We start from the raw sequence: 144,179 nt of genomic DNA on the forward strand, positions 1-144,179 counted from the left end.
AAAGCCTTGCCAATAGTGTTTCATTTGAGCAGGTGTTGTACTGCAACAAACATAAGAAATACCATATTTTATAGCTTTAAGATTTCTTATCTTCTTTCCTTAACAGCACTATTAAAATTATAATGTTGGCTTCTAAAATAACACAGTAAAGCAGAACTTGCACAGTTCTGTTTTCTTTTGGAACTCTGGTTTTGATTGTTTTCCTTGAAGCCAAATTGCCAGCTGTTTGGTTCAGCCTAAACCCCATCAATTTCCCTGTATGAGTGTCATGGCTGTGCAGGGTTCTCTCTCTGCTTATTGCTCTTGCAAGTTGCTGATCAAACTGCTGACTCAGAGCTCAAGACTGTGGCTTTAGGAGGCATCTTCCTGAAGTAGTAGTTGCAAGCTCACATTTTTGAAAACACACAGGGACATGGACATGGTTCAGGAAGTCATCTCGGTCCTTTATGGGCCAGCAGAGACATTGTAGTTTGCATTTTAGTGGAAGACTCTGCTATTTTGTTCAATTGTAGTGTACAGTAGTCTGGTTCCCCGCTTCAAGCTCTGATAGACTTCACTTTGTTGTGAAGTCAAAGGGGTTTTGTCCTCTTGTTAAGCTTTACTTTTGAGAAAAATTATAAGGAAAGAAATGTGAAAACAGATGTGGAAATCACATGTAAGGCCTGTTTAATGAAGATGTTTGTTTTGTTTATCAAGAAACATCTTGACAGCCATCTGTTATGGCATGTTCTGAGTAAGTGAACATTGTATGAACACTCCTGCTGTTCCCTTCTGCCCACTCTGTCTCAACCCAAGGAGTATTTTTGTGCCTGCTTGTCAGCATTCAAACTGTTTTTGTAGATTATATGTTAGAGAATAATCAGGAACACATGAAACATGAAAAGCCTAATAGAATCCTAAACTAGAAACATAGAAAGGTTAGGATTGGAAGGGTTCTTTAAATGCTATTTAGTCCAATGATCCTGCAATTAGCAGGGACATCCTCAGCCAGGTCAGATGGCTCAGAGCTTCATTCAGCCTGGCCTTGAATGTTTTCAGAATGGGGCACCTGGCACCTCTCTGTGTGTTCCAATGTTCCATCCTCATTGTAAAAATCTTCCTTTATACTTAGTCTGAATCCTCCTCTTTTAGTTTAAAACCATTACAATTTGTCCTGTTGCAAGAGACCCTGCTAAAAATTGTTTCCTCATGTTTCTTATAAGCTTCCTGAAATCTGTCAAGGAGGTCTCTCCAGAGCCTTCTCTTCTGCAGGCTGAACAGCCCCAGTACTCTCAGCCTGTTCTCACAGGAGAGGTGCTCCAGCCCTCTGATCATATTTGTGCCCTTCGCTGGACTTGCTCTAACAGGTCCATGTATTTCCTGTGCTGAGGACCCCAGAACTGGAAGCTGCAGGATGAGGTCTCATGAGAGCAGAGAAAAAGAGAAGAATCACCTCCCTTATGCTGCTGTCCAGCTTCCAGGCAGAGAAGTTGGGAATCTGTTACAGTCTGCTCAGGAATGCAGAGTAAGGGCACAGGAGCTACAGTGTGTGGGTAGAATAGAAAGGATAAGTGTTTGTGTTTCCTGACATGTGCAGCTGGTTGGGCAAAATCTGTCACTGCATGGAAGCCCTGATTTGAGGTATCAATGCTGACCTGTAAAAAATTATTTTACAGTTCACTGCACTCGTTTCCCTGCTTTGATTGTGCACTGAAGCCCCTGCAAACACACTGACCTAATGTAATCCTAGTGCAGCTACAGGCTCAGGTCCATCATGATACTTCACTAGACTTGCAGTATGGTTGTGTCTTATTTAAATTCCAGTTCCCAGGTAAAGTTCACACAGTACTGCCAAATTGCCTGCCGGAGAGGAAATGAGAAAGGAGACAACCTGAGAGTGTGATATTGTGGAGTGTTTCACAGTACTGGGTGAGGACAGGAGAGCAGGTGTTGAGTGTGATCTCTATGTTGATCTGATATGCATGTGACTTCATTTGCCTTTCTTGAACCACCCCGATTACATTCCTACTATGAGCAATCAGAATGAAACTGGAACTTTCTTGGCTTCTTAGTGGGGGGATGGCCAGGATCTCTTCAGGCAGCAATGGCTTCATGTGCTGTGTCACTGTGTCAGAGCTCTTTCTGCTTTGAGGATGCATTCCACACTCAGTCTTGTGCCTTTGTCATGTGATGCAGGGTTTTTCAGCCACTTACAAGATTGAAATATACAGGGTTTTTTATGTTATGTGCTTTTTTCACTGTTGATTTTATTTAGTTTTGAGTTTTTTTAACCTTTTTGCATTAAAAAAAAAAAAAAAAAAAAAAAAGCTTAAAAAATTTGCCAGAGGCTGGGCCTGCCTGGACAGTGAAGGTGTGATTCTGAACTCAGTGAAGTGGGCTGTCTTTAAGGACATGGTACCACCAGTCAGCAGTGCCTTGATCTCTACAAGGCAGAAGGTCCTGGTGCCAGCAAGTTGGAATTACTACGACAGCATTTTCAGAAAATTTTAATACCCATACCCACACCAGCTCCAGCACTGCACAAAGGAGCTTTTTCATCTGAACAATCTGGTAGCAAAACATCCAAACATCTTTTAGAAGTGTCCCCTCATCTTTGGGGCAGATTGTGAAACCACAATGGAAGCCCCAGGCTAAAATGTTGTTCAGCGTAAGGCTGGTGTTCATCTGAAGACCACAGCTGCACTGAGTGCAGATGCAGCTGGGTCAGGGCAGGATTTCTGGCACTTCTTCTAGAAGGATACCAGGGCTGGAACTGTGCCCTCCTGCTGCAGGGCTTGTGAGGAAGAAGATTCCTTCTTTGCTCACTGGTATCAGCTCTGATCATTCTTGTGTTCTGTGTGTGGGAAGAAACAGAACCCAGCATTTGTGCTTGGTTAAAATTCAGATGGTTTTGTTCTTCCTGTTCCTCCCTCCTAAAAATATTGTAATTTGCACTGATTTTTCTTTATTCACCAGGTATGCCAGCCACAGTAATTTCTGATACCTCTGTATGTACCTTGATTTCTGTCATGTTGTCCTGAAATTGATCTGGGATGCTTCTCATAGGACTTGACCTGCCAAGAATCCCTGGCTAAGTTTTATATGCTCTGTGCCACTTGTCAGCAGACAGGTATGAAGATGTGAGTGTGGACCAGGGAGTTTCAGAAGGTCTTTTGCTGTTGTTGATAATGTTGACAATGTAGATAACAAACTCAGAATTTGCAACAGAATTTTTAAGCCTATATAATCATACCTTTCTGGTCCCATCTACAGAATTACTGAATATTTTCTAGCTTATTTGAAAGAATATATATAAGTGTGTGTATATAGATATACCATACACACATAAAAGGAAGTATAAAATCAATAAAAATTTGTCTGCAACAGAATTTATGTAATTTGTGACAGTGTCCTTAAGCATAGCCTCCATATATTTAGACTTCTTGATATTAATACTGAAATAGAGAAAAAACAGAGATAAAATAATGTGATTTCAAGAAAATGATTGATATATTGCACTATTTATGCCAAATTTCACCTTGGCATGGTCCTGATATTATATGATGTTAAATTTCAAAGAAGACAGGAGACAAGTGTTTCTCTCTCACCCTTTGCAAGAAAGTGAAGGGAAAGTGGTAAAATGAATGCATCTTTATTGCTACCTGATGAGGGAATTCTTTTCCAAAATAGACTTTTTCACATTTATTGATTTACTATATATAAAATATGTTTGGAAATTTGCCTATATGCAAAATCTTTTTCAGCTAGATTTATTTTTCCTATCAAGAGACTTTTCTTTTTTGTTTATTTGATAGTTTGAAGTATGAGGATGTTTCCTCAGTGAATTCAGTAAAGCTGGGTTTTCTCTTTAGTTTCTTAAACTTGAAGAAATAAATGGCTAAGTCCTGGAAATTAAGCACCTTGAAAACATACATATCTCTGACTAGATCTGAGACTCTTAAGCAAATGCATGGAAACAAAGCAAATCCCCAGTACATTAATAAATACCTGAACACTAAACTTATTAATTAAATGATGCAATACCACACTTAAGTTCTATCTCAATAGGCAATACACTATCTATCTGTGTTTGAGATGGTCTCTTTGACACCCAGATCTAACCTCTGTAGCAGTTAATAAACTTTGAGGAAAAAATCTTTGTGTTTTGGAAGTTCAGGAAATTCCTGGTTTAGTTTTTCTGCAAAGTTCTGTGTTTAATACTTTCCACTTGGAGCAATCAGAAATTTGTTTCTGGAAAGATCCTGCCTGCATCTGTTCCCACTGTGCTCCATCTACTCCCCAGACTCAAATGTAGTGTCTTAAGGCACAGCTGTTGGCTGATGGGACTCAGAGATTTTCTGTGGATAGATGTGCAATCTACTACAAGTAATTGCTCCTGAAATAGTAGCAGCAATAGTAATAGCAGTAGTTAGTGTTTGATTCAGATCTTGGCTGGGGTTTGCACACAGCATCCCAGGTGCTGAACCTGCCCCAGTGCCTGGGTGTGTGCTTCTGGCAGCTGCACCCAAGTGTTGCCATGGAATAAGCTGGCATGTCCAAAGTGTGAAAGAGTTGTTAGCACAAGCAAGAGTGCAGGCAAAACAGCTCATGTCAACAGCTGAGCTGATGAGACTTGATTTTCTTGAGATTTATGACCTGCATGGGAGGATAATACCCTGCCTGGGCTGGAGCAGCTGATATCTAATAGCAAGCTAGGATTCCTTTTGCAGTCTTTTTCTCTCCAGAATGCTAAACCGCCCTCTCGCCTCAATCCAGCTGGGTTTGGTGTAATTCTAAGGAATTAACATCATTTGGATTCCAACCTTTTTGTCAAATTGTGAACTAAACAATAAGTCCAGCACTTACTAGTAGAGAGACAGGTAGACAAGTATATGTAGAATATGATCATAGGAAGGTGAGGTATTTCAGAACATTATCTGTGCTTTGAATGAACCAGAACTCCTCAATGTAGGAAAATTTACAGTGGGGTCTGTCTTGGATGCCATTATGAAAGAACATGATCTTGAAATTCATAAGCTCAAACTGCAGAAAGAAAAGAGCTCCATTTATTACTGGCTGTAGCTGTCATTTCCACAAGGTAATTTTTACTCCTGGTTGTATGTTGCATTATTACGAAGAGCATGATTACATGGAAGGCGATTTGAGATTAAACTTGCTTTTCTGAATGGCTTGCAATAGGTGTAATGTAAGACACTTTTCTGCCATGTAAATGGATGTTTACTTCTGGTTTATGTTTTTGCACTGCACTGAATTGTGGCAGTCACTTTAAGGATATTACATTTATGGGAGTAGCTTAGAAGTACATTTCAATTGTACATTTTTACATCATGTCTCTTAGGACTTGGGAAAATATGTATCCATGTAGATAAAAACCTTTATGCCATTCACAGCAAGTGAAAATCTGATTTTGCTTATAAAATCTTTTTCAAGGCAGAAAATACTGTAAAGTGAACACATTTTTTGAAGGCAGATCTCAAAGGCATCTGCCATGCAACTCTGAAATGACCACATCTTTTGATTTGAGAGTATTGTTTGCTTTCCACGACATCCAAACAAATGGTAATAATGAAAGATTGAAGTGATGAGATTGCTGGGGTTTTTTTTTGTTTTGTTTTGTTTTATTTTGTTTTGTTTGTTTTTTTTTTTTTTTTTTTGTTTTTTTTTTTTTTTTCCCCTCTGTGGTGATTTCTTAGTTACTTTGTGTTGTTTAAAGAATGTTTCTGCAATAGTAGCACTAACTGGGTGTGTCACCCTGTTAGGACTTGTTTTAGTGCTGACCCTGCTTCTTTCAACATCTTTTATCTGTAGGTTTTGGGAAGGAACAGATATATATGGGAGAAAAAGGCTTTCAAAACACCCACCCTTTTTTTTAGCTCTTCAGCTGTGTCTAGGCTCAGTGAGGAGTGTGTTATCCTGCTCAGGGCTCGCTAGATGGCAGGACAAGATAATTTTCAGGAGCAGAGACTTTCGAGGGACTGAGACAAAAAACTGGAGTTATGGCGAAATTGAACAATTGGAAATAAAAGGGAAAGAGAAACTGAACAAGAGGCAAAAATTTTGTTTCTCCATGATTAAAAAAAATAAAATTGAAAAATAAGAATTTTAGATTCTTAAATTGACATTTCAACAAGTACAATATGATAATGGCTAAATTGCACATGCAAGTATGGAAAAGTGGAGTCTTTATTTCTGAGAGACAATGGAACACATTATAAAGCAAATAGCTTGACAGTAATTTCTCCTTGTCTGTTTTTAGTGCAGACCCATGTATTTGAATAAGAACTTTCTTCATTGTCTCTAGGAGCTCCTCTTTCAGATATGTCACATAACCTTATGGCTCTGTTGCAAGAAAATGGATCACGAGGAGAGCTGGAAATGGCCCTTGAGGGTCACATTTTTATCTGAACAACACTGGTGTTAATCCAAAGTAAGAGTGAGCAGAATCTACCCCGTTATGGAATACAGTACATTCCCTTGTCAATAGAGGATCAATTCCTGGAGTGAATTTTCAAGCTATTTGTCTGGCATAGCAGAGATGTCACTGAACAACTCATTTTCTGGCACTTCCTCTGGAGTAGTAATAACCAGACAGAGAGTGTGTCTGTGACTTTACTCCAGAAGAAAGAACCAGCCAAATGTGCTTTCTACAAACCATGTTTTTACCTCTCAGTGTGTGAACACACCACATATGTATTCCACTTTTGTATATGTATTCCACTTTTCACCTTGTATCAGAACCACTGAGAGATCTCAACTGTCTAAACAGCAAATTGCTTACCTGTATCAGTATTGCAAAATATACCAGAGCACACAGACTTAGATGAGATGATGGTATTAGACTGAATGTCTTTGGCCTTTGAAACTGAAATATTTACTGCTTCAAAAGATTTCCACAGAAATGGCAGAATTGTAAAATGGTTTGGGTGGGAAGGGACCTTATAGATAATTTTGTTTCAACCCCGTTTTCATGTGCAGCATCATCTTCCACTATCCCAGGTTGCTCAAAGCCCCATTCAACCTGGCCTTGGACACTTCCAGGGATGGGACAGCCACAGCTTCTCTGGGCAGCCTGTGCCAGGGCCTCACCACCCTCACAGGGGGGGATTTCTTCCTTATATCTAATCTAAACTCTGTCAGTGTGGGTCCATTCTCTCTTGTCCTGTCACTCCATGCCCTTGTCAGAAGTCCTCTCTTATAGAACCCTTGGGGCACTGGAAGCAGCTCCAAAGCCTCCCTGGAGGCTTCTCTTCTCCAGGCTGAACAATGCCATCTCTCTCTCAGCCTTTCTCCATTGCAGAGGTGCCCCAGCTCTCCAGCTCATCTTTGTGGCCTCCTCTGGATCTGCTCCAACAGGTCAGTAGTGCTTCATATGTTGGGATGCAGCTCTGCTGGTGGGGTCTCACAAGGGAGAAGCACAGGGGAAGAATCCCCTCCCTTGTCCTGCTGGCCACACTTGTGATACAGCCCAGGACATGGTTGGGTTTCTGAGATAATTTTGGAAATTCTTGGTCAAATTAAGACCAAGTGTTTATAGTACACTGGAGGCATAGTCACTAACGTTCTGAATGTAATGGAATAAAAATTGTGAAAATTTGGCAGTAAATTGTCTTGTAACTACCAAATAGTAAAGGTTTTAAAAGTTTGTTTATTTGGAAATGTCTGATCTGATAAATTTATTATTTTATAGTTATTTAATAATAATAATGTCACCCAGAAACCCAGTTAATAGCTGTTAATAGCTTTTATTTTTGCTGCTACACATCTATGTGGATTTCAATGTGCTTGGAAGCATAGCTCTGAACTGAGAACCTTTTGTGATTTTAGACAGACCCTCAGTGCTCAAATTGTCCAGTACTCTGAAATGTGAACTCATGCATACAGTGAGAACCGCAAATTGAAGCTAAATTAACAAATGAACATAAAAATAGATTTTAAAATGTTTTTGTCATTTTTGTTCTTGAAGTTCTGTCTGCTGCAATATCTTAGGGTCATTGAGTGACAGGACTAATCTAGCTCCAACTCTGCCCTATCTGGGACCACTCTTAAGATCTGTGGGAATATAGTTACCTTTGAAACTTCCACACCTTTTCTTTTGGGGTTAAACTAACTAGCAAACTCAAAGAATGTTTGAGGTAAGAGAGAGCACAATCACACCAGTTCTATTCTGTATATTTTCTATGAAGAAATTAGGCTAAAAACTCTAGCAAATTGATTTAAACCAGTTAAAGAAAGCAGCCAAAAAAAACAGTTCACAGTCCTTAAAGTCAGAGAATTAAAAATCATAGTCCTTTTCACTTGCTCTATTTATCCAGCTTATTTCCTAACAGAACTTCTTTTACCCTAGAGACTAACAAATGTTATCTCTGCTGGGATTCATTTGGCAACATGATCAAGCAGGAACATGGAATATTTGGTCCCAGCTCCCCCTGCTATGAAGTCCCTTAGCTCATTTGTTCCATTTGTAAAGTGGTGATAATGGTTGTGATGTTGTTTGCAAATATTTTATTTATGACAAGTCCTTAATAAACACCAAATACGATTGTAGTGTTTGTGGGATGGAACTCCATCCAGCCTTATCTGTATTTTTTGAGAAGTTAAGAAACATGTGTGAATGTAGGCACTGAGAAAATCTGCACCTCCTTCTAAAGTTTCTGTGCATGATTTTGTGATTTGATAGGGGTGTGATAGTGAAAAAAAGCCTAAATGAGAGAGCAAATCTGGTAACTGCAGATAGCTGGCCACCTGAGGTTTTACAGGCTCTGATTCTCTTGTTCTGGAATCTACTGCTTTACTTTGTCTTTCTTAAAGTTCCAAGAGGCCACAATCCATCATGGATGTCCAAGGATGTCTCCTCTAGTTGAAGTAATAAAAAAGAAAGGATCCAAGCTGCTGAAGTGGCTTTCTTCATGTGGTGTATGTTGCAGCTGTTCACAGCTGGGTGATAGATTTTCCCCACCAGGAAAACTTCTCAGTCTGAGGCTCCCTGGGCCACACTGGGCCCCAAGCGGGGGACCAAGGGGGACACTAACTCTTTCCATCTTTGCACGCATCCAGTAGTTTCTGATGAAGTTTCTGTTCACTCTCCAGGAGGTCGCACGGCTGGAAAGGAAGAGTTTGTCTCACAGCTCTATTTAGACCTAAGCCTGGTTAGTAGAAACAGCATTCCTCACAGTTGCAGGATAATGTAACATCATAAATAGAGCTATCAAGAATGTCAGGCAGCCTTTGTGGTTGTCAGAGCAGTGATGTTAAAAGAAAAGGGTTTTTTTTCCTGTCTTTTTTTTTTTTCCCCCCTAAATAGCTTTCCTCAAACTGTCAGGAGAGCACCTGGTGAAATGAAGCTTTGCTTTTGCTGTGTAGCTTTTGTTCTTAGAGATGGTTTAAGTAATAAATATGATGAAATAATTACATAGAAAAATAACAACTTCATTTCCATCAGAACACTAAGGGGTGGTTGTGATTCTTCAAAATGCCTTGAGAAAATAATTACAGCTGGGATACAGCTGAAATACTCCACACAATATCCAAGTATCTGTGGATAGCAGAGGATGTGTAGTACCTGAAAAAGCAGGGGGAGTGAAGGTTAGATGCTCATGCTAATTATTCTGGTGATGGTTGATTGGGAATGAATCACCTCATGTCTCATTAGCATTCAGCAGCACAACTGCTGGATGAAAAGGAAACAAACACTTGGGATTGCAAGGAGAGGTATAAGAGGCTGGTTTCTCTGTTGATGGTGGTTTTACAAGGAATTCACTGGAGCTTGGAATGATTTATGTGTGCTGAGGACCTGGCCTCGAGGAACCAGCTGGAACAAAATTTAGATCTTAAAGGGGCTTTGAGGTCTCCCTGGAATCAAAAGCAAGCAGTAAGTTTCTGGCTGCCAGGGGTTGTCCCACATTTTTGTCTGATTTAACAAAAATAGATCCTTTGGTTGCTTTCTACAAATGTGAGGGAAGAGGACTTACAGCGTTTGCTTTACTGGCCTTACTGTTAAATCCTCAATCCCAGCCCCTCAGCTGCTTGTCCTCAATTCTCCCCCCAGGAGGTGGTTGGTGGTTGTGGCTAAAGAAACAGCAAGGGTAGAAACAAGGTGCTTGCTCTTATTGCTAATTACTGCTGTTTATTCCCTTATTATCTCTAACTGCTGGCTTTGCATGTAATAAGAATGGTTCTCACCCACCCTAGCTCACCCTTTAATGCCACCTTCTTTCTGTTGGCAACAGAGGAGTACAAAGACAGTAGGAATTTCAAGAGCTATGTTGGAGCTGCTGTGATACCTCTGGAATAAAGGTAAAGAAAACAGTAGAATAAGTCTGTTTCTTTCCTGCTGGTGAGCAGGTTCCCGACATTGATTTCTCTTTCCCTACCTGTTGTATGTTTATAAAGGCCAGGAAAGAAAGGGTCTTCCTTGGTGGCTTTTGAATACCAATGAATGAACCTCTCACTGTGACCTGCTACTCTAGGACACAGTCTGGTATGACTCAAACCAGAAGCAAAACAAATTTCAACTGTTTCTTTTTTAATACTGTTGAATGGTATTTTTCTATTTTCCAGACTTGGCAGTGAAGCCATCTGGAAGTGTGTTTTGGGTTACTTGGAGTGGTTTTCTAGCTTGGTAACAGCTATTGTCAATAGGCTGAAGGCTAGGACAGAGCATTTATGGATAGTGTATGTTTCTATTGACATAAGATACAGAAAGGGTCTAAGTCTGGTTTATAGCATAAAGGATACAGAAGCCTCAACCACTGCCACAGAAGAGGTCTGTCCCTGTAAAATTTTGGTGATCAAGGTTTTGTTAGCAAAATATGGAATGCTTACTTACTAGAGTAAGAAAATGACTTTTTAGGAGTGTTTTGATGCTGAGAAAAGTATAATATATGTGTGTGCTTCTGTAGGAGAGTTTGTGTGTACTAAGAGAAGAGAGACAGCTCTGCTCTCATGTCAGCTGTGAAAGGTCAGGAGTAGCTGACACCCTCAGGGCTCAAATACACTTTGTAGACCAGCCTCGAGCATTTACAAAGGGCAGTAGCCCACAAAAAGGGATGAGTTACAAGATAAGTGGATGCAGTTTGTTACCTTGTGTATTGAACAGCTAAGGGGAGCCCAAATGCTTTATATTGGACTTTCTTATTTTCTCTACAGGTAAAACTAGATTTTTGTTTGCTGTCCTGATTCCCCAAAGTCAATCCTTTCTTTAAAATTATGAATAGTCCAGCTAAACATCACAGATTTGTAGGGTTAGCAGCACTGTTGGAGGTTAGCACAGATGTGTTAGGAGCTCATTAGCAGACCTATAAGTGATGTGATATGATGCCTTGGACTAACACTATAATTGCTGGAATTTGTAGTAACATCCTAAATAGAAATTATTTTTATAGGTATAAACTGAGGCCTCAACCATTTTTGGTTTCTGCTGTGAAGTTTTACAAATAGTATCTTGCTGTAATTTATGATAATGTACTAGAGTGAAAGAAATAAAATAAGAAGGCTTTTGTCCCATCCTTTTAATATGCTTCTTGCCAAGGTCAGTAAACCTGGTGGGTTTATTATTATGGCAGGGACATGTAGGAGTAAAAATATTCTGTCATATTCATGCTTTGTTACTAATTAAATAATTCAAAAGAGCCCTTTCTTGAAGAGCAGGAAATCATTTTGTGAGGATATATGTTCTCAATACAGGAGAGCTATTAGGGTATCTTTCCTCGTTCCTCTTTCTCCTTCTCTGCCTTTGTCATTCCCCCTTCATTTCATCTGAAAGCAATTTCCTCTTAATTAAAAATACTTATTTTCCAATTGAATCTATGATGTCAGTATAGCCTTGGTCTCTATTTGTTTGGGTTAGTTAACTTTTTAAAGGGAATGGAAATTTGAAGGTGACAGATATTTTAATTGTGCATTTTAAGGGATTTCAGGAGATTGAGCTGTTTGAGGTCTCTTGCTCAAAACTCCTCCCTCTTGCTTCCTGTCTGGCATAGTAAAGACTGGTTTCAGAGCAATATTACCTTTTTAACTACTGTATAAGTTTTTGGGACTGCTTACAAATAACATGGATTTGATTGGGGTGCTAGTCCATGGTCTTTCAGTCACTGTCACTGCAGCTCTAGAGCATATGTGGTGTTTGGTGGTGGCTACAGAACAGTGTTTTCCTTACTGGAAGGTGCATCCTGCTTTTTGATGCATAAGTATGTGCTTTCTTCAGAGACTTATTTGTGAATATGTGCTTGCATGAGGATCACTTCTTTCCTTAGATGATTTTTTTTTTAGTCCCATTTTATTTCTTGCCTGTGAGAATGGTCATGCACAAATGTCATGCAGATCCAGAGAACAAATGATCTAACCAGTTGCATGTCATGTACAAAAAAGCAGTATATGTGGTAACACAGGAACCCATGCATGAGAAGTCAGAAAACTAAAACACTGTTTTAACATTAATTGGGTTAGTCTGCCTTTAAAAAGGGACACTGCTTGCACAGAAGTGGCTAACAATGACAGATAAATTGATCATTGCAAATGCTTGCCCTGCTCTAACCTTATTTTCTTGATCATGTAGCTCCCATTAATGAATTTTTATGAAAACTTAGTGCACATTTATAAATGAACATACTGTTTGAACCAAGGGGCTGTATCTTTCATCAGGAAGTCATCCCTCAGTTTCAGAGTCAGCTCTGAGCAGCTCTCTTTATAAGATTAAATTATTCTCATTTCTTTATTTATCAATCTGCACATTCTGTGCTGGTAGAACTCTGTTACCCCACACAGGGGTAAAAAGGAGGAAACTGAAATTGACTGCTAAAGGTGTTACTTTATTGATGGGAAGCAGCAACTTGGATTCCAAACCCTGACTATCTTAATATTTTTTTCTGTATGCAATATCTACTGCTCTTTTAAGCCACTTGGGGAAGTGAAGAGTGGTGGATATGGAATTTACACTGGATCCAAGCTGTTTTGAAATAATAGGATGTGCTGGTATGAGGAATAGGGTATCAGGGTGAAAACAGGGAGATGGGAAGGTATTTGTCTTTTGGACTTGCACTGGAGGTGTGTGTTGTGATCTGTGAGGTTTAGTACCCAAGTAACAGACTCTGTTGCCTTTTACAGCAGTCAGCTCTGTGATGTGCAGGGTTGTGGTCTCACTGTTGAAGCCTGGAATTAGCAAATAGTGCCTGGTCAATACTGAGGCTCTGATTTAGTCAGTAGCCTCCAAGTCAGTAAAGTAAATATACACTCATTCTTTCCCTATTATGGTTAAACTATTGCCAGAGGGGCTATCAGCTCCTGTTATCTAGGTGTGATTGCATTACAATAAGCTGTGAAGCACATAATCTAAATTTCTGTTTACTTGTTGATGTTCTTTTTTTTTATAAAACAATTTAGTGTTGTAATTAAAACTGTGAGGAGAGAAATAAAAATATTGTAATTCTGCAGATATGTGGAAAGCTAGAAACATTTCACAGTGTAAGTCACTTTGAACTGACTCAATTTTGTTGCTTGTGGATTTTGCTGAGCTTGTCAGATAGAGAGAAATGACGTTTGAAACCTTAATGCTGAAGCAGCTGGGAATTGCTAGGCAATGAAGTAGTTCCCTACATACAGTGTCATAGCATTGCAATGGCTTTTTCTATCACAAATATCTTTAAAGTATTCACCAAACTAATTTTGGAGTTCCAAACACAACCTCAAATCTGGCAAGACATCTTTTTTTCGCTCTGATAAAAAAAAAAAAAATCTGTTTTATATTAGTAATGTAGATGAGTACTTACTGTCTTTTGGGGAAGATGATATCCTTTCCTTTTTTTATTTCTTTTGTGGGACAGGGGAGTGCTAATAAAACTTGGTTTACACACTTGATAAATATGGTCTGAGAATAAAAACCAGGCACTGAATGCAGCAAATTTTATGCTGCACTTGAAGAAATATATAATGACTCCTGAGAAGGGTGTGAAATGAAGCATGGTTGGGTGGTCAGCTAAAAGAATTTAGTCAGTACTCTTTAATCTCCATTTCACAGTGAAGTGACTTTTTCTCTGACCTTGGGTCATTTGCTTGGTTCATAACAGTAGATATTTGGAGACTCTAGTCCTTCAAGTTCATGCATATTGACTGACCCCTGCAGTGTCACAGGGCCACACAGTGTTAGTCCTCATGGCATAAATGTGCAGAAAGGTGTGTATTTGTAGGATTTCTTACTGTGGCACTGCTGTGAGTCAGTGCTGCCCATGCTGACATTGCACTGTCAGCAGTATGCACTCAAATAAGGAGGCAGTGAGTGAGAAGGGGAAGAAACCATTAATACTCAGTTATAATGGGCTTAGTGTCTTAAAGTTTACACAGTTTTGATTTTTTATATACATGTTTCCTAGTTTCTGGGTTGAACTAAAAACACTGGGTTCAATTAGGATGGAAAAAGTAAATGGAATTTCTTTTGTAAGCTTTGGGAAGCTTCACATAGACTGCTTCACAGAGAAGGTGTTCTAAAGCTGTGTGTCCAGGATTTTTTGAGAGAGTTCAGGTTCTCTTCATATTCAGTGATCAGAGCTGAAGCCCCATATGCAAGCTGGGATGGGACAGATGAATAAATATCAAGCTATTGAATCTTTAAATCTTCTTGTTTCATCATTGACTTAGACCTTGTCTGTGTGGGAGGAAAAGCAGCAACTACATTAAACTTTCATCTCTGACTTGAGCTCCACATTTTACAGCAGTGGATCCCAAGCTAAAAGTTAACACCAGTCATTTCAGAGATGGAGGTGCTAGAAACGGATCAGAGGCAGGTGCTAAGAGGACAAGCTCTGGTGTAGCATGACTGCAGGCTCCACTCTGAAAAGGTAATGAAATCTGGGGTGGAGAGCACCACACTGCTTCATTCCTAGCATGTGCTGTGGAGGGAAAATGAAGAAGGTCTGGGAAGAGAGACTGCTAAGAATTGCTGTTTTAAAGGAGGCACTGCATTTTCATTTTCTTGCTAGGACATTTGGAAATTATGTCATTACCTGCCAGGTATTGCCAGTCATTTGCAGAAGCACCAAACTTTCAGTTCTGACTCAAACGTTTTCATAACTTCAGCTCCTCCAGCGTCATAAGAAATGTGTTAAATGTATGGAAGGGTCAGTGTTTGAAAACACATACAGAGAGCACCATAATTATCTGAAGGTAAACTGCCAGATATTGTGATGGAGTGTTTTAGCAGGCTGAATTCCTGAACTGACACACTTATGTTGCTGATCCCATTTATGTGAGCAAAAAATCTAAATGACTGTCTCCTGTCCAAATTTACACAACCGGAATTTTGTTATTTTAGAAATGTGCTGTAAGGTCCCCTAGGGCGGAACATGATTAAGCTTTGTCCTTGAGTAAAACACAAAGCACTATTATCTCCTCTTTGAAAGGTTTCACTAATCTCAGGACTTCAGCATTGAACTAAATTTAGAAAGCTTGGATGCCAATGGAGGCGTTTCACGTTTTCTTTAGACAGTGACAAACAGTATATTCTCAATCACTCCTTCAGGTCAGAGTTCAGCTTTCATCTTGCCTCTGGTCAGAGACTGGATGACATCCTGAACAACTGACTCCTTGTAGTTTATGATGGCAGTGAGTAGTTTATTATATGATATACAGCCTTTAATTTTCTGGAGGGACATGGAGTTGATGTTTGATAAGCCATTCAGGATAAAAGAATAACTACTACAGATAAATGAAGAAGAGGCAACACAGGCACAAATAGATGTGTTTATTCTGAGTGCTCTAACTGCTTTTTGAGTCTGGTCTAAATGTACATGGTGAAAAGAATGAGAGAATAGGAACATCACTGCCATAGTATAGGTTTTATCAGAGGGGAAACTCGGCTCATCTGGACTTGTAGATTAAAGCACTGTGCTGAAATTGAGTGCTTAGAATCTCATTAATTAACTTTCCTAGTATGAGCAATCATGTATGTATACAAGTCAATAAAGAGAATCAGCTTTTGCATTGTCTTTTATAAGCATGAGCTAAACCTAGCAGCTTTATAAAGTGAAAGCTAAGGCAAAGATGTTACATTTCCACCACCCTCTGCTTCCAGGAGTATTGGTGTCAAAATCAGTGCCAAGCAACTTGTTTTCAGTCTCCTCTATAGTGTCCTTGACTTCCTTGTTATTCAGTCTGCCCTCTTTAGAACAAGAGGCTATGCTGACTGCTCAGGAGACAAGCTAAACATCCACAGGCCAGCAGAGAGCTTGCAGTAATTGTAAAAACAGCCACAGCAGTCCCTGAAATGCTTTTGCTGAACTTGACACAAACTGGGCTTCAGCTGTAGGAAACCTGTGACCTCCATCAGTTGATTTATAAAATCAGAGGGCAGATGTTTAAACAGATACTGAAAAAAAAAAGGTATGAGAGGATTTCAGACTATGGTGTTCTGGGATGATCTGCATGTTTGTAGGGGAATCCTAAAAGTGTTAAAAATCAAGTATTGTGTGTAAAATTAAAATATCACTGGAAGTTGATAAGTGGAAGTGAGGATAGGAAGCAAGGTCTGCCTCCTGTTGCTTAACAGAAGAATTAGATTTCCACTAGTGAAGATATTGGTTCTTAATTGTAAATCCTCCACAAGTGGTTCAAGGATATTTTACCTGTTCCTAAGAATTGCCCAATGGCTCTGACCTCCCACTGGGAAATCTGGTTACAAACCAGAGAGAGGTGGAATGAGATATGACTGGTAAATCTTTTGGATTTATAGCTTGTTTGCATTACCTGTACTTTGGGCAGACAGGGTCATAGAGAAGAGAAAGAATGTTGCCAGGTAGAGTAAGTATTGCTGAAGAACATCTTGAAGACAAAAGGGAGATTTTTAGCAATGATTTTTTGTGTCAGATTAGCAAGATTTAAAGTGATGTTATTACAGAAAATGACCCTGAATTGAGTTTCTTTGAAATGAGGCTCTAGTCTTGCCTTGTGTTGAATGAAAATTATTATACAGAAGAGCTGTTAAGAAGAAAGGAGCATTTACAGCTGAAGTTTAGTGGTCATAAGGCTTCTGTCCTGTTGGCCTCCCTGTTAGAGAAGTGGATTTTGTAGTATCACTGAAATGGGGTGAAATCCTGCTTTCTTCAACCAATCCTCGTAAGATACTCAGACTGAATTACACCCTTTTATCCAATATAGAACCAAAAATATAGAATACATGGATCAAAATAAGTAAGTGGTGATGTGTAGGTACACAGTTTATGGTGACTGGGAGTGGGGATGGGCTGAGCCTCATCCCCAATGGGCACAGCTGTGAGCAGCAGGTGAGCAGCATTGACAGCAATGAGCCCTGGAGTGCCCAGGGGCACTGACCAACCACCAAAGGGAACAGAGAGCTCACAGGTGCCATGCATCAACATGAGGGGATAAAAGGATGGGCTAAAGAACAAGGGGAGCAGATGTTTGCAGCCTTCTGAAGGGGAGTGGTGTTACTCTGTATGGGCAGGCACCTGAAGCCTTCTGGTGAGGTAAGGTGGTACTGTGTGTGTGTTGAAGCTTTCTGAAATAGTGTCATGGCCATCTCAACTGCTATGTGTGCTGTGACAATGATGAGTACATTCTTAAATTGTACACTCCATTGTTTATTGTCTCCCTTAGATCTGAAGGTGTATGTGGCTGAACACAGATCATAACTCAGATTTTTGTATGCAGTAAATGGGCAATGATTTTCCTTGTACCACACCAAACTTTGGCAGTTTTTGTTATGGCTGGTAGGAAAAAGGGGCTCTATAAACCTCAGGCCTGCCCAAGTTCATGCAGATGCTGAAGAGCAGAGTACTGTGCAGAGAGAGAGCAGGTCCAGAAGTTCAAACTAGCACAGGAGTAAGCAATGCTGAGATTCTGGGAATTGTTCTATTCCTGGACATTGAAAAGAGGTTGCTGGAACTAAAGGCTACCAGAGTCTCACCGCTTCTGGACCAACCAATGCTGAATAATAGGTGTACAAAATCTCAGGATGGATACAAGGTTGCTCTGTCAAGAAGCCCTTTAACTGCATCACCCTGTGCCTGCTAGTAAGGTAATTAGAAGCTGCTGAGTGGTGGCTTTAGTAGTGGGAGTTGTGTAATGTCCAGACTCGGGGATGGGTGAAAGCACTTCACCTTTGTCTTTAAACCTACCTTCCCTCACTTCTCTTCTGTGCAGTAAATTGGCCTGTATCTTCTCTTACCTTATATATCTGGAAAGTATATCGGCTGGTGTATGTCTTGAGTTTCTCTGGGCAGTCCTGTTTACCTTTCCTCTCTGTTTAAGAAAGCAGCATTCCTTCTCACCCCTGCCCCAATTTTTTGCAATCTGAGAATCTGTTTAAGATTGGAGCCAAGATCTTCAGATTCTGAATTGTTGCTATGAACAAAGCTCAGAGCCAAAGGATACTCTGGAAAGGCTGTTTTTCACATGCTTATAATTTTGGGAAAATGAGAAAGCAGCAAAACTCCAATGGAAATCATGGACAAAACTAAATTTAAAGACAGTCCCCTCTCAGAATACGAAAAATAAAACAGTGTGATATGCAGGTCAAGATCATGGCATACTTTTAACCACTTAGCAAACACTTTTAGCAGTGTTTGAGCCCAGCACTTCCAGTGTCAGTTGCACTCTTTCCCCCAGTGAATTAGAAATATTTCACAAAGGCCGGGAAGTGTTATTACTGTTTTCTACCTGAGTAAGCTGATGCTGAGAGTTTTCAAACTTGGCTGTCCAATGGGAAATCTCTTGTGGGAGCTGCAGATCTGTAAATTTCACATTGCTCCAGATGATGTTCATGCAAAACCTGCTGGCCTGCTTGAGCAGGAGAGCAGGTCTTTTACTTGTGTGTTTTATAAATATGTAGTGGCATATTCTGATAGAAGTTTTATCATTCCTGTTCAACCACTTTCTCAAATGAGCTTCATTCCTTTCCTAGAAATAGAAAAGTATTGTCATTATTGAACTACAAAAGGCTCTATTGCCATCAGACCTAAAAAGTCAGTAAAGTGGAAGATGCTTGCATTAATGAAAATCACCTGCTAGCAATTAAAACAATACTTTCTAAGCAGAATAGCTGAATGTGCCATTGATTTAATGACCCTTGGCAGTGACTGTTTAGCTGGATTTACAGGAAGCCTCACATGACATTTCATTAGTATCACAGTGAATTAACTTTATAGCAGTGTAGTGCTTAATCCAATTTAGACTTAGTATTATTAATGATGCTACCAGGGAAATAGTTTTTAAGGCAATTAAACAGCAATATGTAATGTTGCCAAGCATCACTACTGATATCTGATGGCATCACAAAAAGCCACACTTTAAAAGGGAATTGAAAATGGGGAGATAGCACTTCCTGGTGATTTAATCCTTTGCACTTGGAAGACTACCAAGTCACATAAAAAACAGATTCTAGAAGATAACTTTGGAGGGAGTGTAAGTAGATACATTCATCCTCCTGCTGGCTAGCAGCTTGAGCCACGTGCAGTGCATGTGCTACCTCCAACAAAGGGTGCTTGGGTTACAAAGGGGGTGGGATGGTGGGGGATATGTGCTCTCAACTCCAAAGCCAAATCTAATAGCAGATTATGATCAAGCAGAGTTTTCCACATGGAACAGGAAGTATTAGAATACCTAGGCTCAAACTCAAGCTGGAGTAGACTACTGATATCTCGCAGTATTTGTGTAATGACTTCATACCAGTAGATGTCTAAAGTAAATAGTGGCCTCAGATTTCAGGAGAACATTCTTGAATAAAAGACTGGCTCCTTTACTTTTTTCTGTTAGCATTGCCCAGTAGCAGGTGCAGGGCTCAACCCAAAACTCACTGACAGTGACTGGAAACATTGCTGTTGATGTGAATTCTTTGGGACCGGGAACGGGAACAGGTATTTAGATTTTGGGTTTGTTGTTTGGGCTACCTTTTCCTTTTAAAGAATTCTAGCATCAATTTACATGAAATAAAACAAAGCAACAAACAGGGCTCATTTTGATCAAAATCCCCACTCACATAAATTGTAATTTTGCCTAATATAAGTCAGCACCCATAATTATTCATAACAGCAAGGAACAATGAATTGGACCAAGTGAAGTGACAAGTGCATTTTAAGAGATCGTAAAATTCCCATTTGCAGGCATCATTGTGTTAATACCCCATGACCAATAACCCATATCATCATATACAAGAATATTATTAAGCTAAAATTTATGAGGTGGGCTGCATTGCATGGTGGGCTAGTGAGATCCTGCATTTACATGTTTTTCTGGTTTTGTTCTAATTTTGTTCACTGTTGCAAGCTTTTTTTATTTAAGTTCCAGGAAAAACACTAAGATCTGATGGCTAAATGTGTAGGACACCTTTATGTTACCATTCTAAGCAACAAGTTGTGGGCTCTGTAGAGCTAGTTTTCTTTTGTCATCTTGATGGATTTAAGTTTGATACAAATTCTGTTCCCTCTTAATGTTTGGCATACAGAGTATACAGCTGTGTTTAAATGATACATTAGTTCTGAAGATGATTCTTCCACTAATCTTACTGTTTGTTTCTCTTGGTATTTATAGCAATGGAAAAGTACCTTTAATTTTATTTTATGGCATCAAGATGTAGTAGGGAAAGGAAATAATTTGTCTGCACCCTTTACGCTCTAGTGTTTAACTGCTTACACCCATGTGCCAAGGACATGTACTGTACTGTGTGATATAATTTAATTTTATTTCCATACTGTGATTTTCCATATCGCAAGTGCCTCCTGCCTGTTTGATTTTGTGTAGGCACCCAATTTGTATGTATGGTTTTGTTTTGGTTTTTCTTCTTTAACTAAGGAACAGAAGTCGCTTTTCTATAACTTCAGTATGCCTGAATAGATCAGTTTCTGTGATGTGACTTAAATTGAGTAGCTGATACTTACATAACTGAAGTGAGAAGTTCAAAGCAAAGTGTGAGTTATTCCCATAATGTGATGTTAAACTGTGGCCTTTCTTACTGAAAGATTAAGTGACTATGAAAAAACTTATTTGGTTTAAAAAGGAGAGTCACATAATTCATGAAGACAAAACCAAATGCAAAGGAAATGCCTCAGACTGGAGAGTCCTTACTGCACAATTTTCTGTGAGCATTAGAGGATATTTCAATGCATGTTTTCCCTTTTCAGTGGGCATCTACTGTGTTTTGGACTGATTTGATCTATCAGCCTCTATAGTCTTACATTTTTTTATTATGTAGCTGGACTGAAGAGGGACTGTGTGAAATGTATTTAAGCCAAAATGAACCGAACTTACTGCTGGTGATTAATGAAACTGATAGCTCTGCTTCCTTGGTCAAAGGCCCTCTAATAAAACCTGGTACAGGCTTTGCTTACCCTGGTTCCAGAGGTCATTGTGCAAGTAACTGTGAAGAGAAGTTACTTGAAAGTTGTGGTTGGTGTAATTGATGACATATGTTCTGGACCCTAAAGTAATGAAGCCCTGAGGACATTGAGTAAAGTACTTGGGGGTGAAGTTTCTGCTTGTGAAGTAATATTAATATGAGTGGAGTTAGGTATAAAGCCCCAAGGAGGGGATGTGGGAAGAGACTGCTGCAACTGTGGACCCCACAGAAGGACTCTTTGACATACAGCATGTGTTAATGTGGGACCTGTTGTGAGGAGATAATTTTGGAGAGAGAATGGGACAAATAAGGACTGTAACAATCCCCTGTAACCAATGTTAAACTACCCCCTCTTGGGCATTAGGGCTGGGGAAAACCTTCTGCATAAAGGTGCTGGGTTTTCCATGCTAATGCCCCTTTTGTCAGATGAGCAGAAGGCTACATAGCAAAGGTTAACCTTAAGGATCATCATAATTCTGTAATGACTTCTGTTGAATGTTTTAATTTCCTTTGCACCTCTGAAAGCACAGCTTTTATTCGCATAGAAGTTGTCATAAAACGAATTGAATCCTTCAGTTATGTTAGATAAGTATTTCATTGATAATGGTCAATTAATGTATCAGTGCAGCACAACAACTGTATCTGAGTTTATATTGCAGAAACACCACTTCCCTTAGTAAAACGCTTTTGTTCTTGGAAGTCAAAACTTTTTTGTTGAAGCACTGACTGACATGCTGAACCCAAACTGTGTATCACACCCCACATTCCTGTGCTGACATCACTGGAGGGATATGGGAAGTATCTGAAGACCTGGACTCTGCACCTTATCCTCTCATAGGGTTAGTTCTCAGGTATGCTAATTCCCCTGTACTTTTCCTGGAGGGGTCTGTGGTCTGCAGCTGATTTAAGAGTGGGAAATTGTTGCAGCCTGTTGTCAATTTGGTCAAGGAATTTATGAATCTAGATTACCTAAACAGTTGCAAAGTCCTAGAAATTGCAGATGGAAAGGGACTATGAAGGCTCATTTGAACACAAGTGCCAAAGCAGGATTGTTTTCTGCAGTTAATTCTCTGGAGTTTTGTCCAGACAGATTTTGAAAAGCTGTTATATGATATTCGCAGTCGGTGCTAGGGAATATTGCATTCTGTGACATTTCAGTGTATGCTGCTTCAAACTTGTGAAAAAGCATGTATTCACATCACACATGTATGTATCATATGAATGTGACATTTTTTATGGCTTTTCAGAAAAAATAACTGCTTTCCAATACTGAAGAACTTATCCCACAGCCACTACTGGTGCTTGGAATTTAAATGATATTTTCAAATGGGGGCTTTGGAATGGATGAACACTAAAATTATATTTTTCATAGAGTATTTCAAAGACTGTATTTCAGAATTTGAACTTGTGAGCATCTCACCTTTTTTCTTCACAATATATAGTAGACTTAAGAACTAGAAACTCACAGAAAATATGCGTGGATGGAGGAGAGAGATCTGGTTATCTTCCTTTGCAGCCTTTGCCTGGCAGGTAGAAGTGCCTTTGGTACAGGAGAAGTGGATGTTTTATGAAAGCTACTACTTTGGAGTAGAAATAAAAATTCAGGGGAAATTTCTTGCACCAGTAATTCTGTTTGAATTCTGTCTGGGCACTCTACAAGTTTTTATGCCTAAATTGTAACTTGGATTTAACATTTTATCTCATTGATGGTTCTGAACTTGATAGTATCTAATTCACTGGTTTTGTTTTTTGGTACAAAGACCAGGAACTTTCTTCACAGAAAGAATATTATTCCTCTGTCATAAAAGAGGACCTGCAACTTCTTTTTTTTTGCCTGATATGTATGTATTATTTTTATTTTTTTGTCTGTTTGGTTATTCACAGTGACGTCTGATTTTCAACTTTGTGACTGAGTTTCAGACTTCAAGCCTGTTAATGTAGAACTAAGCAAGTAAAGTATTTTAAGCAGGTAAAATATTTTGCAAAGGGGCAGAAAACCCTTTCTAATTCTTTGTTTCTAGAACTAAGTGTCATTGCTCAAATGTTGATCTTTTATGCCAGAGCATGATGAACTTCTGCTTCCCAGCAGATGTCTAATCTCTCTAGATGTTGAATTAACACAGAAAAGATTGAAGATGCAGGTTGTGGATTGGAATGGGAAAACAAATATGAAATTGATTAAATTCCATTGTCTTCAACTAGATTTCAGTCAGATAATGGCTAATTGAATACACATAGCTGAAGCCAATTTTTAAATCTGGTACTATTGAACAGCTCACAGCCCAGAAAAATAAGCATCTATTTCTGTACTGATCCATGGAATACCTGAATTATTGACTTCTGTGGTTTCAAATAGACTTGCAATATTTTTTGCATAATTTTATTGAATTAGTAGGTGTTTCAGTGGAAGAGTTGTCCTTCTAAGAAAACCTTAACTTGTGAACATCTTAGAGCATGGACTTGGTAGAAAAAGTGTCATATATTAAATAGGTGGGACAATATGTATAAATCTTTGTTCTAGAGAATTGCATAAAAATCCAAGACAGTGATACCTGATGGGCTATTTCAGATGTTTCTTGCAGTGACAGCACAATTTCCTCTACTACTTTTGACTCTTGCTATTGACTGCTGTTCAAAAACAACCCCAAATACCTGTGTGGGGAACCTGTTGCTTTAAGATTTGCAAGATTGTTTGCATTCCATGCTTGAGAGGAATGAATTCCCTCAAATATTTTAAACAATTATTTAGAAGAATTAATAACTCTAGGGAACATTAAGTTAATTAGATAAGGAAAGCAATTTTTTTTGAGGACTTTTTGGCAAGAAATGTTGCAAAATAATTACTGTACTCTTTTGGTTGACTCAGCCCCATTTCTGATTTATACTGACTTCAAAGGTACTAAAGTAGTGATTAGGTTCTTGCCTGTTGCTCCTAGGAGTAGGTTAGTACCTACTTCTGGAAAATTCAAGAAGGACATGCAAACTTGAATCCCTGAAGCAAGTGAATGCTTGAGAGCAGTAAGCCTGAAGGGGGAGGAGCATTTTTTTCTATGAAGGTATCCAAATATATTTTTCTTGAGTATGGAATGAATGATCTAAGTACATATTGTAAGCTTTATCATGTAAAAGAAATTTGTTGTCTCTTCATTACTTCCTTGCCAGTCTGTTTGCTCAATAGCATGTTCAGGTGAATAAATCTTTGAGGCAAAATTCTCTCCAGTCTTGCCATATTATAGGATCATTCTACCTAAGACTCAAGTCTCTGCACAGAGTTAGATGTAAAACACAAATTGTATTTTGTGCACCTGCTCTAATCTCCTTGGATTCAGTAAACTCTATCTTGGAGAGGAAAAGTTTTGAAAAGTTTTAACATCTTCTTGCATCTTGTACCTAGTCAAGAAGCAGGAACGAAACTGAACTTGACAGTTCAGACATCACCCTGAACTCTAAGTGCACCAAGCTCTATGAAAATGCCATTGAATAAGGTAATTGTTTGTAAAAATAAGGGGCTATGTATTCCCCTTTTCAGTGGGGGAAATCACTTGCTACAAAAATACTATAATTTGGAAGTGACAATAGATGGTCACTGTTATTGAGGATGAGACAAATTAAATTGGAAGCTCAGTGCTTACCCTGGTTTTGGGGTGACTGAATTAAAGGCTGACTTCTCTTAAGTGTTTTTGGATGATGGCACAGTAGATACCAGAAATCAGCAAGAGTGGTTCTAGGCTTGCTTTTTTTCCCCTGCTACCTAAATGAGTGAGATGTGACACAACTATCCTGATGTTTTTGACACTTGGATAGAGCAATTATTTTCCACTGTGAGTCACCTTTGTGGTAGATTGTAACAGCATCAACTTTGTCCCTAGTTAGCTATGCTGAACCAGCCATATTCACAACTTTAATCCATTTCAGTATCAAGCTGTTCTATTTTCTGGGTTTGATCAACAAAACACGCTTTTACTTCCCTGGAAGTGGAGGCTGGTTCCATGGGTTTATGTGTGTGGAGCCTCCCTCCCAAAGTCTTTGGTGTGGCTGCTTGTGTTCTGTGGCCTTGGAGCCTCTGACCCAGGTGCTCCCTTTCAAAAACCTTTGCTGCTGTGAGAGACAATTGACCATGGGTGGGAAGGAATCTTCTCTATTTTTCATGTGGTCTGGACAAAAGGCTGTTTTCAAGTTGTCCTGGCTGCTGGAAGGACTCAATGATTTGTTTAGTGCTGTTTAAAGGCACATCTTCTATTTCATCAGAAGTTCATGAGAGTTTCCTGCAACCCTCTATCAGTTGGTAATTAATTAATACAGCTTAAGGAGAGACACAAAGCAGAAACATTTGCAGTTTCAATACTGCTGGGAAGTCACCATGATTTACAGCGAGAAGTACAGATAATTGTTGTTTGAGTCAAGCTTGCACATACCTCACAGAAGCTTCCAAGAGACTGGAAAAGAAGTGCTGGCCTTGCTGAAATAAATAGTAGTGTTCCCACTGAGTTCAGTGAAGCCAGTGTTTTACCCAAAGAAAACACAAACCAAGCAAGAATATTGCCTGAGACTGAAAGAGAGGTGGGAAAATCCAAGCTCAAACACTTCTGATTCAGATTGCCAAACCCTAATCCTTAATTTATGAAAATAAAGCTACAGTAAAAAATGCTGTTTTTACTTATTCAATGAAGTTTTCTCTTCTGAGAATTTGCTAGTCTCACAATATTTACTCTTAAACACAGTTCTCCCAGACTTACAAAGACAAATGTCTGGCCAAAAAAAGAAGAGCAATGGCAGTGGAGATCTGTTGCTTCTCTTTCGACCGCCACTTTGCTCTCGGGGATTTCTCGCCGCTGTCCCCCGTCCCTCCCCGGCCCCCCGGGACCCTCCGGCTAGCTGTCCCCTCCGGGGCCGGGGTTTTCCGCGGTCCCGCTGCCCTGGGCTTACCAGGCAGCGGCTGGGTTAGCACGGTCCGAGCTGCGGCGCTGCCTCAGTCGCCGCAAGGGTTCGAGATAAAGAGACCAAGAGAGACCAATGGTATGCTTGTCCAGAGAGATTGTATTGCCTGAAGCATTGCAGTGACCAAAGGCCCCGGGCTATTGCCCAGATACAGTTTTATACAGCAAAATTAAGAGATAAGGTCTTAAACAATAGAGACAGTGTTCAACTAAGGCACATCAGAACCACCCCAGGGGCCAGGTCCAATGGGAACTGCTCAGGGGTGGGGAGAAGGGGGTCTACAGAGGAATGCTGAAGCGGGACTTTCCCGAAACAGTGGAGCATACATAAATGTATCTTTTCCCTCAGTTTCTCATTCCCAAAGCCTTTCTAAAACAATGGGGCATACATGAATGTATCCTTTTCCTCAGTTTACCATTCCCAAGGCCTTTCTAAAACCTTCCTCCACGCTACCATGCCAGCATGACTGCAACAATTCCCCGCTTTTCAATTACTAAGATGAACGATGCCTTGGGAGAAGGTAAACTGTGGCTCTTAAACTGCAGTGTCTTTCTGCTTGTCGTCTTCCCACCAATCGCTTTCCGTGGCGGCAGCAGCGATGAAAACCGGCGCAGAAGCCTTCGGCTTCGAGGTGATGACCTTGGAGACGATCCGCTTCAGAATCCCAAATGCTAACAGAACTAAAAACAATGCAACTAGAAAGTAAAAGATGTCTTTTAAAAGAGACACTGCCCACCCAGAAAGGTCCCAGTCTTTGAACAGATTTTTAAACCAATCCTCATTTTCTTGCTTCACATTCCCAATGAGGCTTCTCATTTCCTGAATGGACGAGTGGACACTCTGTCCTTTAGATGACAGATCAAAACAACACAACCCATCAAATTCTTTACATCCATGACCATGTGCCAACAGCAGGAAATCAATAGCTGCCCTATTTTGGAGGGTAGCCTTTCTGGTTATTTCCTCGTCTTCTAGGAGGTCACTCAGGGCTGCTGATGTTAAATTTGCCTGCTTGGTCACCCAGCATTCTAGATTGCCTAATTCACTCAATGCTTTGGCTGCTGCAACCCATGGTAAAAACACAGAGACAGCAACTCTTTTGGATTTTGCCCAATGATAAATTTCTGCATCACAATGTTCATCAAATTGGCTTGCACTCCGCTTAGTAATTTTTTTCCCACTTTTTGCTTGCCCAACTGGAATTTGGGTCATGTTGGGGGAAGCAAGGGTCAGATGCCCAAAAGTACATGGACCTCCAATAAGACGAGATGGGATTCCTGGGTACGCTCTGTCCCCACAGATAAGAAACATTCCCTTGTCCAGCTTGCGTGGACGGAAATCAGTGGTGGATGCAAATTTCAGCTTGTAGACAGCTGTGCACCATTGACCTGCTCTGAATTCTACCTTGTACTGTTTGACATGCTCATATAATTTTACTTCTTTGGTTGGGGAAAAATCAAATTGAATGCAAAACTCAGCTTTTGCAGAGCCTAGGAGTTCTAATTCCTGGGGCTCCCCCTCAGCAGTGGGCAAATGTGAAACCCACCCTTGCCACAAAATGAGGGGATTTCGCACTTGTGCTTCAACTTGTCCTGCACCTTTAGGTATTTTATTTTTGTTCACCTGCTTTTGCAAACGGACCAGATCAATTGGAAACTCATCCTCCTTACTTGGAACCCCTATTAAACATGTGGACATCGGATTTTCTGCTGAGGCAGTGGACAAACACATATGATCCTGTTGCAAGGCTTGGGCTAGCGTGACCCACACATTTTTCTTGGGCTGTGGAACAATCCATGCATCCACCGTGGAAGGGTAGATGACCATTCCCTGGAACCAAACGATGAGCAGGAATGTGGAAATTGACATTCTGCTAGTCTGAAAGAGAGATAAAATCATACAACAAAGTGAACTAACTCTGAAAAAGATACAATTTGCTCTGCCAGTATAAAGGAAAATGATTCTCCCCCCTCCCGCCTTCCCCCCTTGTCGAGGAGGCCCTTCAGATCCTGGAGTTTTGGGGGTTGCTGCTCCTGAAGCAACCACCCTTTCCCGTGGTTTTATCACTGAGTCCTCTGTCATCAGCATAGCTTTCCTGGTGCACTCCTCGATGAGCTGATCGAGTGTGGGGGGAGGCGATGATGGAAGAGCTAGGATGATTCGCTGACAGACTTCATTTGCATTTGTGGTGACCAGTTCTAATGTAAGTTGGTCTTGGAGCTCTGGATTTTGCACCCTTTTTTCCACAGAGGCTCGCACTCGATCCACAAAATCCATGAATGGTTCTGAAACAGACTGCTTTAAAGCGGTATATGAGACAATAGGGTCTTTAGAAGGCATGTTAAAAAATGCACGTTCTGCTGCATCCCTGGACAGGTCTAACACTGCTTTGGGAATGCCTGCTGCTTGCTTTTCAGCTTGGCTCCAATCACCCTCACCCACTAGATGTTCTAAAATGATTTCCTCATCCTCTATATCTGTGGAAAGGCTTGGACTTTGCAGAATCTCTGGGAGGAGATCTGCTGCAAGTCTTTTCCACGTTCTTTCCCACAATCTAAACTCAGACTGAGGGAGCAAGCAACTGAAAAGACGTTTCAAATCAGCGGGGACAAATGTCTTGGAGCATAGCGTAGCTTTCAAAATGCTCTTAAAAAATTCACTTCTTTCCCCAAACTCACGCTTCGTTTTGCAAAGTTCCCTAATACTATCATACGAAAGGGGCTCCCATTTGGCGTTCTGTCCCCTGGCATTATAAATCACAGGGGCTAAGAACACAGGCTCGGTCTCTCTGAGCACTTCCCGGCTGACAGCCTGGGCGCTGCCGTTGCCAGGGAAACCGGGAGAGGGAGAGGGAGGGGGAGGAGGGCCAGCTTGTGAGGGAGTGGCCGCAGCCGGCGGGGCTGCGTGGAGCGGGGCAGGAACAGGGACAGGGGGTGGCGATGCAACTGCGAGAGGAGGAGCTGAGGGCTGGACCGGGGGCTGGAATGTGGGCTGGATCGCCGCAAGGGAGGAGGGGTTGGGGTCAGGGACAGGCGGAGGGGGGAATGCGAGGGCTGGGGGCATGTTCTGGGCTGGCACAGGGAGCAGGGAATGCGGGGATAGAGAAGGGAAAACCGCGTGGCCACCTCCATCTTGTGGGGGCTGCACGGGGGAGATGGGGGGTGCAAAGCATGGATTTTCAGCTGCGGGAGCGAAAGCAGGAGGAGGAGAAGGGTTAGAAACTAAATCTACATCTGCACAGTTAGTTTTCTCACCGCAGGGGGTGCGGGGGGACACAGGAGACGCAACAGGGCGCTTTTCTGCTCCCTGGGCGCCCTGAGTGTCCGCACTCTCTTTCACAACATCGTAAATGACCAAAAACATTCTCATAAAACCTTCTTTCACTGAGGGATCTCCTGCCTTTGTCCTTTCACTCAGCACTGCACCAACACGCTTCCAAAATCGTCTTTCTCTCACTACTTGCTCTGTTATCTCCGGAATACTTACTGATAACCATCTGACAAACTCTTTTACAAGGCTCTTAGGAAATTTGACACCTGCACTCAGCAGGGGCTCCTGAACTTGTTTATAAATCTCTTTCTGCTGTGTAGTCAGCCTAACACCCATGGCTGGCTTCACAGCAAATCTCAACCAATTACTGCAGCAAACCCAAAGTTCTAAAGCTACGACGGAGACTCCCGTCACGCCTGCGCGCTGGCGTGTCCCCCCGTGGGCACACAGGAGCCGGTGTCTCCTGGCCGGGCCCCTGCCCCCCAGTACCGAGACTCACCCACCGCCGTCCTTTAGACACCACTGCAGCAACGGTTCCCGAACCCCGGGCGGTCTCCCGGGTGTGGAGAGGTGCCGTCCGACCCGTGACGACCTCGCCGGACAGAAATCGGCGTCTGTCTCCACGGCAACAGTCCCGCTGGGCTGTGTGGAGAGGCAAATGCCTCACACCACCAGCGTGATCCCAGAGCTTCTCCCCGCGGAGCCGACAGCCTGCGTAGCGATTTATTCACACCGCTCTCCGCTCTGCAGCTCGCGGTGACACTGCAAAGTGTCTGGAAAAGCTCCTAGCCAGTGCACTGTCCACGACGGCTGCGGCAGGCTTGCTCAGACCAGTGCAAAGCCCCACGTTGGGCGCCACTTGTTGCTTCTCTTTCGACCGCCACTTTGCTCTCGGGGGTTTCTCGCCGCTGTCCCCCGTCCCTCCCCGGCCCCCCGGGACCCTCCGGCTAGCTGTCCCCTCCGGGGCCGGGGTTTTCCGCGGTCCCGCTGCCCTGGGCTTACCAGGCAGCGGCTGGGTTAGCACGGTCCGAGCTGCGGCGCTGCCTCAGTCGCCGCAAGGGTTCGAGATAAAGAGACCAAGAGAGACCAATGGTATGCTTGTCCAGAGAGATTGTATTGCCTGAAGCATTGCAGTGACCAAAGGCCCTGGGCTATTGCCCAGATACAGTTTTATACAGCAAAATTAAGAGATAAGGTCTTAAACAATAGAGACAGTGTTCAACTAAGGCACATCAGAACCACCCCAGGGGCCAGGTCCAATGGGAACTGCTCAGGGGTGGGGAGAAGGGGGTCTACAGAGGAATGCTGAAGCGGGACTTTCCCGAAACAGTGGAGCATACATAAATGTATCTTTTCCCTCAGTTTCTCATTCCCAAAGCCTTTCTAAAACAATGGGGCATACATGAATGTATCCTTTTCCTCAGTTTACCATTCCCAAGGCCTTTCTAAAACCTTCCTCCACGCTACCATGCCAGCATGACTGCAACAGAGATCTAGTCTTGCCAAAGACTGGATATGCAGACATGAAATCTGAGAATCATTCAAGAAACTTCTGCTGAAATCCATGAGAGAGGAAATTTTCAGATTTCCTGGAGAAATGTTAATTAACTACTTCCTAGGACCTTGGCATGTTCGCAAAAAATTCAGTATTGAAACTCCCACTGCCTTGGACAATAAGACTTCTAAATTCTTTGAGGTTACTATTATTTAAGAGAGAACTGAAAATTTCTTACCTTGCAAGACCTGAGTTCAGGGCCTCATGCTCCTCTGATTTCCTTTAAATAGTTGGTAGCATAAATAACATCTGAAACAGCCCTGAGTTGCATCCCTTTGAGTGCTTTTGGTGTTAGGGAAGTTATCAAATACAATAGGAAACAAAAAGCTTCAACAGTTCAGCTCTGTCAGGGGAGCAAAAGGATTTTTCAGATTATGTATATCAGTCTTTGCTCCCACCCTTGCTCCCCAGCTCTCTTTTGCTTTGAGCAATGCACATTTTCTGTTAAAGACATGGGAACTTGGCAGTCTGGCATTAAGTTCCCCTTATTGCATAGCAGACAACTCAGAAGTGTGCATGGTAGGATAAAGGCAAACAAAAATGAGAGAAGCCCACTGGAAGGGTTTTAATTCTTGAAGTAGGATTGAATCTGTTTAATTTTTGAAGCTTAGATTTGTGAGAGAAAGAAGTGCAGACTGTATGTTCTCAGGAGTTTTTTTGCAGAAGTACTTTTGGGAACAAGCTGAGGATGTGGGTGGGAAAGGTGCAAGACTGGCAGGGGTTGGTGTCACCACAGTGAGTGTGGCAGCCCTTTTGGTCACCTTTTGTTCTCGTGGGAATGTGTGGCCTCCCTCCATCCCAGCTCTGTTCCCTGCCCTAGTGCTGCAGCTGGTGCAGACCCTCAGTCACTCCTGGCTGAGAGGGCTGAACTGGACCAGTTCTGGCTTCTGAGGATTTCTGTTGCTATTGCAACAGTATGATTATGGCTGGTTTGCTGTAAGGATGCAAGTGAGCTCTTCCTTCTTAAACCTGTTCATGCCAACACAAAGGCAAACAGGATGTGGGGGAAGAAAAAGAGGGGGAGTGGGCTAGAAAAGAAAGGAAGAGAGAGGAGTGGGGGAAAAAAAAGAGGCATAGACAGGACTCTGTAACCTGCAGGTTCCTAGAAAATGCATCTTTATTTTTTGAGAAAACTCTTTTTGGTTCACAGTATATCTTTCTACATGACATGGACAAGCACAGGGAATATGTACAACACATACATTGATTCCTTCACACAAAAAGTTTAAATTAGAAAAGTATTGGAAAGGGAACAACTTATTACCTGTCACCTCCATCTGCAAGTAAAATACCTAATATATACAAGCTAAATCCTTCTTTTAGCAGGAAACTTGTCAGAACAGCTTGTGCATCCCCCTGGTATAGCCACAAAGACTGAGGAGACCATATCCAATCACTGACTTCTGCTCCACTGGCACAGCCTCCACTTTCAGTGCAGATGGGAATAAGAAATGGAAAACATTTTGTCTCTAACACAGGCATTTTTTTATTATGCAGCTGCTGACAAACTTAAGCTCTAGTGTATTCCTTTTGTAGGACAGATCTACAGTGGACTCTGGTAGAAAAAAATGTGTTTATTGTGTTTTGCAAAGGTTTAGAAGTCCTGTAGGAACGTCAAGCACCTGGATGATGTAATCTGTTGCTATCACTGGCTGAAGGTATTTAATTATGAAGAAATGGCTGATTTTGCAAAAAAAGCTTCTGGCCAAGAAGTGAAATCACAAAGCCAGCTGTATCATGTGTTTCATTTGGATTGCTCTACTGCTAAGCCCTAATTCTGTAAGTTTTTAGACTGATATGCAATAGTCTTGGAGGGAAATAAGATACCTCTTGTCTTCATTTCAAAAAACACTAGTGCCTCATCCTGGTAATTTCTCTGGCTGATGTCCAACATGAATTCTGCTGTCTTCATTGCTTCATTGAGAGGAAAACATTGCCAGTGTTCAAACATGCAAACATGTACTGCCTAGCCAATGTGACCAAAAGGACTGCGGAGAGTGTACTAAGCCTAAAATGGGTTATAGATGGATGGCCAGCAGTTTTAATTAATAGGAGACTTTCAGCAAAGCTCTGTTTTACCATCACAGTTAAAGTTCTGTGTTTGTGAATTCTTGCACTTTTAACCTTACAAAGAAACTCAAATTCATTTTATGACTCTATTCTTCCATTGTGCTCTGCCAAAGTGGTGAGGAAAAAGCTGCCTGTCTGTTCTGCCTGAGGTGAGAGAGCATCTTGATACCTTTTCTTCCACTTGGTGTAGACAATGACATGTGGTCTAAGTTCTTTCTTCCTGGATCCTGATACCTTTCATGAATTAAACTCCTAGGTAGAGCTACAATTCTGTATTAAAGTCTAAAAATTGCATGTAATAGTTGCATGTTAGCAGTTTTTCTCAAATTACTGCCTATAAGAGATAATTAATAGTGATTAGTGATAACATTTTGTGTGTCATCTCTCTGTTATTAATATCAAAGCACATCTTCAAAAGATAAGCAAATATCATAGAGATGAGGCTTGGCAAAAGCTGCAGTAGAGATAGGTAGAGGTATTTACGCCTTTGCCAATTGCAATGAGTTACTGTTCAATATCCCAGTATCAGTACCCCTGGTGAGGCTCCTTGAGTGCTTTTAAGTGACAGGGTGCTTGGCACAGCCAGTCAGTTTTCTTTCTTCAGGAGTCTTGGAATAAGAGGTAGAAGATGGGTGTTGTTTGCTCCTTACACATTGTGCTCTCAGAATGCTGGACAAGGCAAAGGAAGTCTCCAGAGCCCCTGTCCCTTCAGAGATTATAATTCAACTGTTCTGACTTGGTCTCCAGGAGCACCTACTCTCTTGAGTGCGTAGTGAAGCAGGATGCCTAACCTGGATTCTTAAATCACACACCTGGAAGCACCTAGGGAAATCATCACTGTGCCATATGATGCTAGGATAGGGATAAAATTCAACCTACATCCTGCCTTCCAACTTTGAACAACAAAAAATGGTGAGTCCTAACTTCAAAAAAATCTTTTTATTGATAAAAGAAAAACAACATTCAATCCCTCAGTGTTGTCAGCTCTTCTGCCTTTTACTGCCTTATTAAAAGACAGTGATAGATATCTGTGAGCAACGTCACTGTCTGTGGTAAGTATTATTTGGTGAAAGTTTCCAGAGTTAGAGATCTCTCGGAGGGTAAAATACCCAGTTAATGGAATTACACTAGTTTCTACCAGACAAAGATGCAACTCTGCTATGTGTTCTCTTTTTTTTTTTTTTTTTTTAAATAATCCAAGTAATCTCTTCCACATGTGGGTTCTTCCATGATTTCCTCCCCATCTAGTGATATAGGGAAGGCAGGACAGTCTGAACAGAGTTTCTGTCAGGCTGCAAATCCTGGTTGCTGCTCCTAAAGTGTTTGGGGCAAAGCAAAGGCTTTGGAGACCAGGCTAAGCAGGTCAGCCTTGTATATTGAGTCCAAACAAGGGATTTCAGCCCTGCCAGTTGAAAGCTACAAGGTTGTTTTTTTTTTTAAGAGAGGAGCAGTGAAGTCTGAACAGAGATTTCAGTCAGTAATCATTCAGTAAAGAAAGCTGCCTTGAGTCTCCTTTTCTGTGATTTGGGAGCTCCAAAGATTCAGCAAATGTGGTTTTTGGTTCCTTGGCCATCCCTTTTGTTGTTATAGCTAAGAATGGAATAGACTGGATGGGTAGATTTGTGACTATCTGAGATTTTTGTATACTTGCTGCAAATCCTGTAATTATTTTTGGGGTTAATTTTCCATGCTGCATAACTGGTCACTGGCCACAAAAACACGCGGTGGACTCTACAGACAAGAGATGTTTAATAATAAGGTGGAAAACATCTGTAGTTTTCACAAAGTTACTTTTTTTTAAAAAAAACAGATGTTTTGGAACATCTGCAGCCATATCATGTCAGCTGATTGAGCCTCTGCAGAGAACAGCTTTTGCTTGACTGGCAGCAAAAAACATTAATAACATCTGGAATGGGGTACAATGAATGTTTCCACTGTGATAGAGTTTGGTGACTTTTGCTAGTCATAGTCTGGTGCTTGTTGAATCTAAATATAGTGCCTGGAGAGCTTTCATGTTGGTGTCACTGCCATTTGATAAATTGTGGTAGTTTGGTCAACCTCAGCTTTCCATTAGAAGAATCCTTATAATTTTGAGGAAAAACATGGATGCTTTGTTTGTAAATAATATTTGGGGTGTTTTCCTAATGGTTCTGGGCACATGCAGAGCCATACCTACTGTCACAAATCCTCTGAACAATTCAGTAGCTGGAGAGGATTCAGGTATGCAGACATCAACTCCACACAAGAGGAATGATCTTATGAGTCTTGGGCTCTCTTAACACAGTACAGTTACCATAATCCAAGTGGAGGAATTAAACAAATGAAAGGTCAAGAAATGGGGAAATGTCTGACTTCATTGGTTTGTGGAGCAGTTTACATGGGTTAAAGCAGTTGCTTTTGTCTGGGTGCAATATCAGACCACCAGTATGTGATCCTAAGTTGCAATAAGTAGGTGGGGGAATTATATTTTCCTTGATGTGAACTACTCACCTTTTACTTGTGTGATTATATCCGCCTGCTTTAGAATGTCTTGTGCAAATGGACTGAAATAACTGATGAAAGGAAGGGATTTTGCTTAATTCTAAGAAGTGAAAATAAATCTCTTGAGCAAAGTTCTAAAGTGAAAATAAATCTCTTGAACAAAAAAAAAATTAATAATGCTAGTTTGCTTATATTTATTTCTTCAGGAGACTGAATTTATTCACTGAGTGTTTTTGTTATTGTTCTCTGGACTAAGTGGGTCTGGCTTTGGAACTTTTTCTGTGTTCTTCAAATATACCTGGCTTCTGGCAGCTTAAGGGGAATGAGTATGTAATTAGAAATGTGTCTTCTCTGGGTTTTGCTGCCATCATGGATTTAGCCTCTCCTTTGTTTCTCATAGATGCTATGAGGCTTGGTTTTCAAAAGCTGAGCTGTTGCAGGCCTACATCATATCTTTTGCATTTGGACAGAGTTTCCTTGGTAGTTAATTCATTATACCAGGTTGGAAGCCTTGCCCTCAACAAACATTTAATGCCCATGGCAATGTCTCTTGGCTGCATGCAGTCCTGGCCCATCTGCTGGAGTTGCAAGGTGCCTGTCCCTTGGGGTACAGCTTTGAAGGGATGGTGGGTTTAATTTGGTATGGTCTGACACAGCAAAAATGCTATCAGCTCTTCAAGAGGTACTTTCTGTGAGCTGTGCTATCTCATCATGCCTGCTGATAACTCATTCAGAGTCTCTTGTAGCAGGTCTGGGAAAAGGAAAGACAGAATTCAAAGCCACCTATCCATTCTGGTGGTGATATAGTTTATTTTTGTAGTTGCCATTTAAATAAAATTCTCACAGGATATGAAAACATAAGGCACTCAATGTAACAAGAATGTCCATATGTGATAATGACCTCAGGGGATGGTACTGCCCTGGAGAAATGCAACCATTTTCTCCATCAGAAAATATTTTATCTACCTGTCTGCTCTAGCCATTACTTAGTAACTGCATTTGTTTCTTTTGAGCTGTCAAGGAATACATTATTATGGTTGTATTTTGGAATCATATAGGATATGTCTGATTTAACTAAGAATCATCGCTGAAGGCTGAAGTATGATAGTTAACTGCAAGTATTTAATCAATTAAAAATTCTAATCAGCACTTTGCTGATGAAGAAGGCACTATCTCAATAGATATGTAATTTCTTGAGATTTCATTATAGAAATGAGATTTCAAGATGTTGAGCAAAGCGTAAGTGATGTCCCACACAGTCGATGTCATTATTTGGGAGATGTCAAAAACAGATTCAGAAGTGGGTTGGAGCTCCTGATGCAAGTATCAGCACAGGTTTTGATTCAGGCTAGCTCTTGTACAGCTTTAAGAGTCACTGGTGAGCTTTAGGTACATGAAATGCATGGGCTTTTGGATTTAGGTACATTAAATGTGTAGGTTTTCATGAAATGTGTAGGGTTTAGCTCTTATGCATTGGATTTCCCCCTGTAATAAAGCTACAATACCACTTCCTTCCTTTGTGGCAATGTGGCACCCTGTCCCATGCTCATGACCCCTAAGTATCCCAAAGTCCACTGGCCTAAGTGGTGGGGTGACACAGTTCCCTGTCCCTGAAGGACCACAGAACTGCTGTGAACCCGCTGTTCAATTCCCATCAGCTTTGTGCTGTGACATGGATTGATAAAAGTGGCAGGAATACATGGGGTCTGGTGGCTCACAGGTGATCTTCTCTGCAAATTGTGTCTGCTGCTCTGGCACAGGAGAAGGGCTGCCTGTGTGTGTTTCTGTGGAGTTGCTCCTGGAGAGAGGAGGAAGGGCTGTGAGCTGCTGGGAATGGTGAGCAAAGGAGCCTGCTGGGCTCAGACTGGGGTCCAGCAGTGGGAGTGGAGCAGGCAGGGCCAAGGCAAGGGAAGGGGACAAATGCAGAGACTCAGGGTGAATGAGGTGATGAAGCCTGTGCAGCTTGGGAATCACTGGCCTGCTTTGAGAGGCAAGATTTATTTACACACCAAGGAGCACCTTCTTGGTGCTCCTTAATTAGTCTTTGAAAATTGATAGCATTTTAATATAATTTTGATTCTGAAGGTCAGTCTAATATTGTATTGCATGATGCTAAATTGCTCTTCTCACAGTTAGGGGATGTAATTAAAAGCACAGGCATGCTGATTTTGATTAAGAGTTTATTTTCTTAATAACTAAGAAAAATTGAGTTTCATGGAAATAATTTTGGGGTTTAGTTATGCTGTTTCTTAACCTCTTCTTTTCCATTGAACTATTTCTGAGTGCGCAGAACAAAGGGGCATCAGCAGAGCATATGCACACATTGTTTCCTCTAGGGATCTTTGTAACAGTTTTTCACAGGAAACCTATTATGAAACAAGATAGAGTGAGATATATAGCTGGTACCAATCATCTGGGGATTCTACAAGACCTCTGGTATCTCTGGCATAGTTAGTTATGTCACCATACTACTGCAGTAATTTCATACAATTAAAACTTATGCTTCAACACAATAACTGGCAGAGGAACAGAAACCTTGATTATTCTTGTAAGGATTTAATCCTTCAACACTCATGTCTCATTTCATTCATTATTTTGTTTTTGTTTTGCAAAGAGCAGAGGTAAATCACATGGTCCAAGCCTAAGCAGAGGTGTCTTCTCCCAAGCCTCCACTTCTCAAACACATCTGTGCCATGGTGCCAGCCCTTAGAGTGAGTGCAGAAACATCTCACTTTCAGTGTGAAAATAAAATAAAGGAGAAATCTTTCTTTTAGCCAAGAGTGCCATAAGGGAAATGTAGCTTGAAATGTGATCATGATGGCTTAAGTACACATAGGGAAATAACAGGAAATCCACACTATTTTAATTTTGTAAAATTCATGGTTCTTAAGCCGTGTTTGGAATTCCTAGGGATCTGGCTCATGATTTGTGAATGCGTCAAAGTGGCAGTACTGTGCTGTTTTAAGTAACCCAGATCTCACTTATTCACATCATGTAGTTGCATGTCACAGGGGGCTGTTTTCCTCTTCTGTTTTCTCCTCTTTCTTTGTGTTCTGTTCTAGACCTTGATTAACCTCATGTTTCCCAGGAACATTCTACATCTTAGAGTGGAAACTTACTAGTAAGGCACATTTTGAATGTAAAAAAATGAGGCTGAACTTTCTCTCCATATATATTTATATGAGCACTGTAGTAAAAATTATTGCAATGAAATGACATAAAATATCCTATAAGCCATGAGTGGCTTTATAGTGAACTTTCTAGTTAGAATAAACTTTGCAGTTAAAGGAGGTATTTGAGCTATTTCACATCAACACCTTTGTCGAAGTGGAAAAGATTTCATTTGATTCAGGAGCTGTTGCATGATAGAAAGCTCAGTGTTTTCCCTCTCACTTGGAGCATATTCCTGACACTTGAGAGATTCCTGACTGTTAACTGGCAGTGAGAGCAGTGTGGATGTGGTCAGGATTCTCCTCTGCCCATGCAAGGGTGGTCCTGCTTCTGATAGCAGGGAGAGTGGATGGGTGAGTGCCACAGCATCTCTGAGTGTTGGGTTCAGTGCATAGGGCATCTCAAACTTGCCAAGCTGTAGGAAATGAGTTGGGTCAGGCACATCTCTGAACTGTAATTTGAAGGTTAAAAAGAGACTTTAAAATGCTTTTGTGGGTGCAGAAATAGTGTAGTCTCTTTTGCTGCTGAAGTAGGTTTGAAGGGGAGCCAAAAAAAAAGATTATGGCAGTAGATTATATATGAATTTGGTTCAAAAGAGAGACCACTTGATCTTGTGGACTGACAGGTATTTTCAATTTTCTTGCAGCATGATTTCATTACTCATAGTTACCTAGATTTATTTTGTCCTGCTGGAGGCACTTATTGGGCACAGAGGTAGATTTAATTTTAACAGAGGTTTGGACCTGGCTGTAGTTATAGTACTATTAGTCTGGGGTGAAGAGGGGAAGTCAAACTTGGATTGTTGCTTTGCCTGTTGGCTGAGAGCTTATCAAGAGGGAAGTAAACCTGCAGCAATAAAAGCTGTTCTTGACATTGCCTTATGCAGAAGAGACAAAGGTGTTAATTAAATGGAGGTTGCGCATTAAAACTTCGTAGCCAGAGGAGAGAAGAAAGGACACAGGAGGATGATGCCTGTCTGTCCCATTGGGTGTGCTCCTGGCTTCTGATATTTGGCTTTATTATGGACTCCAAAGAGTATCAAAGAGTATAAAGATAACTTTTCTGCTTCTAATGGGTAGGATATGTGGTGTCTGTTTCAATTATTTGTACAGTTTAGCTGTGAGGTCATGAACACATCCCTGGTTAACCTTTATGCTCCAATTTAGGTTTCTTTCCAGTAACTTAGGTTAAACAACATGGTAGGATCAAATAAAGCTGTGGGCTGAAATTGACTGGATTTTCCATGCATTCTTGAGCTGAAGAGAAGAAAGTGTTGTTAGAAATATTTTAATTTGCATACAAACTCTTCTCCCCCCACCCCTTGTTAAATGAAGTTTTTTAGGCGAATGAATGTAAACCTAGATTGGTAAAAAGAGAAATAAGGACTGTGTCTATGCATAAATATCTAAGAGTTTTGTGCTTCTGCAATAATAGATACTTTAGAAGTATGTAGGGAAAAAAAAAATTAGAAGAAAAATGAGCCACAGTATCACCACCTGCTTAGTGCCATGTTTTGGTTATCAGCAGAATAACACTAAAGGGTTTTGGTCCACTGCCTGAATCAGGCCGTGATAAGCCAGAGGAGCAGCTGATGGTGGATGTGTGAGATGCATGGGAAGTGGTCAGGGGGTTGATGCTGCCAAAATGCCAGTCCACTCATGAAAATCATTCACTCATTCTCTTCTGCTATAGTTAAGCAGAAGAGAGAGAAAAAAAATATTTTATTGGAATTAATGACTTGAGGTAAGGATTGGAAAGAAACACTTTAAAGGCAAAACAGGCTCAAAATGTAAAAGGTATAAAGAAAACTTTATTAACAGAATTAAAAGAAGAATAATGAGAGCTAAAACCTTTAGAACACCTTCCTTCCTCTCCCCCTAGCCCTTCTTTCCTTCCCATTGACAATGTAGGGAGACAAAACATGGGGTTTTAGTCAGTTTGCCATTCTAAAAGTATTTTTCCAGTTTACTTAGGGAAAGGAATCTCTTTTGCTATGCCATGGGGGTCTTTTCCATGGGAGGTGGTTTTCTGTGCACTTTACCAATGTGGTTCCAATTTTCACAAGTAGCAGTCTGCCCAGAACCTGCTGCAATGTTAAAGTCCCTCCCATGGGCGGAGCAGTTTTCCCACAACTGCTTTTTCATGGGCCATTAGTTCTTGGGGTTTTGTTTTTAAGGATGAGCTGTTCTAGTATAAAAGCAAGGGTCCTCTTCCTCTAACCCTGAAAGTAAGGGTTCTCCTTCTCTCTGTTGAAGCCTCTCACCAGATCACAGCTTTTCAGTATCCACGTGCTCCAGCATGAGTACCTTCTTCTCATGGGCTGTGGATGAATGCTACATCCCCCATATACTTAATAAATTACAGGGGAACTCTTGTATTATAGTCCTCACCATGGCTTGCAGAAGAACCTCAGCTCCAACACTCGGAGCATCTCCTCCTCCCTCTCTCGCCTTTGCACCGACCTTAAGTCACCATGCTTCTCTCCTCATGTGTCTTCACCCTTTCCTTTTTCTGATTCGAGAGAGAATTGGTGTTTGCATGTTTGTTTCTTCTCCCCCCTTCACCCTCCTCCATGGGCAGCAAGAAAGAGAGCTTCCGTGGCTTTTTTTCATTCTTAAATATGTTATCATAGAGGCTGATATGTTATCATATCATCTTTTCTAGGTGGGCCAGCCAATATGTCAATCCTTAGAGCCTTTAGGGATTGGCTCTGCTGAACATAGTAGAGGTCTTGAGGTGCCTCTCTCGGAAGTAGCCTTTGTGGCTTTTTGTCCACCCCCACTAAAAATCAGATTGTGTTAACCCACTGGTCTGAAAGAGAAGTGACTGCAATTCCTGTCTTAGTGATGGCCTAGAAGGGGAGAACAAAAGAACACTGTAATCATACAATTTGAAGAATGTATTTGTGTGTGTGTACCCAGAAATGCAGTCCCTGATCTTGCTGTCATAGAGAGGTTCTGTATCTTTACAAGGCTGCATTTCTCTGCTTTTTTGCATTTCCAACTTCTTCATGCTATGTAATCCATTGTATATAAATCTATTAGTGCTACTTTTTGTTGTATCTGACAAACTTGTATGAATTCTACAGGAATATTGATGAAAAGATGGTAAATTAGGAAACATTGCAGTCCAAGGAGGCTCCCACTGAACTGTGCACTGCTTCAGTTGTTTTTCTAAGCACTCTTTAAAGATCACCCATGGTGGAGACTACATAAACTTCTGAAGCAATGTGCTGTTCTGTCCTTGCCTTATGTTCTGTCTTTGCCTTATGTCTAATCCCTTTCCTTACTGTTTCATACACAAACCACATGGGAAGCAGCACATTCCCGTCTGTTCACCAGCCCTTTGCACACTTGGAGGTTATCGTCACACAGCCCCTTCACCCTCTCCTCTAGAATAAACAACTCTGGCATTTCAATCATCCTTTGCAAGTTCCATTTTCTAGAAACTAAAAGATAATGCATTATCTTGATGGGCCACATGAGAGGAGGAGGCTGCCAAATGAAATTCTGTGAGAAATTATTCATACTTCAGGATGTGCTAATGAAATATTTCATAACTTCATTAATATGAACACCAGCATGGTATTTTTTAGATTCAGGGAAGTTTGCATTTCTTCAGCGTGGTGCGAATTAAGTTGTTAAGTTTGTTCTTCGGAGAATAAGTGTTGTAGCATAAATTAAAATAAATAGGCTGGAAGTGTATGTACTGGATGTAGCCATCAGTGCCAGCAAACATGTGGCAGTGGCTCAGTGTTAAGTTCACCAGGACACTGCGGGCTACAGGCTCAAAAATATCAAGGCGCTATTTATATCAGGAGAGTCATCTCCATCCAAAACCTGTCTCTTTCATTGCAACCCTGTTAATTCCATTGGTGATGCTAGTTTTGAAGTGTCAGCTGCCCCTTTAGAAGACAAATGAAACCACAAGTAATGCTCTGTTAGAGGCAACTAGTCATATCTAATATTTTTTGCATTGACACAGCTTGACTGAGACATATTGGTGTGTAGACAAGCTTTTTTCCAGTGTTACCAGTTATGTTAACAATGCAACCTAAGATCTTCCTCTTTTTTGTTTTGTTTTGGTTTTTTTGTTCTCACCTCAGGACATCACAGTAAGATTGAGATTTCCAGCATAGCATGCAAATGAATAACATCATTGTTTCAACTGCTTCTTTATCTCCTTAATGCTTCCTTTTCCTCATCTTCCTTTCCCTCTTTCTTTCCCGGTTTCTTTTCTTAAACACTTGTAACTTCTGCTGCACAGCCCTCTGGGAATACTTTAAATATGAGAGAGATTTCATGGAGACTCTTCATCATGAGGCCTGCCAGAGATATATCAAGACCTCTTTTTCACCGCTTGAAACTGACAAAAGGACCAACAGGAATAAAATTTGATCTCTTTAGAGAAATGGAAGTGGATGATCTGTTGCTCTATGAAGCTTTTTCCCCTTCTTTTTCTTTTCCCAATCCCATACTCTGTATGTGGCTGGTAGGTAGAGCAGGAGCTTGGTATATTCTCAGCCAAGAAGCAGCTGTCTCTGTAATTCATTTCATAACTCCTTTGATGCTTCCAGAGAAGTGGAGGGTCAAGGAGAGGCATGGGGACAATCTCTTCTGATAAAAGAAAGAGGAAGTGCTTACTGTTGTGCTCTTCTTGTGGTCTGTTAGCAGATGCTTATCAGATACAGTAGGATCCCGTTTCACTCAGTACAGACTTTTTATTAACATGTTATGTCCCTGTGGCTGTGAGTCTGACAGGAACCTGCAAAGCTGGCTTCAGAGGCAGAAATACTCTAATGTCTGAGATGTCCCTTATGCCTCTTAATCATATGGTCTGCATCTATTCTGCTAAACAAAAATGCCCTTACTTCTCTTGCTGACAGGGTTGAACAGTCTGTTTTCCTTTTGGAAAGGGCTTTGCTAGTTTTTGAAGACTGTTGATCAAATAACAGCTGTTGAATTTGTTGGACACAGAGCTCTGATGCTGTGTTTAGTGCAGGTTTCTTCCAGAGGGTGACTATGTCTGTGGCCAATCCAGCTGTCCCACACAGGGGAGCCTGGAGCTATGTTTAAAACTTGTTGCTGACTGCTGCTTCTTGCAGAAAGTGATGGCTTTGACTTGTCTCTCATGTGTGTCTCACAAAGAGACGCTAGACCAAGATAAATGATCCAAACTATTTCAATTTTGTTCCTAGTGGGATATATTTTTCTACATTAATTCCAATTAAATATCCACAGGTAGCAGACAAAAGAATTAGAAACACACACAGAGATTGATATAGAGCTATGCAGCTGTTCCTGTAATAATTGATTTAGAATAATTGAATCATTTTCCTGTAGAAATCTCTTCTTCCGCAGAACACTATTATATTCTGCAATACCTTTTGTTCCTTTAGTTAATAGAGCTGTGTAACAAATGCATATCTGCACTGGAAAATGCAGACCATTTGAACTCTAAAATATTAATTTTAAATGTACCTATGGCTATTTTTAATAGTAATTTAAAATGATCCTAAAAAGCACATGTTGAGATAATGAGATCCATAAATACTGGTTGGCATTATTGATTCACATGTATTGCTTCCGTAGATTACTTCCATTTCCCACATTTCTTTTCATGTCTATCCTAATCGGGGAGCTGGATTTTGAAGGTATTTATTTATACTGAGCCTTGTGTAAATACAATGAAAATAAACTTCTCCAGTGGGAGCAGAAAAAAGCCAGAGCTTACCATTGTGGAACAATTCAATCCTTAGTTTTTGTTAAAGATTAAGAGAAAGTGTTTAATTTATTCTATAAGTAAGGATAAGTAACTTCCCCATTTCCAGAAAAATTCAGGGATCTTTCATTATTTTTTGCAGTCTCTGCAGAAGACTCTTCAAAGACAGAAAGGAAAGGCAAAAATGTACTGTAGGAATGAAAAATCTTTTTTAGTATACACAAAGTAAACTGGTGCAGGCTTATCCAAGGTACAACAGTTTATCTCAGCTGAGTGAAATCCTCCAGCAGCTGCAGGTAGTCAGGACATTTTGGATTACTTTTATTGTCTTTCAGTGTGATATTCTGTTTCTTCTCTTCCCTCTCTGTGTCATTTATCCAAGCAAAACTCCAACCTTATGAAAAGAAATAGAAGGAAACCAGATCTCATCTACCTTGTGTTCATGTAGTGATTCCATTATACCCACTCATATTTCTGCAGGGATACTTATTTTCCTACCAGGACTGTTTGTTTGTTTTTGTTATATATAAACCTTTTCCAAAGTGATTTTGTAATAATCAAAATAAGACATGCTGAAAGATTGTTAATACCTGGCAGCTGCCACAGGCACTAAAACAAGCTTTACAACTGCCCCTTGTCAGAGCAAAGTGCATCCTTATTAGAAGAAGTTGATATGTTATTACCACACTGTTAAAAGCTAGCCATATATTATTGGATAAATACCTGTAAAGAATAAACAGGTCATACCGGGGTTTGGAAGTCTTCACTGGGTTTAAGTGCTGTCATGTGAAGTGTCATAAGACTTGCTTGTCACTCCCCTCTCTGCAGAAAGAGCACCACAGGCAGAACAGGAATTGTAGAAAATTACTTTATTTCCCACACTTCCCGTCACTGCTTTATAAGAGCAAACTTGTTTGTCAGATTCTTGCCTGGTTAGTTGATTAGGTTAAATTCTGCAGGGAGCCTTATGTTCAAAAAAAATTTTCATGTCACATAGGCTTTACAGTATCTCAACAGAATTTTGTTACAATTGTCCAGAAATGTATGGCTACATAAACATTCCTTTTTTTGGAAATTATGTTATGTTTTGTGCTTCCTAAAATTGATATTAAAAAATCATATTTCTATTTCTATGCCATGGTACAATGCAAAAGTGAGACTAAATTCTAAGACAATGTATGTATGTGTTTTTTGTTTGTTTGGTTTTTTTTTTTTTAATTTATTTCTCATACTTGTAAACACAGAATAATATGACCTATAATCAGCACCCAGTCAGAAGGTGGGACTGATGGGATGGGCAGTGGGGTATTGAGTTACACCCATGCCTGTTAGTGTTTGAAGTTCTTAAAGTAAGGTGCCTACGTTTCATATGGAATGAATATCCCTTTTGTTCCTTACCTGCTTTGAGATTGACAGGTTGAATTACTTACAATCCATGTTTTCCATTCATAAAACTTTTTCCTCAATAGGGTGAAAGGAAAACATAGAGACAAATCTCATGTGGAAGAGACGACACGTCAGCATTTTGGTTTATTGGCCATTGATGATACAGTAAATCACTAAAAGCAGGTTTAGAGCCTAGGAAGCAGCACTATTGATCTTCTTGAGTCCTGTTGCCAGAAATTGTATTAAAGAGCTTAACACAATGATGTGTAGCCTCGTGGCAGCAACACAGCCAAGAACAACCTTTCCCAGTGATCAGCAAGCTGGGAGTCCCAGTGATACAGTGAATTCATTGGGGGAGGTGTGGTGTCTCTTCACTGTCCTCCTAGAGACCAAACTGACTATCAAGAGAGGTAGTTCACATTTAGGATTTCAGTGTTTTCAAAGTAATTATCCAAATGTAAAGCAATTAATGTGTTTTCTTCTTTCCTTCACTCCTTCCTGCATTTTGAATGATATGAAACAAAGTTATATTTTTCTGCTTATCATCCATTTAAAAAAAACTAAACTGTGGAAGGCGAATGTAAATGTGTGATAAGATTTCAGCTAACTCATGTTTGGGATTGTCAGCATCAGAAAGGAGCAGTTTATTGCAATTTATTATTACTATTTATTCAGCAAAGTATGCTATACACAGTTGTAGATGCAAAATTAGTCTATACCAGTGAATTGTTGAAGGTTTATACTTAAACCTCTAGTAAAAGGGACTAAATAACACTTATGAAAGACATTTAGGTCTTTTGAGTTAAAAATAAATACTTCACATGCTGTGTTTAAATGCAGATTTTCAGTTATTTAGTCCTGTATGGAATTTTAAATGCTTAGATATGAAAGAATGCTTGCACTTCAAATGCTTTTACTGTTGAAGCAGACCTATGAAAAAATAGTGCATGAATGCCCACAGGATTGGAAGAGCAGGAATAATGGTTCAGGCCTTGGCTTAACAATTGAATGAAAAGCCTACTTAGCTTCCTAAGAATCACACTCCATTTGTTTCTAAATGGACCTGGAATTTTGGTAATTTGGGGACAGATTTTCAAAATACGTAGTCACCTAAAAAAAAGCCGTCAAACAGGCTTTTTAGAAGTTCAGTGTTTCACAGTCCTGGCTGTAGATATCTCACTGAAGTTAGGTACCCCTTCAAGACATCAATTGCTGTCATTAGACATTAGGGTCTACCCATAATGTGTCTGAAATCTGATTCTTAGTTACTAAAAAAAAAATACAATTCTTCTTTTAGAGATTCTATAAATGCAAGCCACAGGATTTATTTCTGAGCAACCCTTTTTACAATCTAAGCCACATAAAATAAAGTAAGAATTTTGCATTTTAATAAAATGTATCTATTTAAAAAAATGTAGCTATTTTCTGGTTGTATAGTACTTAACTGAAAGGGAATTGTTGCTGTTTCTCATGGCCTTACCCACGGAGGAATGTGTTTTGGTAGCAATTAAAGATGGACAACTCCCTGAGGCACTGAGCTCTTAGGTGTTTAGCATTAGGCACCCTTTCTGTTAACTTTGCAAATTGCTTCGTTTTCCAGAAGTGGATGGAACTGCTCTTAAATGGGGTGGGGATACTCTGCTATTTTAGATCCTTTGTTCCTATTTAGAACTTAAACAGGTACTAAAAGCAAAAAAGGTTAATTAAAATCTACTAGCCCCTCAATTAGACCAATGAAAAAAAAGTTGTAATGTTTTCTTTTACTGTGGTTTTGGCTTTGTGCTAGTGTTTCCTCTCTAATAAGAATGTGCCCTTGTTTTCACACGAGTGTCAGTTTTTTGTGCATTCATACAGCACTTCAAAAGTCATTCTGATTTAGAAGGCAGCTGTCTCAGAAATTGGGACTTCTCTTTCCCATGTGCTCACACATCCCTTTCTACAGGGGTCAATTTAGCTACAGCATGATTGGAAAATAGTTGAATCCAAAAATATGGCTTTATTCCCAATAACTGCTGTGATTGTGAGTCACAAATCAGTGCCTAAAGCTAGAATTACTGCTATGTAGATTTCAGCACTTCATCTCTTTAGTTTTTATTTAATTTGGTGTTGTTTAGAAGAAAACACCTTTATTTTTATTCAGAGAACAAAACCCTTCACATCCACAGTCAATATCTGCCTCTAATCATTGGAGAAATGGGAACTCTGATGGAAGTTTATGCCATTAAAAATATTTGCTCCTGGACTTTTTCAGCAGTGATCTGTTTGCAAATGGCTGAGTGCACTGTTTTAACCAGATATCCAGCATGTTTTTAATGAGATTATTACTCAGACAATAGAGTATAAAACAACCATGAGAATACTGCTTTCATAAAAACATCCCCCAGACCCCAAACTGAAAGTGACCCATTAAACCCGAACTCCACAACAACAAAGCAAATCCTTTCAGTAGGAGACATTTCATGAAGTACTGTGGCTGGTATTTGAGATTTCCTACAGAAAGCAGCAGAAACTTCATGAATGTGCTCATTTCCACTGCTACATCTGTTCTCCTCCCCATCTCCTGGAGCACAGTACCACCTTTGGAATGCACTTTTGCAGGTTGCAGGACTGAGGAGTTATTTCTGCTACAATGATAGTATTGTTTCTCCTCAGCTTTAGCATGGGAAGAGAGCTCAGCTATGGGATACAGACATAGCTGTCCTCATGCTGAGTTCTGTATCTTCTGTCATACAAACCAGAAACACACAGTAATCATATCTCTGGATTTTCTTATTGCTGTAGCCTCTAGTTCTGTTTTATTTGCTATTTCAGGTGAACTCAAAGCTCTAGCCCTGGATTTACAGCAGAATGTTGTGCTGCTGATTGCTCACAGAAATCATCAAAAACAGCTCTGAGAAGCTTCTCCTGTGAAAGAAGTGATGTGTTTGCAATTCGAAAGTTAAGCAAGCTGCTAAGAACTACAGGGTAACATTTAAAATGAAAACACAATTTTTTTTTCCTGAAAAATGATTATACATTAGGCAGAGTCTCACTGAGGGAGCTTAGGAAAGGGTGTGTTTCTTTTGTAAGAAAAAAATTCCAGGTCTAAGAACTTCTACCACATCAAGTCCAGAGTTCTCTTCTAAATCTGTTTATAACTTGTGGAACACAGTGTGTTTTTTTCTGCTCTGCTGAAGGGGTGGAAAAGCAGTAGGAGGAGTTCAAAGACTTGAAGTTTAATGGAAACAAAAGTGTTCTGAAGAGATGGGACACATACATGAGCAATGGGTAGGAGAGCTGTAGTTCTGCCTTCAGGCACGAGAGGAATGGTGAAGGATGGGTGTGAAGGACAAAGTAACACCTATGAGATGTACCACCTATCTCTGTACTGGAAGTGGGACCGTGAAACAGCCAGTTTCACTGTTGTGAGGTGTTGTGCCAAAGTCCAAAGGGCATATGGGCTAACTATATCTTTGCCTAGGGAATATCATCTTAGGGCTTCTGTTAGAGAAGGTGAGAAGCAGCAGAAGCTTAGGTATTATTCCTTCAGCCACAATTTTGTGTGTGCCTGTGCACTCTTATGGAAGGCCTTCCTGATAAAGGGATGTCTTTTAAACATTTTGTGTAGAATTATAGAGGAAAGTTCTCTTAGTGTGCTGTGCCCTATTCACAGGGCAGTGTGGCAGGAAGGTGAGCCTGCAGCCAATTCTCCAGCCCAAGTTCTTCTGGTGACTCTGAAGTCTTAACAGCACTTGAAAGAATCACCCAGTAAGAAAGTCCTCATTACAGAATGTGGAAGTTGATGTGGAGACTCCTCACTTTCGTATCACCTTGACCTGGATCACCATGTGTGTCCAGAATTGTATTCCTTTTGAAATGATTTTGAAAGGTTTGGGGTGTTTTTTTAAGAAACCTGGAGATGCAACAGCCATGGGTAGTCAGTGTCTTTATAGAGATAAGGGGTTCACATAATGGTACAAAGAATTAAAAGTAGTTGCCTGCAACTATTATAAGGGCATTTATTTGGCATTTTCCCCTAAAATTCCCTGTGAGAATCCATTTTACAAATGCAGTTTCTGATCTAACATTTCTGCTTTCATAAGGGATTGACTGTCATTGTTGTGGTAGCTAGAGGGTTGTTCAGACCACAAAAATAAGGCAGTTATCCTATGAGCTGATAAGATTAACCCTTGAAAAAATGGCATCAGTACAAAAATGTAGGTAGATATCTTTTGTTGCCTGATTCTCAACCCAGTGCTTGCTTGCTTCTTTTCTTATTCCCCCTCCTCATTCCAAGACAGAAGCGCACATGTGAGTCTTGGCTGAGGCATAGCTCTGAAGACTTTACTTTAAAATAAGTAAAAAATAAAGTCCTTAATTCACCACTGCAGTCCTTGTGCATAAGCAAGATGTTTCCTGTTAATGTGGTATAAATAAACACTGATCCCCGAGGACATCACACCCTGTGTGTTCTTCCCTTTCAAAGCATTAATGTTTTACCAATCCCAAGGGAATACATAAGCTCCTGGACCATTTTGAGTGTGGTGTCATTTTAACATGGTTTTGCCTTTTTTTTTTTTGGATGTAAAAACTACAGAAATGTGTTTGTGTTCTGTGTAAAGAACTAAGATTTAATCAAGGTTCTTACAGCAGAAGCAATCTTATGGAAATATTTCCATTTCAGCTTAGTTCCCTTTGACTTGAGTTTTGTAGGGAGAGATTGACTCATACTTCACTACTCATTGGTAAGGGACTGTCCTCGGATGTGGGACAGCCAGAGTAACTCTGTGTGCAGAGACCTTGCCAAGAATTGGGCAGAGCAGAATCACAGCCTTCCATGTTCACGAGGCCACACACATTCTTGTTTTGACAAAGTTTCATTGCATAATGGAAACCTTAAGATTTGCCTCAGAGCAGAACAGTCATTTTATTGTCTCTGGGCAGTATCTCCATCCCCATTCTGCTAAATTTTATGTGGCCTTGCTTTGTATGGGCAGCAATAGCTGCTGTTTTGCTAAATGCTCCAATTTTTTTCTCTTTAATAATTATTAATCTGTGAGGAGACGGTAAGAGAGGGGGCATTTAGATGAAAATTCTCCAGGAACGCAGTCTCTTCCCTTAGCTGGAAAATACTTGTGAAAATGAATGAACGACTTTGGAATCTCATTTGGAATTAAGATTATTTTCCTGCAGAGGTGATTAAATTAAATTTTTCATGTGCATCACTCTATATGCTTTTGTGGTTTAAGAAGACATAGAATTAGTGCCTATGCTTTTTGATATATTCTAAGGAATCATAACTTAGAGAATAAAGAGGTTTTCTAGACACGAGATTTCTGAGGATCATTTATGAATGATTCAGTCACTTTTTTACTGCATGAAACAGAGGTGAGCTGGGAGGATATCAACATCTTTACTTTCCTGTGAATTATTGTTCAGGGAGAAAAATGAATGAGTTAATTGCCACAATAGAGTCATGTTTAGTTTTGGGATTAAATTACCCGGAATTTAGCACTGAACAATAGATTTGCCATCTAAACAATCCAGGTATGTTAAATTCTTTGGTTATTTCACTAAGTATTGTTGAACACAGCTGTTAGTTTTCTTCATTTCAGCTTTTTGATTGTTTTCAGTCCTTCCTTACATCTTATTTCCTGAAGTTAGGAATCATCAGTTTCGTTGCTACTTTATTTCCTTTCAGACTGTCTCTGTATTTCCATACTGGAATTGTGTTCACTTAATCCTCTTTGATCTTATAGAAATAAACTGTTTGGATTCTCATCTTAGTACTTTCAAATCTGTATAGCACTTCTGACTTTGAAAAATTAATATTTTTTTCTAGATTTCTCTAAAGCAAAGGTGATTTGAACTAGGATCCTGAACCAACTTGTGTTAAACCACAGCCACAGCAGAACGATGAAGGAAAAGAACATGACTGGTGCCACATATTTAAAACAGATCTTTTTTTTGCAGAAATGTTCACACATTATCAAAATTTCTAAAGAAAATCTGTCAAATAATCTTTGTTTTGGAAGCTTTGAACACATTTGTGTACCAGGGCCCCCCATCTTGATTTAGGTCCCCAGACTCAGTGGCTGTTTTGGCAGCTCTCTGGGAGAGGCAGAAGGTTTTGTAAATGGGTTCTTGTGTGAGATGGTGCTAATAATTGGCCCAAGGGGGTCAATCTTCCCATTAAAAAGTACTCACTGCTTAACTCATACAAGTGATTGCTGGCTGCCTCTTTGGAGCCACTGGGAAGAGTTCCCAGCACTCCAGTGGGGTGTTGGTGTTTTGGGGGATTGTGTTCTGCTGCAATAGGACTTCAGTGGAAAGAGAGCTGCGTGACTTCCAGCAATGAAGGCAAACCCTCTGTTTTCTGACCAACAGCTTCTCTTTGTTAAAAATAGCTCCTTCTTGTGCCAAGCCTTCTTAATGTTACCTGGAAGCGTCAGAACTTTAGGTCTTTATAAATCAGGCACTATACTGTGCCTTTCATTTATTGTGTAAAGTGTCTTATTTTAAATCCTCTTATGCCTAGCTTTCCTTAACAAACAAAACAAAACCCAGGTGGCATAGATTTGGCAGTAGACAGCAAGAATTTAAAATTCCTGAACAGGAACAAATATATCTTAAGGGACTGTATTTACTTTCATATAATTGTAATAATAACAAACATTTTGCTTTTATATTGCCTTTTTCATCAGTAGGTCTCAAAGCACTTTCTGGAAAGAAGTTTGGCATTACTGTACTGTCTTGACTGTGGGAAAACATATGGATACCATATGATCTGGCACCAAGATCACTTAATAGCTGGGTGGCAATTAGAGCCCAGCTCCCTCTTCAAGACTGAAATCCTATTTCTTCTCTTCTTTCTCTTGGTAGCTTTGGATTGCCAATGTATTTATTTAGGAGAGGGCAACTTGACTTCACAGATTAGTGGCCAAATGCTTGGGGAAGGATGTTATTTTTGGACCGAAGTTCAATTGTATTTGACTATGTCAAAACATTTACAGGCCCAGGAGTTCATCTGACCCTTTAAGCACAAACACAGAGAGGCTGGTGTGAGAATTAACTGCACTGCAATCCTCATTTCTCCGAGTTGCTCATTCCTGCTTTCTCTGAGACTGTGAGAGGGAGGCTGAGCATCAGAGACAGGCTGAAGGGAACTGTGCTGCTGGAAATGTGAGCTGACATAATAAGTATTTGAGTGTTGGAGGTGAGAGTGAGAAAGCTGACAGGAGTGGATCCATCATAATTGTGCTTTCATAAAAGATGGAAACAAGCAGTACTTTTAATCCATTATTTACTTACTATATCTAAGTAATCTAGTTATTTAGGCAGTTTTCAAAGTCAGTAAAAGGCTCAACTAATTCCATATTATATTTTAACTCATGCTGAACTCTCCATTTTCCAGATAAAATATGAGCTATTTTGATGCTTTTATAGGTAAGATACCTTCTTGTCTGTGAGAACTCTTATAATTTATCTGCTTAAGTACTGGAGGAAATAAAGAAATTAAATATGGTACTCATTACAGTGGTCTTTCCCCCTGTTCATTCCATGCTTTTTCTATAGATTCTGGAAGCTGTAAGAGGAAAGCAAAGATTCAGAAGTCAATAGAGCAGCCTTGTGTCCCATCTAACATTCTTCCTCTCAGTTAAAAAGCTGTTTGGACAGATCACAAATGATTGTGGTCTATTTCTACTAATAAAACACAGTTATCAGTATAGTGACTTGGGCAAAAATAATTAACTCTTTTCTTCTTGGAAATTCTTGGTGCATATAAAAGTCATTTGTAGGCTAAACTTTCAAGTATGTCAAATAGACTCAATGTACTTTTGAGCAAGAACAGTCTTGTAGTCCTTGATGCTGCTGAGATTAGTCTCAGAACTGCCCTAAATTACCCCAGCTAGTAGCTTAATTGTTTCCATATAGAACAATTCCTAGTATCAAAGGAATTCCCAATTAGGGTAAATTTATTATATGATAGAATAACAGATTTAATGATAGGATTGTTCTGCTGCATATCTCTATAAAGACAAACATTTATTCTACCAATGAGCTTAGATTTGTCTTTCCCACATCTCTGACTATTTGGGTTCTTAGTTCCACATTTGGCCTATTAGAGTTGTGGTGGTCTGGCAGGTTCTTGCTGCAGGATTTGAGCCACAGTCACACACATCTGCATGTCAGGAATGTCAGAACCCAGAGTCTGGTTGTGGACCTGTTGCTGTGTAATGCTTGTTAGTTTTAAGTGCAGAAGATACATCCATGCTAAACTTTGAAAACTGCTAAAAATTGTTTTGTCATGACTTGCATAACTGTAACTACCTGAAAAAGATTTTCAGGACTGTACAGTAAGAAAATATTTTGACCAGTTGATTTGATCTCCACCTTTTTTTCTTCCTACCCTGCCTACCAAATTTCCTTGATTAATCTCTGAATGATGTGCTGAGAAGAGTAAGGAAATTTAGAAAATAAAACTCTTAGTGGAAGAACCAAATAGTCAGAAGTCTCATCAGATCTTAGAAACAGCTTCAATTTTAATTTATAAGCACTATTGGCCAGCAAAGAGGAGATAATCAGAGTTTAGCTTAACTTCTGATGACAGCAGATTCTTAGCAACTGAAAACCTGCAATATATTTTGCTCATTCTGGTAGAGTAGGCTAATTATAATACCATATGGGAGACATTGGAATACTGTGTTACACACATACTTGATGGGGAGTGATGCCTTTTAAATAGAATTAAGAAAAAAAAATCACTGAAATTTTAAAAGACTTTCTTCTTCATCAGTCATAGATCAATCTCAGCATGATAAAATCTGAAAAGAAAGTTCCTAAAGTAAAAAATGAAAATGGACTCATAGACAGTACTAAAGACCTCCCAGTTATAAGACAAAGTTGAGAAATTTTGCTGAATTTTGTTAAATTTCTAACAAATTTTCCTTGGGAAAGGAAAGGAAAGAGTCAAGACTACTGAATATACAGTAGTGGGAGGGTTGTTCATATGTATTAGTGAAGGACTCAGATTTAACTAACTGACTAGACGCTCTTATGGGATGGGGTGTTAATAATTGCCTTTTTTTCCTTATTAGGCTAACCTCTGCCTAATTCCCAACATACTTTCAGAAATAAGTGAATTTGATTTTATTGGAATTTTAGTAGAAATTACCGTTACATGTCCCACTAATTTTATCTGAAAGTTGTGAAGTGCTTTAGGGTAGCTACAATATTTTTATATGTAGTTAAATTAATGTTCATGCTGTGTTCTCATGAAGAAAAGGTGGGTCTGACCAATAAAGGGGGTTGTAAAGCTGTGTTGGCTGTCATTATTAATCTTATTTTTAATATGTATCTATTAAAAGCTTTTCCATTATTTTGCTGAGGGATCATTTTAGGCTGTTCATTCGCCATTTGTTTGCCTTCCAAAACTTTTTTGGTTGCTTTCTTCCTCTCCTTCTGTTTTATTCCTTGTTCTCTGGAATTACTCATGTTTCAAAAATTGCCAGACTTAGCAGTAATACTTTTGACTTCAAGTGGCTGTTTTATTTTTTTTCTGGGGGGAAATTGCTTGATTTGGTAGAGTTAAGAACACCGAGTTACTTTTTGCCAGTTTGGATCTGTACTTTTGAGGGCTTTCCACGAAAATGAAGGACATCACCAATTCAGAAGCCAAGAATGCTTTTGCAAGTCATCCTGGTGCATGGTTCTGTAAGTGGCTGGTTTCCCAACCTGCAGACCAGAGCCAACCCCATTGGCAATAATATTGTTCCAGGGTAAAACAGCAAGAGTGAACTCAAAACATACTAATGCAATTGACTGTCACATGACAATGAGTGGTTTGAAGCATTTTGAGTCAATTTCTAATCACTGTGTGTCTATTTTTAATAGAGTTTAAAGCTATAAAGATTGGGATTTCAGTTACCATCAGCTGGCTAAAGTACTTGGACTGACAAAATCATCCTTCATGACATATAAACTGAAGGATAATCAATGTATTTTTCTGTTACTTATAACTCATCTAAACCTCTTTATAAGTATGGGATGCCATATCTTACCATCTTGAGTGATGGCTCTATAGGTGGAGCAGATTTTAGGAGCCTTTGGAAGTTTTTTCATTACAAAGAGGTTTCTCAAGGCCCTTCAAAGACCCTATCATTCACATAATCCTTGTTGTCTTTAAATTATGATAACATTCCTTCTCATCACATCACACAGACCATAATGAAAGGCAAAGATTAACCACCTGGGCCATTTACTGCTAAGTGCTAATAACTGCAAATCCAGCAGAAAGGCACTGCTGCTTTAGCAGGGCACAGCAGTGACTGCACTTCCCAGACAAACCCATCAGCACCTTAATCCTCAGGAGTGTGAGCATGAGAAAACTTGTTCCTTCCAGAGCTGGACAATAATTGTGGTTGCCATATTTTCTCATTGCAGTAGATGTGTTTTCATTAACATTCTAGATGGATTTTTTCCCATTCTGCCCTCTCTTGTTTGATTGACACCAGCTTTGTAGCTTCTCAGAGGATGGGCTGTATCTCAGCATTCAATTTAGCTCTTCAGATAGTCCCTTCTTTCCTTTTTTATTTTTTATTAAATACAAGTTTTGAAAGCTGATGTTTCTTTTTACAGTGTTTTCTAGAGGCTTAAAGCTTTAAGGCTAACAACATTATTACATCAGTCAAGTGCCAGCAGGAAAGTCTCTTAAAAAGGAAGAGAATAAAGTAATCTATAATCCCCCTTAACTAATGTTTGTCAGACCAAAGAAAAGGAAAATTTAACAAATAGAAATTTTATGAACTGGCAAGAGGGGGGCATGGTGGGAGGAAGGGGCATATTTAACAATGATCAGGAATTCAGAAGAGCTTAGAAAAGAGTTTATTTCCAGATGTTGTAATGTGAGGAGACCACATGGTAAGTTCATTTGCCAAAATTAATCTCGCACTGATTTCTGTATTATGGAAGGATCTTGTTTTTGTATTTGTTTTCATAAACGTCTTGGTTTAAATATTTCACATACATCATTTACAAATGGATTGAAGCAAGAATAATGAAAGGGCAGTTATGAAAAGTAAATTTGAATGGTTTATTATGTATAACATATTTCCTTCTGTCCTGTCCTTTAGAGAGGTAGGCAGATGCTACTGAAGGCTTTGGTCTTTGTCCAGGGATATGTGGACAAAACCAAAAGGTGGGGCTGAGCTGGGCAAAGGGGACCATTAATGTGGTGGGAATGAGGGAGCAGTGGTTGTGGAGCACTGGAAGGAAATAAGAGGAGGGAGAAAGGGAGAGAAGGACAAGGCCTTGCAGAAGCCCAGGGATGATGAGGTGAAATAGCTTGTGCCATTAAGGCTCTTTAATTCCTCAGCTGATTGCTCCTGGAATGGGAAATGGAAAGAATCATAGTTACCATTTGCTTCAGAGCCTTTGTTTAATAACCAGGGCTGCAGGCTAAAGGTGCGGGGGGGCTGCTGCAGAACATAATGATCATGGAATTATGGGCAGCCCTGCCAAGCATCCCTGGTTGGCACAGCCTCTATATGCTGTCCGAATTCTCCCTAGGATGTCCTTGGCAGTGCAGTCCTGGGCCATTTCCTGCTTCCCAGAAGCCTTCCAATACACAGGTGTCAGGCCTTGCCTCAAGTGGAGAAAAAGAAAATTTCACAAATTTCACTTGCCATGAAAATTTTAAGTTGCATGTTACATTATCAAACACTAAGACTAGGCAAAATTAAACAATACAGGGTATAGCATTATATCCTTTTTGTAGAAATTAAGATGCCACATCTTGTAATTTCTTTCCAAATCCTGTAATTTTTGTATATTTTACATTATAATAATAATCCAGAATATTTTTAATAAGTTAAATTCTTTGTATGATAGGATCTCTTTTTATTTAAGTATTTATTTTAATAATTTAATTAAGAGTCACAGAGTGAGATTTTTTTCACCTGGCAGCAGAGCCACCTTCATTTAAAATGCAGTTAACTTGGCTTCAAAATTAGGTGATAAAAGACTGCAAATTTTCATCCTTTTTGTTTTGTGTAAGCTGTAGGTAAAAACTGATTTCCATGTTCTTTTTGTTTAAACAGCTCTAATGAATTATGTTTGTCTCAAATAAGCAGCACAGTAGCCAGCAGTAGATTCTATGCTCTTATCTATGGATATAGAAAGGCTCAGATCATGTTGTGTTATCTGAAAAATAGTGTGTAATTATGGAAATAAAGAAAATGTTAGAAGGGATTAGCCAGTGTCACATGTGTGCTTTCAGCTTTTGTTTTCTGGGAAATTGTTTAGGTTTCTCCAAGCATAAATTCTTCACTTGCAAAGTTATGAGGCTTCTTCAAAAGGATGAACCAACTTTTTATTTTTCTTTGCCATGAAAAAAGGAGAAAATTTCCTGTGATGGGCTTTCCAACATATTCAATACTGCATGCCTTACAAATTTTCTAAGAGAATTTAAACCTCCGAAACCCTAAACTAGCCTGAAGATAAACCACACAGCAGCTTTGTGTGCAGTTTCCTACTTCCAGGGCATTACTTTCCAAGGAGGAACTTTCACATGCCATATTTGTATGGCCTTTGCTAGACTTGGCCTTGAAATTGTATTGAGCATAAGATATATTTGATTACTGTATTTTATGCTGCTTATTCACTGCCTACAATAAATGTAATTGATGTTGGGCAGCTAATAATTGAAAATCTGGGCACTTAGGAATCTGTATACTCCCTCAGGACTCACAGAATTTTAAAGCCAATGTCCCTTCTGTGACGAGCCTGTTTTATATCAGGGGAGATCTGGGGAACTTTAGGGAAGTTATGGGTAAGGACAGCATTATCCTAAATATGAGAGGTATGGGGATCAAGAGTACTTTAATCAATATTTTACAAACAATTAGACGAAGATTCTGAATTGAATTTTGAGTTCCTGAGAGCCCTGGTTCTCAGAGATGAAGAGACATTGTGGGAAATAATCTTGTAAAGGGTCAAAACTTTAAAACCCAGTCCTGAAACCAGTTTTTGAATCCCAAAAGACTGTTGAGTTGTAGAAGAACTCAATGGGAGGCCTTATGTTTTTGAGAAGTCTCAGATATTGAGGCTTAAAAATCATGTAGAAACCTTCTTGTATCATGTTCTGTGCTTTCTGATAATTAATGCGGCCCAGCACAGCTGTCATTGAATTGTATGTATTTTGTAAAAGAGCAAAAGAATTTGACTTGTTCAGTTGGAAAATCCTACATAGGCTCATCCTAATTACAGCTGCTGTGTCTATATTTACAGTGTTCTTTAGAATTAAAACTTTATAATGCTACCAAGAAGTTGAGCATCTTTTTCTCTTTGTACTCTTGTGGCATCTGAGAGTACAAAGCAGGCAAAGGCACAGTAACTGATTACAGAAGGTTTCTCTTGGTGTTTTCTCATTGCTTTGTTGAAACAAATCTGTGTCTCACTATCAAGGTGGGATGCTATGTTGGGAAAGAAGAGCCAGAAGAACCCAGAACTTGGTAATTAAGATGTGACACAAGCTAAGCTCGAGTTTCAAGGCTCAAATCTGACATGACTTAAGCTTCCATCTTCCACATGAGCCTGAGAGCCAAAGCCTCAGGCTGTTGAGGGGCACATGGGTGTGACTTTCCGGCCTTTGCAATGAACTCAGTTCTGTCTTGATAGAGAAAAAGAAGAGCTAAATTATCACTATTCTACCTGCCTCTCCAGCAATGGAATTGTTTTCTAGCTAGCCAATTCCCCAATTACTCTCCTGCTGTGAGATTCAGTAACCTGTCAGAGGTCTGTTGTTTTGCAGGAGCTGAGCCAGGCTCTGTGTGCCACTGCAGGGTATTAAGCCCACAGCAATTCCTCATTTGTCTTTTGCTGTAGGATGTGGTGTGCCTGATTACCTGAGGTGTACGATATTGCCCATATTTTCTGAATTAGTAAAACTTACAAATAATGTAAAAAATACATCATTGTTTATTTAAAAGATATTCCCTCCCGTCATGTAATTATATCAGCATGGAATTCAAACATTCTTACAGAACCATGTTTGCTGGGGGTGGTAGGTTTGCCAGAGGTGTAGGATGAGAACCTGTTGTGTTTTAGTTCATCCATAAAATTAATTGCAGGCCTCTGTTGTTCTGATAACACCCTTTTCAAAAGGGTGCCAAAAATCCTTGGCTAACTCCTTCACCAAGCCTGGACAGAAGAGCTGAAAGAGGAGAAGGACCCATGTGTAGGGCTGGAGAGTACTGTCCTTTATAGGGAGGATCAGACTGACAGAATCAATGTTTTCCGTAAATCAAGTTTGACCACGTTTACCTTAAACAGTATAGTTGTGTGTTCCTTTAACAGTCACCACTTCTGTAATATCTTCTGTTTTTTTTTTTTAACTTTTTTTGTGTGGGTGGGTTTTTTTTTTTAGTTTTGGTTTGTTTGTTTCCAAGCCTATAAAGACTAGCCTGGTGCTAGACATTTTAGCTGTTCATCTGGTCACACGAATTAGAAAATGAAGGTTTTTTTCACAGTTAAAATATTACTTTGCTTTGAAACAATGCTCTTGGATGAGTGTTCATAATGCTTCTTCAAAATTTTTATAAAACAGACATAAGAATGATTTTTGAGATCTCTATAAAAATTTATTCTCAACTTATCAGTAGTAGCTATTATGGTTCTTAGAACTTGTATCAATTTACTCATTTTTAGTTTAGTAGTCTCAAAGTATTTAGTAGTTAACTTACTCTTAATAGCAAATGAAAATATGCTCTCTTTTCCCCAGCTGAATTGGCAGAGAATCTGGATTATCTGTACAAAGAATATAATTTTAAATATTGCATTATGACCTTAATTTTGAATTGTAAGGCCCTCCATCCTGAGAGGATGAACAGCACCCTGGTGCAAAGGGAAACTGGAGTAAAGCATCAGGACTTTAGCAGTAAGAAAACTTCATCCCTCAATCTCTGCCAATGAGCTGGTGTGATTTGAAGTTTCTACTGTGATTTTATTTTCGTGCCTATGAAGCCAGGGTGGCCCAGAAGCCTGGTAATCAGCAGAACCTGGTTGGGAGGTAAATCCCTTTCACAGACTGGCATCTCTGCACTGTCACAGCTTCTTGGGGAGATTACGCGAGAATGATGTCTTGGATGGTTAGTCAACCTTGACAGCTCCATGGTAGAGGCAGTTACAGAATCTAATGCAGAACCTGAGCATTTATGTTTAATTCTAAGCACGGACACAAACCAGAGATACTTTATCTGAAACTTGATTTTAGCTCGTCATGGTTTTATGCACATGTCAGTATTTTCTGCTCTGTAATGGTAATCAATAGTTAAGGGAAAAGGTAAATTTTTATAAAAAAATTATTTATCAAAATATTTGTTGTACAAAGTTTTCTTTCCTAGGCTTGCACAAGCAAATTATATTTATTGACTTTAATTTGATATGATTGCATTCTGTATTCCAGGCAGAACAATTTTTTGCTACTCTCTGCCTCTGTATTTGCTTTTCAAATTCAATTTTCTATACCAAAGAGAGTGAGAAGGCCATTTAACACAATGGTACTTACTTAGAATACTGATTATATAGTGTTCTCCGTCCCTTTCCCATTTTGAGACACTTTATTCCCTGATGAACTATAGCAGTAGTAAAAATCATAAACTGTGAGAGTAATAGACAGCTGATAGGCTTCATATATGGAAAAATAACTTCTTTCAAGTTTTTTCATCGTGATAGACACACAAATTAGGATTGAAATTAGAAATTCCTCAGGGATATTTTCTGTGCTAGAAAAATGCCTCCTTACATGACTTGGTTTAGTTATTTTAGCTCTATAAGTAAAGTATATTGCTTGTTGCAAATAGCATATTAATTGATGTTAATAAGAAGTAGCTGTATTGCAAATAGTTTCTGCTATGTTACTAAGTTATCATCTACCCTCTAGCTACAAAATTTATTGCTGTGCTGGGCCAGCATTCTAAACTGAAATGTTGTTACTTTGGTTACAGACACTGAAAATGGGGGTGAAAAATCGTGCAGGTTTTTTCAGTCCCTGCTTCTCTAAGCAAATTCTTCTCTAACTCTATTTGCTGCTACTAGGAAATGCTGTTAAAATGTAGGGTAGTTGCAGGAAGTATAATTTCCCATTTATGCTGACATGGGGCTCTACAGTGGACAATGTCATAAGAAAGTAATATGAGTTCAACAGTATATAATAGCTGGCTCCAATACAGGCTAAAACTCCTGCCAATAGGCTAGTGACCTTTTCCTGCAGGGAAAAAACAAATTCTTTCAGTTCTCTCCCAACAAATATTGTGGAAGTTTGGAAATTTGATACCTTCTGACTCTTTGGGTGTGGAAAGGGAGAAATTGTGTAATGATCTCATTATCTTGGACCCAATTTACTGCTCTGATGGAAGTGGAAAGACTAAGGTGCATGTGGACTCTTTCCTTCATGTTTCCTGGAAGAAATATGTTGTCCACAGCAATGATCTGGAAGAAGGCAGGGCTGTAATTTCACCATAAATTCCTCCTGAGCAGGAATGACAAGCCTTCAACCAGAAAAAAGTCTGAAGTTGACTTTTGGTCAAAAATGTTCTCTTGACTGCTGTGGAGCGATCCACAATTCCCCTTGTTCCATACAGCTTTCTGCTTCAGAATTGTCTGGGTTTCCCAGTCCAGAAATGAGGAATTAATTGTTTGGCTGACAGCAGGTGCTTTCATGCTTCGTGGAGAACCTGAAGCACAGGAGAGCTCCAGGATGTTCTCTCCAAACCTGCTCAGGCAGGCACTGACCTTTAAACATTAAAGGCAGAGCTAAGTGCCGAGTCCTCCTCATGAAGGGAAGGCAGCTGCTTCCAGAGAGGACCACTGTGTCTTTCTTCATACTAAGAAGTAATTTCTTTAAGCAAATGTCTATATCTGAAACACTTTCCCCACTTAGTTCTGCTGTACTGTAATAAGGACAGCACAAATTCCAGTCCTTTTAGAAGAGTGCTGCCAGGGTACAATTTTGTGCTACACAGCAGTTTATAGCTGGACATTCAATACTTTAGTTTTTACTTAGGTTTGATCCTTTATTTGGAAATATGACACCATTTACACTGTCAAATATTCTGTTTCTATATATATTCCATTAATCTAGAACTTAGTGTTGCTTTACGTAATTCAGCATTTCCCATTGCTGGTGTAATATGTGAATGTAGCACAAGTATTATGATGTTAACTCCTTTAGATTTAATATATATTTTTTACTCTGGTTTTCAGGCTAATGCAGCCCTGATTTTTATTCTGTACTTTTACAGTATGATAAAAACAAAGTAGCAGAATTGCAAATTTTGACCTTTCTGTCTTAATTATGATGTGTATTATTTTATGCCTTCGAGCGCTTCTAGTTTAGGAGGAAGTTAACTTTGGTGGGGAAAGCTCATGCCAAATGCACTTCACAGCTTAAAAATTTTCAGTTGATGCCCTCAGATTCTGATGTGCATTTTTGTTCTGCTGTCTAATTATGGCACCAGGAGAAGGGTTTACAGTATGTTGCTGCTTTCTTCCTGCAGTGCAGTAGAGTGCATTTTGCTTAATGATGGAGCAGTAAGATTCTGTAGTGCACCAGGAGCTGTCTTGCTTTTTGAGGAAAGCAGAAAATATCTTCCTTGTATGTTGTCATAGAAAAGCACCTGAGTCTTTAATTTAGTACTTGACAATAAACCTCTCTAAAGTGAGGAAATTAATATTGGTTTTAGATTCTCATCATAGAATCAGTGCATAATTTTGTGTAGTGTTTTTTCTTAGGTTTGTTGAATTAATGCACACATCCCAGTGCATCACCACCATAGCTTGCAGATGAATAGTATTTTTCATTCTGTTGGATTTTGGTTTACAAATCCATAAAAACACCAGAATACTGGAGACACTTTTTACAGCTTCACTTCTTCTGTCTTTACAGTGGATAGATACAACCCAAAGAGTAGATACAAACAAATGATTCCCCGTGAAGAAATTAAGATAGGAAAGATATTTGAAGGATGAATGCCAAGCAGTCTTTTTAACTGTTTAGTTTGCTCTTCAGCTACTGATGAGTTGAAGGGATGAAATTAGCTGGAACTAGAGGATGGTTTGAACAAAAGACACTCACCTGCTCAGGGTCATGTAAGAAAAAGTTTAGACAACAGCATCTTGTTTAAAACAGAATGCATCTATCCAAACTAATCCATGTGGATAGCACATTTAGGGTTCCCACTGACAGGAGGTCAAAACCATCTGTATTTGATTGAATAACATTGTATCAAAGTCAACATGCCGAGGGCTCACCAGAAGTTATCAGAATTATCATTTCAATTAAGCAGATGGCTGAGGAATCAAATGAAGAGCCTTTGAGTGATGGCTTCGGAATCAATAATGTCTTTCTGAGCTTTATTGATTTATCTTTGTCCAGGCAGTAGAATTGATTTATGTCTCTAGCTTTATTTTGATAAGTCAATGATAGCTTAACTATTCCTAAATTAATGTCTTCTTTTTTGTGAAGCTTACATTATTTTTTTCTCATGGTAAAGAGACAGAATTTTACATCAAGCCAAACTGATTTTACTAAGTAATTCTGTGGCTAACAGGGTATCATAAATCAAGGAAAAGGATGGTCTCTGCAGTTTCACATGGAATGGATGACTTAGAGTTGTGGCAAAGGCATTTATTTATTTAACCAGTCAGATGGTATTGCATTTTTCCTCTTTGTGCTAACAGACTGGTTGACGTTTGCAAGCAGACAGGATTCTTGCTGTGAAGAATGCAGGAGTGTGAGGATTGTAGTGTCTTTCCACAAATAACAGGGAAAAAGAAGAGAAAAATGTGTCTGCGTGTGAGAGAAGAAAAGGGCAGTCCAGCTCCACAACTAAGCTGCTTTTACCATATGGTGCATTCCAAATGTATGTGAAAAGATATAACACGTGGAGCTCAGTCTTGTGCTGTGGGGAACAGCTGGTGTGGTACCAGATTGCTTCTTACAAACCCAGATAGCAGTGTTGGTTTTGCTGCTGTTAGAAATGTCCGTATCAGTAAAGGTTTTGTTTTCCAGGTCATTGAAATATTGGCAATAATTTTTCAAGCTTGTAAAGAAAGCACTTCACAGTGGCTTGCTTGCCTTTTTCTTTTACAGTATGTACCCTTAAAAGTTCCTAGAAATAGTTCTTGGGTTTTTTTTCTAAAAAGTAGGAATTAAAAATAGCACCAATCACTAAACATTCCTCCCCATGGTCTCTTTTCTGCAACTTTTCTCAGTACCAAACCTAGGTAAATTGTTCAGTAAATACTGAGTATTTAGTATAAATACTCAGTGGAACCTGCAGCCAGATCTGATAGTAAATGAACCTGGAAGCTCTGAGGCAACCAAAAATTATATTTGAGGTTTAGGTTTTTATTGGTCTTATAGTTAGATGCTGGTAGCTCCAACAAAACCTAGCCAAGCTGTGCGTACCTGCTAGCTCAAGCTTTAAAAATCTTGCTGCAGCCTTATACAATGCCATATATTATGTATATCATAATTTACCCTTCTGGGAATCTTCATAAATCAGAGCATGGCTATGAATTTCTTTAACTATTTTAATCCATATATATTTTTTAGAAATGAGAAGAAAAAGTAGTATTGAAATGCAGTATGTTTAGAAGGAATGCCAGGAGACCTGGGTCGTAATTCTAGCACTGGCTGACATCAGTAATCAGGTAAATGACTTAATTTCTTCTATCTTCATCAGTGATTAAAAGGATAAGTGGGCCCAGAATTGCTAAATCCTCCCTACTTTTAAAATTCCTTTAGTTTTGGTGGTAGCTTAGGGTCTCAATTCCTTTGAGCATATAGGCTCCTTTCTTTAATTACCTTTATCAGGGAAAGCTGTGTGGCTTAATTTGTGTCAGATTTTTTGAAGGTCATAAATTCAAAGTCCTGTTGTTACTGAGTAGGCAGAATAGAACCACTATATTTAAAAACAATCAACTTCCAAGGCTGGAGAAAAAGCTAATTATTTGCCCTTAAAAAAGCAAAATGAAGGAAAGAATAATACATGAAAAAACTAAAAAAATAAAATAAAAAAAAAAAAAATTGAATTTGAGAAATTAGAAGAAAGACTTTTTCCACCAAAATACAGGGTTCTTCAGGATAGTCAAACCACTGTATCTTTCATTGATTTTTCATCATAATTATAATTAATAAGTAGCATTTGAGACTTGTGTAACTCAATATTCCAGATCAGCTTTTCTGTGAAAACATAAACAGATAACTCTAATCAGATCTAAATTCAACAGGAGCATTGTAGATGAACCTACCTGTTTGAAAGGTTTTTTTTTTTTTGTTGTTGTATTTATTGCTCTCTTGCTATTGGATGCTGACTATTTATATAGTAGATGCAGAATTTCTTTTCTACTTGGGACAATAGATATATGTACACATACATACAGATGCCTTTAAAATTTTAATTCTAAGAGACTCAATTAATGATGTTACAGAGCTTTAGAGGGGGACACAATCTAGAGGTGTAACAGGTCTTGTTAGGTTTTCTTTTCTCTAAATGCATGTGGTTTCTGCCCAGTCAAGTCCATGATCTGAAAGTACTGCTGCCTTCTGGGGTCTCAGAAAGCTAAGTAATAACAGGCATTTAAACACCAGTTTGAATAAAGAGGGCCACTTGGGAGTGTGTGTGTTTGAAAATCTGCATTGAAGAGATTTACAATGCAAGAAAGGCCATTGTGAAAACCCCCCTTTTTTATTACAATGCTGTAGGATGGTCAGTCAGTATCAACTTAGGTAATGTAGTAAAGTTATGTAGAAGCACAGTAACAAAAGGAGACAAAAGCATATGAAAACTGTCATTCCAATATTCCAATATTACCACTTCAGTTAGATTTTGAGTACAATGGAACTGTGCTGAACTGTGGTTCATTGGTGTCAAGCCATTGTCTAGCATCAGCATCTGCATAGCTGCTATTGTTTTACTGCAGCAGCTGCCACTCAAAGCTGTGATGGAGTAGGTGGAAGCCATTCCAGAGTTACACTTGCATTGTGCTACACAAAAGAGACCTATTGGGATAACTCCTCCCTCATTTTTCTTTTTTTTTTAACTTTGTGTGACTTTAATAAAAGAAATCTTTTATTTGAAATATTGGGTAGGCTGATAAGAAGGATTTTGGAGATGAAAATTACAATACAGAAATGTCTAGAGAGGAAATTATCTCTGTGACAGAGTATGGGTGTACAGGTTGTACTTCTCATAATTTCTGGTGGTGGGTGGACATAAGCAGCCTAAACTGAGCTCTCTGGTTCTTTATACAGATATTTCATTCATGTGTGACTGCTGGGTTGTGCATGAAGGAAATTAAATTTGTTCACATTGAGAAAAAATGAATACAGGTTTGTAATCTTCTGTATTCAGACTATTAGAGGATAATAGAGACAGCTCAGAGGATGGCAGATGTAGGAGTCAGTGTCAGCAGTCAGCACAAGGCTGCTGGGCTAAGGGAAAATAAGTTGCAGGAAAAAATTCTTTACTGTGAGGGTGGTGAGACACTGGAACATGTTGCCCAGGGAAATTGTGGATGCCCCAACACTGGAAGTGGTCAAGGCTGAGTTGGAGAAGGCTTTGAGCAACCTGGGGCAGTGGGAGTTGTCCCTTCTCATGGCAGGGGGTTGGGTCTGGATGAATTTCAGGGCCCATATCAAGCCCTTAAGGTTCCATGAACTCAGCATGGGTGTTCGTTACAATGAATGCTCCCCAGGGGTCCTTTCAATTTCTGCAATTCTTTGAAAAGGAGAATCTTTTATTTTCCCTAACATGCCATGCATTTAATGTTGACTTTAATTTTCCATTTACTTTAGTGCCTTCAGGAAGATAAGTTTCTACTTTCACTTAGTGCCTTGCTGACCCCAGTGGTCAGCTGAGGAAGTGTGTTTCCCTTAATGCCCTTCAGAAGTGGAGGGGATAGCTAATGTCCACAATTAGTCTCTGATAACATAGAGTGATTAAATAACTTAATTTTTCTCTGAAAATAAAAACCCCTCAGACTTTCAAGGTGTGCCAGTGGAAGGAACAGTGCTCTTCTGTGTCCCCTGAATAACTCTTGTAGGAGTTGGGCTGGAAGAAATAGCTCATTAGGAATGACTGTGACACAGTGAAGCACATAATGAAAATTTTCTCTAGACCAACTTTACAAAAGGCAAAACTTCAGGGATTTTCTCTGAAGAAAGTAAAGGATGCAATGCGTTTCAAGTTGTGGTCCAGGTTTTGCAAGTCCATTGTTAAAACAGTTCATGAGAAAATGCTAACAATTTGAATAGAAGAGCAATCAATCTCTCTCTCAAAAAAATATTGCCTGTCATTACAGAAGTTTTTTCTGGATTGGTATCTTCAGATTGTTGCAGCTAAATGTTTAAATAAGAAATTGTTCAATATTTGAACAATGTGCTCAGTTAGTAGGTAACTAGGGGCCTATTGAATTGGCAAGAGATTTTTTAGTGAGTTCTGTTTGATCTGTATCACATGAAGCCAATAAAAGGTAGACAGGAGAGATTATATTATGCCTAAACCTTGTTATTAAGGTTAAAAAAGATAAGTGGAATATTGAGATTTTAATTTCTAGTCCTCTTATTCCTGCTTTGTGAAAGAAAAGGGTGCATACGGCTTAAATTTGAAATTTTTAAGATAACAACACTGCTCTGTGCAGAAATTTTAGCATCAAGGATTTGATGACCTTTGCCATAAACACAAGGATAAGAAGACAAAAAACATTCAGGAAGTTTTTGCCAGACCACGTTAGTTCTCTAGGAATGGAATCACATTCTCCAATCCAAGCAGTTCATTGGTGCCTGCAGTGTTAAAAGGTGGTAAATGATGGGAACAACAATTAACAACCTGCTATATTGGGGCTGTGCTAATGATCTATGGTGTTGCTATAGGACCACTTGCATAATTTTATAGTTTTTATGTATCACTCTCTTATAGTTAATTTTCATGTTTCTTATTAGACAAAATGGAGAGTGGGGTTTAATTTGTTTGCCTCCTTCTAGTGACAGTTTTGTCATTCGATTTCTATTATTTTGGGCACTCTGAGCATTTTGGCACTTCTGACCTTGTTTCACCTGATTTGTGGGAGAGACCATGGCAATGCAGAGATTTGTATAAAATTGGAATGCTTCAGCTCTTAGATTAATGCCATTTTGATAATAAAAGAATTTTAGAATAGTCAACTATGTAAATTGTAATTGCTAATATAATTTCAGTCTGAAGAGAGTGCTCACATGGAGATGTGAGGTCTTGAAAACCATATCAGTGTGAGTCCCTTATACAATATGAATTCTAAGGTGTTAGCCCTACCTCAGTTTCACTGGTAATGCTAAAAAGAAACCACAGTGGAATCTTTTTGGTGAAATATAATGTGGACTAATGCAAAAGAATGCATACCAGAAAGCACTATTTGTACAAATACAGTATTGAATAAATTTTAACTTCACGTTAAAATGTGAATGCTTCTGTAGGCACCTCATTGTACCACAGGGGCCGTATAAACCACAGAGTCGAGGCTGATACAAAATCATAACATTGAGATAAGAGCATGAAAAACGATAGAACTATTTATATAGCAGCATACTTGATCTCTCTTTGAATAACATGCTCAGTGAGACAGCCTTTGCCACGACCCTAAAGTGGAAGATGGAAAATGGAGTGGATTGAAACAGAAATGAGGATGTGTCTGTTGCTGCTGCTTTCTCAGTGACCTGTTCCTGTACAGAGCAGGGTAGGCTGAGCTCCTGGTGTTGTCTATCACTGCTCAACCACAGAGCCGCAGCATAGCTGTATTACCCTGTGGAGCTGTTGCTGTTTCTGGCCTGTTCCTTCCACTTCTGTGAAGTCTTGAAATAGTTAACAGAACTGGTTAGGGGTCAGAGAGCAGCTGAGAGCAGGTCCTCCAAAAGTGGTGATGGTAGTAGAGCAGAGACAGGGAAGGAGAGCTAGGGAAAAGATGATAGAGAATTACATGAACAGGGAAGGCTGCCTGACTGTTCTTTTTACCAGGCTCTGAAGCAGAGTAGTGGATGAAAACCAGGTGCAGCAAAAGGGAGGAAGGAACTAGAAGTACTTGCCTACTCTTTGGAACCTACTTGGTGTGCTTTTGAGATAGGTCAAGGAGGGATTTTTCTAGGTTCATCAAAATTATCAGGGTTTTGTGGTTTAGCTGGCATTAGGAAGTTCAACTTTTCTTGCATCGTTATGGTGTGCCTTCATCTTGTAGAAGTATTGGCACAAAGACCCAGGTCTACAGTGGTTGACTGATTCATATCATGGTCAGTCACACAGCTCAATTCTAATTCAACCGATGTGCTCTTCAAACTCTGTGCCTGTCTCTGAATGTAGAACCCAGTGATAATGCTGATAATCTCCCTAAACAGGTAGGAAAACCCCCTCCCCCCAAAAAATAATGCAGAAGTATTCTTTGTTAAAAGGACATTATCAAAGCAAGGCAGGAAGAACACCTCTAAGCAGAGAGCTCTGTTCCTGCTGCCTGCTCACTGAGGATGCTCTGCAGAGTGAGCCCACGTGCAGGGTTTGTACCTGGAACATGTTCAGACAGCAGGGAGCCTGCAGGTGGCCAGTGCAAGGCTATTTTATAGCCCTAGCTGGCATTTCAGCCCTGGCTGCTACATCTTCCAGCCCTTCATATCAGCGCTGGAATTAGATGTGCAATCGTATTTGGTTTTTAAAGAATTCTCTGCCTTTACAGAATGCAGTCTTGGCACGTGTTTTTGTGATAGTTTGAGGCAGCCTTCTGGTTTTTGATCTCTAGTTCTTGTCCTACAAAGTCATTCATGAAAACATCAGCTTGTACACTTAACAGTGTATTCCTTATTTTGTAAGGGTTAATACAAGCTGTTCTACCAAGGCAAGACAGATTCATTGCTGTAAGTGTATTTTGGGTGACTTGCAGGCAACTGACTGGTCAAGGATTATATTTCTTATTATCCCTTTGATTTAGTTAGAATAAAAGCACTAGTGACATTGCCAATGACCCAAATGTTTGAGAAAGCTGTAGATTAAAATATTGAGGTCCGTACCTCCAAATTCCACAATATTACATTAACACACGTTCAGAAGCTGCAGAATTGGATTTAAATCCAGCTCTTGAGCCCCCTTCATAATCTCATTTTGTGCTTGGAGTGGTGAAAATAATGGTAATGCAGCTGCTGCAAGAGTGACTGTGTGAGTGTTTTTCACATTAGAAAGCCTTTTAATAAAGTAAAAATGCCTTAAGCACAGAAGAATCTTCCCTTCCTTCTTGCAGCTTTGATAGCAATGAAAACAATTCAGAGTATTTTAACTCATTGGAAACTGGTGGAAAAGGGTTATGGTATCTGACTCACACACAAGTACAAGCTTCACATATTAAGACCTCATTAAAGATTGATCATGTTTACATTGTTCATGGTTACTTTCAATTTTTGTTGACACATGACTGTCAGATGGCATTACTGATGAAGATCAAGCATGAGAACAGTGATTGCATCAATCTCAATTTTGGTTCTGGAAGTTTCCTTGAAAGATCAATGGAAAACAGGTGATGAGAAAAATAACTACAGGTATGGATAAGGAAATCCTGAAGAGGGTTAGTGTATTAGGTACTGAAGTTCCTCAGCAAGACTCATTAGTATGTGTGAATGCAGTGGCTTACAGCCAAGCTCGTTTTGCCATGCTGCAGGCTTGGCACTCTTCTTGTAAATTTGGTGAATGGGCATGGGTGTAAGAGAATGGACAAGTAGTAGTGTGTACTACAGGCATGCTCCTAGAGCAAAAGTGCTAAATCAGACAGGCTTTGTTGTGACATACATTGCTGATTTACCTCTTGGTGGTAGAATTAGAGAATGGGGTTTCCAGTACAGGTGATCCTTTTCAATGCTAATTTACCATCTGCTAGGAACAGGTGGTGTTTCCCTTTGAACGTGTTTCTATTGTACATAAGTGAAGTGATGAATTTAAATTCCAGGACATTTTTTTTTCAAAGAAAATAAATTAATCTGCATATTTTTCAATGGGTACAGGAACCTGCCAGAGAATTACAGTCTAGAGTGAAGGGATGGCTGATTTGCAGTAGCTGATTCAGTGTGAATATAGGAGTTTTATTCCAAGATATCTGGAAAGGGAATTTCCCAATATTATCATTGGTTTCCTTTCCTGCCCATGCTCCAGATGTGGTAGCCATAAAAGCTTTTTTAAAAGAGTTCTGTATCCCAAGGTAAAATGCTGAGAACAAGAGTGTGATTTAGGCTGTTTTTCATCTGTAAAAAGAGGCAGATCTTTTACAGGCAGTTATTTTACTGGTAGAGGATGGATGAAGATATATGGAAGATGAGGATATAGAGGATATGTGGAAGGCAGAAATGAGGATTATAGATCAGCTGTGTAGTTTTGTGTTACAAAGCCTGTGAGCACAGAAAGAATTATCTGTGAACTGTGGACAGCCAAGGCCAACTGCCCAAAATGAGGTCTTGCTAAATCTGGTAGTTTTTTGAGGCAATTACCTTTTTAGCAGTTCATGGCTGTTATGGATCATTTCCAATAGCTACGCAAGGGACTAATGTTTTCCCCTTCTTTTTGGAAAACATTGGAAAGAATAAAAAAACCTCAACAAAACAACACCAAAAAGCAACATACATATACATACACACATATATATTTCTGTGCTAAATTGCGCTTGCTTTACGACCACTTCCCTCTGAGACAGAGGATAGATTGGCTACACTCAAGAGACAGAAAAGTTAGAAATAATTAGCATGAGTTAAATGATGGCTGCTTCTTCTCCCTGTGTGGGTATTTGGGCAGAGGAGTGTGAGACCAACCAGGTGAGCATCTCAGGTGTGCACATATAGCTTGGGACCTTGCTTGCCTTAGCCCAATCCAGTTACTGTTTTTCTGTCACACGGCTCAAGCATTGAGATGGAGCTCCTGGCAGCATGTCCTAGTTGACAGCTGATCTGAAAAACCACACAAAGCTCAGCAGCACATCTCTCCTTCTGGGTGTGCCCTGTGCTCTTCCTGAGGGGGAGCAAGGGGCTGTTGTCTTTGGATTCTGTTTGTGCCTTGGCAGTTGATTCTTTCATTCACTTCCTTCTAACATGGATTTTCTCTCCAGTGAACAGGGGTCAGAAAGGAAGCTATAAAGGATGAAAAAGCAAAGCTTGTAGTTCAGCTTCTTCATTCTTTTTGTGTATCACTTTAGATTGTCTACCGCTTTGCTTGTGACCACAGCAGAATACTTATACTAAATAAAGGGTCTTTAATACAAAAAGCACTAGAAGTTGTCTTACTGAATCACCCTATGATGTGGGTAGTTGCTGCTAAAGAACAACACACAAGAAATCTCTCAATAAGATGGAGGTGGCAAAATATGTTCCCTTAATGGTGGTGTTCTGTTCTATTTTGCTCAGAGACCAGTTTAAGGCATGAAAAAAAGATGGGTTATCTTCTGAGGCTTTTTCTTAGTGTTGGCTCTCATAACTCTTTATATTTCTGTAGAGGAGTAAATGATCAATTAAGTGATAAGAAGACCAGGTAATTATTTTAACAAGCATAGACAGATATGCATTAAATTTGAAAATGGTCTGCCATTAATTTGATAAATGCAGTTTTCTTAGTACATGTCCTCCCTCCTCAAGAATGTTAACATATGGAGATTCTAAACCACTGGTGAAGACATCTAGCTAGGAAAATTTCAGAAGTAAAGATACAAATAATTTGAAGGACTTCTTAGTTTTATTTTTATTTGCATCACCCTTAACCTTATGGTAACAACACTTGTATCTAATCAAGTTTTTGATCAGTGCCAACAGATAGTGGGTATTAAGGAACAGTGCTTATATGAGCACCAAAAGCCCTAAAGCCCTGCCATTCTAAAGACCTTTCCTTGTCATTATAGAAGCTGTTCCTGTCATCTAGCATGCTGCTTCTTATCCTGTAACTTCACCTCTGTGAATTGATGTGGAGGGACAATGGGTTGGGACATATTATAACTCTGGAATTCTCATTTTTGAAGAAATGAGAGTGACTGAATGGAGGCAGGAGGCACCACCTCCTGTTGGAGCATCTGACAAGCTCAACTTGTGCCAGCTCCTCAAGGCCAAGCAGTTCCGTTTGAAAACAACTATCTCCAAAATGAGACCTTTCCCTAGGCATTTAAAGTCCAATTCTTATCTGAATTAGATACTCAGCACTCAAAGTTTACATTAGTTTCTTTTAATTTTTTTTCTTTTTTTGTATATGGAATGAGACAATGCTTCTCAACACTTGTATCAGGAGCACTGATGCAGATGGAAATACTGTGTTGTGCGGTTTAGTTATAAATGTTTAATTCTGTTTATATAGGAAGGATTTGTTTTTAATGAAAATGCTACTGACTTTTACATTTTCCTTTTCCTTATTTTTTTCAGAATTACATATGGTTTTAGTACTGTATACTTTTTGACTAGATAATTAATTAAACCTTTAATAGCCCACCAAAATCTATTGCTTGCTTTTAATTTTTCAGCCTAAATATTTGCCTTGCATGACTTATCCAACTTTTCTTCATTAAAGCATTTTCATTTGTTTCAATTTAGTTCATTGGCAGAGAATTTAATTTGGTATTTATATCAATTTATTAAATAAAATACTGCATGATGATTAAAAATAATTTAACTATTTTTTCTTTGGGTTTAAAGGAAATATTAAAACCCCATTATGTGTGGAAAGTTCCAGACCTCATCAGCTATTTTTTTCCTGAGTTGTTGCTAAGTCTTCAAAATATATCACTATCTATGTCTTGTTGTATTGGATCTAGTGAACACATTGTGCAATCCCAGACCAAGCTTTCAGGGTGAGGATGATGGATATTATGATGGAGATACTGTAACAGGAAAAGCATCCAGATTTTAAAATACTGTAAACACCTAAGAGCTTACTGTACCTTTCTTAAACAGTATGGCAGAATCTATTTTTAAGTTCATTACCTTCTTCCAAGGTGAAATCTTTTCTGTGTGGGAAAAGGTTATCTCAAATTAAAGAATATGTTTTTGAGCTGCTGTTACCAAGATACTGAGGGAAGTGCAGTCACTCATTCAAATAGCATCAATAAGTCTGATGAGACCTCATAATGAAGTGCAGTTACACTTCTATTTATGTCTTCTCTTTGACAGCGTCAGTATCTGAATGCCCACTATTGATTGATTAAGAAAATGTATAACAAACCCCTTTGCTGTCAGATTTTTTAAAATAGAAATCAGCAGTGTGACTGAAATGCTCACCAGCTGCTGTTGCCTGAGGTGGTGTATGCAAATGTCTGTGTCTGGGCACTTTAAATCACTTTTTTCAAATATAGTGGCATCAGCTAAAAAACATGGTTAGAAGTTTGAAATTCTGTGAGGGCCTTTTCAGACTTTTCTAGTTGTGGCTTATGTGAGAAGTCACACAAGGTGATGATTTGTGAAACCCAGAGCATGAATTCCTACTGTCTTAGAACTGCACTTTTTATTTAACTTGTGTAGTTTGTGGGTCTTGGACAAGTGTTCTCAAAATTAGTGCTTGAGAATGACGCAAACTTTGGGGAGCAGAAAATTCAATACAAGCATAATTTAGAGACTAATGAAGGCAAAGGGAGCTTCTCCATGGACTCCAGAGGAATTTGAATAAAGCTGTTGGTATTTCTGGGATTTTGTTGCAGAGCTGGCTAAGGTCATATGCTCAGACACTTGGATTATTTGTTTGTCTTTCTCTTTCATTGTGTGTTTCTCTTTCTTTTCTAGCTATTCCTTATGTCTACAGATCTCAAAAATTGGTAGTGGAGTGTGGTTTCAGCAGTTGTGTTGTAGATCTCTCTTTGGGGGTGGTGCAGAGCAGTTCCATGAGACAGATAATTTCATTTGTTGTGCTTGACAGTTACAGCAGTTTATTTTTCATGGGGATCTAGATGTGACCTTATTCATTACAGAAACTTATCCTTCTAAGAGATGCTCATTTTAACACTCAATTTTGGTACTTTTGGTATTTGAAATGGATCTATACCAACAGAAGTCATAAAATATTACAGTTAAAAGACTGGGATTTTTTTTCTATGTAGAGACATATACTGACAAAGGACTTGATTTTCTGGCTTGTTACTGGCAATATTTTTTTATGTTCTGGAAAAGTGTGTTAATATTGGTCTGAAAGCTCTAGAGCTAAGTGCTATGTTATACACAGTGTATTAAATTGTTAACAAGGAGTGTAGTAAAACAAAGAACATGTCCCTTTCCTGTCTCATGGAGTATTTGGTTTGCTCTGAAATCCATATTTCAGTTTATTAAAATACATGGCTAATTTTTAACATGTAACTAAATCTTTCATGTAGTTATGCTCATTAGCATATTTAAGAAACCTGCTAATGAAGGAGTCAGTAATTTTTTTACACATTTTAAGTGAAATTTAAATTGAATTTAAATGGCTTTCTCACATGCATGTAATTTGGCTGGACTAGTGTCTTTAATCTGTGGTTGCAATATCAATGGAAGGAATGTGTGTTATGTATCTTCCATTGGTACGTTTCTGCTTGCTTCAGTTTTGATTAATTGCCATTTACTGATGGGAAACACCAGGTTAGGAGCAGGCATCTCACTGCAAAATTTCAAGCTGGATTTACATAGCAAAGCAGTCATGATAAGAAGCAGAAAATAACCCCAAACTTCATGAAGCCATCCTGTAAAAGAAAAAAAATCTATTAGACTGATTATCCAAAAATACATCTGAAATGTATTGGTTTTGAGTGTAACTTGTCTTTAGAGGTTATTATCTGAGCTGCAATACCTGACTGTGTGCTCTGTGTATTTTCAGAGGAGTTTGAGTCTGGCTCATTGGAAGAGATTGTGTGCTGTGTGTCACTGTCCTGTAGCTGCCACACTGTGGCAGCTTTATGGTGTCTCTTTTTTCATTTGGTAGATTGCTTAATTATTTTAGTCTCTTGGATTTTCCCTCCTCTCGGTTACTTGTTGTCTCATTGGTTTAATTAACAGTAAAAGACAATTCTTTTTCTAAATTTGTGCTCTTATGGAGTGTGTGTGTTTGTATGCAATGGGTGGAGAGAAAGGAGGGAGGGGGTAGGCATCTACCAAATGTGCAGCATTAATGGCTGTCCTGATACATTATTGTTATTTTCAGAATGTGAACTAGAATATATGATTCGGGTAAAGGCTTGATTATCCATGACACTGGTATTAGCTTAGAGAATTTAAACAAAACATAAGGAAAAGTCAGTCCTTCTTAAGTAAATAACCAGGTTAAAGGAAAGGCAGCAATTCCAGTCAGTTTGGAGTTGCAACTGAAAGGAGTGCAATTGGTTATTGTTCCAGCAGTGGCTCAATACAGTGGTGTGTTAATGAGCTAATGCTTCCACACCAAGACTTGACCCTAGTGAGTACCAGAACTGTTTTTTGAGGTGTAATTTCCAATGACAGTACTGCAGAGGCTGCAGAAAATTGTATGGTACTTATGAGTTTTGTGTAAAGAATGAGAGGGAAAAACTCGTTCTGAACAGAAGCAGTCTTGGGATGAGAAGTCTGATGTCCTGGGCCTGAATGCTGCAGAACAGAATGAAAAGGCAGGTCTTCCACAGTGTTGGTATGCTGTGTGTTTGATGACTTCTTGGAGAAATGATCTTCCAGATATGTTCTGAATGGGGTGGTGATAGACCAAAGAATATGAAGGTACAGTTAAACTCTTTTCTGCTAACAGCTCAGGGTGTATAGAACTTGAGTCCATGGGAGAAGTGGTATCCTGGCCAATTCTCCCACCATATCTGGTGCTGTCATCCCACGTGCCTTTTTGGGTCTCACCACCCCAGTTTCCAAGCAGCACATGCAGCTCTCTGTAGCAAAGCAGAAGTTAGAGCAGCCCAAAATCTGGACTTTCAGATTTTCAGAAAGAGGAGATATTTGCAGGAAATGTTAAGGCCTGAAAACTGGACTTGGTCCAAATTGCTTTGGCAGCACTTTTTACCAGCTCTTAATATCTCTTCACATTGAGCTTCACAGCACTAGTGGAGCAGGTGGTGATGCTGGTTTGGGATGTAGCAAAGCTGCCACATCCTATGTGGTAGGAGTCAGTGATTCTCCTCCATAAAACACATTCCTCAGAGGAAAGTGAAATTAGCAGACTGGCTAATTGCTTTGAGGGTACAACATCGGGGGGCACCAATCAAGGGGCAGCAATGCTGAACAGGCAGGCACTGGAGGACAATTACCAGAGCTCTTGTTACTGCAGAGCACAGAAAATGGCTACTGACAGGAGCAGGGAGAAATGCAGGAGAAATGGTGAGAATGTTCATGAAAGGGAATGTGGAGTGAAGACTAAGGAAAGTTTTGGGTTTCTAAGTTCCCTGACCTCCACTGGTGGTTTTAAGCTTTGTAGCTTTGTTGTTATTTGTCAAGTCACTGTTTCAAGGAGTGAGCAACTGTTGATCTGTTAAGGTTGTGTACAGAGCCCCTTTTCTTATCTTGCTCCATCCATATATATACATATATGTTCTTTAATAAGATAATGTTTCCCATTTCAACTCCACTTTTCTAGATTTGAGTTATCTATCTTTGCTTGGAGACCTGATAAATGAAGCTTAACAGTTGTATAGTGTCTAAGTCAAATAAAGAAAATGTTTATAGTGAATGAAAATCTAAACAAATGTTGAAATGGATGAAGTACAAAGAATTAAGCTTGTCTCTGTCAGTAGAGTGTAGATTACAAGCAAAAATGATCATTCCTAAATAGGTAAATGTGAACACGATCTCAGACTAGAAAAATAAAAAAATGCACCACTGCTACTGCTCTTTAGCTAGGCTTGCTTCTCTGCACACTTTATAGGCCAATAATTTCCACTAAATTAGCTATCCTATCAATTAATGTCCATTATGAGGATAAAAGCTTTTTTTTTTGTTTCATTATAATTTGGCTGTGAAAGTTAACTGCCAGATTTTCAGTAGCTTGGTCTGACAGGGGAATATATTGAATGTGTTTGATGTGTTCATGTTGTCCAATTTGCTTGCTCTACTGGTTTTTTTTTGGGTTTTCTTTTTTCTTTTTTTTTTTTTTCTTTTTTACGTATTTTTTCCTCTTATAAGACACTGTGGAAATGGAAAAAGAAAGGGCACTGTAGCATCCCTGCTTGTTATACGCTGAATATACAGTGCTTTTCTCATGACAGGAAATAAAGAGTCTGGGAAAAGGGTATTACCTGAACCAATAAGATCACTGCTGACAAAACTCATCAATTTGTTTGCTTTAAATTTCTTAAAGCTTGTTTGGTTGATTTATTGGTAGTTTCTTGTTATTACCTATAACCTTGGAGAAAGAACTGACTTGTCTGGATAATTTCCAGTAAAGCTGCACTGAGGCACAAATGCACTGCTTGTAAAGCTGGCTGAAAAACATTCAATCATGGAAAGTTGTCCTTGTTTCTTGGTTTTGAGACTGTGACCTTCAGGGCATGTAGTCAGCAACATTTGGGATAAAACAACATGTTTGAGAGACAGAGGGTTCAGAGCTCATACAAGTTTTTGAGCCAATATGACCATTTATTTAACAAAAGCAGGTGGCTGGATAATGCCTTGGTTTCTGTTTGAATAAGCAAACATCTGTTCTAAAGATCCACTGATCTTCATTTTGACAAAGAAACCATATTTTTGGCCAAAAAGGGCTGCAGAGGCTTTGATGCACTGAGGCTGTTTCTATAAGCCCCAAGTGCACAAGGATGCCAGCTTCCTCTGCAGAACACTTCACATGCAAAGTGCATTAATCTCGTTCCATTAGTCATTGGTGGCCAGAACTTACTCATAAATGAGCTAAAATGTAAATCTATGCATGCAGTGATATCACAGAAAAATTCAGCATATATCCATCTGTTTATATGTACATATATAATGTACATATGTACTTTCCAATACGTCCAATCTATCCTCTTGCCCCAGCATAAAAATTTCAGTGATGAAAATGTTTCTGTGGCACTCATTCAATCCTTGTTGAACTTTGCTTAAAAAAAATTTAAAATTGCTAAATTGCTTGCAGCACTCCAAATGCATGTATTTGTTTTCTACCCAGAAGCTTGGATTTCCTGTGCTTAAGTTTGAAGAAGCAGGAAAAAGGCTGTGGATAATCAAAGGTGCACGTTAGTGGGAATTCTGTAAATTTGTGTTGTGCACTGCTGGCAATACACAAGTGTATTTATGATGAACAGAGATTTGGAAAATATGTCATTCAACCTTAAATTCAAAGGGGCAGAAACCTTAACTCCCAAGGACTCCTGTCATGGCTCAGAAGCTGTGCTTTCTTGTGCAAGGGTTGGCTTTTGGTTTTCTTTGGATGAGACACCAATTCAGCCCATTTACTTGTGTCCATAACTCAGCCAGGAGGTATTAGCTTCAGCACCAGGAGCTCAGTGAAGTGGAAAGCCCTTGCAGATGTTTATTGCTCATGCTGAGGTCCCAGAACCAGTTCCCTTTCCATTTGTCACACACCTTTGATGTGCAATTATTGACTTTGTGTGCATAGAAAAAAGTATAAATTTTTTCCCACATTTACAATCTAATACTTTTAATACCCTTAAAAAAAATAATTGTAAGAAAGTGATACAGAGCTGTCAGAAAAGTGGAATGAAATTGGAAAAAGAAGGGGTGAAGAAAGAAAAGGAAGGTCAGGCTATGGGAAACAGTTAAGGTGGTCTGCAGCTGTCTTTTTCCTCCAGCTTGCTGCATCCTGATACAAAATGAAGATAACTTCAGTTAATATAGGAGAAATCTCTTAACAAGACTCTAACCTAATACCTAGGGTGAAACATTAGGCTACTTAAACAATGAACACCAATTAAGTAGTATTTAGCATGTCAGACATTTGCAATGTACTCTGCCTGTATGCATTGTATATGGGACAAGATTTTACCTGGAGTGTTCTTCATGGGTGCTGAGCAGCTGAGCCAGGTCATGTTCACCATGAGAGGGCAGAGAACTGGAGTGTGCCTGAGTCACTCCTGTGTGTGAGCTGCTGCACAGAGCCTGCCTGGGAGAAGACTGAGCAAAAGTGAGGATGTTTCTGTAGAGCACAGATGTCACTTTACAGAGATGAGGCTCAGAGATGCAGCTCTTGAATAGCAGCACCCAGGAGCCCTCACTGCTGTAGATACAGGAAGAAGAATGTAGGTAGAAGCAGGCAAGGAGCTTGTCTCTGTATGATACCCTCTGCCTGTTTTCTATGGCTATTTTTTAAGGGAAGGTTAAACTATCATCCCCTATGATCAGAAAAATCCATTTGCTGGGAAACCAGGACCTTGGGGGATTTGTTAACTGGTAGAAGTCTTATTTCTTATGTCATTCTTGTGTCTTCAAGTAAAATCACAGTCAGTCACTTGGCATGTCTGAAAATAGCACATCTTCCTCCAAATGCATATGACTTGTCTTTGTAATGTGGAAGAGAATTAGTACATATCAATCAGTATTCCAGCAAAACTTCCATGTAGCTTCATTGGGAAAAGCTGGAGAAATACTCATTAAATTCCAGTGGAAAGCCAAGGTATTTTGTTACCTTTGACTCGGGCAATAAATTGTAGTGGCAAGGAGTGAATGGAGATAAGGCGTTAAGAAATGTGGGCCAGAAAAAGCAAAGTGATACCAGTAAAGCTTTGGTTTAAACATTGCCCCTGGATGTAATTTCAGTGACTGTCAGTGTGCATTGCACCACTTCCTAGATAATTCCCTTTATCAATTGCAGAGTGAAAACCCCTTTCACACAGTACTAGTCAGATAGTATTTGACCCCATCATCAGGCTCCCAACTCTATTTATAGCGCTGCTTCCTTTTGCATGTTTTTTGTAGCTGATCTGCAAATGTGGCTGAAAGCAGTGTTTTGTGACTGCTGGAGAGCCTCTGATGGCACGGCGGTGTGCATGTCAGAGTGAGGTCGTTGGCATAAAGGAAATGAATGTAAATGAAAGCAATTAAAATGTTTAATCATGGGAATAACATTTTCTCCCCTTACTGCAGTGATGGAAGACCTGTAATTATTTACAGTTCTTGAAACTCATAGTATGCTTGTCCTTTAGTCTCAGCACTAAAAGTAACTGTAATCCAAATAAATTGGTCTTTCTTGATATTGTTTTTACTTAAACAATACTTGTGATGAACCTGTATGTTCCTCACACATTCCTTGATCTGGTTAAGGTAAATCAGAAGGTTTACAATGGTGTAGTCTTGAAAAAATCTTCAACCGATAATGCTGAAGATAGATTAAAAGAAAAATATGTTCTTTACTGTATATGGCATTCCAACAAACCATTCAAAGCAGAAATATTCAATAAAAGCCACATAAGAAGCATAAATGAGTTGCTAGGAAATATAATGTTTCTTTTCTTCAGTCTTGTTCACACTGATGATAGATTTTCTAAAGTCTTCTACCAAGGATGAGAAGGGGAGAAAAACAATCTCTAAGTTGGTTCTTGTCCTCAGTTAAAACGAGCTGACACTGTTTCTTATCAGTATTCTGCTGAGGCACCCAAGCCTGTTCATTTCTTTCTTTAACAAATGATTGATCTGGACCTGAGAATTGAGGGAACCTTGTAAAGTGCTAAAGCAAACAAATGGAGATAGAGGGATTGATTGTGCTCTGCTGCAGTGATTTTATGCAAGTGTTTTTATCCTTAAGAGACTTCTAGCTTTTGAATTGGAAAAGGTTTATACAGGCTTGAATCATTAAAACCTTTATTTACTTTCAATTAGTGATGTGCTGAACTATTCAAGGAAAAGTTCTGGGATGGAAAAACTTGGTGTATCTGCATATTGGGATGGTGGTAACAGGCAGCTTGTTTTTCAGGTTTTCCAGAGCTTTTCATGAGAAGTGTAACTGCAAGAGCTTAAGATTTGTAGGTAGAGAGTTTGGGTAGCAAGGGTAAAACCTCCTGCTAATTCATTAGTAATTGTTTCTGAGTTCAGTTATGGATTTGGGCTTTAGAAGAGTAAAGAGATAGAGGTACAGTGAAGAAATCATGGGATGAATCAGGTTTGGGCACAAATGACTGCTTCTTTCCACAAGTGAGTTGCACAACTTTAAAGGAAAGGGAGGTGGTATCTTGATGTATTGAAAATATACATTTAAATGATTCATACTCATGCATTTCATCCTGACATGTGAAGCTTCCAAGTAAATCTTGAGTCTGATTCCTTCTGCCTCCAGAGGGGTTAAGAGCAGGTATTTCTCATGTGATCTCATGATCTTTTAATTGTTATTAATTAAAAATAAAGGGGTTAAAGAAGTGGCATCATAAGGATTTTAATACCTCCTATTAATACCATGCTGCAGTGTTACCCAGTATCGTGCCTGTCTGTGGGGAATTCCAAGACTTAAGGACTAGAAGGTAAAGATATTTTGCCTTAAACATTTTGTTTTAGTTCTCATAACATTAAAAAAAAAAAAAACAACATAAGAGGTAATATGCATCAAACCTTAAACTTGAATTTAAAGATCATTGCTCTTCAGTGCTGAACATCAGTCCAGTGTTTGTTAGACCACTTGAATGAGAGTGGTATTTTAAATCAAAGTTTATTTAACTACTCTTAACATAATCAGCAGGCAGTCAAGTCAGTCAATTCAGGGGATGACTCCCTCAGTCTGAAGAGACTACCACAGATGTTTTTCTAATTATTGCAGTCATGTTTTATAAAGAAGAGGATATTCTGGCAGAAAAAAAATTGTGGTATTTAAAATATTGGCAGGTTTTCCAGTGAGGACAAGAAGAATTTGTCATGTGTCCACTGAACTAAGTGGCCAAATAAACATACTTGATTTTGTCATTCAGGGTGTCATTCATCATATTTTTGATGGAGGAGTTGAATTCCATAATAGTATACATTTTTCTAGAAGTAATATAAGAATTTTGGTTCACAGACCATTTTCATTCCACTGGTATTCTTTCATTGAGACCTGTATCTAGCATTTGCATCAAATGCAACAAGAATTTAAACTGACAGCAGTTATATTTTTCTGCCTCTTTTATATAATTTTTAACAATATAAAAATATAAATTAAATGTAAATATATTTACTAAATGTATTTAATAATGTATATTTGTTTGTATTAAGTAAACATATTTAATATAAATATATTATTTAATATAAATGAAATTAAATAATTAAAACCCTATGAAACAAAAGCTTTGCATTATTAGGTCAATTACTGTTTTCCTGACAGTAAATGCAAACTCTCTAAATTTATTTGTCGGACAAAGAAGAGATAGCCCCAAAAACTGTTTTCCAAGGCAGTGTGCTTCAAATCTATGTCAATGTAAGCTGGCAAGAAGTAACAGTAGACACATATGAGATTTTTTTTTGGGGTTCGTTGTTGTTAATTTTTTAAAAATTGTTTGTTAGATTGCCTGGATTCTTCCCCTCCTGTAATCTCACAATACTTGTGTTGTTTTTTTTCCATTTAAATTATTTTTTTCTCCTTCTCCTGAGAATCTGGAAGGCTTTCTTCAGCAGTAATGCCACAAACCACAGCACAGTGCTGGCACTGCAAAATTCTTCACAGGGACAATTAAAGTACAGGATAAGTGAAGGTCAGAGCCAGGATGAGAACCTAAATTACTTTACTCTTCCTACAAAGCTTTAATCTCTTGACATTCTTGAGTTTACAGTTTTGCTAATTACTTCCTAACTACTGAAAAAGAAAAAATGGTTGATACTGTCAGAACTTTTCCTTTCTCCATTCCATTGCTTTCACGTCTATTATGGCTATAAAGCTCCTTTTCCTTTCATTTGCCAAGCCTTGACAGTGTGCTATCCAATTTTTTCCTTCTTCCAAAACCTACCTTAACACTAGACCAAGGAAAATTCTGCTGTCTTTTTCCCTCTAACACATTGAAAAAAAAAATTCCTTTCTAGTTTTCTTTATAGCAAGTGTTGTTTTTTGTGCTGTAGTTTTCTGTCTGCTTTTGTAGCCTAAAATGTAGGCTTTACTCAGAATTCACACCTTCCAAAGCCCTCCAAAATTCCAGGATGAGAATGCCATGAAAATAAATACAATCTCCACAGTGCTTTTTGTAGTAAAATCTTTTGAGCCATTCTTTGTATAACTCCAAATTTGAAATGTGACCCCAGAAATTATGTGTACTATAGGTAGGTGGGCTGCTTTTAAAGCTTTCAGTGAAATAAACCCCAGAATGAATTAACTGCATGAATAATAATAGGGTCCTGGATATGAATGATGGATGAAACCATGAGTAAATTAACACTGGCCTGCTGCTGGAAATGCAAATGGAACTTAGATTCATCACACAATGATGGATTTTTGAGAATTGTGTCTATTGAAGCGCCAGTAAAAGTATTGGTATCAAGTAATGGGTGAGGGAGCTTTGTTTTATACTTACATGCATTGCATATGCTAAATGGCCATGCTAAATTTTAGGCTGCTCATGTGCTTTTGCACTAAGTAAAAAAATATTACTACTAGAAGTACATTTTTGAACTTTCACTAAGGAAAGCTATGTTATATTGTTAACAAATTACTAGTGCCAAACATCCTAGAGGTGTTGTTTTACTGTTCCTGGTATGGCAGACCTAAGAAAACAAGACTAATGATCACAGAGTCATAAATACACATTATCGAGCTACTTGAAAGCCAGTTCTAATCAGTTATTGGAATGGTTCTTGGGAAGAAGCAGCTTAGATATAGCCAATTAAGAAAATAGATAAAATTCTAAATGGAAAGGAGAGCAATACTTAACAGGAAAACTCAAATTTAACTGGAGATCACATCACAAAGGATTGATAAAAGCAAGGATGACAAATTTCAACAAATCTTGCTGATACAGGATGATGTTTCTTACTGTTGCAGAACTGAGGTTGTATTTGTAGAGCAGTGGGGGTCCTGCATGCTGTCACCAAGTAAGGGTATAAATAAATGAATTTTATGTATTTCATATATTCATGTCATGTTACATTTATGCTGTGTTAGTAATTTTACAGTCTTGAATCATGTTCAGCAGTGAAAGTGGATCATGGAACCACAGAATATATAAGCTTGGAAGGACCACTGTGGGTCACCTGGTCCAACCTCCACTGATCAACTCCTGATTTATCTAGTTATGTAATTAATATTTTATTTAGCATGCAGTAGCTGCTAAAGGTCTTCTTTAGCTGAGCTGGTTTGTTGTGTCCAGCATTCCATTGCCTGCTCACAGGCTCTCACTCTTGTACCCAGTGAGCTGCTTGTTTGCTCAGAGTTGCCCAGTTCTCCGCACACCACTGTGCTTTGCCACACAGACACCTTCTTTATATAATTTACAAATTTTCTTTCTCTGTAAGTTACATATTGCTGCAGGAGTAGAGGTGTGCCACAGGTTACCAACAGAGGTTAATTCTGCAGCACTTTCATGTTCTCTATAGTCTTGAGCCATGTATTTTTAAGTCAGAATTTAAACAAGCAGACAAGTATTTCTTCCTGCATCACCCACCTACTTGTCTCCTAGTTTGGGACAAAACCCACAGAAATGTTATCCATAATCAATATTTGAAGCTTCTTCAGTGTGACAATGACAGAATTATTTATGGATGCTCCAGTGTTCTTTCACCTGGAGTCATCTTTCCTGTGCTGTTTTTAAGACCGACTACTATTTACACATTTTGGTGTGGTGTCTAAGTCTCTATGAGGTTAAAGTGCATTTCAGTAAGTTCTTACTGACAGCAGAGAGCTGTTGAAACTGCCAGCATGCCAAATTGCAATACTACCTAAGGAAATTTATATTACAGAGAGCTAGAATTTGCCAGAAATTTGGTTTGATCAACTCTCTATTTTAATGAAGAATAACAGCACTGTTTTGCAAGTGGTTTCAGGTTGCTTTAAGAACTGATTTCAAGGAGGAACACTAAGGAAGTGAGATTTTACAAATTACCATGAATGCCCAGAACATGCAGTTCAGTTTCACATTCTTTTGTTAGACTAGCTCAATAAAATGAGCAGAATAGCTCCCTGACAGCAAGGCTCGCTTCAAGCCCTCACTGTGGTAATACAGGGCTCTCCTGATAAAAAGAGACAGGTGCTCTTCTGAAGTTGTCTCTGACAGATGCTGCTCTCCAGTCATGCTCTTGCTCTACTGTATGATTCCGTATCAGTTTTTCATTAGAGTTGTTCCTTGGGGTGAGCAGGTCAGGAATTTCAATTCTTTGGTTTGGATCAGGTTCAGGTCAGCAAAAACTTTTAGTGACCTGACCCAGTCATGAACCAGAGATAGTCCCAGAAGTTTCCCTTGAGATGGAAACTGGACTCCCAATGATGTTTATCAGCTAGTGACACAGTATGGCTTTCTAGATAACATATGACATTGTGGGGTGCTCATGATCCCAGACCCTTGTTTGGATAAAGAAAGAAATGGACTTTTTACTGAATTTGATAAAGTCAATAGCCAGCCAGTCACATTGTCAATTGCTTTTAGTTCACTTTAATGGGTCTGGGGATCTGTAATTTTTACAATGTGTTCCAAGGCTTTTATCTCTGCTTGATCGATTTTTAATAGTGTTCTTCTTTTTTTATTTTTTTTTTTTTAGTTTTTATTTTCACAGCTAATTTGCAGCTTCTCAGACTATAAACTTACCATCCAGAACAACAATGCCATATGGCTTTATGGTCCCATTGATTAGTTACACCTTATTATCTTTAATTTATTAGGGAAAAAAGGAAAGTTCCTATATGCCATAGGTCATATAATTGGGATCAAACCAATGAAGATAAGAGCTGGTGCCGCCTCTTGAGTTAAACAGAGCTAAGGATTGTGTGCCTGTAGTGTGATCACTGCTGTATCATTCAGCTTAGTCTGAACAAAATTGTCTTCCTTTCTCCTTGCTTTCTGTTGGCTTTTTTTTCTGCCTAACCCATTCCACACCTGGGCACTTATTATTTTCAAGAATCTCCTCAAATGTTTCATATATTCTGTGATATAGCAGGATGAGTGATATTCTGTGAAATAGAAGGATGAGTGAGGAGTTATTAAAAGTACAGGTAACATTATTCAAGGCTTATAAACCAAGACACTCTCTGCCTTTAAAGCTTCTCCTTGCCAGAAAGATCTTTGAACCTGAGCAGCTGAATAATCTTCACCTCATGATAACTTTTACTATTGCTACCAAAATTATTATAAAGTGAAAATGCATAAAGAGGCTTAACCATTTTTTCCCAGTTAATGCTCAGTTCCTAATTTTTAATTTCCTGTTAATAACAGCAAGAATGTGACTGGCGGCACTGTTGGTATGGACTTTTGCTTTGGGTCCATTTTTCATTTGTTTGTTGATTTTAGGCTTTTTTCGGACAATGGCTTGTTTGTAGCAGCCCAGTGCAGCCAGTTAAATTGGTTTGCTAGCAGGATTTTCCCTCTTGTCCAGGTAGTGCTGACCTGTAGATCTGTGCACTCTAGAGTGCTGAGTGGCACTAGCAGACTTCACTGGAAGGGAAATTCTGTTTTATTCCCTAGGCTTGAGCATATGCAAGGAGATGAGCCTTCACCCCCTCTAAATTACTTCCTCCTTCTTTTTCTTCCTCACCCATCTGTGTATGTTCTTTTCAGTTGAGGCCTTGTGACAGAGACTCCACTGATGTGGGAGATGCCTCCCTCTTTTAATTCAAAACAGTGAAGAAGCAGAGCTTGCTATAATAATTCACATTTAATCTTCATTCATCTTCATTGAGAGAGTGGGACATTCAGCCTTCATACCCCCAACTCTACCCTCACCCTGAGCCCTCTGCAGAGAATCCCCACAGTGAGAGCTGTAACAGTCTGTGGGGTAGAGAAATCCAGGTAAAACATGGCACCAAGGCTCTCACGTTTAAAGAAAAAAAGGGAGGCACAAGAGCATAAAGGGAGATGTTTTATTTCTTAATGAGATTGTGTTACCACAATGTCAAAAGATTGATTGGCCTTATCACAGTTAACCTCATTTGTAACCCCTTTCCCTTTAAATTAATCCAGATCAGACAATAATAATGAAACCTCTAAGATAAATAGAGATGGATGTTTTATTAAGATAAATAAGATGAATGTTTGAGGGCAGAACAAGTTTCATTTTGGAATGCAGCATAGTTTGAATTCATTCTTTCAAATGGATGCTCTCTTCCGGATATTGTCAGGGAGTTGAGCAAGCATTAAATTAAGGAATGAAGGCACTTTGGGTGATAAATAGGTTGAGCTGATGGATCTGATGGAAGATATGTGAAATTGTACTGTCTTACAATGTTTATTATTTAATAGGCCAAAGACAAGCAGGTAAAACTAGCCTGCAGTGGTACAGGGGAGGTGTTTTGAGCAGTGCTCCTTCCTGTCCAGCAGCAGTCGTACTAGAAGCTGCTTCTCTTGGCACTTCTAATTAATAAACTGAACTCAGAATTATTGGATTTCTAACCTGATTTCAGGTCATTCATTTTGTGGAAAATTCTTCTGGGGAATGTCTAAGTCAAGAACTATCTGTGTAAATATTTGTTGGGATTTTGTGGCTTTCCTTTATGGTATTTCTGGTTTCTGAACACTTGCAAGTCTGAGATATATCTCTGTCCACAGGTCAGTCTTTAAAGCTTCAGTACAAAGTCTGCTTCACTCCACCATGCAAACACTGTTTGTACTCAGGCCTTTTTGTCTGCTTGGCCAGCACAGTTAATAGATTTTTAGGTGTTATTTTAAAGCTCTACAAGAACATTGTGTTACCCACTGGTTGGTTTTATCCACTTATGACCTACAATATAAATTTTGTCAGAAATATACCTTTCAAAAAGAGATCTAGTCATAGTAGAAAACATCAAATAGTGGAGGATTTCTTAGTAACTTCTAATTTCCCACTGAAATTGTTGTTTAGTGTTAATCTTAAAAATAAAATTTGTCTGGCTTCCTCTTTCAGTCATTTGTTTGCCCATTATGACTTTCTACTGGATTAAAGAACTCTTAGGGTCAGGGTTTTTTGCACTGTTATTATCATCTCTCAGTCCCTTAGATTAACTAAAAAAGTGGTTAAACTCTTTATCTTGTACTGTGAGATGCTCTGTTTCTTTTGCCAGCCTTTTATTGATACCCTATTGTAATTTCTTCCTTTTATTGAAGTTACTGCACAGAGCAGCTTGATAAGTTTTTACTTTTCACAAATCCACTGATCTGTGTATTACATAATTAGATGAATACATCATCCCAGGTGTCTGCAGTTACCAGAACTGTATGGTCAGAAATTTCCCAGTGAATTTGTTACAGACTGGAGGCTGCTGTTCTTGGAAATGCTTTCTATGTTGCAGAGCAGGAACAATGAGATTTTTTTCTCAGAATCTTTTTCAGACATCTCTTTGTGAGCCAGATTTTCAGCTGGGATAAGCCAGTGTGTTGGCCTGAGGTCAGTAAGACTGATTTCAGCACTTGGCTGAAGACCTGCGAGTAGGAGCTGAAGACCTAAGGACTCAGCTCAAGACCTAAAGACCTATATATACAGGAAATATATATTTTTTGCATTATCTTTTAAAAGACAATTGTGGAAAACTTTTAAATTTGTAAAATGTAGTACTGACTGGCTCTTCCAGAAACAAACTGACATTGGATCAGTAAAATACCAGACTTGGTCAGATCTACCAAATTGTTTCTCAGCATAACTTTAGCTGCTGTAACCTGTGGTTTTGCATTAGATTGATGCCCTGGTGATAGGTAAGGTGTTTGTCTGATGGGACACTAAGCCAGCCAGAGCAAAGTGCTGCTCACCTGACCTGTGAGGTGTTTGAATTGTGAAGATTCAAAGCTGGTAAAGCTGACCAAATACATACATACATATAAATATATATTTGTATATCAACTTGTGTACCTTAGTCTGGCATTAAAAAAAAGCTTTTGTGATCTTCCAGTGCTTATCCTTTGTTATAATTTCTTGTATTATTTTCTGAAAAGCAGTAATATCTGAAGGGAAATGCTCTGTATGCTCCTGTTGTACCTGTTGCCTGATGTTATTTCCATGTGTGCTGAATTCACTGAATGATGCAGTTGCTGGGGCACTTTCCTTCCATATAGATGGCTAGAAAGTTTATGGCAATAGGAAATTAAAAAGCGAGTTTTGGTGTTAGTTTTATTTTGTTGAAGTCAGATGAAGGCATTTCTCTGTGTGTTCCATATGTATTTTTTGTATGATTGGAAGTTCTAAGTGTTTTTGGATTCAAGCTATTAAAAGTGTCTTTTCTTCAGCTAATTGCACTGACCTAAAACCTTTGTGTACAGAAAGACTAAATTTGGCAGATGCCTTTTCCCCTGTGTCTTGGTTCGACCCTGAAATGTGCTTTGATTGACTTGGACCCACACAATTTAGGAGTTTTATGTTTCAGTTTTATAAGAGGTAAAATTAAAAATGAGTGGTTTTGGTTATTCTCCATGATCAATAAATAACAGACTTCATGAACCACTGGGGTGTTCTCTGGGCTGGGTGAGAGTTAAATAAAATGACCTTCTGTTTGTGTAGCTTGTTTGATTTAGCTTCATCAGCATCCTGAATGTTTAAATTGAATCTTTCTACACTAAATTCATTATTATTAGGTAATCCAACAAAACAGAAAATGCCAGTCAAGTTTGATATCTCCTCCCAGAGGAACTACAACAAAATTCTTAGGGCAGCAGACTATATTACATCATAGCTTTGGCTGAAAGTGAACTTCTGCTGGGAGCAGCAGTCCCAATTCCAAATTCAAGGACCGGAATTGGTACTTCAGGGTGAAGCTGGATTGAGGTATTTTGTTGCTGTGTTTTGTTGGTTGGCTGTGGGTTTTTTGCTGTTGTTTTTGTTTTGTTTTGGTTTTGGTTTTTTGGTGGGCTTGCTTTGTTTGGGATTTTTTTTTTGACATTATCTTATGAATTCAATTTCCTGGAGGGCAGGGGTCACGTGTGTGGTTTGAATTAACAGATTAGGGTTTGAGTTAAAGGTCTCTGGAGTCAATGAAAAAAAAATCATCTCAGTTGGGATGGTTTTGCAATTAGGCCTTGATGTCCATACAACTAGTGCAGAAGAAAGTTAAGAATATTATATTTTACTGTAAGTATGTGGAATGTTGTTGCTTGGCTGCCACAGTAGCAGTTCTTTTGGCATAGCTCTGTCCAGATATGGGGCCAGTCAGAAGGATTAATTAAACTGAGTAAAATTTGAAATCTAAACCTTTCAAAGGTTGAATAAAAGATCTGGATGTTCTTTCTGGTTGATTACTGTGGGCCTGACATCCCCAATCCTGCAGGCAGCTCTATCTGCATTACCTGTTAATGGTTGCTCTCTTCTTAAATCCAAAGAGGGTTACACTAAAAATTTCTGGAGTCAAGACATAAATGAAAATCCTATACCTGAGTAAATAGAAGTGCTGAATTCTCTGGGTACAGTGAGAGAACATCTGATAGTATATATCATAAAATAATGCATGGATTTGTTGTTTTGAATACCACAAATTAAATGTATGTGAAGGACCTTCAAAACTTCTGCCTTATCTTCTACATAAGAATGTGTAAAGCTGAATTTCCTCTTTAAATTAGTCCATATTCGAGTTGGTTAGCATTTTCAATAATAAAACTCAATTTTGTAATTCTGTACTATAAATTTGGCAGCTGCAGCTAATGTAAAAAAAACCATTATTTATTCATTTTTAATGTGAAGTAGTTGACTCAGTTTTTTTAACTACTTCCTTTGAAAAGAGTTTTCTAGTCCTTAGTAATACAATTTGAGATGAAATATGAGGTTTCTCAAAAGAAGAATGTTAGTTTTTTTAACAAACCCCATGAGGCATATGTAAAGATGTTAAAATATGTCGAGCCTGTTTTTTCCAGTTATTTGTGATGTGCTTGGCCCACTGAGTCATGATTCTGCTCCTCTGTTGAGCCATTTAAAACAGGAATATAAATGAGTACATGAGAAATGCTTTAAAGTGAAATGAAAAAGACTAATATAATCTCAAAAATTTATTTCCTCCATGTGGCATGCAAATCATTGGACTTTTAGGCAATGCATTCGAGGGAATTCATATAAGGAAAAAATAGGCAAGAGGGAAAGGTAAAAAAGGATCTTTTAACCTGATTAAGAGAAACAATTTTTGCAAGAGCCCACTCAGCCTGAGGGGAAGAGGCAGCCCTGTAACCCAGCAGCCTCAGCCCAGCTGTGATGCTGCTCCCTGTTTTATTTGACTTCTCTCTCTCTCCATTACATCTGTTAATTAAGAGAGCTTTACTGTATTATCGCCACAACATTTGGTTGCTCCCAAATAAAAGAAGCAGACCTCTGACCCTATGGGTAAGAAGAGTAATGCTGAAGTTAATGCCCTGAACATAAAGTTTCTGGAGATGTGTTTTTGGACCCCTGGCTACAGGTCAGAGTCAGTGTGAGGAGGGCTTAGAAGACAACTGCTGGGTGCAGTTATCTAAACAATGCAATCTCTGTCCAGAAGGTGCAAACCCAAACCAGAGAGGGACAGATATCAATGAAACACTCCCCTTCTTGTGCAATTCTTTTACATTTTATGGATTATTTTCCTGGAAGACTGATGTTACCCTTCATTTTGCTGTAGAACCTTATCATTTTAGCCTTCAACAAATGCAGAATCTCAGAGAAGTGGTGATGATGAGTAGTAAATGTCATATGTTTTGATTACCTTTTTACAAATTTACTTTTTCACTGCTCCATTTGAGATAATAATAAAACATGCATGTTTCCAGTATCTGAATTGCAACATATTTAATTTGTGTGGAAAAAGAAAATTAAGAGTATTTTAGAAACACTCTTTTATTTGCAATACTTTCGGTAATATTTATAGGGAATATGGGTATAGAGAAACACTACTGAAATTCTGTGAGAATTCACTTGTTCTAGGAATTTCCACTAAAACGCACCAGCAAGAGCAACAAAATAATGAATAAGGCTAGAGCAGGACTAGAACTCAGATCTTTAGCATTCACAGCCCTGAGTGTGACACATAACTATGTTTAATTTCACTTCTTTTGGCTCTTAAGATCCTAAACCTTCTGAGGAAATGACTACTCCATGAGGTAGAGCAAGGTCCATGGTAGTTTTCTAGATGCTACTGTTAGAACTGAATTCAAAGGCAAATATTAAAATTAGTCAAAATCAGTGATTTTGTGATAATCACCTGACAACAAAGAGAGTTGATGTCAGGTGATTGCCAGGGCTTTGGAATTTCATCTGTGTTTTTCCTCAAGACTTCCTGTTCACAGTCTGAGCAGACAGCTTTGCACAGCAATGAGAACCTCAGTGACTTTTGAGTGCAGTCTATTTGGGTGTCTAGAGTATTGGAAAAGTATTTCAATGTTTGTGAAAGCAGCTTCTGTGGAGGTTATAAAAACAGGCTGGCCGTTTCACAAGTGTGCAGGTGAATTTTATGGTGCTGCTTATTTATTTATTAATTTAAATTAGAAAACGTTGATGCTTTTTTTCCAGCCTGTCCCATTGATGCAGATTTGTCTCTCTGACATAGAGAAGAATTGGGATGTCTGACATTGGAATGTCTGACAGCAGCACAAAAAGAGGCAGATCATGTGGTAGGAGAAGTGACTTTCATCTCTGAGGCAAGGGGATGCATTTAGTTAACTAAATTCCTTCAGGTCCAACTCAAAGTCTAAATGTCCTGTTGATCAATGTGAACTAGTGGTGTGAAGGCTGCAAAGTGCTCCTCTTACATACAGATCAAACATACCCTTGTTCAGAGCAATTTGCACTTTTCTGCCTTTTCATTTTCTCCTAGACATGGATTAAACATATTTGGTGTTACAATTTTACTTTTTCCCCCTACGAATATTACTGGATCAACATATATATTTTTGCTTACTACAAAGAAAATTTAAATTTCCCTTCAAAGAAATGCTTTTTGGTCTATAATTTTGCAAGCTCACCAAGAAATATGTATGCTTGTAGGGTACGTACCATTAATGCACTTAGAAAATGTGGGCAAAGCATTTACTGCTCATATAGAAATGCTTCACATACCTCTTAGTAAAACAAAGGCATTTTTCAATTTGCTCTGTGACATGATAAAGATGTAGGAGTTCATAACAATGCAGAATCAAAAAAGGAACCTGATGTAGTGAAGAACATGCTAGACTATACACAGACTATATATATAGGCAGAAACTACTTGGAGGAAGTAAAGGATTTGAAGTTTGATCATAAATGTTACACCCATTGTAACATTGTACCCACTGTAGTGCATTACCATCTTATTGCAGTGTTACATATGTCTGTTAACAATATATGATTGTGTGGAATTTACATTCTGAGGCTCCCTCCTGGAACAGCTGGAGTTCCCGAGTTCTGCTCACGGTGCAGGGAGTGCAGGGCTCAGGTAAAGCCCCTGTGAAGCTGTGCTGCCTGCAGGGTTTGCTGTGTGCTGCTGTCACTCCCACCTGGCATTCTCAAGGTCTTTCCCCAGGTCCTTCAGTGGCCCTGTTGTTATGTGCAGAGGTCTCCCCAGGGGAAATGAAAATTTAATCTATTAGCAGTAGGTTATAGAGGTATTATTTCTTTGATTGTTCACTATAAATGGTGTTAGTTGAATTTGTTATTGGTTGTGTTTGTGCTGTTTTGATTTTTGCCATTGAGGAGGCCTGACATTAAGTATTTGAGTAATTTCTCTGCAAAATACATGCTTTCCTTTCAATGCACACTTACAGTACAGGAGGTTGATAAACTGTTCCCTTTAAAAGGATAATGTTTTCCACCTACTGAGAATACTTTTCCCAACTTTTGTTTAGGAAAGAAACTTAGTGTTATTGCTGAGGTTTATGTATAGTCTGGGCACAAACTTCCTTGTCTTTAGAAGGAAATCTAAATGGGGCCAGAACCTGGGATGCAGTAATATTTCTGAGACTGGAAACCACAGCTCTGTAACAAAAGTGAGGTTACTACCAGGCCATGAAAGCTCAGAAAAACCTCAGAGCTGGGTCATGTAAGCCAACAGAATAAAGGCTTTAACCTGTTGAGCAGCATTAGGAGGTGCTGTACTGAGGAACCTTGTCTGAAGAGTGGTGAAGTATACTTCGGAGAAATGTTGTCAGAGACACACATGGCAGAGGCAGCTACATGATCTCATAAATGCTCTGAAAACCCTGAAGTGATACAGTTCATTTCCATTTTCTTTCACTGTCCTGTAATGAAAACTCCTGTGTTAAAAATTCTTTAGCTTGCACTAGGTGAAAGAGCTGCTTTATTATGAAGGAGAAAAGTTAACTCACTTTGTTTTTAACATCTCTTGCTATGAAATAATAATTCTAGTATTGAAGGCCCTGTGCTGTAAAAAAGGCTACTGTCAATGTAAAAAAAAAAAAAAAAGTATAATTGGAAAAGAGAAAATGCAATTGGTTAATTTTATATCATGATGGAGGTAGACTGACTTAGATTTTCTAAGTATTCATGTGTGGTAAATAGTAGAATGAAGTTTTAGAAGAACAAATTAAACCAAGTTTAACTGAAAGGTGAAGAGAACAACTGGCTTTTGGTTAACACCATCAGGTCACATAATGAACAAAGAAGTAAACCAATGTTTTCAGAAGAAAAATTTGAAAATTACTCAAAGGGAAGCTACACTGAGCTGTGTGCAGTCAATGCTACAAAACTTCATCCTTAATCTTCTCAGAGCCTTATGGCTCTGCTGTGGCTGGGAGCTCTCCATCGCAGCCAGGCACAGACTGTGCACCACAACCCTCATTACTGTTCTTTGTAATCTCTTGTGTTGGAAAGAACAGGTATGAAAATAATCTGTCCCTAACTTTGCATTCTTCAGACAGTTGAGATCAAAGAAGTGGTGAAGTCAGCTACATGGTAAGAAACAATTCTCCTGTAGCAGGGCATATGGGAGTGGCTCAAAGCTGCACCAGGAGAGGTTTACACTTGGAATTTGAAAGTGTTTCTTAACTGCCAGGGAGGTCAAACTCTGGAAAAGTCTTCTTGGAGAGAGGGTAAGTGCCCCAAGCTTGTCAGTTTAGGAGCATTTGGACAATGCTCTCACTAAAAAGCTCCATCTTGGTCAACCCTGAACTATAGTAACAATGCGGCAGACCCCGGACTCAGGAAAGCAATGATGATGTCTGGCTCCAGATCAGAAGGCTTTGGAATGCTGAACACTTGGTTTATTAAAACTATACTATAGTACATTAATATACTATTTAAAGAGATACTATACTATTCTACATACTTCTTACCTATCTAACGAAAAACTTGTGACTCTCTACTGTGTCTGAGACACAGCTGGAGCCGATTGGTCATTGAACCCAAACACCTTCACCAGAATCCCATCCAGCAATCACTTCAGGAAAACAATTTTCATACCACATTCCACATGGGGAAAACAAAGGAGCAGAGATTGTTTTCTCTTCTGTTCCTCTCTGTGCTTCTCCTGAGAGACAGAATTACGTCTCTCTGTCCAGAGAATGTGAATGTCACACTAAACTGGTCAGGCAACTGGACAAATGATCCCTTCCAACTGATAGAGTCTGTTCTGGTCTTTCCAAACCAGTGCATGTGGCTAAAGCAGAAGGGTGTGGGCTTCTCTGTGTGGGACTTCACTTGGCTTATTCCTGGAACTGTGCCTGAGGCTGTGTGGGCTTCATGCAGCAGCCTGTCAACGTTCTGGGTATCCCTGTTGGAATGAGGACTTATCCAGCATTAATGTTACCTGGGAGTGTGCTGTTGGTGAACTATTACCCTATTGCCCCTGGAACAATTTTCTGCTCCATGAAATGTTTCTGAATTGCATCAGAGCAGGTGTTTATTTCCTGCCCTTGTGTTGGAATGTCTCAGGGTGGTGTTGCTGAGATGTGGCAGCTATTACTGCCCTCCCTGAGAGCTCCTCAGAGCTGCTCCCCCCATTTCTGGTGAAAATTGCTGTGTTAGGAAGCACTTCCTCTGTCCAAACAGAACACTCAGACTACATCCAAAAATCAAGAACAGAGGGGTGTGGAACAATTGAGAAATCTTACTGTATCTAGCTGATCAGTATTATTGCTTTTATAGATAGGTGTACTTATGCTTTTATAGTTTCTGGTCTTTATACTGGTTTTGCCAGTGGCGAGGTTACTGGTCTTGATTAGAAAGCATCTCTTTGTGCTAAAATTGTTAAATTTGCAAAAGATTAGAGGGAATGTCTTTGGGAAATGTACAGTCTTGTGTTTCAAAAATTATAGACTACATATAGCAGCTGCCAATGGATTCAGAGCTTTAATAAATTCAAGCCACACAAACCTTGCAACTAACGAGAACTGCTCTCATGAGATGCCATTACACTGCTTCCTTCAAAATACAGTGCTTCTCCCAACATAAGTCATGCATTTACTGCACTTTCATTGACACTGTTCCCAGGTGGGTTTAGTATAGTCTTCCAGCTAATCATAAAGGCATTAAGCCTCATTCTCCTCTGACTATGTGTCCTGGGTTGTAAGATAAGCTTGTATTCCATTTGCCATCTGTCGAAGGCGAACCGGTTGGACAGGTTTTTTGTTATCTCTCTCAGAGACAATGGTTTGTGTATACACCTTTGACTGATTCAATGAAAGGCTGAAAAAATGTAACGCCGTGAGGGGTCCCACCCAGAGGGGGGAAGCAGCTCTCTCTCTCTCTCTTCGCGGGATTCCGAGAGAAGCAGCTCTCCCTCTTCTTTGCGGGACTCCGAGAGAAGCAGCTCTCCCTCTTCTTTGCGGGACTCCGAGAGAAGCAGCTCTCTCTCTCTTCGCGGGATTCCCGGGGAAAGCAGCTCCCTCTCGCTCTCTCTTCGGCGGCACCCGCAGCGAAGCAGCCGGCGCGCAGAGGCGACGGCAGCGGAGCTCAGAGGCAACCCCGGCGCAGAGGAAGACCGGCCCCCACTGCCACCAGATCTTCAGAGGAAAATTATACCCTTCTAAAGATCACCACTTCAGCTGCAACTCATCAACTATTGCAAGGGAAAGCAATTGTCCCAGCAAAACCTGATACTGGCATTCCTCAGGTTCTAGACTTTTTCTTTCACTAGTTTTGTTTGTACCGATTGCATTTTCCTTTTTAAATTGTTGTCTAGTTTTCTCCTAGTAAAGAATTGTTACTCCCACTCCCATATCTTTGCCTGAGAGCCTTTTAATTTAAAGATCCTCGTAATTCAGAGGGAGGGGGGTTTGCCGTTCTCCATTGCACAGGAGGCTTTGCCCTCTTTCACAGACTCCTGTCTTGTCTAACGAAGACAGAATTTGGCGCATCAACGTGAGGCCCGAGGGCATTGAGAGGGAAAAAGGATTAACAGTTCTTAAGTAATTTGGTTTTGTTGTGTGTAAAAACATCTTCAGCATCACCATGTGGTCTAGTTTACCTTGGTTTGGGTGGCATGTGATCGTAGCTATACTTTTCCCATTTGCAGACCCTTATCTAAAAATGGGTCCTATGACTAAGGCTACGGTGTCTGTTATCAAGTTTGGCTTCTGGGTTAATTGGGTGAGGAATTCATGGATCTTTAATTTCCTCTGGAAGGCAGGTACATGGATTCATAGCTATCACACGTTAACTGTATGTTTTTGGGGTTACTTTAATAACGGTACCTACTGCGAGGAAATAGCACCTGGGCAAACTTTCTCTCAACCTTTTAACCATCTTTTTGGGTCTGTTCCACCAGTTCTCAAAGGGTTAAGATCCTTTATAAGTGCTAATGATACCATACAATGGGTGGTGTTGCTGATAGTCCTGTTATATTTAGCATTCAGAGATAAGGGAAGATTAACCTGGATAACTACCCTCACACCTACACCACAGACTCGAGATGCTGCTGCTCCAGAGCCTGACCCTGCCCCACAGCCCACCTCAGAAATGAACCGCCCAGATTGGGTGAGGGTTCTGGTTAAGGAGATACGAGAGATGCTGAAGGAGTGCATTTCCCCAGCTGGTGAGAAACCGGCCCTTTGCCTTGAGGAGGGACAGTCTAATAGTACAGCTGTGGAACCCACTAATGTTACAACTGTCCAGGTTCCAGCTGAACCACAAGGGCAGTCACGGTCAGCAGCAGTGGCCCCGGTAGAAACAAGGAAGTCTAAGGTGAAAGCAGAGCACCCTGCAGATAGGGACAGGAATGGAGGAACCTCACAACCCACAGGGGAGCCAGAGATTGCTATCATCACCGAGTCCCTGACGTACGAAAGTCTTCGCAATCTGCATAAAGACATTGTGCGACGAGGGCGTGAGGCTTATGCTACCTGGCTACTCCGGGTTTGGGATCTTATGGGTACAGGCGTGCAGCTGGACGGTGGTGAGGCAAGGAACTTGGGACCCTTGACCCAGGACTCGGGTATAAATCAGGTTTTTGTAAGGGAACCAGGGTCCCTTTCTCTCTGGGAGCGGCTCTTAATGAGTGTCAGGGAGAGGTTTATCCACAGAGAGAGAATGCAAGAGCACCATCATAGAATGCGCTGGAAGACCCTCGAGGAAGGGATCCAACAGCTGAGAGAAGTGGCAGTATTGGAGGTACTCTTTGGGAGGGATGGACGACACAATAATGACCCTGACAAGGTCAGGTGTACGGGACAAATGCTGTGGAGTCTGGCAAATCTTGGGCCATCTCAATACGCCACCTTCATTGCAACGATCAATGCTGACACCCACCGGGAGACAGTGGGCTCTGTTGCCAACAAACTTAGGAATTATGAGAGTATGATTAATGGCCCAATGCAGGCTCATATCTCAGCTGTGATTAAGGAGTTTAAAGAGGAGATGAGGGAGGAGATAAGGAAGGTTAATACAGCACCCGTGAGAGTCACAGGCCCCAGAATCAGCACCCAACAATCCCCAGCTAGAGAGAGAGGGTACACCCCAAGGGCTAATCTGTGGTTCTTCCTGCGTGACCATGGGGAAGACATGGGGAGGTGGGATGGGAAACCCACCTCTGTCCTGGCAGCACGGGTCCGTCAACTCAAGGAGGGAAACTCTAACCGGGGGAGTTCCACCAAAGTGAAGGTAGCCTCAACCTCCCGTGACCAAGCTTGTGGGTACGATCTGTCAGACCCCCTTGAAGGGACCTCTAGTATGTATGCCCAGGGAAGGAATGATAACCAGTGTTAGAGGGGCCCTGTCTCTAGCCAGGGAGAGGCACGGGAAAACCGGATCTTCTGGACAGTGTGGATCCGATGGCCTGGCACATCAGAGCCACAAAAATATGATGCTTTAGTTGATACTGGTGCACAGTGTACTCTGATACCATCGGGACATGTGGGGGCAGAGCCTGTTTCCATTGCTGGTGTGACAGGGGGATCACAACAATTGACTCTGGTGGAAGCTGAGGTGAGCCTGACTGGGAAGGAGTGGAAGAAACACCCTATAGTGACTGGCCCAGATGCTCCGTGTATCCTAGGTATAGACTTCCTCCGGAACGGATATTACAAAGACCCAAAGGGACTCAGGTGGGCTTTTGGAATAGCCGCTGTAGAGGCAGAAGACATTAAGCAATTGAACACCTTGCCTGGACTGTCAGAAAACCCCTCTGCAGTAGGACTCCTAAGGGTGGAAGAACAACGCGTGCCAATTGCGACCTCGACAGTGCACCGCCGGCAGTATCGGACGGATCGAGATGCCGTGATCCCCATCCACAAAATGATTCGGGAGCTGGAGAGCCAAGGGGTGGTCAGCAAAACCCACTCACCCTTCAACAGCCCCATCTGGCCTGTGCGCAAATCTGACAAAGAATGGAGATTGACTGTGGACTATCGTGGCTTAAATGAAGTGACTCCACCGCTGAGCGCTGCTGTGCCGGACATGCTGGAACTCCAGTACGAGCTGGAGTCCAAGGCAGCAAAGTGGTATGCCACCATTGATATTGCTAATGCGTTTTTCTCCATTCCTCTGGCAGCAGAATGCAGGCCTCAGTTTGCTTTCACCTGGAGGGGCGTGCAGTACACCTGGAACCGACTGCCCCAGGGGTGGAAACACAGCCCCACCATCTGCCATGGACTGATCCAGGCTACACTAGAAAAGGGTGAGGCTCCAGAACACCTGCAATACATTGATGACATCATTGTGTGGGGGAGCACAGCGGCAGAAGTGTTTGAGAAAGGTGAGAGGATCATCCAGATACTACTAGAAGCTGGCTTTGCCGTCAAGAAGAGCAAAGTCAAGGGACCTGCCCGAGAGATCCAGTTCCTGGGAGTGAAATGGCAAGATGGACGGCGCCAGATTCCCACTGAGGTCATCAACAAGATCACAGCTATGTCCCCACCAACCAGCAAAAAGGAAACACAAGCTTTCCTGGGTGCCATAGGTTTCTGGAGAATGCACATTCCTGAGTATAGCCAGATTGTGAGCCCTCTTTATCTGGTTACCCGAAAGAAGAATGATTTCCACTGGGGCCCTGAGCAGCAACAAGCCTTCACCCAGATCAAGCAGGAGATCGCTCATGCTGTAGCCCTTGGCCCAGTCAGAACGGGACCAGAGGTCAAGAATGTGCTCTACTCTGCAGCCGGGAACCATGGGTTGTCTTGGAGCCTTTGGCAGAAAGTGCCTGGGGAGACTCGAGGCCGACCACTGGGATTCTGGAGCCGAAGTTACAGAGGGTCTGAAGCCAACTACACTCCCACAGAGAAGGAAATCTTGGCTGCCTTTGAAGGAGTTCAAGCAGCCTCGGAAGTAATTGGCACAGAAACACAACTCCTCCTGGCACCCCGACTACCGGTGCTGGGGTGGATGTTTAAAGGAAAGGTTCCTACTACCCACCATGCCACTGACGCCACATGGAGCAAATGGATTGCCCTCATCACTCAACGCGCCCGTATTGGAAACCTGAATCGCCCTGGGATTTTGGAGATAATTACGAACTGGCCAGAAGGTGAAAACTTTGGTCTCACTGATGATGAGGAGCAGGTACAAGTGGCAAGGGCTGAAGAAGCTCCACCATACAACCAACTACCAGCAGAGGAGACCTGCTACGCTCTTTTCACTGACGGTTCCTGTCGCATCGTAGGGATGAACCGGAAGTGGAAAGCAGCCGTATGGAGCCCCACACGCCAAGTTGCACAAGCTACCGAAGGAGAAGGTGGATCGAGCCAACTCGCTGAACTCAAGGCCGTTCAGCTGGCTCTGGACATTGCTGAAAGGGAAAAGTGGCCAAAGCTCTACCTTTATACTGATTCATGGATGGTAGCCAATGCTCTGTGGGGCTGGCTGGGAAGGTGGAGAAAGGCCAACTGGCAACGTAGAGGAAAGCCAATCTGGGCTGCTGATATATGGAAAGACATTGCCTCTCGGGTGGAAAAGCTGACGGTGAAAGTCCGTCATGTAGATGCCCATGTCCCCAAAAGTCGGGCTAATGAGGAGCACCGGAACAACGAGCAGGTAGATCAGGTAGCAAAAATAGAGGTGTCAAAGATAGACTTAGATTGGCACCATAAGGGGGAGTTGTTCCTGGCTCGATGGGCTCATGATGCCTCAGGTCATCAGGGCAGAGATGCCACCTACAAGTGGGCACGAGACCGAGGGGTGGATCTAACCATGGACAGTGTTTCCCAGGTTATCCATGACTGTGAGACGTGTGCTGCCATCAAACAGGCCAAGAGGGTGAAGCCCCTATGGTATGGTGGGCGGTGGTCCAAGTACAAGTATGGGGAGGCCTGGCAGATTGACTACATCACACTGCCCCAGACACGCCAAGGCAAGCGCTACGTGCTGACCATGGTAGAAGCCACCACTGGATGGCTGGAGACTTTCCCTGTACCTCATGCCACTGCCCGGAACACCATCTTAGGCTTGGAAAAACAAGTCCTGTGGAGACACGGCACCCCTGAGAGAATTGAGTCTGACAACGGCACCCATTTCAAGAACAGCCTTATCAACACCTGGGCCAGAGAACATGGTATCGAATGGATATATCATATTCCCTATCATGCTCCAGCTGCCGGCAAAGTTGAACGGTGCAACGGACTCCTTAAGACTACCCTGAAGGCACTCGGTGGGGGAACATTTAGAAACTGGGAAATTAACCTGGCAAAAGCAACCTGGATGGTCAACACCCGGGGGTCTGTCAATCGAGCTGGCCCTGCTCAGTCAGAACCCTTACACGCAGTAGATGGAGATAAGGTCCCTGTAGTACATATGAAAGGTATTTTAGGGAAAACTGTTTGGATTAATCCCACCTCAGGCAAAGACCAACCCATTCGTGGGATTGTCTTTGCTCAAGGACCTGGTTACACTTGGTGGGTAATGCAGGAAGATGGGGAGATCCGCTGTGTACCACAGGGAAACTTAGTCTTAAGAGAGAACTGGGTGTAAGATTTCATGGTGTGCAGATGGAAATAGAATAAGGGGTGGATAATGTCCTGGGTTGTAAGATAAGCTTGTATTCCATTTGCCATCTGTCGAAGGCGAACCGGTTGGACAGGTTTTTTGTTATCTCTCTCAGAGACAATGGTTTGTGTATACACCTTTGACTGATTCAATGAAAGGCTGAAAAAATGTAACGCCGTGAGGGGTCCCAGAGGGGGGAAGCAGCTCTCTCTCTCTCTCTTCGCGGGATTCCGAGAGAAGCAGCTCTCCCTCTTCTTTGCGGGACTCCGAGAGAAGCAGCTCTCCCTCTTCTTTGCGGGACTCCGAGAGAAGCAGCTCTCTCTCTCTTCGCGGGATTCCCGGGGAAAGCAGCTCCCTCTCGCTCTCTCTTCGGCGGCACCCGCAGCGAAGCAGCCGGCGCGCAGAGGCGACGGCAGCGGAGCTCAGAGGCAACCCCGGCGCAGAGGAAGACCGGCCCCCACTGCCACCAGATCTTCAGAGGAAAATTATACCCTTCTAAAGATCACCACTTCAGCTGCAACTCATCAACTATTGCAAGGGAAAGCAATTGTCCCAGCAAAACCTGATACTGGCATTCCTCAGGTTCTAGACTTTTTCTTTCACTAGTTTTGTTTGTACCGATTGCATTTTCCTTTTTAAATTGTTGTCTAGTTTTCTCCTAGTAAAGAATTGTTACTCCCACTCCCATATCTTTGCCTGAGAGCCTTTTAATTTAAAGATCCTCGTAATTCAGAGGGAGGGGGGTTTGCCGTTCTCCATTGCACAGGAGGCTTTGCCCTCTTTCACAGACTCCTGTCTTGTCTAACGAAGACACTATGTCACAATAAAAACCCAGGAGTAACTCCACCTAAAGCAAAGGATTACACAGATAAAAAATTTTGTGAAGAGGAAATGCAAGTGAAATATTGATGTAAATATACCTTGTCTGGGATAACATGCAGACTGTAACTAAGGAGCCACTGCCTTGGATATACAACCACATCAGGAGATGTGACTGACTGGCTTTGGCTGGATCATAAACAGCTGAGAGCAGAGAAATGCTAAAAACTCTTACACTGAAAAATTAAAAGCAAACAAGAATGTTTAGGCATATGTGATATATCAAAATGTAGTTAAAAAATGGGTTTTCTCAATTAAGACAAAGTGAAACAGTTTGTGTGACACTACTTTCAGATAGGAAAAATATAATTTCTGCTGGGCACAATAAAATTTAGATGAATGAAAGGGTTGATTTAAGTGATCCTTTTGTCTTACATATGTGCATAAACTAAGACATGATGAAATCTTTTGGTAATTCCTTCTAGCCATGAAAATGTTTCTCTGTGTTTCTTTCTGGAGAGAGATCAGAAAACAGTTATTTCACGTGAATAAGGATTTCATATTTGGACCACACAGTAAACCAGGAGTTAAACAAAAAGAATTCCAACATGTAGCCTATTTTGTATTTCCATACAAAAACATCAGACTTTTGTTTGTCCATCTTATGGGGGAGGTGCCAATTGGACATTTTGCTGCTGTTGGGGTGGATAGAGCCTTGTCTACTTGGACCCTGAATAATGTGCATTTGCACAAGCCTTTCCAGTGATCTAGTCACATTTTAGATGTAAAAAGAATGATGAACAGAAATATTTTTGGCTGACATTTTTGAGGTTTTGTGTAGATGGTGTCTTGCTATAGTTATTCTCTTTTGGGTTCTTGGGGGCTTTGAAAATCTCTTATTATATCCAAAGAGGTCTAGATAATGCTACCATTCAGGTTCATTTGCTGCTGCTGAAAAAGAGGAGTTCTACCTGTGCAGAGGCTAAAGTGATTTCATTCCCATAGTGGATTTCTCTCCCCCCACTTTATATTTTAATTCCTGTTGGTTTGAATATACAAGCCAAACTAAAAAAGGCATCAGTAACTTTGAACCCTGGCCTTGAGGAGAAGAGGAAAGAACATGTTATAAATGGGCAAGAATAAGTAGGGGTGTTAAAAACGGTTTCATGCCTGCTTCATCATGTACCAAAATATGTTTTTGTACAACATGCTAAAATATGGGATTGGACAGTGTCATTTTCCAGGGTCTGTAGTCTCTTATTGCAAGTAAAAACAAACAAAATAAAACAAAAAAAACCCAACAAAAACCCCAAACAAGAAAACCCAAACCCCGAAATCCTGTTAGTTTTAGTCTTTTTGTAATTATCATCTATGATGTGAATATTGAGGCTTGTACCATTTTTTTTTCTTTATTCTTTAAGGGAAAATTAAAGACTCAGGTATTCTCCAGTCTAATGATTTGCAAAGATTACTGCAATAAAGATGACATTTGCTGCATGCATAATTCAGCAATGTCTTTGACACAACTTCCTGCTCCATGTATCACCTCCAGTTTGGTCTGGTTTAGTTGTTATTCACCAAAGAGCTCTGCCTCAAATCAGCAGCTCAGCTGTGAACAGTTCTTGGGTTTGCCATTTCTGAGGTTCCAGCTCTTTTGGTTGCACACGGTGCACATCTCCTTTTGGCCAGGATTTTGGTAGTGTTTCAAGAACCGCATCTGGGTCAAAATCCTTATTTTTATAACAAGCTAAAATATTTGTTAGTGTTGTTGTGTATTGATTAATCGTTATAATTCTGTTGTTGCTTGGAAAACTTCTTTGCTGTAAGGGCCAAGGAAATTGAGTAAATGAGTGTATTTATCATGAGAATAAATAAATAGAAAAAGGTTTTTTTTTTCAGCACTTGACCAGATTTCCTTGGTGGCAAATCTCTTATTAAAAAAAAATGACATGTTTTCTAGGACTGCTTGGTTACTCAAAAAAAACCCCAAACGTTTGAAGCAGCTGGAGCTCTTAGTCACATTCTTAAATGATTTTACCTAGGAAACCAATTGAGAAACCAAGAATAGAACTCCTTGTTTTGGGCTGTGTTTCACAGGGGCCTATGAGATTCCATACCTCAATCAAGGAGTGATATATGGTGCCCTACTACTTCATTACCTGAGTCTTTGCAGAATTTACCTTTGTCTGTCTGAGTCCAAGTTCAGGTTCATCCTCCCTTTATGGCAGAAAGACAATGACTTTGGCCTCTTCCATCTTGTTGGTGAGTTCAGAGTCCTGTTAATGTTTTCTAAGTTATGTACTGTGTTTTCTAAGTTAATTTCCTAAAAAATTTCTTAAAGTGGTACTTTTTAAATTCTGAATGACTTCTGCTTTTATTTATTTTTCCTCAAGTTAATTGAAAACATTTTACATTTTAATTTCAACAAGCACAAAACAAAGTGAAAGACAACTCTGCATTGAGTTCTGATGCTGCATTTGCTCCATATTCTGCTCTCTCTGACTTGAGCTGACTAACCAGTTCTTGGCTTTGAGCCAGAGCTTTTCGGATAGATAACCAGCATCCACTCTCCCTGCCCCTGTCTCTAGCTAGTCTGCAGTGTGACTATGTGTCTGAATTGCCAAACACACATAAATCATGCCTTAAGGCCATCTTTATTACTTGCTCCTGCTTCCTTAGGAGGTGTATCATCAATCAGTGTTTGTGAGCCCGTGTCCCTGTCATCCCCAGGACTGCTGTTAGTGCTGGAGGCAGGGAATGAGGAGCTGCACTTGGAAAGGCAGAGGGTAGAGCTGGGAAGGAGAGCTGGGGCAGATTCTGCTGATGGAGTGGAAAGAAACTGAAGCAAGGAACAGGAGTGTTGTCAGATCAATGATGTCCTTGCAGTTTTTCCACTCTCCATCTGTAAAAGATACTGTACTTGAAACCAGCCCGAGGCAGAGTGGCAGTGCTGCTGAGGAAGCAGCTGTGCTAATGGGCACTGTGCATTTCTGTGCTCTGTCCCTGGTGAGCTCACTGCTAATTCCTAAATTCCCCGCACTCCTGAGAGAGCCCTGCTTTACTCCTGGAGAGGCTGTTTTAACCTTGGGCAGGTGATAAGCAAAGATCGAATGTCAGGTGCACAGCTACTTGTTAAATTGCCCAAGGGCCCATGAGAAATTCCTTTCTGCTTTTGGATCTGGGCAATGTGGGGAAGCATTCGTTTTGCCTGGCAGGACAAGTCTCAGTCCTAGAGCCTTACAGAACATAGTGGGGAGTGGTAACTGCCTGTGTCTTGTTCTCTCAGTGCTCACTCTTCATCTCCCCAAATTGAATAGGTTCCTTGAAACAAGGGAAATTCCGTTTGCCTTTTGGAAATGTTTTTGTGGGGAAAGAGCTGCAGAGAATTCCTCAGTCTGCTCTTGTATCACCTAGGCTATGCTCTGTCAGATATTAGTGAGTCCACAGAAATTCGAGCTGAATCAGTGTTATGATAACAGTAAAAGAAAATTCTTATGGGAAGAAATATAGGTGATTTTGAGGCACTTTCACTGAATCAGTTTTCATTCACTCCTCCTTACACTGATGCTAACTAGCACTTTTCCTGTTAATTATTAATAAGGCATGAAATCAATCTGGAATATTGGAACAATTTTCAATTATTATTTAATTTAATTTCCAACTAACATTATCCCTGTTTTCTCTTCAGTTGTCACAAATTGTCTGTTAAGCCCTGATTGCAATTGTTTTTGCAAAACATGAAATATTACTATTACATTTCTATTGCATGAATACTTGGGGAAATTCAGAACAATTAACTTTGGCTATGAGAAACACCAAAAGACTTGGAAAATCTTGGTTGACATTCTTGTATCCAGTTGAGTTCTTACCCCATGGAAAAATCTTGCACTGAAATTACAGAGCTAGGTAGAGAAATCTGAGATTTTTCTTTTAGGTCCCATTCCCAATCAAGAAGTATATACAATATTTTCAAGGTATTTTGATACTTGTCTTGATGATCCTTGCCAGGGCCCAGGAGTGCATGAAAATGAATTAAAAAAAATAAACTCTGTTAATTGGACAAATGACAGTTTTCAAAGCAGATTTAAGGCTTGGGAAAAGAGTTAGTTTTTATTTCTAGGGTTTCCCTTCTCTGATTTGTGGCCTCCCTTCCTTTTCTAAAATTTATATACAGAGGTGGTTTTAGATTTTTTTTTTAATCATAAATAACAGGGTGATGTTGATTCAGTTGCCATGTATTTTGATAGATGAATTCCTTAGTGTTCATCAAAGTGTTTAGGGCTATCTCTAGTGTCAAAAAAGTACTTATGGAGGCAGCACTGAGAGTGATGAGTAATGGGCATAGAATTGTTTGAATAATGATTTCTTGCTTCCTGACCCTCTTAGCATTCACATTTGAGGCATGAGAAGAAGTGTCTGAAGTCTCAATATAAGGGAGTCTTTTGGCTGACATTTCCCTCAAAGCTTATTCTACTTGGAGTGCATTTTTCTGACTACATTCAACATGGAAAGAGAAGTTGTGTAAGGTCTGATGTCACATCTTATTTAGTGTCACTTCAGAAACTCAGAGAACGAATTCTGTAGATGCAGAGGTTTTAATGTATAGTTCCTACCAATAATAAAACAACTAAGGTAAAAGAAAATTGATATTGAGCATGAGTGTCAAACTGAAACAAAAAGTGAAAATCCACATTTTTGCATAAACTATGCTGGGAAGTTAGTAGTATCTTACTTGTTTTTGAAATTGCCATGAAGTATGTGTTGCTAAATAAGATGGGTTCATTTTGGGGTCCATTAATTTTAACCAATAAAAATTTGGCTCAGGAGAAGGTGAAGGAAATAGCTTGGAAAAAATAGAAACTATGAGCAATCTGTCACTTGTTCTTTCATATTAGCTGTGCATAGTCTGCATAAGAAAGTTAAAGCTAAGGAACATTTTGCTTTAATTGGGTGAAAATCTTTAGCATTTAGATGGATTGATCTTTGTAAAATAATACAATATGTCTTTTAACATGTTTAAGGGAAATAGTTTAAAGCTATTAAATTGATTTAGTACTTCAGAATTAAGTAATGTTGAAACTGTGTCAGGGACTCTGGATTTTTTTATTTTTCTTTACATGCAGAGAGGATTATGCCACCAGAAATGGACTTTATTTTCCTACCAGACTATCACGCTGGTGGTTGAAACTCAGAGACAACACCTGAAATCACTACTAAAGGCTCAGTTTTAGCATCAGAATGAAAGATTGTTTATGTGGACAGATATGCTGGAAGACCTCTCCATTCTGTCTGTGCCATGTAAAGTGGAGGGTGCAGTTTATGCTAAAATAGTTGTAAAATTTTCCAATCTGTTCCAACCTTATGGTATAATTCTTCAAAGAAATATAATTAAAGGCTGTAAACAATCTTTGAGAAGGAAAACTAAAATATAGTGTGAATGAGACTATTTCTTAACAGACTCCTGTAAAAAAAAAAAAGTATCTGCCTGTTTTAGAAATGAAAACTTATTCATGAAATACACTTAATCTTGGTTGCTTTTTTTTTCGATATGAATGATGTATTGATCACATTTACTTATTACAAAAGGTATGAAGGCAAGTGCTGACCTGCTGTATGTCATGGAACTCTCACTTGTGTTTGGCCATTCATTTTCAGCAGCTGAGCACCTTGATCTGTGTCCTCACCTTAAGACTCAGGGATACATTTTTAGTTGGTTTCAGTGAGGAAGACTTAAATACAGCAACCTTTGGAAGGAATATAGGGACCTTTGGTGTCTTTTGGACTTTTTTGGTCTTTCTATTGTTGAGGATGTTGTCATTTTTATGATGACTGACGGTCTGACTCTCAGCAATGGGACATTCCACAATCAAGCCATGTGGAGGGTTGCAGTAGGTGTGTTATTAACTTACCTGCTGCCCCAGGAATCCTCAAGCCTTGTCTCCAACAACCAGCAAGGCAGTGCTGGGAGAAGGGAAGTTTTCAGCTCAGAACTGCATCCTGATTGCAGTTACCACCTTAAACCTCCTCCTTTTCTAAAATCCCTCATCAATGTTTAGTCACTTTCCAGATGTCTCCCTGAGCTGTAAGCCCTTAAACACCTGAGTATTATTTTCATCCCAGTGGCATTGCTGACTTGGAGCATCAGGACTGCAGTGGGAGTGCTCAGGAAGAAAGAAAAGGCCACCATGTGTTTAGCTGCTGGCATTTTGTGGAGTCATTGTGCATTCTGCACCTTCTAGAAGGCACAGCTGATAACCATGTGAAGTTCTTTAGGTACCTCCAAGTATTACTGGATGTGCACATCCAGTTAGAGAGGGCTGATTCCCCTATCGGCCGTACAAAAGAAGTTTCCATCTTCAGGTGCTTTTCAAAATCTTACAAAATATTTTTTTGAAGTGCTCAGAAAGAGCAGGGAAAGGATAGAGTGTATGTGTGAAAATTTGTGTGCAAAGGTGAAGAACTGCAGATGTTCAAATCTGACATCAGAGGAGTATTGCAGCCACCTTCATTCTGAGCCAACCAGATTTCTATCCTTCTTTCTCTTTTTCTCTCATCCAAAAACTTAGTTTTTGCTCACTGCCTAGTTCCACACTTAGATTGGCAGACTATGTTTTTGTGTTCTGTTTAACAAGGATTCAATTTTCTGATAGTTGGGAATATTGCAATAGAGAGGATTGTTATTTCTGTACTTTCATTGCTGCACATTTTGCAAAGGAAGCATCACCTTTCCTCCTGTTCAGAGTAATTGAAGAAACTCCTTAAACCAGCAGAAAATGATGTGCTAATATAGGAGAAACATGAAGGAGTGAGTTGCATATGAGAAACAAATGGTGAACTCAATAATCTAACTAATTATAAATGATATCAGCTCATTTGGAAGAAAACTAAGAAAGATGCACTTTGACTCAACTTTTAGTCAGAAGGTGAGAAGTGTTTTTTATTGTATTTTAACAAGATCATACCAATGGCTTAATCCAAATAATTCCTCTTCCCATGTGCTTTTAACCAACTCCCAGTTGTGAAAGAGGCCTTGGTAGATTAAATAATCATAAGATGTACTCTTAAAAGTTGTTTTTCTTTGTAAAGATTTTGGGTTAGGAGCTCATTTGCCTTACTGGTATGACTCAGATGTGGATGGTAGCATTCAACTAAGGAGGCTTCAGCAATTTTTCAGCTGTATCTGTGCCCAAGCCTTCTGTGATGTTGTGGAAATAAGAACATATGGAAATACAGGAAGATCAGATGTAATTTCTAGGTTTAGTTTGGAACTCTGATATACTTTGTAAGAAATTTAGGTGAAATTGCTAATCAGCACCATCCATTTTAATCTTCTATGGTCTGTGATCAGAGTTACTGCATTTGTTTCTTTATTCCATCAACACCTTTAAAAACTGTCTTCTGGCTTTAATGTGTATTAGGAATACATTTTACTGATTACACTATAAAAGTGTTCACATTCTGTGTATGCCACAGATTGTCCTGGACCTCTTCTGCTCATCATTTATTGTTGGTACCTTTCTCCCACTGTATCATGAAGCCATCTATTCAGGATCTGTGAATCCTAATGACATCTGTAGTTAACATTCTCTGATGGTGTTAGAAGGGTTCCCTTGGTGCTGCACCTGTCTCATAGGACCTGACAGAAAACACTTTGCTGCTTTGGCAAAGGAGTTTTCCACTGACCTCCCAGTCAACTCAGAATCAGATACAGCAAAATGAGTGAAACTTCATGAGCAAGAAAATATTTCTGCATGTGTGTGAAGGTAGCAGAAACTAGCCCCAAGAGGCAACAGGAATGATAATCTCCAGTGGTTTTAAAAGTCCTGTTTGTCAGAGCTTTTTTAATCTAAAATTTCTGAATTTTAGACCAGTCTTACAAATTGTCTAAGCAGTTCTATTGCACCAGTGGTAAAAAGAGTTCTGGCCTACTTAGATTTCCTTTTGGTCACATCTCCATCCTTAAACGAGGAGATCACTTTGTCTAGGGTTGTGTAAACTCCTCACCATACCAGACAGTGCTAGTCCAGTGGAAACATTTTTAGGGTTGAATTTTTAATATGTTTTATTAAAATTATTTCAAATACTGCTGTGATAAAGTAATCTGTTTTCTTATGACAGTAGTAGTTTTGCGGCTGTTTCTTCCCATAACATTGTCAGATTTAAAACTTGAGTTTCATGTTCTCTTTTAGATGTGTATGTGATTTTTATAAAAGTCAATTTGTTTGTATTGCACCTTCTTTTCTGCAATTCTAAAGCATACAGTGGTACAAGGACATATTTTAAATCAATGATTGCGTTAAAAAAATATTTGTCTTTTTAGATTTTGAAATGTAACTGAGTGCTTGAAAATATCTGAATTCTACATAAAGCATGTCCTATACCTGTGAGTAAAGGTAATTTTCATTTGTAAGGCCTCCCACTTAGTTCATACATAACTCACTAAATTGCAGTTAATGCTTTTTGGTTTCCGTTTTCTTCTGGAGGGGAAAACTAAGATTTGCAATATTAAAACATACTTTCTTTTTTTCCTATTGCAAGGAAGGCTTCTCACTGTGCAGAGCATTGGTGTTGCTGTCTCACTGATTGCTGATGTTCATCAGAGTGTAGCGGGCTGTGAGCAGCAGAGATGAGGGGTGGAAGTCCTGTGCTCAGAGCAGGGTCATCCAGGATGTTCTTGCATCCTCCACCAAAGACACCTGTGCACCTCTTCCCCCTGTGTTCAGAGCCCTGCAGCTGAAACCCTCTGGTGTGGGAGCTGGGCAGTTCCATTAGCACAGGACTGAGAGCGAAGCATCCTGCTGGCCTTGGATTAACAAAACACACACAAAAGCCAGACAGCATCACTTCAGGCCCAGTGATCTTGCAGCATTTCACTCCTTTGGAGTAGAGGCAGTTTATGCCACTCGTGGCAGGGCTGACCACACATGCCCAGAGGTCAGGGGAAGAAAAATGCCTATTTCTGTTTGTGACTACCCTGGCAAACCAGCCCATCTTGTATCTTGTGTGGGAACCCAGCAAGAGTTCAATTTAGTTTCCTGTTTTAGGCAATGGGAAATGTATGTGTTTGTGGGTGAATGGGAAATGAAAGGGAGTAAAAAATGAGTATTTTCAAACTCTGTTTTTGCTAATAAATGTGCTAGTTTGTTGCAACTCTGAAGCTTCAGGGAAAGATTGACTTAAATGTTGTAGATAGTGTTTAAAGTGAGATTCCCATTCCCCATGTCAAGGTTATCTTTGTGATATAGCCTTTGAAAGAGTCAGAGCCCTTACCAATGGATGGATGGTCACAAGTTTGACAGTCTCTGCATTGATCCTAGTCTTGCATGAAAATGGCTTTATCAAGCCTATAATTAGAAATGAAATAGTCTTAAATGGTTTCCACACAGCTTGACTTTCAAAGAGGTTCCAGTTTCACATAACTTCATATAAACAGAGAATCAGAAGATATAACCAGATACCACAGTTCCTGCTTACTAATTGCCATAAAGCAGAGCCATCTGCTTTATACAAAGTCTAGGTTAAATAATCCTTCTAAACTGTGACCTTTGGGGCTCTGTGGAACTTGTTCTTGATTAAATAAAACTTTCTTAGGAAGTTATTGGCAAACGTGGTGCAGATTCAGTCTGAGAAGAGAATGTAACTGATTGGATTTCTATATAATCTTAAGCAGATAGTTCTGAGTCAGTCTATCTTTTGAACTTTTTTTTTTTAACCACATTAATTTTTCATAAAAATTCAAGTTACAAGTGAATTATTTCAATTTTTAAAGTGATTCCTCATAAAAGTTACATTAGATGACAAATGAATGATTTAGACACAAATTCTTGACAGTTAAAGTGAAGTTTCATCTATCTAAACCAAGCTGAGAACGTGGGCTGGGGAAGTGAGGGGCATTCTTCATTATATGCAGTTGCCTGACCTTGTTTGGGGGGCATGTGCAAAGCACAACATGAGCAGAGCAAAATAAAGATTATTGCAGCTCAACAAATACAGTAGAATAATTCTAATTCCTCACATTTATTTCATTATGACCAAAGCTCATATCACAGATGCCTTCAAATGTGTATATTTTCCATTATATATTTTATTTAAATATTTTATTCATTTTTTGGAAATAGTTTCTGTGATTAAATATCAGTTCTTTGGCCCTTATGGCTATTATTTTTGGCTTTCTATCTTTGGCCATGCAATTTCCAATTATTCACTGCAAGATTCAAAATAGACGTGCTATTGCCAAAGCAAAGAATACATTATTTTGCAGTTACACAGATCTTTCCAGCTGAGGATCATAACATATTTTGTAACCACTAATGAATTTATCCACTTACCATCCACCAAACGTTCACATCCATGCCTTAGGGATGAGAAGGTAAAGCATGGAGTGGAGCAGGATGGGATCTGCCCTTTCCTGGGGCTGGAGCAAGTCAGCACTGGGGGAGGCACCAGAATGCAGCACACAGTGGAAATGGGGTTTTCCATCTCAATTGAGAGAACATGTTCTGGCAATCCAGACAATTCCACAAAAGCTGGAATTTCTCTGCCCGGTCCATGATATCCTGCTGCTACAGCAAACAAAGAAAAGCTGTATTGTTACTTTTTTCTCACAAAAAATGTATCTATACACAGGGTGTTCAATGAATGAAATAGATTCATGATTTGAGAGTAAGTTTATTCTGAGTCTTGGTGGCTCCCTTCTGGTTTTGTGGAAGATCCAGGGAGGGAGGAAGTCAGAGAGAAGACCCAGTTATCCTGACTGATGAAACTTCATAATTTTCCTGCTCCTCCCAGCAGCTGGGGTGGTCAGAAGGCCTCGTGCTGGCTGGGGTCTGCAGAACCACTTTGCTTTGGCAGCAAAATGCTGTGAAGTACTGCAGTGGGGGAGAATTCCTCACTGAATTAGGTGATCCCTCATTTCTGAGCACTACTGACTTCTAAATTTAACCCATCTCTGTAAATGTCCCTCCAGCATCAGGATCATAACCCTGAACATCATCCCAGACTGGCATTTCACACCTTTGAATATCCTTGTTAGGACTGTGCTGCCATGGCAGCCAAGCTCTGCACTCCACATTTCTGCAGTTCATTCAGGTCATGGATGCTCATTCAGGAAATGGTAATTTCTTTCCCCTCTGCAGTGGATGAGGGGTGCCCTCAAATCCTGGAAGGGGTGTTGTTTTAGTCAGGTTCTAGGTTGTGTTACTTATTTGTAATCCAGCCTAAAGATGTGATGAGAATCTACCTTTCTTTGCTCTCAATTGCTGCAGGGACTGATATGGCTGGCGATAAAATTGTCTTTTCTTGGCTTCTAAATTAAATGTTCTTTATTGCTGTACATTTTTCAAATTGCCAGGAAGAAAGTTTTTGCTGTGGGGATCACCTCACATACAACTGATCAATTTATGTAAAACTTAGTAAATTAAATGCAGAATTTTGCTGGATTGGACTGTCTGTGTAATTTTATTAAAAAAAGAGGCATCTTAAATTTGATATCTAATAAATGCTGTGAGCAGAGCAGCAGTTGGGGGCAAACAGAGGCTGTTTGCCTTGAAATTCAAAGTGCAGTAGCTCAAAGACAACCATCTGTATGCATTTAGGGAACCTGAAATTACCTGGATGCCTGGATATTTTTTTGTAATTATCTCAGAAAAGAATTAGGATATATCATGGATAATTCTCTAGCTCTTTCATGCCTACTTTGATAAAATGTACTAAAAATCTGTTGCCTATTTTCTTCCTTGCTGGGATTAAAAAATCCCACAAAGAAACAAAATAGCATTCTTTGAAAGTTCTGATTGGAAAGTATATATGTGTGTGTTTTAAAGATTGCACATTTTAAAGACAAACAAGGGAGAGCTGAAATTTACTACAACAGCTTCACTGAAAATTATGCCATCACTCAGATCAAAAGCAGAAAAAAAAAATATCACAGAAACATTTGGAAGAGGCAGCAGTGCCAGAGCATGATTTTAACTATTTTGGGAAAGCAGCTGCTTCTCTCTGACATGGATTTAGAATGTAGGATATTCTATAAGGTGGATTGGCTCTTTCAGATCATTCCCTACAGCAACTATTTCATGGGAACATTAACTAGTATTGTTTTTTGGGAGAAGCATTTATTTTGAACTAAAGAGAAACCTTTCTCCTATGAAGTTACACAATTGCTAAATAGCAGTTGATTTTAACCCCTGAATGCCTATTTCCAAATACTCAGTATAGAATGGCAAGAATAACATAGGAACATGACCTTATTTTATATTGATACGTTGATTTTATGTAACTAAAGAGATGCAGAAGACTGAATTAGCAATACAAACCAATGCCAAACAGTCACTGCTACTTTAAAAAGCTCCCTTTGGTTACAGAGAAGAAGCAAAGCTGAACAGAATGTCACCAGATTACTATCTGCAAATTCCAGAAATAGGAAAATGGGCTAAGTCCGGGTTATTGGACATTCTTCATTTCTCTTGGCTAAATGTTTGTTCTGGCAACTGCAAATGATAGGGATGATCTTCCCCCATCCCTCCTAGATCTCAGAGTCACAGGAATTACAGCTGGTTTCAGCACAGACCCCTGCATTGGAACTTGCTGTTCTTGACAGTCTGTATTAGGCAGCATGAGAGTAATATGCTTGCTTTATTTGATTTTGCATTTGATGGATTGCTTTTAATACAATTATTTTCTTTCTTGTGGTTTATCTGTGTTTCTTGCTGATGGCAGCAATATCAATCTGTACTTCTTGTCATCTATGGCTGGTTTCTATAATTTTAAAAATAATTTTTGAATGAAGGCAGATTGCTGCATCTTGTTTAGGTTGGATGCTGTATCAGTTTTTGATTTCTAGCAGCACCAGAGAATATGATAAAATATTACAGCTGGTTCATGATACAGTTTCAGACAGAAGGCTTCAGAGTCTTTGTGATTTACTCTGTGTTTTATGATGTGAGAGGACAATGCTGTAAAGATTTCTGGCTTTTTTTTTTTTCATAATATTATTCCAGTGGCAAGTGTTAAGTATTGTTCTCTAATGGAAAAGTTCCATCTTCATACCCCTTTTCCTTGTTTCCTCTTGGCCCCTCTTCCCCATTTCTGTTAAGAATCAGGGTCACTGGTCCTAGATATAATTCTGACTGCAAGATTCCTATTCATAATGGCAGGAATCTGAGTGCATCCATTAGTGTTTCAAACTGTCTGATTTCTTACTTCTTTTGGCAATATTCTTTGACTTCCTGTCTAGCCAGAATAGCAACTTTTTTTTTTTTTTTTTCCTAGTGGTGCTCTTGAAGAGTCCAAAGATATTGTCCTGAATGACTTTGTGATTTCGTTGGTTGGACTCCAGGCAGGAGTTGAATTTCTGCACCTCAGGTCAGAAATTCTGCACATCAGTGCAAGGTGGGTGCTGCAGGCTGCTCGCCTCCAGGAGGTACTAGAAAAAGGAAATCTGAACCTGCTGACCAAGCTGAACAGGGGAAGAGCATTTTCCCCTGAATACAGAGGGATCATTGCAGAACTGCTCAAAACTCAGTGAATAGGTATGAAAGATAGTTCCTGTAGAACAAAATAGGATGGGTAAGAGGCTAATTGGAACTGTGGAGGTTGAACTGTAGCCATGGCTTCTTCAGAAGTTGCTTTACCATAGTAATATATGTGCGTGTGTCTTTGCCTGGTATTGGCATCAGGAAGAAAAATGTGTTCCTTGAACTGAACCCGTAAGCACTGGGATTTGTGATGTAAAAGATTAAAATCCAAGCTGCACAGATTCTTCATTGCTAAGTTCTCACTGTTGTGTTCTTCTCTAGATCTCAGAGTCTGGTATTCAATGGAGAATTCTGTGGTTGAATCTCAGGTATTTTATTTTCTTAAATAGCTCCAGGATTTTTGACATCATAGTGTTTTTGACATATCTCCTTACTTGAGTTTGACTAGATCAAAAATATATTGGATATTTTGTTTGATCTAAATTCCCAGATGTTCCCATTGCAGGTTAAAACCAGAGTTACCTGACATCAATGCTTATTTCTTTAACCTGGCCTTTTTGTGCTTTTCCAAACAAATACTGGTTGCATGCCAGGAACACGAGTGGGGAAATCAGTTAATTAAAACCAATTCTGGTCAGGTGATGAGGCAAATGAGCAAACAATTTCTGCTTCACTGCAAAGGGATGCTGTCTTGAATATTTCTGAAGAGAGGAAAGAGGGAAGTCCTCTGAACAACCTGTGAGCCTTGGAGCAGTAATCCCACAGCAATGCAGAAAACACAGAGCAAGGCTGATTGATGGAGTGAGTTCAGTGTCCTTTATTGCACATGTGGATTCTATACCTTTAGCTGACTCCAACAGTGACTCAAGAAATCATTATTTAACTTAGCAGAGATGCCACATGTGTTACTCTGTGGGAGATGATAAGAGAAATTAAAGAATCTTATTCATATGGCCCTGTTTTATCACTGAATCCCAGTGAAATTAAGGTACTTATCTAAGATCCATAAAAGGATACCATTAACAAAGTACAGAGCACTATTACTTGTCTGTAATCTCTCAAGAACTTTTGTTTGACTTCAAAATTTGTCTGTTACCTCCGTGCCAACTCTCCTACCTGTGAAATGCTGGTGCTGTGCTAATGGCTCCTAAGAATTATTGCTAATAGATTTTGGAGGCTTTTTGGATGCTCATGCTACAGCTTTATTTGTTCTAATTAAATCTGACATTTCACAAGCTGCACATTCGTTATTTGATGGGCAAAACATCAAAAATAATTAGGCCAAATGATCACACAAAGCCCAACAGAAAGCTTTTTCAGAGCATGTTAGCTAGTTTTTATTAATAATTATCCTCATTAAACTTTACCAAACTGTCATCTCATTGCCTGCTCATTGTTACAGAACTCCTAAACTCAGGAGGATTTGAATTTCCCTGTGAGATGAACAATGTTTACATTTGAAAAAAGAAAAATTTTACTTGTTCAAATCTATTTTTCTTCCTTCCAGCCTCTCTTGTTTCTGATAGGAAGCAGCTTTAGGTTTTCCTCGGTGCCAGGAGAGGTCACTCTTTCTCTTTTGTCCTGCCTGGTTCAGGCTCTTGTATCATCAGGATCCTCTTTCCTTCTCCAGTAAACTGGCACATTCCTTGAGCTCCTGTTTGGATGCTGTCTGACACACACAACGAGCACTGGAAGGATTAATCCCATTTGCCTGATATCTGCATGGAACACTCTTCAGGAATGTTTTGGGAAATGAGATTGTATCTCCAGGTTTACATCAGCCATCTGGTTAATTGTAACAAAAGCCCAGAATTCTCCTTAGTTCTGTTGCAGAACTATAAATGGAGGTTTTAAAATGCAGAAACCAGTGAACATACCACTTCATTGAATGGAATGTTGATAAAAATCAGTGTTTAAAATACATGTATGAGTGATGGAGTCTTCTGTGGTATCCAACACAGGAATAAAAATCTCAGTAGAAATTGGTAAGAATTGTTCAAATAACTTCAATTTCAACAAACATAAGCCCTCTATAACATCTCATTTCTAAATTTGTTACGAAAAAGTATTCATGACTGAGTTTTCACTAAAGCATGAGCTAGAAAATCCTCATTATATTTGTTCCTGATTAACAATCTGAGCAGGATAAAAAGGAAAATGTATTGATAATTTGGTTCAAATGTTTTCATCCCTACATAAAATAAAATTCAGTGGCTTGGATGCAATAACATCATATTCAGTCCTTCACGCCCCAGTTCAAACCTCATGTGAACCAACATCTCACATTCAAAAAAAGTGTTCAATTTCCACGCCTTTAATTTTTGTTCCCATTTTGCATTTTGTTCCCATTTCTACATCTCCAGTGACACAGAAGCAGGGGAAAAGCATCAGAGTACTGTAAAACTGGCCAGTGATTCAGGATTGCATGATTTCTGCTGGGCTGGCAGTGCCCCCAAACCAGGATGGCTCTTGAGGTTACTGGTTTAGTTTTGCAGATTTAGGAAATTTAGAATTGCATCCAAATGGCAGAGTTCTTACTAACACTCAGCAGCATTTATGAGATGTGACTCTTCCTGATTGTATTTATATATTTTTTTATATATATAAGAAAAAAAAAAAATGGCAACAGAACCCAGTGGAAAGCATCTCTGTATTAGTGTTCAAATGTTTATTTGGCACTTTCTTACCTCATTAGGTAGGATTCAAAAATAAATGGAAGATTTATAAAATTGTTTTTTTGAAAGAATTTCCGAAATTTCTCTTTTACTTCATTTCCACTACTTTTCTAGTAGTTCTTTTTTAGGATTTTTTGTAGTTGTTCCTCAATATTGCCAGCTTTTGTGCCATGATGTGTTCTGGGACCTGCTGGATATGATGATCCTGAGACCTGCTGGGAGTGCATGATGTCACCCACAGGATACTGGTGTGGTGAGCATGTCTAAGCACCTGACTCTTAGGGTCCTGCTTGATGGAAAAAAAGTTGTATTAAAATGATTGAAAATAAAAAAGAGATTTTACAGCGTACACCAAATATGCATGAATCATCCTTGAATTTGGATCCTTTGGGGAAAGATTCCTTTTTGTTATGTTTGCACTGAGGTAAGAGTTGTTTTCTGAAGGGTCTCCAAGCATGATGATGACAGAAATAATAAATAACAAGGCCATTCTCCTCTCTCCATGCCCCATTCTGTTGCCAAGGGGGCAGATTATCAAAAGAAAACTGGAAGTACTCCATCAAACCAAGCTTCTGGCAAGCTGGAGCTGTGGCAAAGCTGTCTCCACCAGAGGTGTGAACAACAGGAACGTGTCCCCTCGAACACACAAATATCTGCTCCCTACTCAACAGGCAGCTCCTCATCACAGACTCACAGTGCCTCCATTGTTATTTCCCTCACTCTTGTGGGAATATATGTTCAGCTTGAGAGTGAGAATAATTCTGCACAGAGAATTCACGTGTGAACAGTCATTTGGCTTCTCTGTTACCCCTTTGTCGACTTTTAACTTCTACTCTGCTGCTATGAGAAACAGAATCATAGAATATGCTCAGTTGGAAGGGACCCCAAAAATCATCAAAATCCAGCTCCTGGCCCTGCACAAGACCTGCACATTCCCAAGAGCCACACATGTGCCTGAGAGCATTGTCCAAATGTTTCTTGGACTCTGTTGGGCTTGGTGCTGTGACACCATTCCTGGAGAGCCTGTTCCAGTGCCCAACCACCCTCTGGGTGAAAAACCAGTTCCTGATATCCAGCCAAAATCTCTCTGGTCTCAGCTTTGTGCCATTTGCTCGGGTCCTGTCACCAGAGGTTACTAGAGAGAAGAGATTGAATAACTGCTCTGTGGCCCGATATATAGATCTATCCAACTCATGCTCCTCTGTTTCCTGAGACACACAGAGCATATTCAGGTTTAAGTTAGAGTAGAAAGCTGTGCATGAAATAATATTACTTATTTAGAATTATTTATTATACTATTGTTATAAAGTATTGTTATTAAGGTATTAATTATAAGTTCATTATTAGGAATTAGAATTAACTATAACTAATTAATATAATTATACTTAATACTAATTATAATTAATATTAAGTAATAATAATAAACATATTTTTCAATAGATTTTGTTGTATTGTTGAGAAACCTACCCTATAATTCCTAGATGGAATTAATGAAAATATACCACCCATCCTAAAGGAGAAACTGTCAGAATATCATACCTTTCCTAATGTAGAAACTGATTTCTAGCCTGTCTTTAGTAAATTTGTTTGTGAAGTCTAATGGGGTCCCTCTATACTATGTTAATTTCTGCATTACTCCAGAAAGTCTTGCTAAGAGGATAATTTTGGTATTGTTAAACTGATGCTGTTTTTTTGTGCAGTATTGAGGACATTTTTGAGGATTGGGGCAGTTAAAAGAGCAGGAAGGAGAAGTGTTAACTGAGCCATTTTCTGCACATTTCAATGTATTTGCTTATGCAATTTGATTTCTTTGATCACATAGCTTACTTTTCAATATTAGAACATGTTTCTCATATTTTTGCATGTGTGTTATCTTCAATTTGGGGAGAAAAAAGTATATATCTTTTATTTTTGTCATGTTTTTAAAATATCTGCATTGTTGTAGGTCATCCAGGCAGTGAATTCCCTTCAAGGAGAAGCCCTACAGTTTCTTGGCACGTGGTGCTACAGATTCTCTTTGCTTTTAAGGAACATCTTAGCCTTCCATGGGGGCAGTTCTTTGCTGCATGGTCTGGAGTCTGAAGCGTTTCTTCCTTTGTCTCCTGTCCTTCCCTGGCACTCCCCAGGCCCTGCTGTGGCAGTGCTGCTACCAAACCTGGCCAGGTGCAGGTGCTCAGAGCTCTCTGCAAAGGCCCAGCCTTCACATTTGCTTGTCAAAAGGGAGCATTTGTACTGCACTGCCTTTGCAAGCACAGTCAGACTGACGTGTACAGCAAACCCAATATTGCTTCAGTCCTTGTCTGTGGTGTTGCCTCTGGCTACTTCCCTCCTCTGACTATAGGGAAAATATCTAAGTAAACTGGCTGGCCATTTAACTCATCTATCAGTGTCTCCAAGTTTGCAAAGATGCTAACATGAGCACTGCCTTTAGATGCATGAGACAAATTTAAATTAGATTTAAATTGAAGAATTAACTTCTTTATTTGAAGCTAGATGAAACATACAGAGTCCTGCAGTGTATACAGGGATGTAACTGCACCAGGGTCACACAACCTTGTGCAAGCTCTTGGGCTATCCACAGGTGCCAGCTCTTTGGTCTGGATTCTCAGATGGGAACATGATGTAATAAACAGGATTCATATTTGTTTACATCTTGAACAAATCTGATGTAAAACTTATCAAAATTAAGATTTTTTTAGGTGAATCAGTTAAATTTTTTCCCTTTTGGTGATGCTTTTTGTTGTTCATGCCCTACCCTGCACCTCAAAATCAACAAAAATAAAAAAAATATAATCCAAACCTTACCAGATTTATTGCTAATTGGAGTAAAACCTGAAATATTTTGGGAAGGAAAATCTCCACAAAAAATACCTTCACAAAGCATGCTAGCATAAGGTAACTAAACTCAACTTCCAGATTTGAGTGTTTCATTTTCTTTTCCTTTAGCTGGTTTTACTTTGTTTATACAATACAAATTTTGGTAATTCTGGAAAGTTTGATAATACCATGATCAAAATGATGGCCCATCCAGGTACTATTTCTACAGCAATACTGCTGTCTGTCAGCTGCAGAAAGAACCAGGCTTCATTTGGGTTTTGCATCAACACAAAGTACTGCTACATTCATAGATGAATACCAAATTTACAAAATTATGGTTCCTCATGTACTTTTCTCTGCTAACTTTTGAGTTACAAATCAACAAAGAAACTACACCTACCCTGTGTGATACAGATTTTATCATCGTTTGTGAAAACATTTAAACATCGGCATCTTTATCAACAGAACTAATATTGTACTGCTTTGAAGTTATCTGAAGAGAGAAGCTATTTACATGGCAGTAGAACAAATGTCTTTAAAAGCTTGAAGTGCTTTGAGACCATAGTCCAGAACACTCAGATTCTTAAATAAAAACCCCCATGAATTTAAATAACACTACAACAGGGTGGTCTTTCACAATTTGGTTTCCCTCTTTTGCTTCTCAGAGAATTCCATTTAAAGAGTATTTAATTGAGGACATTTTCTTTACTGCATTTTTCCTTTTCTTTTTTTAAAAGGTTTAGAGCTTTCTTCTAAGTGTTTTAACTTGTAATCAAGAAATGTGTCAGGTCTGTTGCCAATTAGTTTAGCTCATGTGCAAATGGATTGAGTCTTGGGAAGGATGGCTAAGTCTTGTAAAACAACAGAACAGTCTGTAAAGGAGGGCTTGGGAAAAGACGTAAAGGAGAGGCAGCAACATGAGAAATTATTAATGAGAAAAATCAAAGAAGAGCAGGAGTTTGCACAGATAGTAGGTATTTGTAACATTAACTAAAGGTTTACTCAGATATATCAGTTTATTATAAGGAAGCACTATTCAGAGCTAGGTAGAGGAACTTCACTCCAAACAAGATCCCAACTTTGCAGGCTGGTTTATGCTGTAGAATAGCTCTATGTGTTGGTTGAGGAGAGAAACGTCCACACCCCTCAGAACAGTGTTGCAAACTCCTACAGCTGTGCCAGGGGAGGGAAATCTTCCTCTTGTTTTAATTGTCTTCTTTTTTTTGTTCAGGAGAGGAATGGAAATATGCTGGCACACAGTACCTTAATGTGAAGGCCCAATCCTGAAGTGGCAAGAGACTGTTTTGTAGAGACTTTAAGGTAGGAGAAAAGGTTCCCTGGCACCAACTAATAATAACAATAATAATAATATCTAGGGAAAAATCAGAAGGAAAGGAAATATATTTTTAGACTCATGTACTGTAGATATACAATATATTGTATAGGGGTCATTCTTTTATGTAGAACAAAACACTGTCTGCATTAAACTGGGAAGGAAGCTTGATTTAGTTGTGCTGCAGAATGTCAGCAAAAGACTTTGAGCTGTCAGATGTGCTGTGAGTTAAATAAATACATGAGAAAAACAGACTGTGGGGATGCAAAAAACCTTACAGAAACCTGTCAATGAAGAGGATGACCACAGGCAGTGGGACTGTGTCTCTATGTGCTATGGTGTGCCTCCAGTAAAACTAATTTACTGCTGCTGGTTGGGCTTTTGCTGCCAGGTTTCCCAGCTGCCACACAGGTCACCATGGAGCAGTACCTCTTCCTGTCAGGTAGGTAGCCTTCCATGGCTAGCACAGCCCCTGGCTGTTTCTGCATGGAACTGGGATTTCAATACACTGCCAGGTTCTGGCATTGCCATTCAGGGGCTTTCCTCACATCAGGTTGTTGTGACACCCTTATGCCTCCATGGACTCCTTTATGAAGCTGTTCAGTTATTTTGTCACCGTTTCACATTTTGACCTGCTGGGAAGGGGGGCTTTGTGATTATTGTTAGCAGTGGGAAAGGATTATATCTGTGAACTAAATGAGATCAGATCCACCACATGTGGGACAAAAATACAGTCCTGGCATACCCTGCAGCACACAGTGATCCTTCTATTGTGAAAGCTTTCCTGAAACTGAACAAAGGGGATGGAGTTTCTGCCTAAAGGTGAATCTCACCAAGAGGAAGCCAAAAGAGCTGGAGACATGCAGGGAACAAAAGCCAGAAGCAGGAGGGCGGTTCAGGGCTGTTTTGGTGGAGAAGAGCTCCTGAAGTGCCTCGTGGAGGACCCTCCACAGCTCAGTTTGGTGGGGGAGGATCCGTGGTGATGGGGACAGCCCAGCCTGGAGAGAGGGACAGGCACAGGGACCCCCACGGGAAATCCGCGTGCTGCGGCACCCGGAGCTCCGCAAGGCAGAACGTGAAGCGCTCCTTTCGCCTCCCTTCGCTGGATTTCTGCACTTGTCCAAAACTGGAATTTACTGTCTTTGGGAAAATATTTTCTTCCTAATATTAGTGAATGATAAATTATAAGGAAATACCGAAAAGCAGGACTCTCAGTTGCCTGAAATCAAATCTCAGGAGAAAAATGAATAAAAGAAGTTTATAAATGTGTTTTAAAGCATGGTAAGAGGGAGTGTAATTCTGATTACTTCTGTTTTGTGTACATGAACTTTGTCATTGTCAGGCAGCAAAGACAAATTTTAGACTAGTTTATTTGCACCATGGAAATATATATTAAAAAAAGACAGTTTTTCTTTAGTAGAAGGTGAACGTGTAGCTTTGTAAATATGCTTGAATTGGTTATAAACTTTAATTGAATTAAATTGCTTTGTTACTAAAAGCCTGTGAGGAAAATTTAGAAAAACACAAAACCCCAGAATAATTCTAATTTAGGCAACAGTTATTCAAATATTAAAAGTAGTTCCTTCAGAACCAGAATGCAACTTTAAGATTCTTTTAAATAATTGTTCTAATTTTCATCAGTAATATTGCTTTTGTGATCTTAAAACCCCCCAAAAAAACTATGGAGCTAGGAAAAATCTTTTATTGTTATGATCAAATAATAATAAGTGCATTAAAACACGTGGTGTATTAATCAGAATAATTATAACATAGCTTCATTGACACCAGTGCAACTGCAGTGACCTACATAAACTGATGGGTGGATTGCAGTCTGATTAACTATGCCTAATGTTGAAAATGTATTTGATTTATCTTCAAAAACAGAGCACTTTTTTTCCAGTCAGCAAGAGCTATAGGGTATGTATAAACCTCTCAAGCCTGCAAATTGTGTGTTGAAAATTTACCTTTAACTCTATTACAGTTGTGAGTGGGTATTATCTGATAAACCAAACTTGCCCTGAATTAAAGTGAATATTCAGTAGTGTTTATGGGATAGAATAATAAAATAACATTCACTACTAAAGCTGTAAAATAGAATCACAGAATTGTTTGGGTTGGAAGAGACCTCTGTATCTTTTCTACAAATTCTCATTTTTCTCTCCTAATTATCCTTGGTTGTAACACTTAAAATGAAATTCATTTTTTTTAAGGAGAGGTGACAGCATGGGATAGGGAGATCATTTTGGAACAGACTGAAAAGTAAAGTACTATCAATATGTAGATGAAGTGTGAATGAAGAAATATATGAAATGTGAAAGGCAAAAATACATGCTGGAGTTATAAATATGAGTAGAAAGTAATGATGAAAGTAATTAAAGTAATATTAGATACAGAAAGCAGTGCAGTGGGAGGTGCAATATATTTGTTTTCTGCAGCTTTACATTTGTTGCATGGTTTAGTTGTCTCCCTACTGTTCTGCTGAGATCAACTCTGAAAAACTTTTGTATTCAAAACAGTGAGAAATTGTATTTTTTTTTCTTAATTTGTATGTATATGGCAATGGGGAGGTATATTTTGTTTGGTTTAACCAAAGCTGGACAAAGCAGTTTATTGCACAAGGCAAAAACCCAAGTTTCATTCTGCTGTTCTGCATTGTTGTGGGAAAATTGTTTTTCCAAAGAATTTACACACTGATTATTCTTCACCTATTTAGTACATTTGTCTGATGCAAAATTACAAGTGGATAGAGCAAGGCAGTCTATTGGCTTGCATTTGACAATCTTTGCAGAGCTCAGTGTTAAAACTTGGGAGTTCCTCTGTGTGTGACAGAGTTCAAATCCTGTGTGATTTTAAAGTCATGAGAAATGCAGCATCAAGGTCTGTCATATTCACTGTGAGAGCCAGGTGAACACTGGGCACCTTCTCTCTTCAGTGTTCTGCAAAAACACTGTGTGGTTTATTTCGTGTCTCAAAATCTCTCTCTGGACTGCCTTATAGACTAATAGTTTGAACAGGAATAATGTTTTGGGATCAAGAGAGGCTGTCTTTTTGAAAGGTGCTCTGTATTCAGTTTTTGAGGATTAGTACAGAATTAGGGATGCATACATGTCTGTACTTTGGTACAGGTGCTCTTTTCTGTCCTCACAGTCTATGGCTACATGTGATCAACTTTCCAAGGATAGATATTTTTCCCAGGTTAAGTATTCCGTTTGTGAAGCAAAGATTGTTGGTCACTCTCGGGTTTTCTTGAGTACCAAAATGAAGTGGCCAGCTAACACAATCTTTGATTTAAAATTCTGTCCTAGAATCTAGAGGGGCTACCATGCATTTTTAGTTGATTAGTAGAATGAATACAGGTTTTGTAAGAAATTCAATCTAAACCCATGTGATAAATTGGTCATTCCACTTTCCAAATAGATATATTTTTGTTCTGGATATTTTTGCTGCATCTGAGCTTTCAATAAAATGGAGAGCTGAGAGCTTCTGTTCTGTCTCCCCTGCTGCTCTCAGGAATGGTGGCACCATTTTTTCTTGATAGGTACGACAAGGTCAGTGAAAACAATACAAAATCCTGTTTACCATTCATCCCAAACCAAAGAGAAATCAGTCATTTTGAGAGCAGAAGAGTTCATGAAGCCTGGGTTGTTGAATATTTGATGCCTCTGGTGTTTGTTGGAATGAAATATTGTGCTCGAAACTTAGAGAGGAGATGGAAGACTTGAACAGATGCACCAAAAGACAGGCACAGACACATTTGTGCACATCCTGTGACCATGAGTCCTGTTCACCTGAAATCTGAAATGAAATTAAACTCCAGAAGAAAAGTCAGGGGAACAAAGAAATTACTTCAATCTTTCTAGCAATATATTAGCAACATAAAAGAAATCTCTCTTCTTGCTGAACTGTCTGAACATTTGAGACGCAAGCTCCCAATCACATCCCCCAGCATGGTGTGGAGGTGGTGGGAAGTTCAGCTGCCAGGATACCACAGATACATCTACTCTCCCTCTCCCCACAGACAGCAGATAATCCTCCTGCCTTCAACACAGTTGTTTCTTGAGCTTCCAGTCCTCCCTCAGCACCAGCTGAGACATCCTTTGTCCTTCCTAACCTGTGGTATTTGCAGCTGTGTTTCAAGGAGTGCACAATCCTCCACTCAGGAAGAGTGGTGTGGAGAGTCATGACCTGGATAACTCTCACTTTATCTCTTGGGATGCCATCCTCTGCAAATTGCTTCCTTCCTGCTCCTGGTGTCTGAGGGAGTTTTTGTGGGCCAAATGATTTTTGGCTCTGGATTGTCTGCTGACAGCACTTCAGGAGTCATCTTGAAATCCAGGCAGTGAAGTGTGAGCATGTGAGCCAGTGGTCAGAGCAATAAAATTGATGAAACCCCTCAGATCCTGACTGGGGAGAGTTCCCTGGCACTGCCACATTCCTGAGGAATGAGGAACTGACATTAATTGGCCAAGAGCTAAAAAGAACAGAAAATTTAGGACTGTGCAGTTGTATAAATAATCTTGTCTCTTTAGCTCTGTGGTTATGGTTAAAGGAATGTAAAGACTCATTTGCTATAAAACTTAGATGAAGATTTTGGTCAAGTTCCTAATTATAGTCTAATGGTAAAAATGACATCAAATTCAGCAGTGGAGAATTATCTGTAAATAATAATTTATACTGGGTTGGTAGAGATTTTCCAATCCCTTGAGGGGAAGGAAGGGAGGCACACTTGAGAATTACAAGTTGGAGCCATGATAGGCAAGGCTACCAGTGAAGAACCACCAGGAATGATCAGTCCTTGCATGGAACAGGAGAGGAGCTGAGTGTGACAGCATGGAGGCAATGGTGGGCAGAGGTAATGGAGCTTCAGGTAACAGAGGTGCTGAAAGCAGATTTTAGTGAAGAACTAGATGTGGCTGCTGTTGTGACATGAAATGGGCTGGGTAGAGCCAATCACAGTTGACTTGTTCTGAGTTTTTTCATTGCAGATTTTCCAGGAGCAGGCATGAAGATGGTGGGATCATCTCTGATACAGCTCACAGTCCTGGGTGAGAAGCACCTTGTGTAGGTACTTCCAAATGATTTTAAACTAAATGTCAGGTTAGTTGATCCAGCTATATTTTTATTACTGGCTGGTGGGATGGATGATGACCCTGCCTGTTGGGATGGAATAAAAGGCCTCTGGTTTTCTTTTGTAAAACAGAATTCTGTTGAAGCAGTTTATTTTGGATTGCAAATATGAGCTGTTAATTTCTCTTTCTTCCTCTTGTATGAGGAGAAGAGAACTCTCAAAATATTTCCAAAGGAGATTAAATTGAAAAAATACAACTGCAAAATATTTTGCATAGATAAAACTATGCACTTGAACAAAAATGCACTTACAAGCTCTACTAGCTGGAGTGCAGTTTCATAAAGAGTAGGTTTCTATCTGTTGAATTTACTGTTGGCTTGATGATATGATTCAATTTAGTTCTTTATAGCAGCACATCTAGGACTGTTTAAACATTTTCATTTTTGTTTCTGTTTATAAACTGCTCATATGTACATATTAAATATTCATGGTTAATACTTGCAGGAAAATATTGCTAGATAAATTATTGATGTCTTAAAATAATATTTTTTCCCATTTTAATGATTAAATTTTTTCAATATGTGATTTATTTAAAATGTTTTTTATACTGCTGATTTAATTCCTAATTCTTCATTCATTTTGGGCTGCAAGATTAAACTTGCCAGGAAATAGTGGATGAGATTCTGATCTCCCAAATGGATTTGCAATCTTCCAGTTTCATTATCTTCTGTGAAATTTTGTTGCCATGGCTGGAGTGAATCTTACATCCTGACTCTATCCTTGTCTTTAAGGCTGGTTTATGTAATTTATATGTGAGGCTGTTGTGTGTATTTTAGGAAAGGGGGAAGTTAATGGTGAAATGCTATTGACCTTCTCCAGCTAATCATATCTTAATTCCTGACAATACTTGCAGCCATTTTGGGTGCTGGTATTTTAAGCCTAAACTTCACTGAGACACTTTCAAGGTTATGGATGAATTCAGCTCAGTGTTTCCACAGCAAGTGTGAAAGTGTCAGTTTGGAAACAGCTTAGGATCAGCCTCTGCAAACCTGAGTCCCAGGAAGCAGTGTTTTACCATGAGGTTTCTTCCATTTTATTTAAATAATGGTGGCAAAATTGCCACCACGCTACCATAAAACAAAATAGGCTTGAAATTGAAACAAGAAGCACAGAACACTTCAGGTGTATGAAGGTTTAAACATTCAAAATTAGACTTCACAAAACACAAAAACTGCTGTTTAAAGTAAGTCTTGTTCCTACTAAAAGCAACAGCATAAACCAGACATAAAATCCAGAATAACACTCTCTCAAAAACCTGGTGTTACATGCATTCCCTTTCAGCTCTTCCCAGCAGACCTGTGTAGCTAATCTGGTGGCATCACTTGTGACACTTATCCACAGGGCATAAAATAGCAGTTTGCCACCCACCTTGAGCAGGTTGTTTTTGAAATGTTTGAAGGCAAAACAAAAAAGTACCCTGCCATTAGAGGCAAGCTGGAATTTTATATCCACCTTTTTTTTGACAGTTATCGTTGAAGCTGTCACTTTTTTTTTTTTCCTCAGAGCCTTTAAAGTGGATCTTTTTACATGTGAACATGAATACATTAAAGTAGAAAAAAATCCCTGCAGCTTTACTGGGTGCTAGTTGACACATGGAGACCTCGGTATTCAATGCACACACAGAACACATGTGATTAAAATTGCAATTATAGCCCTGTGTTAAGCATTTGAAAGCATAAATTAAAGGGGATTGGTAATCTTTTATATTCCTAGCATTTCCCATTTCCACACATTCCAGCCCAGGATCTATGCAATCTTTAATTGGAGCACTGAAGGAATTGAGGCAGCAAATATGTACAGCTGTTCTCGTGATGAAAAGCACAAAATCTTTTCACTCACATTACCCAAAATGAATGGTCTTCAAACCAGTTTCTTTCCCCCCCCCCCCCCCCCCCAATATCCTTTTGTAAGTCCAAGTGGCTAAAGAGCTTCTCATATGAGAAGAAGCTGGCATGGGTTAGCCTAAAAGTGAAGCCTCAGGAGGGAATCTCATAATTTTGTACAGATATCTGGTGGAAAGACGTGTGGAAGATGGAGCTAAACTGTGCTCAGTGGTGCACAAGGACAAGGTCAGAGTCAATGGGCACAAACAAGTACAGGAAACTCTCTCTGAACATAAAACAGCCACTTTTTACTGGGATGATTGAACATGAGACCAGTTGCCCTGAGAGGCTGTGGCGATTCCATTTGGGGAGATATTCAAAATATAACTGAGGAACTTGCTGGGGTTGACCCTGTTTGAGCTATAGAGTTTTACAAGATGGTTTCTGGAAGTCCCTTCTGGAAGGCCAAGGTTTTGTAGCTAGCTTGGAAAACATGGTGGTGTCAGCGTGGTTTCTTATACAGGGGACTGCAAAGGATTTCCTGGGCCATGAGATTTATTAAGATTGCCACTAACACAGACTTTATATTAGGAAATTCTATTTCTAAAGCTGTCTCATGTCCTCCATTTGATAAACATTCCTTTATAAACACAGAGGCCACATACATGATGTGTCCACTCTAGGGAGCTCTTGCTGTGTTTGCCTCCTGCTGGAGTTCCATGTGTGTGGGAGCCACTTGGGTCATGTTGGGCTGTGGGTGAGCAGTAAAGGCTGGGCTGGCTGCTTGCCTTGTGCTGGTTGCTGCAAACTGGATCAAGTGGACTCGACATGGGGAAAAAGGACTTTGTTTTACCGAGGAGTGAGGAGGACCAACAGGAAGACCAGGGCTTGGCTGAGAGTAGCAATGAGATCATCCCACAGTTCTGAGGGTCTCGGATTCAGAGGATTTTTGTGTGGGTTGTGAAGAGTCTATTGTCACCCTAGAAGTCTCTGCAGTAGAAAACAAGTCAAAAGGAAATGGAAATATCAGTCCACAAGTAGAACTTTTTCAAACCTTTCTCTTTTCTCTAGAAAATTTTTTCTAACTAATGTAGAATAAAGTTTCACTTTCAAAACTCAGAAGTAGCTCTGTAACTTTAGTAAAAAGGTGGATGGCATTTGACACAGCCAGCATAAAAGTCTTGAGGTTCTTTTGAACCACAGAATCTTGCCTAAGTTCACATCTTAGCCCACATCAATGCACAGTGCAAGTGATTCTTGATTCTTACTGTTCTCTTCTTTTGTCTTCTCATGTAACCAAATAAGCCAGACTTCATTTTCCTTTTGTTGTGCCCATTTCTGTGCAGGATGTGGAATGCAAGTGTGCATGGTACATATCTATATATATAACTGCCATAAAATACAGAACAGAGCACACAGAACAAGGTTTATGATTTTTTTAAAACCTGTCTGAAATGATGCATGTCAATACCTGAAGAGCAACTTCAGCAATCAAAAAGTGCTTAAATCTTCACCTTGATTTTAGGTAAAGAGCATCTTTTAACTCTTGTTTTTACTGTTTGTCTTCAATCAAACATATAAATAGCTCTTTGCTGGAGTGCTGTTTTAGCAAGGAAAGCTGCTTTCCCTGACTGTCACTGTGAACTGGTGTTAATGGGCCCATTGGATTGGGGTGGGATTGCCCAGTGAGCATGGCCCTGGGCTCACCTTTTCCTCAGCTCAGTGACCCTTCCATGTCCTTTACAAGCTCTGTCTGTTATTACAGTGGCTTTCAGGAAACAACTGTGCCCTTCATTTTATGCATTTCTACTTATTCAGCAACTATGGTGTGGAATTTTCCAATTTTCTATATCCAATTAAGTTCTGATACTGTGCTCATTTTACTTAGTCTAGGTAATAACTTTGCAATACTGTGAATATGAATGCAACATTATTTGGAGACAAAGGTAATTGAAAAGTGTTTTTCATGAAAATACCATGCTTCCTAATTTCCTTTTGCTATTGTGAAATCTCTTAAATACAGTGGTGAGGGAATTCTTCACTCTTGTCTGGTCATTATAACCTGGGGTCTGAAAGCTGCTCTGAGAAGACTGCAGGACTGTCCAATAATTAAATGGCAAGAGTTCAGCTCTCCATGAAATATAATTTTGTTATCTTACATACAATGGACTATTGAATTTTTATGGAAGCATTTAAGAGATTTCCTAATAAACTTTGCAACACCTGCTCTATTGCTGTGTTTATGATTCTTCATTTTGCACAGTCAAATTTTTAATTCATCCTTACAGAGGTAATTTTGAACACATGTGCGATGATGCTATTTACTTGAGTTTTTAAATTCTTTGTCTTTTTCTTTTTCTCTTCACTCTCAACATTTATCTCCTTACCATTATATGCAGCTAAATTTGCTTTTTAGACTATGCTACACAAGCCCAAAATAAACCAGTTTAGAAATAATTTCCTGCATACTAGTTTCACAGTTTAGCTATAAAGTTGAATGACTTTACAATTTGTGTCAGGGCCATACATCAAGAGATTGTTTTTAAACTAGTATATAATTGTGTAAAGGAATTAAATTTATTCATATGAAAGAGGTATGCTAAAATGTCTTCACTATTAATTTTACAAAGTAAAAGGTTTTAATGGGAAGGAGCTACAAGAGCTTGTGAAGATTTGGAAGATAGCAAAAATAAATATGCATCTATTTTGTATACACTTTGAGTAATGAATACTTGTTACTTCTAGTAGGCTTTTGTAGGAGCAGATACAAGTATAGACTCCTTAGCAAACTGCATCCTACAGAAGGAAAGAGTGGTTAGTGAATAACAAGATGCTGTATTTGGGGAAAGAGAAGGTGGCTATTCTTGGAAAGAGATTTTATGTGACTCTCTTTCCCCCTGTCATTTTCCTCTGATTATTTAGTACAGGGGAAAAAGCTAGGTTCGGTTGCAACAGTTTTGTACAACATTAATTGTTATCCATAAATTTCCAGCTTTAAAACACTGCCTCTGCTCAAAAAGTCATCTCTGAGATGTTTTGTAATTATAGATAACTGCTCCTTGGGTTATAAAGAAATAACTGAGGGTTTGTTTTTTTCTGGAGCAGGATGAGGAATGACATTACTGGACGTGGTAAAACATATTTGCGTGTGAGGAGTTTGAAATGAGCCAATAGGAAGAACTGGGAAGTGCTTTGCAATGTGGAAGGGATCAGGGAGTATCCATGAGAATTGTGTAGCTGGGCCTGGAAACTAAGACCAAGCAGATGGTGATGAACTTGTGTTGCCTGGTGCTAGGTAAGATTTTTCATGCTGTCTTGGTGGGTGTGAGCGTCCTGGTTCAATGTGTGGATGTAGGTTTTGCTTTACTGTTCCATGTTATTTGCTTCCTTTTGAGAATGCTGGTTTGTGGCACTTCAAATATTTGAATGTTGAGAGCTCCCCTGGGGTATATTTCTAAATTAATTTTGAAGTATTGTAGAAATTGTAGAGGAACAGCATTGCTGAAGCTGGACTTAGTCTGGTAGTACCAAAACTTTGGAGTTTCCTCTTTGGTAGCTTATCTGAGAAGGGTTTTTTTCAAAAGAGACTCTCCCAAATGTAGGATAGAGTGTTAAATCAACTGTAAACTATGTTGTTTACAGTTCCAACAAAAAATGTCCTTCCATGATAGGAGCTGAGTCACCAAGAAATGGATTCCATCTATTTGTCCAAGAATCTGCAACTAAATTAATGTTGTCTCACTACAAAAATGTCATACTAAAAAGTTATCATCACAATATTAATCAAATTTCATTGGGTATTCATTTTCTTATACTTCAGCTTATTTCTGGATGACTAAAATAGAATGAAACAAATATTATCCAATAGATAAACACTTCAGAGCACAGTGTTCTCAAGCTCTGTAAAGTACAAAAATTTGTCTTACAAATTACAAACTCTTTTAATAACCAACACTGTAGTTTACTGGAGTAACACATTTCGGCTTTCTGAGGTTAAGAAGACATTGACTGGGTGCCAGCTGTAAAGATTGTGCACTTGAGCAATCATTGTGGAAAAGATCAGGCTGGGTCATTGTGTGGTAAATTGAGCAAAGTGTATTAAACTATGTGTGTTCTTCTTAAGAGCTTTGCTTCTGCCATATTGAGATTTTTTTTTGGGAAGTTTTCAGAAATTGATGCGTAAAGGATTCTCAAAACCTAGCTGAAATCTCACACAGTCTTGTACATCTGCATGCAAGCTCTGAGGTAAGTTGTGCTGACTTAAGAAGGCCATGGAATAGAGGTGACACTGTTGAGAGACATTGAACTAGAAACATGTTTCAGAAGATGGCCTTGCAAAAAGACCAGATATTTTGGAGACTTAGAACTGTGAAAGATGCATTGTAGCAAGACCATGTGTGGTAAAATGAGAGTTGATTAGTGTTAGAAGTATTAGCAGTGTTGTATGGCAAAGGCTAATAGGCTGCAAAACATTTATAAGGTATTATTACTAGGAAATAGGGTGGCTTCTGATAGAATGGTGTTGAGTTTTGCATGTCTTACATCTCACCCTTCTATGAGACTGACAATGGAATAAAATCTTTTAAAATGCCTCTCAATTGCCCCGTCTCTGTAGAGCTGGCAGTTTCCAACAGAATATTTTTTCTGGATTTTAGATGTGGAGTTTAGACAGAGTTTGAGAATCCATGTGTGTGCCTACTGAGACTTCAAAACCAATTTTTATAGAACCATAGAATGGTTTGAGTAGGAAGGCACCTTAAAGCTCCTCTTGTTCCAATCCCCTGTCATGGCCAGTGACATTTTTCACTGAAGTAAGTTGCTTCAAGCCATGTCCAACCTGGTGTTGAACACTTCCAGGTATGGGGCAGCCACAACTTTTCTGGAGAAGCTGTGCCAGGGTCTTGCCACCCTCATAGTGAAGAATTTCTTCCTTATATCTAATTGAAATGTACTCTTTTGGTTTGAAGCCATTTTCCCTTGTCCTATTACTACCTGCCTTTGTAAAAGTCCTTCTCCGGTACTCCTGTAGAACTCTTTGAGTACAGGAAACTGAAAAACTTTTCAAATGTCAGTTAAAAAGTCAGTGTAAGCAAAGCTCTCTCTTCCTTCTACAGTAGCACTGATGGTAATGAAGGAACTGTTTAGGAAAAGGCCACTGCAGTATGATGATCAAAGCTCTGCATGACATGTTTATTAAAGAAGTGATATTTTATTAATGTTTATCAAGTTCAGCTTGTTATTTTCTATGCTGTTTTATTTCATTTTGTGTCCTATGATTTTGATTGCTTTTCAGAATAGGTCTTGTACCTCAAGAATCAACACGTCCTGCGTCTCAGTTTAAGAGGACAATTTCTTATAACATGTTTTCATTTAATAGCTGCAGTTTGGGTAGTGTTTATTTCTACACTATTTCAGTAGTTCAAGGATATCAGAACTTCTTGCCAGTGGTACTTTTCTTGGATGATCTGTCAGTTTGGTTTTTGTCCCATAGGTGCAGGCAAAGTTTGGCAGAAAAGCCAAGCACCAGAAATGCTTTAAAATGGGAAAGGGTGTGCAGGTAGAGGCACAGCTGTTTGAGCAGTTGTAAAGGAGTTGAAATGCACTGCTTTGACCTATTGGCTTGCAAAAATTGTAAGGGTTGCAAATTAAAAGTAGCATTTTCAAAATGGGCTGAATTCCTGCTGGACTTTCCCACTGATGTTTTGAATTCAGATCTCCAAGGTTTTTTTTATTGTTCCTCTTTAGGGCAGTATTCTGTTTTCAAGAAATAACTTTAATGTTTGAAGAAAAAAAAATGAAAAAAATGATGCAGAGAAAGGTGTCTAGGCTGTGGGTTATACAGAGTATCTACATTTAGCTTTCTCTCAGAAAACAAGTGCATGATAGTGCATTTACTTATCTTCACAGTGAGACTGAGTGAACTCAGCCCACAGGCAGCTAAATCCAAACTCCTCTGACCTGAGGCATATGACAAGTACCACCAAAAGATTATTGAAGTCCAGATCATTACTCTTTACAAATAGTTATGTAAAGCAATGCAAAACTTCTGCAGAGATAATGGGAAAAGCATCTTATTCCCCATTTTGACAAAATATTTATTCATGTAATAAATTATGTGCAAAATGTTGTCTTTTGCAGGAAGTGGAAAATGTTGACTAGATTTAATTTTGCTGCAACTATTTAATGCATTAATTGCTCTACATAAATTTCCTACCTTTAAATGCTAGAATTACTTAAGAAAGATTTAGCAAGACCAATGTAATTTAAGGTGATTACCTTTTTGAACTGTGAAAAGATAATTAACCCCAGGAAGAAGTAATTTTTTTGTTGCTTATGTGTACAAATCCTAGTTAGCTGTGTTATAACTTTTTATAATTCATTCTTGTACTGCTGTGTTTATAGAAATATATTGATTTGTAGGGTATGTTTTACTGTGTTGGATGGAAGTGTAATGAAAGAGTAATTTTAGGCATGATTCAAAGCCTCCTAAAATCAAGGTGGATCTTCCTATTGACTTTAGTGGGCTTTGACTCATATTAAAAAATGAGGTAATACAAAAATTTGGCTTCAGACTGTATTCATAGACAGACTTTCAGCATGTTCTCTGGTAATCTATTATTTTCCAAATTGCTAAGGTTACTCTTCTGCTGGAAGTGACCACTTGCAAAGCTCTTTTGTTCATTTCTATGGTTAGATTAGTCTCCCCAAAGTGTTTGAAAACTGGGCCAGTGTGAAAACACTGCTTGAAAGTATTTCTCATTTTGAATCCAATGAGCTAGGAGCAAGATTTATAGTTATAACTGTAAAGGGAAATGAGAGTTGGCTTCTTGACTGAAACAGCAGGATGAAGAACAAAGAAATGTCCACCCAATCCTATGTGAAAATTTAAACTGTTTTGTTTTGTTAGACCACTGGTCTATCTGGTTTATCTTTGATGCCTCAGAAAACGCATCAGAAAAATTCTGTGTAATGGACAAACATTGAATAATATCCTTTCCAACCCAAGGCATGTAGTATCAGGCATTCACCAGTGAAGGCTGATGTGGTAGTCTTATAAATTATTCTTCTAGATAGTCTAATCACAGATATCTTTTAATCCTGCCTCCTTTCCTGTGTGTGATAGCTTGTATTGAGGAATACAATCAATTTACATACAGCTTGAATGCACAGCTAGGAAGGAATGGAGGAGGTTAATAGAAAACTCTCTTTGCTGCAATAAGATTTTTCTGGTGTGAAGCTGAATAATCATGAACTAATTAACTGAAAAGGATGTGACTGCTTCTTTTTTTTTTTTTCTTTTTTTAAAATCTGTATATTAATAGGTGCTTGTCTGTACCCTGATTTAAAAAGACTGAATGAGATAATGGGAGCCTCTGTGTGCCTTTGATCAGGCTGCAGTTGGCCTCTGGGAATGGGAGTGTGAAGAATGAAAAATCAGAGCACCTCTGGAATCCTACCCCATCTCAAGGACAAATTGTATTTCTTCTAAGTCTCCTTTACTCTTACTTCTCATCTTTGATAACACTTACTCTTGGCAGAACCCATATGTTGTTGAAAATGTGTTTCTGACATGAAATTAACAGTAGAGTTTAACTTAATAAATACCTCCCAGTCTGAGTCACTTAATACAGGCGAATATTTCCAGAGTTGGTTGCAGACCCAGTCTGCTGCACCAAGTTAATGGGTATTGCATGGTTGGGGCCTAAATCTGCGAGAACTTTATGCCTAATATTTCATTTAGTTGATTTATTGTATTTGTTAAGCATAGGTAATGATTTAATGCCTATTTTTTGAAGACTTCATTTCCTCACAGAGAAGTACTGAGAATTTAGCTATTTCTCTGAAGTGTCTTTAAACAATATGAAACAGGGACTTGGAAAAAAGCTAACGTTAATGACTCTAAATATTTTTTTTTATTTCACCTGATTACTGAAATTTATCATTAATTTAGTGTTTCCCTTGTCATCACTAAAGAATCATAGAGTGTGGGTACAGAAAAAATAAAGGAAAAAATCATTGGGCAGTTAGTTGCATAATAGGGTTTGTTGAATAAAAATTTGGTATTTAAATAATAGAGCATATAACATTTTACCTCCACTGCAGACTTCTTGTAAACAAACAACCTTTTGTGTGATTTCCCATTTTTTAGTGCAGTAGCTGTACTCCTTTGATCACTAAGTTCTCCCAGGCTTTGAGTTTGGGTTCAGTTCATTTAATAGTGGTTACCATGTGTTCATATCAGTCACGATCAAAAAAAACATGACTGAATCTTTGTTATGCATGATCATTCATTTTAATTCCTGCACAAGGATGACATCTGCCCTTGATCTTTCTACTTTTTTCTGTAATGAGAATAATCACAAATTCCTGACAAGTCATTCTTATTTACAGGTAATTTAGATTTGTGAAAATTGTTACCAGTCTTTAAATTTCTGAATGCAGAGGGCCAAATTCTGACTTTTTGTGGTTTGCTGTTACTTTGCATTGTGTCTGTGTGAGGGAAAGTTGTGATAAAATTAACTCTGAAATTAGTTCCTAGTAACGAAATAGTCAGATTCCTGTCAATTGCTGCTATATAAGACATGAAGGGCATTCTATATCTGGCATAGCTGAATGATGGAGAAGATCTTCATGAAAATATGATGGGGTAAAAACCCAAATTCCTAACTTTAGAAATGCAATCCTACCAAAATTATAAAACCAAATTCCTGTGGCTTGGAAGAACAGGAAGGAATTGTGTAGAATTTGCTCTATTGGAAGCTCAGGAATGGTTGAAGCTCTTCTAGCACAAGTGGCTTTTGGCAGAGGCTTTCTTTTATGGTAAAACTAGTTAGAATAGAAACTGAAATCAAGGGGCTGGAAAGAAAACTAAAATGCTCCCACCTCCCACTCCTGGAGTCAGCTTTCCTTGATCTTTACAGCTGTGTCACATCTCACTTGAGTTACCAGCACAGAATAGGAGAGTGTAGGATAATTAGTCTGGGTTTAGTCTTATCTAGAGGCTGAGGGATGTGCAGCCACCAGGAATTGTTTTAAACTCCCAGAAGAGTGTTTCACCTCTCATTCTTTCTTTCCTATTGCTGGTGTGGCTGTGTCTGATCACTGATTACACAGGGCAAAACCATGGAATAGTTACAGGCAAGTGTGTGTGTGTTGGGTGGGACTGAGACTGTTGCTTTTGAATTTCCCCACGTCTCCCAGGCTCTTTGCAGTTGCTCAATGTGAATATGATTGCTCAAACACCTTCCATGAGACAGCTCATTATCGCTCTCATTTAATGGAAAGAAATAGTTCTTTTCTCTCGTGAAAATATTGATAAAGTATTTTCTATTCCTTTCCCTGGCATCACCTGCAGAAAATAAAGCAAATTTTCCTTTGCACTTAGGATCTATTTCTCATTTCCCCCCTTTTCTCACAAGTCAGTAAGGAATGTGCTTTAGCTGTTTCCCATCCTCAGAAACCTTAACCTGCAGGTTCAGATCATTCCTGACATTCCCTGAGAGGAAGGTCTTTGGTTGTGTTTCTGGTGAGGCAAGTATTTAAAGTGGTTAAGTTACAACCTTGCCTGTATGCACAAGGCAATTCTAAGTCAATTAAGATCTATCATTTTCACTGTGACCAATATCAAGGCTGGAAATATTCTGTTTCAAACTGACTACAAAATTTAAGTAATTTCTGTTGAATGAAAAGTCTTTTTCCCTTATAGAACACCTGAGATTACATAATTTTATTGGCTGGACTGAAACCATGTTTTTCTGTGAAATTTTGTATCAGAAGGACCATGAACAGTGTGTGACACTGAACTCTTTGGTTCTTCTCTCTCACAACTTCAGTTTTGTCAGATTCTCCTAAGCATCTAGTGAATCCCAGTCAGTAAGTCATATGTGGGTTTAAAAGCAGAGCCTCAGTGCTCCTGTCCTGGTGGTTTGCCCTTCATGCTAGAGATCCTCACATTCAAATAACCCAGATGAAAGGAATTTATACCAGCAGCCATCTAGCATTTATATAAATAAATGCCTGAGTTCATAAAGCAGGCTTTGGGTGTTTAAGTGGCTTATTTTTCACTAATCTACTTATGAATAAGAGATAGTTTTTGCCTTTTGTTTGCCAGTTACAGCTCTGCCCCTCTCGCCCTTTGTGGTGGTGCTGCTGTAATGTGAAATTAGCGACTGCTGGTATGATTAAAACTTGAGTATTAATTCAATTTTTAATCTTCTTTCTTTGCATGGTTGGCTACAGAAAGCTAGCAGCTCGCTGGAAAATTATTTTGTGTAATGTTACAACATCATAGTGCCCTGAATATAAGATTCATATGTTCTCAGGGAAAAGCTGGATCTGTTTAAGTCCATGAGATTCCTATTAATTTGAAGGAGACAAGAAAGTCCCACTCGTTTTTCTTCCAGGCTCTCCTAAGACCTTGTGTGTTATTTTGCAAGTGACACTGCCTGCCATTTCTCCATCTGTAAAAAGGAAGAAAATGCTATTGACCTTCTTTAACTACTAAGAGAAATTTATGTACAAAAAATTGGGCAGGCCCACTTGATTGCATGTATTCCTTTTAAACTATATTACATATCATTTTCCAGTCAAAGGATGAAGGGTGTGTGCTTGAATTCCTTATGTAGTCTGTCTATAAATGTGGTATCACTCCTTTACTCTGAGCTGTGTTTCTGTGGTTTCTCACACAAACATTTTTTTTTTCCAGTGTTCTGTGACATTCTTAATTATCTTTAGGTAAAGTGTTATGGATTCCTGTTGCTTGAAACAACCTGACTACGGTGACACAGCAGTTTTTACATCAAGAAGTGGGATAGTTTTTGCCTGCACTCTGGTAATTAAATTCAAATCTCTTTGTATCTGCTCTGATCTGCAGGAATTTCCATGTCAGATGTCTAAGCAAACAGTAGGAGCCATTATTGGCATGACAGGGTCTACTAGGAAAAGGAAAGGAAAAGTTCAATTCTTGCTTCAAAAGCAAAAGTACTGAGTGATGGGCAGAAGCAATTTAACTACCATCCATTCACTGATTAATGCCACAGTGGAAGAACATAGAATTAAACATTCATTCCACAATTCCACAGTTCCTAACTGTGCATATAAATGTTGATCCTGATTATTTTAGCTCCTATTTCCTTTTTCTGTGTTGTTGAAACACATTTACATAAATGATGCTAAATGCTATTAGCAATGGTTCTTCTGAGTGCTTGGGAATGTAAAAGTACATAAATCTTTGGAGAGTAGAAGGAAATAAGAGATAAATGATGACTCAAAGCTATCACCATGGTTTGCTGCTTGAAGGCCCTGCCATGCCATTTTATCAGTGTCTGATAGTTCAGATAGTATTCAGGTTTCTGACTCATACACTAAGTGATAATGATGTTTTGCAGAGAAATTTCTGATTCCATCATAATGATTGTCTGATGGACACTTCTTTGATAAATTGTCTGATATTAACCTGTAGTGTGGGTTTTGTCAAAGCTGACAGCAGGAATGACAGATATTGACATTGGTGTGTGAATTATATGATAACTATAGCTCTTTCTTCAATCTGTCCAAGATTCCCAACTTTCATATTCTTCTGTTTTATATATATATGCACATATTTACGTCTCAAAAATTATTGTAAACTTCTTTGTGAGTATTATTTGACTTCTGTGCCTTGTGATACAGGCAACAAATTGTGCTTGCAGTCCACCTCTTTGCTAAGACTGTCCTGATAAAATGCAGTGAACAGATTTGTGTATTATGGTTTCCAACAAATAATTGTTAGCTAGTAGGATCTGAAAAAAACATATTCTTGAGTGCCATCTGTGGGCCCTTTTTAACTGATTCCTTTGTTTATATTCAAGTGGATTTCAACATTCATTCTCCATCTTG

At 39.4% G+C, this 144,179-nt stretch overlaps 1 protein-coding gene and 1 long non-coding RNA gene across 2 annotated transcripts; one reads left to right on the plus strand and one right to left on the minus strand.

The window, feature by feature from the left end:
* The first annotated feature begins 5,679 nt into the window (after positions 1 to 5,679).
* On the plus strand, positions 5,680 to 120,449 carry LOC146766628 (uncharacterized). Its single transcript, XR_014957171.1, has 4 exons — positions 5,680 to 17,471; positions 118,321 to 118,440; positions 118,848 to 118,894; positions 120,034 to 120,449. It is a non-coding gene; the product is annotated as an uncharacterized LOC146766628 (long non-coding RNA).
* LOC146766629 (uncharacterized) lies at positions 26,282 to 30,012 on the minus strand. Its single transcript, XM_085587114.1, has one exon. The coding sequence runs from the start codon at positions 29,879 to 29,881 to the stop codon at positions 26,810 to 26,812; it is 3,072 nt and encodes a 1,023-aa protein (XP_085443240.1). The 5' UTR covers positions 29,882 to 30,012; the 3' UTR covers positions 26,282 to 26,809.
* Positions 120,450 to 144,179: the final 23,730 nt, after the last annotated feature.

The sequence above is a fragment of the Lonchura striata genome, chromosome 9 (assembly GCF_050655825.1).
Source record: "Lonchura striata isolate lonStrDom1 chromosome 9, ASM5065582v1, whole genome shotgun sequence".
Lineage (NCBI taxonomy): Eukaryota > Metazoa > Chordata > Aves > Passeriformes > Estrildidae > Lonchura > Lonchura striata.

Bases quoted from the DNA above. Each gene is read 5' to 3' on its own strand.
- LOC146766629 (XM_085587114.1), bottom strand. From the start codon at position 29,881: ATGGGTGTTAGGCTGACTACACAGCAGAAAGAGATTTATAAACAAGTT.